General features: G+C 40.8%; 1 protein-coding gene across 5 annotated transcripts; it reads left to right on the top strand.

The window, feature by feature from the left end:
• The first annotated feature begins 6,333 nt into the window (after window positions 1-6,333).
• ctps2 (CTP synthase 2) lies at window positions 6,334-67,341 on the top strand. Of its 5 annotated transcripts, none has more exons than XM_031895701.1 (21): window positions 6,334-6,473; window positions 8,389-8,507; window positions 11,251-11,456; window positions 11,877-12,047; window positions 12,769-12,869; window positions 15,497-15,613; window positions 17,725-17,808; window positions 20,973-21,053; window positions 25,326-25,477; window positions 31,003-31,135; window positions 31,898-31,986; window positions 40,038-40,132; window positions 40,803-40,865; window positions 41,031-41,074; window positions 47,826-47,922; window positions 48,950-49,005; window positions 55,939-56,035; window positions 56,137-56,281; window positions 59,259-59,261; window positions 63,593-63,667; window positions 66,527-67,341. In XM_031895701.1, the coding sequence occupies exons 2-20, from the start codon at window positions 8,488-8,490 to the stop codon at window positions 63,636-63,638; spliced, it is 1,800 nt and encodes a 599-aa protein (XP_031751561.1). In that variant the 5' UTR covers window positions 6,334-6,473; window positions 8,389-8,487; the 3' UTR covers window positions 63,639-63,667; window positions 66,527-67,341.
• Window positions 67,342-124,035: the final 56,694 nt, after the last annotated feature.

Genomic DNA, 124,035 nt, shown 5'->3' with positions numbered 1-124,035 from the left:
GGTATTTTATTGCCCTGGCCAGTAAGTATGTTGCTTGAGGCCAATGTTATTAATAGGGAAAAAGCATAAAAATTATAGGCAGATCAGTATTTTTTCCCCAGAATCAACAGCAACCCTATGCGCCCGTAAAGATATTTTAAAGGGCTGTTTCACCTTCAGGTTGATTTGTTGTATGTTATAGACTGGCCTATTCTTAGCAACTCTTCAGTTGGTCTTCATTTTTTACTTGTTATAGATTTTGAATTATTTGCCTTTCTCTTCTGACTCTTTCCTGCTTTCAGACGGGGGTCACTAACACTGGCACCTAAATACCTATTGCTCTGTGCGGCTACAATTCTACTGTTATTGCTACTTTTAATTATGCATCTCTCTATATAGGCCTTCCTATTTATTTATTCCTGTCTCTCTTTTAAATCATTCCCTGGTTACTAGGTTAAATTGGACCCTAGCAACAAGATAGCTCCTGAAATTCCACACTGGAAAACAGTTAAACAAAAAGTAAAATAACTAAAAATCTTCAAAATATATAAAATGAAGAACAACTGCAAAGATCATACTAAAAAGTTCATTTAAACTTCCCAAGTTCCGGGCTGAATTCGTGCATGTGCAGTAAGCATTTGGTGATATTATTTGATCAATTTGGTGACATTATTTAGCTTCATACACGTGACATCACTTCCGGAAGCGTGTGACAGACGTGACGTCACTTCGGGTCCCATACTAGCTGTCTAACTTTGCCTGTGGCCTTGTGCGATTAGATGGCCATGGAACAACTTGGTGCCTTCCAATCATCTTATAATATAGGGACACATTATCCTCTGAATAAACTAATGGGTTCCTAAAAGGGAGATTTAAGCCCCAGAGCCTCCACTCTCTAATAATTACTGGCCGACCGTAATTGCCTGTGCAATGTATGTACTGCTGGTATCTCTATCTGTGGGAAGTACAGGAGTTTTTAGGGTAAATGGCAATAACAGTGAAGAATATTAGTAAAGAAATCTATTTCTTAGCCCAGAATATGCAGCTGACATTGCACTTGTAGTAACACAGTCATTAACTAGATTAATAACAATAATGTGTAAGTCAGACAGTAGGCCAATGGGCACAGCCAATCACCGCACAGGGAACCCAGCTCCTCTCTCATAGGCATTCTGTCACTTTGCGCCTCTTTGCGCTGCCAGTTTGGGTTGTGCTGCATTCGCTGTCTTATAACAAAGTTGGCACAGAGGGGATGAAGGTCGGGGCAGTGTGTGTCATCGTCAACTGTTGCTGCCTGGGGCCCCATTACGTACATTGTACAAGGCAGCCATGTATACGGTATAGGGAACAGTAGGAACCATGGAGCATGTAACAACACGTCGGCGTAGGTTGGTGCTGTCTGTATTCTTCTCCATGCAGGGAGGGGGTGGGATTTTGTACACAGTCGCCGTCATTTACAAAGCCAAGTGCAGTAAAGGCAGCCATACACTGAAAGAATTGCTCGTATGGCAGGGTTGGGCCAAACAGTCAGATCACATTGACAGGATGAAGGCCATCAGGACGGGCACCACATCAATGTGCCAATGCCACTCCTCATCCCGTTGGCATTTTTAAACCTGCACGATCAACATCTGGGTGGACCTGTCTGGGGGCCCTATACATGGGCCGTAAACTGCAAATTCAGACTGTTGGCAGCTATTATAGGCCTGTGGGCGGCCATCTTAATGGACCTCTATCCTTTGACTCGTCATATAATTTAAGTTTGCCCAAGGGGCCCACTAACCATATGCAGTGGTCTGTAAATTATGTTATTATCTTACAGTTGTGATGTCACCAGAATTATTGCTCTGAATGCTTAGGGAGAGTTCCAACCAACACGTGTAACCTTCTGCTGAGCTCTGTTACAGGGTAGGTGCCCGGGATCTAGAAAGCCTGTATGCCAAAATATAATGCATGTTCATAAAGCAGTCATATTTAAACTAATGGCAATCTTCCCTTTTGTCATGAATTTCCTGTACATGCGCATTTTATATAAGGGAATTCACTGAACTGATGGCAGATAATTATTCTTTACTGCTATTTGACATACAGGTATGGGACCCATTATTCAGAATGCTTAGACTTGGCGTTTTCCAGATATGGGGTCTTTCCATCATTTGGATTACCATAATTTTAGTAATTGAAACATTAAATAAACCCAATAGGATTGTTTTGTGCTCAGTTACCATCAAGTACAAGTTACTGTTTTATTTGACACAGAAGAAGGAATTTATTTTATGAATGGCCTTCCCATGATTCAGAGCTTTCTGGATAATTGATCACATACCTGTATATGGGTTAAAGGCCCATATAAATATATATATAAACCCTGTGTAGAAAGTAGCATGTTTATTTAGAGAACTTTTACAAACTATTCTGGTTTCTGCATTCTCTTGAAATCCAATTCACAAACGCTTCGCATACAATAAGCACCATGTTTATTGCACCTATTGGTTGTGGGGGAGCGGCCCAGATGACTAAGTCCCTTATGCAGTGAGGGTTAAACCCAGCAATAAATGGAAGAGCCGACCACTAGAAGTCACTTTGACATCTCTAACACTCCTGGTGCCATAGTGCCCAAAGGAAGGGCATGTTGTGTTTCTTCCACAGAAGCAAAGCAAGTACTTGTATGTTTTAGCAGAGGAAGTGTCTCCTTTCACTAATACAGTGCTGACTGCGTTAGTCAGCAATTTATTAGTAAGGGGTGGATGGGGAGAGCTCTTTTGCTCCCTACCTGGCCATTGAGAAGTGCAAGGTACAGAGCGTAAGGAGGCACCGCTCCAATTGGGCCTCACCTGTACGTCTGCCCTAAGGAAGCCGGTAAGGACAGGGCTGCATTACTCCTCCTGTTGCTGCTTTCTTCTCTGAGCACCAGATTTTCCATCCAGCATCCAGGGCAGAGAGCAGCAACCCCAGGGGCAAAAGTGCTCTGTAAGTGAGCCCTAGGGGGCACGCTTGTTTTGTTAATGACTCCCTTTGCCTTTAGGAAACATAATGGGGCACATTTACTAATCCATAAACGCTCCGAATGCGTCCCAGTAATGAGTGTATTTTCCGCAACTTTTTCGTACCTTGCTCGACTTTTTCGACATGCATGTCGCCAATACGTTATAATCGTGACTAATAAGTTTTTTTCTGAAGCATATTCCTGATATTTGCGATCTTCAGAAATACCTGGCTGCTATTTTATTGCCCTGGCCAGTAAATATGTTGCTTGAGGCCAATGTTATTAATAAAAAGTATAGGCAGATCAGTATTTTTTCCCAGAATCAACAGCAACCCTATGCGCCCCTAAACATATTTTAAAGGGCTGTTTCACCTTCAGGTTGATTTGTCGTATGTTATAGCAGTGTTTTTCAACCTTTTTTGGGCAAAGGCACACTTGTTTCATGAAAAAAATCACGAGGCACACCACCATTAGAAAATGTTAAAAAAATTTAACTCTGTGCCCAGCAGCAGTGCCCCCCTAGTACACTGGTGCCCAGCAGCAGTGCCCCCCTAGTACATTGGTGCCAAGAGCAGTGCCCCCCTAGTACATTGGTGCCCAGCAGCAGTGCCCCCCTAGTACATTGGTGCCCAGCAGCAGTGCCTCCCTAGTACATTGGTGCCCAGCAGCAGTGCCCCCAAGTACATTGGTGCCAAGAGCCAGCCCCCCTAGTACATTGGTTACATAGTTACATAGTTACATAGTTACATAGGGTTGAAAAAAGACCATTGTCCATCAAGTTCAACCCATCCGAGTAAACCCAGCACACAACCTATACTAACCAATCTATACACTCACATACATAAACTATATATATACAACCAGTAATACTAACTGTAGATATTAGTATCACAATAGCCTTGGATATTCTGCTTGTTCAAAAACTCATCCAGGCCCCTCTTAAAGGCATTAACAGAGTCTGCCATTACCACATCACTAGGAAGGGCATTCCACAGCCTCACTGCCCTCACCGTGAAAAACCACCTACGCTGCTTCAAATGGAAGCTCTGTTCCTCTAATCTATAGGGGTGACCTCTGGTGCGCTGATTGTTTTTATGGGAAAAAAGAACATCCCCCAACTGCCTATAATCCCCTCTAATGTACTTGTACAGAGTAATCATGTCCCCTCGCAAGCGCCTCTTTTCCAGAGAAAACAACCCCAACCTCGACAGTCTAACCTCATAGCTTAAATCTTCCATCCCCTTTACCAGTTTAGTTGCACGTCTCTGCACTCTCTCCAGCTCATTAATATCCTTCTTAAGGACTGGAGCCCAAAACTGCACTGCATACTCAAGGTGAGGCCTTACCAGGGACCTATAAAGCGGCAAAAATATGTTCTCATCCCTTGAGTCAATGCCCTTTTTTATACAAGACAGCACTTTATTTGCTGTAGTAGCCACAGAATGACACTGCCTGGAATTAGACAACTTGTGATCTACAAAAACCCCTAGATCCTTCTCCATTAAGGATGCCCCCAACACACTACCATTCAGTAGATAGTTTGCGTTTATATTATTCCTACCAAAGTGCATAACTTTGCACTTGTCAACATTGAACCTCATTTTCCAGTTTGCTGCCCAGTTTTCCAATTTTGTCAAATCGCTCTGCAAAGCGGCAGCATCCTGCATGGAACTTATAGTTTTGCACAATTTAGTGTCATCAGCAAAAATAGAAACAGTACTCTCTATGCCCACCTCCAGGTCATTAATAAACAAGTTAAAAAGCAAAGGACCAAGGACTGACCCCTGCGGTACTCCACTAACCACACTGGCCCAATTAGAAAATGTTCCATTTACCACCACTCTTTGTACTCTATCCTTCAGCCAGTTTTCTATCCAATTACAAATATTATGTTCTAGGCCAATATTCCTCAATTTGATCATTAACCTTCTGTGCGGTACTGTATCAAACGCTTTAGCAAAATCTAAGTAGATGACATCAACTGCCATTCCAGCATCAAGGTTCCTGCTCACCTCCTCATAAAAGGCAACTAAATTAGTCTGGCAAGATCTGTTACGCATAAAACCATGCTGGCACAAACTAATAGTATTGTGAACTGCAATGTATTCAACTATCCTATCCCTTATTACCCCTTCCAGAAGCTTTCCTACTACTGATGTCAGCAGCAGTGCCCCCATAAGTCAGTGTGCCCCATGGCCCCCCCTAATACATTGGTGCCCAGCAGCATTTTACTTCTGCTCTTCGGCGGCTTCTCCGGTGGCTTCAGCAGCATCTTCGTATCCCTCAGGCGCGACGCCTCTGCACTTCTGCCTACACGCGACCGCACACAGGCCCTTTTATAAGGTTGCGCCCCGTGCGTACTGACGTCACCCGTACACGTGGGGCGCAACCAATGACAGGGCCCGGATTTTATTAAAGGGGGCCCGAGCTACTAAGAAAAACTGTAGCATCGCCGGGCCCCCTTTGAAAGTAAAAATTGCGGCCCTGCCTACGGCACACCAGTCAATTAGTGTGCCGCGGAACAGCGGTTGAAAAACGCTGTGTTATAGAATGGCCTATTATTAGCAACTCTTCAGTTGGTCTTCATTTTTTATTTTTGAATTATTTGCCTTTCTCTTCTGACTCTTTCCAGCTTTCAGACGGGGGTCACTGACGCCGGCACCTAAATACCTATTGCTATTACTTTTAATTACATATCTTTCTATTTAGGCCCTCCTCTGTTCATATTCCTGTCTGTCTTTTAAATCACTCCCTGGTTACTAGGTTAAATTGGGCCCTAGCAACAAGATAGCTCTAGAAATTCCACAATGGAGAGCAGTTAAACAAAAAGTGAAATAATTAAAAAATGTTTAAAAATATAAAATGAAGACCAATTGCAATTTGTCTTTAAATATCATTCTCTACATGATACTAAAAGTTTCCAGATTGTGGAGGCACTCCCCGGGTCTCCCATTCCCCAGCAGCATTCTCCCGATTTTAACAAAACCTCCCAAAGTTCTGGAGTTGAATTCCGGCCGTACATGTGCAGTAAGCATTTGGTGACATTATTTGATCAATTTTTTAGCTTCAGCAATGATTTTACATCGCTTCGGGTCCCACACCTGACAGTACAGGAGTTTTATTGTAAATGGCAATAACAGTGAGGAATATTAGTAAATAAGTATATTTCATTGACTATAATTCTAACATTGCACTTGTAGTAACATAGTCATTAACTAGATTAGTAATAATGTGTAAGTCAGACAGTAGGCCAATGGGCACAGCCAATCACTGAACAGGGAACCCAGCTCCTCTCTCATAGGCATTTTGTCACTTTGCGCCTCTCTGTGGTTTCAATAAAGTATTTGGTTAAAAAAAAAAGTTTCCCTTTGCTTTGCTGTGGAACGGGCGCCCTCTAGTGGCAGCTGCTGAGCATTACAAGATTTTTGCTGTAAACGTGCGTCCTGTGGCCTTGACAAAACTTGACAGAACGGGGGAGGGAAGAGCCGTGACGGGTCCCGGTGCGCAGGTAACGGGGAGTCAGTGTGGAGTTGGGAAAGGGCCGGGGCGCTGCCAGTCCGGGTTGTGCTGCATTCGCTGCCTTATAACAAAGTTGGCACAGGGGGGATGAAGGGCGGGGCAGTGTGTGTCATGCACCTGGGAAAGCCCTGCCGGTACCGGGCACTAATGGGTCACATGACTCGGGACATGGGGTGCTAGCGGGGTTACCGGTAGGTATGGGGCAGGTACCTATGGTATGTGGGGGCTCTGTGTATGGGAATGGCAGGGATGTAGGGGTGCATGTGTCCTGATCCCTACAGCCCTTCATTCTATCCGGCCTGCAGCCCAGCAGCTGTTGTACTTCAACTCCCAGCATCCCCTGAGAGCCTTCAGTAGTCCCATCTCTAGCAATTGAGCAGGAGTTGTTTGCTAGTTAGTAAGTGCCTTTCCTGCAGTGAGGCGGGTATGTGTGTGTATAGGGGGTGGGAATGGCACAAGTACTGACAGTAACAGTTGTTGGTTGGATTGTACTGTGTGTATTGTAAGGTGGGGGCTTTAGGCCTGTGTCTCCCCCAGGCCCATGTTTGTTGCCATTTATTGGAATCCCCCCGGGGGCAGAGGGGAGACGCAGGGACTGAGGGACTGGGAGGAGGGAAAGGGAAAAGTTTATTTCTGAACCTGATATCCATGGCAATAAGGCAGCCCCCCATTAATCAGTTTGCTGTTTTGCCCTGCTTGTACAGTCAGGCCCCCCCCCCCCCATTTTATGAATGTTTTTCCCATAATGAAGAGCTTTCTGGATAAGGAATCCCATACCTGTGTGTGAGATAGAGGCTAGTAACCCTGCTAAGAAAGTAGCATGTTTATTTAGAGAACTTAAAGTTACAAACTATTCTGGTTTCTGCATTCTCTTTCATATAAAAACCAATTCACAAACTCTTCGCATACGATAAGCACCATGTTTATTGCACCTATTGGTTGTGGGGGAGCGGCCCAGATGACTAAGTCCCTTATGCAGTGAGGGTTAAACCCAGCAATAAACGGAAGAGCCGACCACTAGAAGTCACTTTGACATCTCTAACACTCCTGGTGCCATAGTGCCCAAAGGCAGGGCATGTTGGGTTTCTTCTACAGAAGCAAAGCAAGTACTTGTATGTTTCACTAATACAGCGCTGACTGCGTTAGTCAGCAATTTATTAGTAAGGGGTGGATGGGGAGAGCTCTTTTGCTCCCTACCTGCCCATTGAGAAGTGCAAGGTACAGAGCGTAAGGAGGCACCGCTCCAATTGGGCCTCACCTGTACGTCTGCCCTAAGGAAGCCGGTAAGGACATGGCTGCACTACTCCTCCTGTTGCTGCTTTCTTCTCTGAGCACCAGATTTTCCATCGAGCGTCCAGGGCAGAGAGCAGCAACCCCAGGGGCAAAAGTGCTCTGTAAGTGAGCCCTAAGGGGTGCGCTTGGTTTGTAAATGACTCCCTTTGCCTTTAGGAAACACTATGTATTTTCATCCCTGTAGTTCTTTTAGGAAGAACCAGTTTGATCAAAATGCCTGTGGGACCTGTATCGAGTCACTGGCCTTTTCATTACTGCTAAACTTCTAATCTGCCATAGCCCTAAAGGAATACTCTGTCCCTCGTCTCTTACTTGCGCACAAACCGTTTGGGGTATATAGGAAGCTGCCAACAGAGACTCTTGACACTACTTGTGCATTAAGGGGCCTGTAACACCAAGAAAATGGGAAAAAAAAGGCTTCATAATCTTCTTCTTATTAAAGTACCTGTACAGTATTTTAAATAATGATTTGAGAGCTCTGTATGTGAAACCTGTTCCACAGCGGCACAATGGCAATATCAGCCAATTAAAGAATTTGGATCCTGAGTGTCACAGTGGCACTTAGTTGGTGACTAATGTAATAGGGCCCCCGTGTCCATATTTCATCCCAGGCCCCTGATTTTGTTGAGTTGGCCCCCGCAGCAGCGACGTGAGCAGCCAGCGTGGCACTGAGTGTAAGGGAGAGAGGTGGCAGTGAGCGGCAGGAGGAGATGGTAGTGAGTATAAGCAGGTGAGTAGAGATGCCCTCGCACACATTTTCTCCAGCTGGATATATTGCATTTCAAGGGTTAAAATGCTGGTTAGTGCATTACATGCAGGAAAGGATTTGGGCCCTGCTGCCCCCTATTGTTGGAATATTTCCTGTATGTTTTGTACAGGCCTGCATTAAATACTCCTGAATCCACTTTTGTTTTTATTCTCCTGTATATATTTTCAGCTGGGTCGAAAGTACATTTTACCTGGGTTCCCAGCATCACAGGGACCCTTTGAGGGGTGGGGCTTAAATAAAGGTACAAAAAAGTCACGATTTTACTATACATCTCACTTGCTTCCCAGTTTCTTAATATCCTATGTGTGCGGTTCCTAAGCACTTCCTCACCATTCCCCCATGTGTAAATTTCCTGCCTCTCCAACTCTTTCCCTCTGCCTCTCCCCTCTATTACACATCACTAACCTCTTTAGTATCTTTACAAATGGTAAATGGTGATGTCACCAGTTATAATCAGAGTTTAGTGATGTCACTTGTTTCTCAAGACTGATCTTTGTGTATCACAAGTAAAAAAACACCTTTCTATAATAATTATTATGTAGTTATAAGTTACCAAATGGTAAATATTATATTATATATATATATTGTCCAGTGCCCTTCCTCCAGTTTCTTCTTTACATATAGAGAATAAACCCTCTTTATCCTCTATATGGAAAGGGCAGGTTGTAAGTACAGGCTCTGTTGTGGCCTGCACCTGCAAATGCCAGAGTGGCTGCTATAAGATGCCATAGACAGTGACTATTTATTGGGCTAGTGGGGGGCTGTTTGGGCCACTGAGTACTTGAAGTGCCAGAGCCTATTTTGAATTTCAGTCCAGGCCGTTCTGGAGCACAGAGACCTTTGGAAATTTGAAAAATGCAGGCCAAGTGTATAAAAAATTGTGTGAGCCTGATTTGTTCACTTTGCCAAATAAACTCAATTTTTTTTTGGAGGTGTCAGTTACAAATTGTAGGGCATTCTATTCAGTAAAATGATGCATCAGTGCATTGGGTGAATGCTGCAGGCTTGTAAAGGGTAATAGTACAAAATATTTGGAAGGCTCTAGTATTCACCCCATTTACTGATATACTCTATCTGCTATATAATATATATAATTCTTATTTCTTTTTATAAAACACTAATGCAGCATTGTTTTGTTTTCTTCTCATGTAACACTTAAATAAGCTTTGTATAAAATCAGGAAGACAGAACCTGAAATTAGTTTTAATTTCTCTGTTTGCACTGTTTAGCTCGAGGTATAAAACAAACAATAGATTTTTCTTAACATAATAAGCAGAAATGACATTGAGTCTAAAAGTCTTGCAAATGCTGAAAAAGGGGTTTTGCATGCTTTTTATTTATAAGAGCAAAAGTTTCCCTTTAAAAGATACAGCTGCAGAACTCTTGTGTGATGTTGCAGGGAGTTCATTGGACTGTAGACAGCTGTGTTTCCTACGGACTCCACAAACATAACACAAGTACCTGGAAACCCAGAGTAATATGTGGCACATTTATCTGTTCGCAGAGGCGCTTGTGTATCCCCACGTGTGGGTCAGTGGTAGGCGCAGACCCAGTTTGCCTGGAGATTTGTAAAATAAAAGTTGGGGGTTGAACTCCATTCTCCCACTAATAAACCATGGAGATATTTTCCATATTAATGCTGTGTACTACTACTAAGGTGCTTGTCATATTATAAATGTGTGTTCTAAACCTCTCATGTGTATTCTTTCCTCCTTATTTGTCACATCAACGTTACCTTTTCTGGACCCGTCTCATCATCTTCAGTTTCCAGATTATTGGCCCACAATATTTTCTTCTTGACTTTATAAAATCTCACAGTATGTTTAACTCTACCTCTAGCAGTGTTCTTTCCTACCCCTGTCGTGTTACTATTTATTCACACATGATCCCTTGATTTACTTTACATTATATTACCTTGTCTTTCTGAAATCTTGTATTTTTCTTAATGCTCCTTTTTGTGTGTCTATACTCCCTAGCTGGCAGGGCCTTTGTTATTCCCAGGAAGCTGCTAAACAAATGTGGCCCAAACTTTGAAACCATCATGAGCGTAACTATTATTTGTTTTATAAGCGCTTCCCTCTTACACTCTTTATCAGGAAGGAGTTGCATTAGCTATTTATTTACAGTTTAGCTTTTTGTTTAATTAAAAGTGTATTAAAGCTTGACAGTGGTTTAGGTTTGCTATGATTTATTGGGTTTAGAGGAACATCAGCCCCCTGATACTTAAGAAAGTTTAAACTTCCTGTGTTCTTTATTGCAGCATGTCCTCCTAGGGCCGTGTACTTACAGTACATTCTTACTCGGCTGCCATAGGTACTTTGTGCCTTGGGGAGTAACTCAAATCAGGTTTTACATGTCAAACCTTTAGCCTGAATAAGTAATACATTAGAAAAAGTGGTTAAATGTTTGATTTCACTATTTGTGTTCATAGGGCAAATCAAACAGGATTAGCAGAGTAGATCCCTCCGTTTAAGTATTTTGAAGTTACCACCTAAAATCCAGTCCATTGGGTCTTGATGAATTATCCATTGGTGAAGTAGTTTGAGGAGTTTGTAGGCCTTTGATTTCAAAGGGCTAGAATTGCTAAATGGACACACAAAATGCAGAATATAGAAAAAAAACTTTTTTTTTTAAATAAAGTTCAGTTTATTAATTCACTTTCTGAAGTGAAATTAAAAGACTGCAAATAAATGTTTTGTTTCAGAAATCTATTCCGGTACCTGTGCACAGCACCTAGAGCCCCAATGAAGTACATACTGGTGACGGGAGGGGTCATCTCTGGAGTGGGCAAAGGGATCATTGCAAGTAGCATCGGTACCATCCTGAAGTCCTGCGGCCTGCGAGTGACTGCTATTAAGATCGACCCCTATATTAATATTGATGCTGGCACTTTCTCACCCTATGAGCACGGTAATGTTGAATTATTTTTTTTATTCTGTTCTGTCCATTAACCTCACCAACAAAAATACTCGTGACTTGCCCATTCAGACTTCTAGGGTGGAGTTATATTATAGGGGGCCCTGGAAATGTACTGGTGGACTGGTGTCCTTACTAGAGGGGGGTGGCATGGGGAATGCATAAATCAGACACATCCAGTTGTGGTCCTCACACTAGTTGATCTTTAAAACCCCACTGTCAAGCAAAGGCAATAATAGTATATGCTGAAAGTAATATTATTAATGGCAATATCCTAGAATTGCCACACATTTACATATGTCCTTTGTACTGTTATGTGTTCTTGGCAATTTGCTCTGCCCCAAGCCATCACTGAATATGGAACTGATCATTGTGGAGCATTTTCTGAAACCCCTTTTGTTCTCTGCACGACAGGGGAGGTATTTGTGCTCAATGATGGCGGTGAAGTTGACTTGGATTTGGGAAATTATGAGAGATTTCTAGATATCAACCTTTACAAAGACAATAACATTACCACCGGGAAAATTTACCAGCAGGTCATAAACCGGGAACGGCGTGGGGATTACTTGGGCAAAACTGTACAAGGTAGGTTTCATATAAATGTGTTCGGTGATTTGTTTGCATTTAGCAAGTCCATGATTAATGTAACATATGAGTAACTATTGCTCTTATGGCAGTTACGGTTTGTCATACAAATATTTTCTGATCCTGTATAAAGCCATTCCTAGAGATCCTCATTTAATGTGGCCTTACATGAGCAAATTTAAGCTGCCGATTTAGCAGCTTATCTGCTTTAAATGGCCCCTCCGACAGGCCTCCCCAATTGATATCTGCCCAAAAATTGGGCAGGTGTCAATGGAGCATGTTTTATTTTCCTGTTGGACTGGGGGCCGCATAGGCTCAATAATGTGGTCCTTGGTCCGCCGGTGCTTATGCCTGCTTTTGTAATTCCATCAAATTTGCCCTGTAGTGTTGGCTTCCCATACAGTTGGCTAGATATGTAGGTGAGGTTATTTGTTGTGTTTTGCTGAATTTAGCACTTAACTATCGGGCTGTTTTGGGTTTTGTGTTTCCATTGCTTTCTCTGTCTCTCTCTGCATTTTTGCTGGGGTTGGGGGTATTTTGGGGGAGATCTTGGGATACCATAAGTATTCTATAAATACATAAATATTTAACACTGGTGAGTTCCAACAAATGTAATGGTCTTTATACCTTTATAGTCTAATATGTGAACATTTGCATGCCAGATGGTCAGATATTCTACTTAACAGCCTGTTTACCAATCCATTGCTCTTTTTTTTTTCAGTGGTGCCACACATTACAGATGCCATACAAGAGTGGGTGCTGAATCAGGCAAAGGTTCCTGTTGACAGTGACCAGAAAGAGCCCCAGATTTGTGTGATTGAAGTAAGTGAAGATCCTTAAACACTATTGCTTGTTATTGAATGAGTCAATAATATTGAATGATCCCCACAGGGTCTTATTAGCCCATGAACTGTCAGTTCGTCAACACTGAACTAACTAATTAACAGGAGGACAGAAGAGTCAAGGACTTAAGGTGCCTATACAAAGGCCAGCGTGTATGATACACTGACTGATCAACTTTTGTATCGTTCCATTCATTCAGGATGGCTGCTGGATCAGTTGGAACAACTGGAATTGAGGACTGGTAGCAGAGGTACATCTGGGTTGCAGGACTATTGGTCTAAATGACCTGCCAAAGTAGCTGCCTAGGTGGTCAGGCAGCATGGTTTAAATCTTCCAAACTGCCCAACCAAATATATTTACAGGAAAGTAATATCACATACCTGTAAAAAACTGAAATGCATCAGTATCTCATAACAGGAATTTGAGAGCTGCAGGCAGATTCAGCTACTAATTATGTGAGGCTGTATGAATGCTTGAAGGTGCCCAAGGGCTGTAACAGGAAGTACTGTAGTTTCATGCACTAAATAAATTCTTCTTTATGTTCCATGTAGATTCCACTAGAGGGCCTTGCTGTCTCATTCATGTTTGCTCAATCTTTGTAGTAGAGCATTCAGTCATGTTAGCCATAGTTCCAAAAAAGAAAAAGAAAAGTGTTCCCTTTGGTAACGTGAAACCTTTTATTGTCCAACTGGTTTAATAAAATAAAATGCCAACAAAAAACAAAATACAACACAAGCCTTTGAGACGTAGCATGTAATTACTGTAACAGGCAGAATCTATTTTACTTTTGATTGACTTTTTCCTTCCTTGTATTCTTTCTACAGACTTAAGGGCAAATGGTTTCTATCTATTACCTATATTAATCTTTGTGGCCAGAGCCACAAAGAAAACCACATTGTTCTGAAGGCAGTTTCTGTTGGTCAGTAATGGAATGACAGCTGATGATTAGATGAGTGGATTGTTGCATCAATCATGATAAGAAGCTTTCAGATATAAAATCATAACAGACTAAATTCAGTATGATTGCAATGTGGGCAGCTTTTGCTGAAAAAGTTCACTTCTAAAGCTGGCCATACACAGTAAAATTTGAGAAGCGAGGTTGCCAAGCGAGTGGATCTTCTCCCGATAGGTTGACCTACGAGTTGGCAATATGGGGCTAATTCGGTTGTTTGGCCCAAGGGCCAAATGATTGAACTAAAATATACGCGCCATGGGTTCAGGGACCGCATCAACAAGCTGATGCGGTCCCTGATCCGATGGAAAAATCAAGCGTGCCCGATCAAGATCAGGCCGATTTCAGTCCAGATATCAGTCAGGGAGGCCCGTTGTTCGTGCCCATACATGGCCACCTTAACTCATGGAAGCACTGGGACCCTGCTATGTCACTTGTGAAAAGAATAATTCCGAGCCCTTATTCTTTTATTTCCCCCCACATATTTTTCCTTAGGCACAGAAATGCTTAGGGGCAAGAGCCAGGGAACGATTCCTTCATAATTCCAGTAGAAGGCAGTAAAGGGCTATCACATTAAGGAAGAACAATAGTACAAATATAGGACCTGTTATCCAGAATGCTTGGGACCTAGGGTTTTCTGAATAAGGGTTCTTTCCATAATTTGGATCTCCATTGCCTAAAGGTGGCACAGGCTGGCAATTTAGGTCCTTCGTGCCGTTTTGGCAGCTTATCTGCTCATGTATTGGCACCCCGACTGGCCTACCTGACCGATATGTGGCCTAAAATTGGGCAGATCTTGATTGGGCAGGTTTGATTTTCCTGTTGGATCAGAGACCACATCAGCTCATTGATGCAGTCCTAGGTCTGATGGCCCATGTACCCCCCACCTCGCCAAGCAGATTGCACTGTGTATAGCCATCTTAAGTTCATTAGGAAATTAATCAACCATTAAATAAACCCAATAGAATTGTTTTGCTTCCAATAAGGATCAGTTATATCTTAGTTATGATTATGTGCAATTTACTGTTTTATTATTACAGAGAAAAAATTTGAACTATTTGATTACAGTGCAGTGTATGGGAGATAGCTTTCCCATAATTTAGAGTTTTCTGGATAATGAATTTCCAGATAACTGATCCCATACCTGTATTTTTTAAAATATTAAATAGCTGGCGACTCTAAACATTCTATACAAATGCAGATTGTTATATAGCAGGCTGATTAGGAGCAGAGTGTTCTCCCTGATGTGATGCCTGTTATCTGTCCCTCACTTTATTTCATCGCTAATTATACTGTCTCATCCATTCTGTCCTATCTGGCAGCAGCTCCTGGAAAAACTGCAGTGATGTATTAGCTGAGTATTACAGGAATTACCTGCTACTGAAATGATTCCACTGAACAGAATGAGTGAAGTGCATGTTTGCTGGGTGCAACTAACTCTGGGTGCACTCAACATGAGTACAATGAATAGGGCTTGTGCTGAACATACTTTTTGACAGTCATTTTAATCATAAAAAACAGTATTTTTTAGTTCTTAGTAGGGAGAATAAAATCAGTTGTGCCATACTATCTTCACAACTTAGATGTAATTGTATACATTTCACTGTACTTCTGAACAGAATGAGAAAGGTGACTGTTTGCTCTTGCCTTGCAGTTAGGAGGCACAATTGGAGACATTGAAGGAATGCCCTTTATTGAGGCTTTCAGGCAGTTCCAGTTCAAGGCAAAGCGAGAGAACTTCTGCAACATACACGTTAGTCTTGTGCCCCAGGTAAGTACTGGTGTTCTAAAGCCAGTTGTGGCACTCAACATATATAATCATTTTACTGTAAATGTTAAAGCATATAGAAGGGGTCGGGCATACTTCCAAGTCCTGATGGTCTTTGAAATAGGTTGCCTTGGTGCAGCAGGAATTGGAGCCCCTGGAATTTCATGATTGTGACACAAAAAACTTGATGCCCTTAGGTGAGCTACATTACTTGCACTCCCACCAGTTGTATATGAAGTTCTTTTTTAATTGGGGCAAACATTGTTCTTAAGACCATGCCTGTATTACATATAGCTTGGTAGCTGCCAGAGATGCCGGTGGGTGCCCAGTTGGCAGTTTGATTAAAAAGCACTCACGGAGCCCACAAGGGCCTAGGCCTAGGCAAGGGCTGAGTCTCTGAAGTCAACTTTTACAGTCTTATGTGTTTGAGCTTGCTATAGATCATATAAAGATCAGAGTTAGAGCAGCACCCCAGCAATAGTTGTGGGGTTGTAGTTAATCAGACATCCCTGCTGAAAACGATGGGAGGTTAGGGTGGGCCTGCAAAGTTTTCTGCTCTCTCCAGTTTCCCATGACACTTTATTTACAGGGCTTTCCTAAGCTGCTAAGCCAGAGAGCAAGCTCAGCATTTCCCCAGCCGTTGCACGCTGTTGTCACTTCAGGCTAATGGAGGATATAGATCGCCCAGAACAGCCTTATTACAGAATCTACCCCCTTATCTCAGCTTGCAATATTTCAAGCTAATGTGCTCCACTTAAACCTCAGGAACAGAGGTGTTTCATTGGAGATCAACAGATCAACATCTACGCTGGGATTAATCAGAATGAATGCTCACTGTGTAGCAATTTGAAAGGTGATGCCTTTATGGCCCATCCATACACCTGTATAACAGACATAGTATCAGTCAGTTTTCTGCACTGCGTTTAGGCTCACAGCAAGTACAGGGCTCTCTCGTTTCCCAGAAAATACAAATGCAGCAGCCTGCAGTGCTTTTAACTTTTCAAAGCTCGGACATCTTTGCTGTCTGATTCAATCATCATACCTCATTTAAATCTGTTATATTTTGTTGGAGAGTCACTTTTATTCTTTATTTCAGTCACATCATTAGACTTTCATTTTGGTCAGACTGTGCCAATTATTATAGGTATTATATACTCTTTTGGTGGAAATAAGAGAAAACTGATGGGATTTGTCCTAACCTGGGGCCCACATGCTTGTGCTGGTTTTGACCCACGATCTATAAACATACCAGTTCTATGGACATCAGCACTAGTGACTGGGGACATCAGATTGAAAGCAAAACTGATGTATGGACTAGAGGTTTATTAAATTGGTTTCTTTACAGCCAGTCACAATATTTCAGCATTATATATAGTTAATAAAGGCTAATAATAATAATAATAATAGTGGGGATTGGGGCTGTATAAATAAAGGATAATGACCAAGGATGGCAATAATATTGGCACCAAAAAGAGAAATGAGTTTCCTTAGGAAAGGTTACGGAGATTTAGATTTTATTCAGGCAGAGCTATGAAACTAATGCAAAATGTATTCAGTGAGGTAAGAAAGAGTAGGATTTGTTGGAAGGAGGATAGTTTAAGTAATTCTGGGTTTTCATGCTTGATTAGAATGTTAAATTATCTGTACAAATTGATGCAAATCAATAAAGATAACCATCTCTAAAATGTTACCATACGAGGAGGGATTATGGGTTTATTATGGGTTTCAGTTTTCCTCTGTCTTTCATTTTACAAGGACCCCCCTGTAGTGCTGCATTTGGCACAGGGGAAAATAGTATTATGACTTGTACAGGCTCTGGGAAAACTGCAGTCTTCTGTGTCTGCTCCCTGAGTCACTGTGTCGCCCTGGGTGCAGACACACGGAATGGATTTTGGTGCTGAAAGGCATACTCACATGTTTCAGCAGTGAAATCTGCTCCATATGTGCACCAAGGCTGGCGCAGTTGCTCCGGGTGCAGACACACAACTGAGCGGATGCCTGGGGATTTACCTATCAGCCTAGCAGTCTACTGTATATAAAATATCTGAAGCCTCTCTTTTCTGCTGAAATGTGCTGCTACTAACTATCTGTATGCAATATATACATTTGATTAGCCTAGTGCAACAGGGGAGCAGAAGACAAAGCCGACCCAGAACAGCGTCCGTGCCCTGCGAGGACTTGGGTTATCTCCAGACTTGGTAAGATTGGAATGTATAACCCCCACTTGGCACCAATCAAAATAACACATATTAGAATTATACAGTATCCTAATAAGTGTGAGCTAGGAATCCCTCTTATTATGGCGAGTCTATAAGAGTATGGGTACTGTAAATTGTGCAGCAGAAGTCATGAATAGCAGTGAGCCAGATATGAAGTTAGTTCATAAATCCTCTCGCAGCAGCAGCAGCAGTGTTGGTGGATATAGTGAGGGACAGGTTGGTTATGTCTAAATGTCTTTAGACTGCGACAGGACTAGGTGGCTGAGGTGTTATAATAAGCTTAGCAATAATCATAAGGCGAAATGTTTCATCTTCTCCCGTTGGTGCCTGGACATTTTGCTCCTTTGCTTTTAAGGCATTTCAGTATGAGGGGGTACAACTGACAGCTGTCGGCACACGGAACAACCATTAAGGCTTTTAAAATGAAGTACCTGTCTTGCTGATGTAAATTATAGGTTTGGAAAGGGAACTTTTCTATGAGTTACACTGTCTTTAACTTGTACAGTACTTGCTGAAATGTCTATTGCTTGACCTCACAGCAGACTCTGCTCCTTATAACTGTCAGAAATGTAACTCCCAAGTCAAGAATATATTGCAGTTTCGGAGTTTGGCTACAATGGAACTCCTTGGCTCATACTTATTACTTAGGTTTAGAGACTCTTAATGCACTTTGTTAAATATAGATGTTAATTGTGTGTTTAAGATATTTTAGGACTCATTTAGGAACACAAGTGCACATCACTAAAATGAGTTCAATCTTGAGCACCTATTTTCTCCCCTTATAGCTTGCGGTTAAAACCAACACACCAGTTCATCCTAATTTTGCGAGCTGCAAAATACAGAGTGAACAGATGAAAGGGGGCCCTTAGAGACGCCCATTTTCCACCTATATACGTTAGGGGTAATTTTCATACTGCAAGTGCAGTGTGCAAAGTGCAATATAGAACAAAGTCACCATGTTTTTTACACAAAACAGTTTTCCCCCATATTTCCAGCATTATTTTGTCCTGCCTGATGCAAATGTTGCTGATGCATCAAAATTTGTGAACTTGAATTTGATCTGCAGTTGCTGTTATGCTGGAATTCTGGGAAAATGTGCCATTAGTGGGTAAAAATGTGTCAATTAGCATGGGTCATGCACTTAGGTTTGTAAAATAGCCTTTTATTTTTGTCTCCAACACCTGGCCTAACAAGCTTATTGCAGATAGACTTTGGGAAGCCTATGGGTCAAAGAGCCAGACTGAGTTGTTTGCAGCAGGAAAGAATGTTACATTAAGAGGGTGTACCCCTAAACCATTTATATAAAATAAAACAATAATAAAACATATTTGTTAAAAGTCCAATACAGTGCGAGAGCAGGATTATAGCTGTGACACAGTTTCCATTTAAGCCCTGTAGTTCTGCTATGATATTGTTTTCGATTCGGTTCTGTTAAAGACCTGTCATAAAACAGGACAAAGGACAAGTAAAAGGTACAAATTATATGCTTTTCCAGGCATGCAGAAAAAAATTACTTTTAAGAGTAAATTGGTAAATGTGTGCACTTCAGTCCTTTCCGCTTTGTCTGTTTTTATTCTTTACCTGGATGTTATGTCAAAAAAAGCAAAACTTACAAGTCAGGGGTAGAGAAAGTTTCTTGTCAACTCAACATCAACTAGATTTTTATTGTAACCATCACTGACTAGCAGGCTAAAGGGAATTGCATTCACAGGGCTGTGCTTTAGGCTAATGCCACAAGCAACTTACAGTGCTATCCTGATGCTGAAGCCTCACACATACTCCCAGTGATCTGGTTTAAAGGAGAAAAAAGGCTAAATCACTGCCAAAATTATAGGCACCCCCAAGTAATTGTAATCGCTTACTTGAAACCCCTGGAGAAAACTGCACCGCCGGTGTGTATGCAAGCTAGTAATCCTTCTTCCTGCTTCGGTCTTCACACATGTGCAGTAGAGTGGTAAGAGGCATTCACAAAAAAATCTATGTTTTTCGCTCAGCTGTGTATGCGTTGGCCCCTGGGATTCAGAAGAAAGAAGACAGGAGGAAGAGTAACACTCGCTGGCATCTACCTCGGGCCATTGAGGTCGTTTTTGGTAGATTTGTTGCTTGAAGTAGCCCAGATTTAGCCAGTGGGAAGGAAACAAAGGGACGTATTGTTTTCCATGGTAGATTCCATGTGCCAATACCCAGGACTGCAGATAATAAGGTCAGACCTATACTGGCTTTGCTTTTTTACATGTTTCATATGGATAATGAGCACCTAGAGCCATCATTCATTATGCATATAAAACATCATCAAGAAAAGGGCCGTGTACGGTGTCACCCTGAACTAAATCATTTTGGTCCATCTGTAAATGTCCCCATAAATGAAAATGTTCAAATGTGTGTGGATATAATTAAACTGCTTCCTCCTCCACCTCAAAATGAACACTGCTGTTATTATATGTAATGACGGGGATTTCAAACATTCCCTATGAAGTACAGTGTATTGATTACCAGAGATCGGAACTTCAGGGAAAGCCACTGGTCACTTCATGAAAGACAATGAGCGCGGGCATGTTTAGGGGCACCAGTCCTGAGACAAAGGGCTGCTCATTGAGATCAAAGCATGCAGAGATGACTAAGCTCTGTGTACGGCACATTTGTCAAACACAAGGCCCGCCTTGACTGTTGACTGAACTGTGCCTGAACAAGCAGCACCTATCGCCTGACAGCGCCGTTCCAGTCCCAGTGGTGCTGCGCGGTCAGGCACGGTCGGCCTGCGACTTGGCCTGTGTTTTAGATGTTGGCCCCCTTATGTAATTGAGTTTGACACCCCTACGGGATGTGATCAAATAAACTGGAAAAAGTGGGGGATAAAAAGATGAATGCTACTCTTGACATTAGAAAATCAATAATGGCAGTGTGGTGAATAAGAAAGAGTCACGCTTCCGAGACTTTATACTGTAAGTGACAGTAAAACACTGTGTCTGTTTATTCATTCACTTTGTGTGTGTGTGAGAAATATCTCTGCTCTGATGTACTGTACCTTACTTAAACACTTATCCATTCATATGATTTAGCACGTCTTTTATTTAGGGGTATTTGACTTTCAGACACTTACATTGTATTGGATATTGTAATGTAAGGATTTTATTTGTTCACAGATTGTCTGCAGAAGTGCCAAGCCAATTGAGATGGCCGTAAAACAGAAGATTTCCATGTTTTGCCACGTGGAGCCAGAACAGGTCAGCCATACTAAGAGGGTGGTTTAGATTGGGATACATTTCTTAATGTGTTAAATATGTAAGTGTAATGACTAGCCAATGACAGCGAATATGCTCTTAGGAAAGACTCTAGCTGGCTACATTCTGTAAAGATGTCATTTTATCATGGAAGGCAAATATCACATCCTAAAATGGCTTGTGGCTGCATCTGCTCAGGGGTGTAAATAAGCTTGGCTTATATTTGGGAATATCACAACATTCGCAAGCTTCTAGGGAAGATATGGCATATATTGATGTCAGCCTTGTGGCCATTCACTATAGGTTGCAAAGCTGCTGTGTAGAAGGAACAAAATGGCCAGTTGCCTAAATCTGTGATAATGCAACAACAATATATAGGTATACATCTTGTATGCTGTATATTATTAACATTTATTTATAAAGCGCCAACATATTCTGCAGCGCTGGGTATATACTGTATATACAGTAATATTTTATTGCTTTCAATCAAAAGAATGCCATTTACCAGGATACGTTTTGCTTGACGGAATGTGGTTGGGAAGTTTGGCCATATAATGAAATTATTACAACGGTTTAGGGCACTGTCACACGGTCAAGAATCTGCTCCTATGCTCCAGAAAGCGTATTGATGTGACTGCATCCGGAGACAATGCATTTGCCTGGCACAAATCTGCTCGTGTATGCAGTTCCAAAATCTGCTTTGTGTGCTTGCACTCAGGCCAATGCAATGGCTCTAGGTGCAGGTACATCAATAAGCTTTTTGTGTTTCAGGTAAATGCAGGCTGAGAATCTGCCCCATGTGACAGTGGCTGCAGGGCAGATGAAAGAAGAGGCAACTTCAACGTATATGTCCCACTGGGAGATTAGTAGCTGCTACTTACAGTCGGGTAGAAATGGTTTTTCTTTATTCCTATGGAGACATCTAATACTTGCTCCACAGAACACAGTGAAACCAATTTCAGCTCTTTCTGTCACCTATTTTGTAGAGGACCGTTACATAGTCAGTATAAGGGCTAAACTCCACGGGAGCTTTTGTTGGATGGTGTCAGAACAACAAAACACATTCTACAAGTCAAATGTAGTTGCATGGATCAAAATATAATGGGACTGATAGAAAAATCTGATGTATTTAGCCATATAACTCTGGGTGAGCCTTGTCATAGGTGATAGAGCAGTAAGGTATATTAGGAGTTCTGGTACCCTGAACCCCATTAATCTTCTTTATCACTTCAAGATTTAGTCACTGATTAGGTAATAGTGATGTGCAGGTTGACATAAAGTTGTCCCGCACCTGAGCCTGACCTGCCCTCTCCCCAGCCCAACCTGGTGAGCTGTGTGATTATTTATATACCTGTGCCTAACCCACCCACCTCTGACTTTATCAAATGGGGCAGGGCAGGCATGATTATATAAATAGGCACAAGGAAGGGCAAAAAATAAATAACATGGTTGTAGTATTTTTGTAAAAACGCATACACCTGTTTGAACACGTGTTAGTGTAGCTTAAACATTTTTAAGGTGACAGAGTGTTTAAAAGTGACCAGTGCAATCCAATGGTGCTTCAAACAGGTGTATAGGTTTTTACTAAAATACTACACCATATTATTTGTTTCTTGAGCTTCCTTGTAGCCTGGCTTCTAGTATACTTCATCACTATTAGCTAGCCTAAGCCACGTCAGATCTTTGGCTCCTCAGAAAAGGATAATTATGCATCAGAAGTAAATCTGTCTTTTCAGTCTCAGTGCAGTTACTTGCTAACCCTGTTTTCAGTGGTACTGGTTAATATGACCTGCTGACTCAATCCCCTCTTGGCCAAGTCAGTAGCTTATTGGAATGAACATGGGACAAATTCAGCTGCTTCCTTTAGCAATATCGTGGCTGTGCCAACTATTGATTGGGCTAACTTGAAGAATTCCATCAGACAAGGATAACACCAGGGCTGTGGAAACATCCCTTTCCTGAGGGGTATGTAATTTTCCCCCCATGTGACCTGATCATTGGCCTGAGACCAACAACCTCCCTGTCATAATTAAAGACAGAATCTGTCTAGCAGATTGACCTTGATTGTCTTCTTAGAAATGATTCACTTAGAATAACCCTGCAAATATGTTTATAGCTGGCAGAGTCCCTATGGGATAGTTATCTGGTGCATTGCATTTTTCCATAGAAGGAAAATACACAGATGAATGCTGTATGTAGAGTTGGCTCTTGGCAGAAGGGCAATTACAGACAGTCGGTAAAGCTCAATGGTGATCACATGGGTCAGTCTGTAAGACAGCGTGCTTGATATGGTTTATTTGTGCTGAGCAGCCATTACCACTGAAGGTTACAGCAAGAAGATTCTGCCATTTATGCTGTATTATCCACTAATTCGAATTTCAGTCTTTCCTTGTGCTCTTCTGTTAACGCGAGGCACAAACTCAGGCGGATAATGCTGCACCCATAAATAAGTTATCATGAAGATGATATCTACTTGTTCTTTGTCTGGATAAATACAGCTATTATAAAGCCGGTAGAGCGTGCTTGATAGGAAATCTGCCGCATTCAGTCCTGGAAATATTACCTTGGAGAAAAGAGGATTATCTTGCATTTCATTTGCAAACAAATTGCTTAAGAAAACAAAAAAAAAACTACAGAATAAGAAAGAAACAACTTCTGTTCCACCATGTCCCCAGCTGTGAACACCCTCTTATGTGTTCTGCCCATGGAGGCTCCTAGTTTGTATGCATGAGTGCTAAACTGAAGAGAAAGAGTAGAAAGTACATTAAGACTAGAACTTTTATTACATAATGCTGATATATGTATGTATATATGTACACCTGCCCTGTTTAATGAGGCTGTATGTTGATTAACATTTTTGTTGGCTTTACTTGCCCTTTATATAGCTAATGTTAATGTTAAGGATTTTACTGTACTATAGAACATTTAGCCTTGAACCTATCTTATTAAAAAGGTGTGGAAATTAGTGCAACCATTGCTATGTGCTTTAAAGCAAGGGTGGGCAATCTGCAGTTAACCTATAACTCTTCAGGGCTACATGTGGGGTGTCACTGACATAAAGGGCAGTTTCCATTGCTAAGTGATTTGATACTAAAGATAGAAATACCATTACACATTTTAGTTGTTTCTGACCTCATACATTAATGCACAGCTTTGTAAAACCCATTACGCTATATAAATATAATACACAAGAGCCATGAATATCCTATAAGTTATATCCCTCTAAACGGTGCCTAGTGATATCATCAGTCACAATCAGTGCTTAGTGATGTAATTTCTCTCACATGACTCACTCCAGCTTGTGTATTATAATGAATAATGTCCCACCTGTTGTAAAATATGAGGATTTTAGAAGTCATCTCAGAGTTCCATAACTTGTATAAAAGCACTTGGGCTTCAGCCTTGTACCTGTATATCATCATGGAACTCCTTGAGGACTTATAATTGCCCTCATACACATCTCATAGGATTTAGCTGATGCCAGAAGCAGAGGCAGCAATGTCTCATTGCAATCGGTTTTAATGTGAATATGATGGCTAATTCTTTCAGTTACATTCTGTAACAGTTTTGCTCTGTGCGTTTCAGAGATAACATTCTCCCTATGAACTTGCTCATTTCGGGACGGCTTTCTGATTCCCTCCACTGGAGTCACACAACTTCTAACATGTGTCTGACAGATCTTTTTATTAAAATGTAGGGCTTCTTTCCAGGCTTTAAACCTGAATATATTCCCAAATCTCTGACTACACATAGGTATAAGCTGAGAAGGGAGAATATTCCCTATAAAGTGTTATTCTTTAACTTGGCAGTTGCTAAAATGTAGTGGGCCAGCATGGAGAAACCTTAGGAGAGATTTAGAAAAATGCCTATTTCTTCTCCTAGATACTTCTTGAAGGCCATCTAGAGGAGCAATTCGGGGGAGATAAGGGGTGAACATGTATTTGCTGCCTTAGAACTATGTCCAAATGAGTGATAATATGTATCTATAGGCTTGTCATGAGCTAAGGGAAACCAGCCTGTAAGCCATTTTGGTTGAGATTTGAGGGGAATGCTTATTTTGGTGCCCTAGGTGCCAAGGATAACGGGTCACTAGGTACCAAGGATAATGGGTCACTAGGTACCAAGGATAACAGGTCACGGTTACGTTGATGTTCTTGTATATCTATGACTTGTTATTAGTTACGGCAACCTGACCAAATGTTTGACACCAAGTGGGCCGAACTGAAAGTTTTATTCCTTTTCCACAATTGTTCTCTCCCTTTTTATTTTCCATAGGTTATTTTCGTCCACGATGTATCCTCAACTTACCGAGTCCCCATTCTATTACAAGAGCAAGGAATAATCAAGTATTTTAAGCAAAGGCTGAGCATTCCTATAGACGATCAACCAAGCACTCTTCTTTTCAAATGGAAAAGAATGGCTGACAGGTACCATGTTTTACAAAATTCTCTCTTACAGAGCTCATCAGAAAGCTTTATGTAGCATTATTGGTGTCTTGGTGACTCAAATTAGACAATTGTATTAAGGATAAGTGAAACTCAAATTCTCTCAGGGTTTACATTTTTTTAGGCAACCTAGGGCCCCAGCTTCTTTTCCTTTAAAAAAGCTTTCCATTAAATACCCACACAGTCATATGCTATGATTTTCCCAAGGAATCCCTTGCTACACCCCTGACCAGTGCATGCTCAGCTCAGTCATTTTTCTGCCTGTGCTCTACAGTTCATACGCTGGCCCAGAGCAGGGACAATCAAAGAATATAAAAATGGTACTCTAATCAAAGAAAATGGTAATGGTATGAGGAAGAGGAGCTCCAGGAAGGGGCCCCAAGTTAGTGATTAAAGTCACTGTGAGGCGCCTAATAAATTGGTGACCCTTCCAGTGGCTTTGGGTTTTGTGTGTGAATATCTGAAGTTTCTTTATAGTTATCTATCTACTTGGGCTCTTATTGTACATTATAGGGCTCATTTACATCTGCAGGCACAGTTGCAGCCCCCACAATTTCCCTGCAGTAAGTTTCAGGTAAAACCGCTTTCATTAAATGCATTAAATGCACTTGCATCAAACTTACTCTCTGTGCCACTCTGTCCTTCCTGCCTCCCCTTCCGATTTTGGTGCTGCTGCATCTTTTGATGCGGGGGAACCCTGGAGCTATTGCCACCTCCTTATCAGTTGGTAGCCCCAGGGCTCCAACAGTGCCCTGTGTCAATTACTGCAGTTGAGTTGCAGTGAACACTGGAAATTATGCCAGGCTGACTTCAAAATGATTTGAAGCAACTGCGCCCGATTTGCAACAAAGCGCACGTGCAATTACAAAGCAATTGTATCAGATTCAGGGCCTCTTTGCACCTGAAGTGGCGCCTGAATTTTGTGGAAAAATCTTGCATTATAGGAAAAAACATGGGGATTGCACCCAATATTGCACTATGCTGACAGAACTGGCAGATGTAAATGAGCCCTTATGTTTTTATCTCTCCTGTTCCATTAGATTCTTCTTCCCTTGCACTTCTTCTTTCTCTATATGAAATACAAATGCTTCTTTGTTCATAGAGAAAGAATTAATCTATCTTGTCACACTTCCTTGATTTTAACTCTAGCTCTAAATGTCAGTTTCTGTATTACCATTATATTTCTACATCTCGCCCCTTTCTGTTGCATGTTAATATTTCATTACCTTGCTTTAATGGCAGCCATCCTCCTTGGCAGAGCTGCAGTTTTATGCATTTAACATTGCTTAGCAAGTATCTAATCCCATTACCTTTTCCATTCCAATGGGCAAAAAAACAAAAAAAGCAAAAAACTTTTCAATGCGTTCATTTTTTAATTTTCCATTTTTTTAATATCAATCTTGCTTTTGACTGTTTGCCGTCATTATTTCTACATAAGCAATTTTATGTTTTATACTGCTGCAGAGGTAGAACTATCTCCTATCCGGAATAATATTCTGCTAATAATAATTCAAATAATGAATTGCTTCCTCTGGTTAAAAAAAAAGAGGGATAGGTTGATTCAAAATTCCTTCCGGTCAGAAGACATCTGTAAATCTGCAATTCTGTTTGAAACGTATAGAGGATGCTTTCTTGCTCTCAGGGAATCTATAGCAGGATGACTGATTCTTTAGTGTTTTCAAAAAGATTGAAAACTACTGCCTCAAGCAACTTATGCTTTGAAAAGATTGAGACTGCACTGCACATGCCTCTAGCATCATCCACAATATACTGCGTTCTTTAAAGTGGAACTCCTGCTTCCAAACCAAAACCCCTAACATACCTATCACTGCAATCTGTTCCTTCAAAGGGTATGAATAAATGCCATTTTTATATGCTGAAATCCAACTGCAAAATAGTTCTTCTTTTTCTGCATCATTTGAAATCCTGGCAGGGGAGGAGGGACTAAAACATTGATGTTACAAATTGTAACAACTTCTCCACAGCTTAGAGACAGCATGCAGGAACTAACTACTTAACCCACAATGCATTGCACTGTGATGTTCTTTTCCTTATTGACTTCACATGTGCAGGGAACTGTGGGATTTGCAGGATGCAGGCTGAAGGCAGGCTGAGGACATGCAACTACTGTTACATTTTATTTGAGTCTCAAAGTAGCCAGCCAGATCAGCAGGGGAACAGGGGGCCGGGCTTAGCAAACTGTTCCAAACCATATTATTACATTAAACATCATGAAAAGGCTGCATATTTTTAACTTGATGTATATTGCAATGTTGCTTGGAATTATGCTTACTTTTCAAGAAGTTTAAGCTGTGTGTGGGTGGAGTTCCCCATTAAAGAGAAGGAAACTTATAATTACTGAGGGTTGACCAGTAATGTAGGCACCCCCCAGTGATTCTAATCGCTTTGATCTTCTCTTTGGTTCCCATTTAAGTTTGGCTTTTCACTAAGAAGTAGTAGTAGATACTTTGGGCAGTAGTACCAGCCCAAAGTATCAGGCACGTGATTATAATCACTGGAGGGGGGGAACTAACATTTTGACCCCCCCCAGTGATTATCACTTGCTTTTCCCATTAGGGTGAAGACATGTAGGGCTATTTAGTAGTAGCTACTTGTCATGGCTACTAAACGCCAGAAAATACCCTGCAATAGGCAATACTGAGAATTGCCTCTGCTAAAACACATGTAGAGACAATTATCAGTAAATGATCAGCATTGTCTATTTTAGTAGCCACGACAAGTAGTTGCTACTAGTAGCTCCATGTGTCTTCACCCTTAGGGCTGTGACACACAAGGAGATTAGTCGCCCGCGACAAATCTCCCTTGTTGCGGGCGACTACTCTCCCCGAAATGCCATCCCACTGGGGATGAAATCCGGCCCTGGGGATGGCATACGCGGCGCCGCGATTTCCCAGAAATCGCGGAAGTGTCCTCTCAAGGCAACTTCCAAATTACAGGAAGGCCATCTCCCATAGACTTCATTAAGAAATAATTCTAATTTTTAAATGATTTCCTTTTCTCTGTAATAATAAAACAGTATCTTGTACTTGATCCCAACTAAGATATAATTACCCCTTATTGGGGGCAGAACAGCCCTATTGGGTTTATTTAATGGTTAAATGATTCCCTTTTCTCTGTAATAATAAAACAGTATCTTTTACTTGATCCCAGCTAAGATATAATTAATCCTTATTGAAGGCAAACATTCCTATTGGGTTTAAAGCCAGGCTATTTCTGCCTGTGCGATCATACAGAAATCTTAGGTCTGGTATATCATCCTAAAATATTGTGTAAATTGGGGTGTAGAGGGTGAGTTTTGGCCATCTTACCCCCTGAGCTAAGTTGATGTGCATAAATACGTTGCTGAGATGTACGGACACTCTTTTATTTCCTTTTTTTCTTTTGCTACAAAGATTTTTTTTTTTTACTTTTAGCCCCTGAACTCACTTATTCTGTATTACATAATGTATGAGACAATTCAAAGTTTTTCAATTTTCTTTGCTCAGTGGGGAGTAAAGTAGCTGTTGCCAAATGTTTATGCGATAGGTTAACTATTCTAGTAAACAGAAAGGGGCTTTGTGTGCACATCATTTACTGTGAAAAAAAGTAATAGTTAACCATTATAGTTACCATTATTAGCCCACTGTTAGTTATACAAGGGCAAATATAGCTGAGTGTGCTGCACCAATACTGATGATATTGGATAGATTTCCCAAGATATGCAGTTAGAAATGACTTGCTGGACACATTCAGTAAGATAAAAGGCTCAGGAAACGAATACCTGTTGTTGAATAGTGTATTGTTGGGCGTATTTTGTTTCCCATATATCCTTTGTTGCAGGGTATGGTTCCTTATTGAGCTAACAATCACACCTCAATGAGTTTAAGCCAACAGCTGCCTGATTAAGTTCCAGGAAACTATTATGCTTGGATCGAGGTCTTCATACCTGTTGATTCAGGATCTCTTTAGTGGTTGGGCCCCCTTTAGCATGTAACAAGGTTATTGATATATACTGTAAAAGCATGGTACAGGTATGGGACCTTTTGTCCAGAATGCTCAGGACCTGGCGTTTTCTGGATAAGGGGTCTCTCTATAATTTGGATCTCCACACTAGTAAAAAATAATTTAAACATTAAATAAAATAACATTAAATAAAAAAACCCAGCAGAATTGTTTTGCCTCCTATAAGGATTAATTATATCTTAGTTGGTAGGAACTGTTTTAATATTACTGAGAAAAAGGAAATCATTTTTTTTTTAAATATGAATTATTTTACTAGAATGGAGTCTATGGGAGATGGCCTTCCCATAATTTGAAGCTTTCTGGGTAACAGGTTTCTGGTTGTAAACAGACCCAACTTGGCCAGTCTTTCTTCATAAATGAGACTTTCCATACCCTTTACCAGCTTAGTTGCCCTTCTCTGGACCCTCTCTAACTCAATAATGTCCCGTTTGAGCACTGGAGACCAAAACTGAACAGCATATTCTAGATGGGGCCTTACCAGCGCTCTGTAAAGGGGAAGAATAACCCCCTCCTCCCGTAAATCTATACCCCTTTTAATACAGCTCAAAACCTTGTTTGCCCTTGCAGCTGCTGCCTGGCATTGCTTGCTACAGCCAAGTTTATTATCTACAAGGACTCCAAGGTCCTTCTCCATTATGGATTTGCCTAGTGCAGTCCCATTAAGGGTATAAGTGGCTGCATATTTTTACATCCCAGGTGCATGACCTTACATTTATCCACATTAAATCTCATCTGCCACTTAGCCGCTCAGATTGCCAGTTGGTCAAGATCCTGCTGCAAGGATGCCACATCCTGGATAGAATTGACTGGGCTGCAGAGTTTTGTGTCATCTGCAAACACTGATACATTACTCATAATACCCTCCCCTAAGTCATTTATGAATAAGTTAAACAAAAGTGGACCCAGTACAGAACCTTGAGGGACCCCACTGAGAACCTTACTCCAAGTAGAGAATGTACCATTAACAACCACCCTCTGTACCTGATCCTGTACCCAGTTTTCTATCCATGTGCAAACGACTTCACTAAGACCAGTAGACCAATATTGAAGGCAAAATAGTGTTATTTGGTTTGTTTAATGTGGGACAATATTAATTGTATTTTTTGTGTTGGCATGCTTGTTCACTGCCCCCTTTGATGTTGCTCCCAGTGGCCTCAGTAGGTGCCCATTTTTATACTTCTGGCTTGGAGACAAGTTTTGGAAGAACAAAGACAGTGTTACCCCAAGCAGAGGCTCCTGCAGCCCAGCAGTCCACATGGGGCTACCAAATAGCCAATCACAGCCCTTATCTAGCATCCTCAAGGAACATTTTTTGTGCTTGTGTGGCTCACCAACATGTTTACATCTAAGTGGCTCACGAGTAGCAAAGGTAGGAGATGCCTGATTTAGGGAGTCCAATCACTAGGCTATATGAACCCCCTATTTCATTTCCCTAAAAATCATATTGATTTGGTATAGTGCAGTTACTGGGTCTTCTTTTTAAGATATGAGAGACTGCTGAAGACGTGTTCCATCGCTCTGGTCGGCAAGTACACGAAACTGAGTGATTGCTATACGTCAGTCTTCAAAGCACTCGAGCACTCTGCCCTGGCTATTAATCACAAGCTGAACTTGATGGTAAGGCAGTGCATGGGCTAGTAACATTTTAAGGGGGATGTAAAGTCTTTCCTCAAAGTATTGGTTCTGACAGAAACTGTAGATAGAACACCCCTTTATAATACACATAAATTGCTTGTTTACTTGTTAATTGATATATCTACTGGCTAATACTGCTACATATGACAGCAGTGTCACCAGTGCTCTTGTGATTGGTATCGGGTTTCTTCCCCCCACCCCATTGCTGCTTTTAGTGCTAATAAATATAAGTTGCCCTGTTTGGTGTACTTGGTGCCAGAATGATCAATGATCCAGAAGTTTTTGGTGCAGAGCTCCCATCTGTCATTGGTTCATTGCTTTACATTCAGTAGTATTAGCAGAGGGGACAGGGATGTTCCCTGCTAGAGGGCAGCAACACTCAGAACACCCGAGTGCCATAGGCCATAATGTTTTCCCACTTAAAAATGCATTTAGCCAGAGTTTTCGAGGAATAATAACCTGGCCCACAATGGTACCTGCAGGCGCACATGTAGGTAATTACCCAAGGAATGAATGGTGTTGGTTCCTAGCATTTTGCTGCACAAGTGCCTATGTGTCATTATTCTCATAGTGCCAATGCCAGCCACATATGGGTCAGCAGCAGTCTCCCTTCAACAGACCAACTGACTTAACCCTGTGTGTGCTGAGTTGATGGTACTAGCGTCTGTCTAACCCCCCTGTTATCATTTACACATGATTATAATCTCACAGCTTATTTACTCATGACCTATGGTATTTTCTCAGTACATAGATTCTGCAGATCTGGAGCCGTCCATGAAAGCCGAAGACCCAGTGAAATACCACAAAGCCTGGGAAGAGTTATGCAAAGCAGAGTAAGTTATTTAAATGCAGCTTAATTGTTAAGTAGAAGCTAAGGCAATTTAGAGCTGGCCTCAATTATTTATAATTGGCCCCCTTGCTGTTTTTTTATAATAGCAACGAATTGTAAAATGTATCAGGTTCAAACTAAAATATGTGCAGGATAATGGAAATAGGTTTATGCTCATTCAAAAGATCTACAGCCTCAGAATGAATTTAGAAGCCTATTAAAATGTGGCCTTGGCAGCTTCCGATGTGTATAGTAAAATATCAGTTACCAGGGGTTTGGGTCAGTATGGCAGCACATTTATTATGTTACTGCATATTACAAACCTGCTATAACGGAACAAAGAACAATTTGTTTCATATTATTCATGCAGCTATTTGCTTTTCACTCAGTCTCTTCCTCCGTAACAGTTTATTGCCTGCTGTGTAATGAACAGAGATTGCATCAATATCCTGTGATAACTACAATATACTGCATGCAAGAGGTATATTTCTGCTCAGAATATTCAAGTAAAATATCTGTAGAATTACAGACCAATAGAAGTCACTGTACAGTAACTAAAAAAGAAGATGAAAAAAAATAAAGGGGGCTAATAAAGGACGGTAGCAGGTATATACTGTAAGAGCATTAGTATAGATAGGGCTGAGTGATCATAGAAGTGAAGCATAACAGACACGTGAGGTAAATAGGTGTTTGTGTTGGTGTCCCCTATCCCACCTCTTAACTTTAGTCATGCAAGTTGGTGTGTGCATAGTGCAAAGGAGCCCTATCCTTACCACCCGCCCTGTGGCAGCTTCCAGTAGCGCCTGCTAGTCCTTTATAAAGAATGAAGCAGAGTAACCTTGCAAGGACCATGAACAACATGGCTTCCAATCTTCTGCTCTCTGGAGGTGATTCCTGGCCAGAAACATGCATGAGGGAGTGGCTCCATCCTGCCAGGATTCTTTGTTATGGTTGGGCAGAGGGGAGTGGAGACAGTAGAGGAAACCCCTGGTTATATTTTGAGTTTCTGTCTCTTTTAATATTTCTATTTGACACAGAGAATTAAATGAAAAGGTTTAGTCTCCCTTTAAAGTGCCTAAATAATGGAAATCCTGCTGTACCCCAGTCCCTGGCTCTCTCCTGTTCATGAGTGGTTTGACCTTTTAGTATTCATGCCTACAATGCAGTGGTAGTGTTGTACAATGTGTAAAGCTAGCATAATTGGCACACACAACAACAATAATAACATCCTATTCCAATTCCTATGTATGGTACCTGTTATCCAGAATGCTCAGAGCCTGGGGTTTTAATAGAAGTGCAAGGAATCTTTACTTAATTTGAATCTCCATGTCTTAAGTCTTTTAAAAATTCATTTAAATGTTAATTAAACCCAATAGGAATGTTTGCCTTCAATAAGGATTAATTATATCTTAGTTGGGATCAAGTACAGGTACTGTTTTATTATTACAGAGAAAAAGGGAATCATTTTTAAAAATTAGAATTATTTGTTTATAATGGAGTCTTTGGTAGATGGGCTTCCTGTAATTTGGAACTTTCTGGATAATGGGTTTCGGATAATAGATATCATACCTCATCATTCTTCATTCTTCATCTTTAGACCATCAGACTCTGATGCCTGTTTTTTCTCAGACCATTATATACTTAAGCGTTCAGTCTAAATGTGTTTATTATACAGTATAAATCTTGCTGTAGCTCTAAACAGCACAGTACAAGCCATACATCATATTTATGTTCAATGACAAAATGTAGAATCAATTATAGGGATACACCGAATCCAGGATTCAGTTGGGGGTTCGGCCAAGATTCAACGTTTTCAGCAGGACTCAGATTCAGGCGGATCAATGTTCCTGTTCAAACCGAATCCGAATCCTTAAAATCACGTGACCCTTTGTCACATAAACTCGGAAGTGAAAACATTTTTTCAGCCTTCTGTACCCTAATTTACATATGCAAATTAGGATTTGGATTCAGTTCGGTATTTGTCCGAATATTTTATAAAGGATTTGGAGTTTGCCGAAATCCAAAACTAGTGGATTAGATTGCGGACTGCATCCACAGCCCAATGCAATTTGTAGCTTACATTATTTTTCCACCCTGCCTAACCTGGATGAACCCCTGAGCAGAGATTGTTTAGGGTCCATACACAGTGATCTTCCTTGGGGAAGCTCAATAAAGTTGACCAACTTGAAATACTAATAACATCTTCATTACCTTTCTATGTATTTCTTATATGTTTAATGCATAAAGAATCTATAACCTTGGCTGCCCTTGCCATGCCTCTTACTCTCTATAACAGTTCAGTGCAACTTATACTTGGCATATACAGAGATGCCAACCTCTCCTAACAATACCCTGGGGGGGGGCTGCTGGACATGTTGCTTCTAGACTGCCCATGTGCACATCCTTTTCAGACGTCAATGAATGGTCACTGCCCATGAGCACAATTCAGCACATATAATGCCTGGGGTCTGGCAGCCCTAAACTGGCAATTTTTAGGTTTAGGCAAATGCCAGAGGGGCTGCTGTAAGATGCCATGGACAGTCACTATTTATTGGGCCTCTGTGTAGTTGAAATGCCAGGGCCTATTTTGAATCTCAGGCCAGACCTGGAGTCTGCAGGAAGGGATCCATAAATCCCAGGGCATCCAGAGGAGTTGAGAGGCATGGTTATGTTTTCATACAGGTATGGGATCCATTATCCGGAAACCCGTTATTTAGAAAGTTCCCAATTACAGAAAGGCCATCTCCCATAGACTCCATGATGAGCAAATAATTCTAATTTTTACAAACGATTTCCTTTTTCTCTGTAATAATAAAACAGTACCTGTGCTTGATCCCAACTAAGATATAATTAATCCTTATTGAAAGCAAAGCAATCCTATTGGGTTTTTTTTAATGCAGACTTAAGATACAGAGATCCAAAATATGGAAAGACCGCTTATCAGGAAAACACCAGGTCCCAAGCATTCTGGATAACAGGTTCCATACCTGTAATCTTTGCAGTATTTTGAGCCTTTTTTTCATTAACATTCACTTTGCACAGGTATCAATGAAAAGCAAATAAGATTCTTGTGATAGAGATATTATTGGAATTGTATGTTCTAATTAAGATTTACACTTTAGTTAAGGCTCTGGCTGATTAGGACATTTTTTGATGCTTAGTGATGAACAGTGGAGTGAAGTTTGAATTTATTACTAAAGGTTAAATAGTGGGCCATTTATAGGAAGCCTAAGTATAGTAAAATGAAAGGCATATTTTATATAGTTTTATAAGAAAATGCTATAAATATAAAAGATAACTGAGGCTTTAGGGCTTGCGTACACTTGGCAATGCGACTTCCGCTAAGAGATAATTAATGTCTTTGTGGGACAGTTACAGTTTACTGTCTGTGCTGCCTTTAAATTATTTCTTCTCCATTTTTATTTCTAAATTATATTTCTCAGAAAGAAATGACATTTGCTGCCCTGTACACATTCCATAGTTCCATGATAAGGAATAACAGCTGGGAATTTATACACCTCTGCTCCTTTTACCTTAGTCATAAAAAGCTTATGTGATCCTACACCTCATGTTCCGGCGGTCTGTCTCTCTGCATGTCTCGCTCTCCAAGTCTGTCTCTGCGTGCTCTCTTTCTTCTAAACATTTACTTATTTATTATAGGCTGTTGCTATGTACAGTTCTTGTTCTTTGTAGCAGCAAGCTGTGTTTTGTGGTGTCTGCTTAGTATCCTTGTGCCAGGTCCAAAAGAATATTTGTGTTTTTTCTCTGTGCCAGTGATGTCTGCTTTGATGTCTTATAACTAATGAGATGGATTTATTCTCTTTAAGCAAAGCAACAAAAAAGGTTATGGGGAAGCCATCTACAGTTAATGAAATGGTTCCAATGCTCCAAATGTAGTCAATCATGCCACCAGTATGTATATATTAAATCCAGTCAATAATTCCAAAAGATTCAATAAGTAAATATCTTGGTTAGGGAGAACTAACATCTTAAAGGACAACTAACCCTAAAAACATATGTGGGTAGAAATGCTGCATTTTATATACTGAATTGTGTGCACCAGGCTGACGTTTCAGAATCTCTATAACTAGTAATTATTCAGGTCTTCAAAGTTGGCAACAGGGGGTCACCATCTTGTATTTTGTTCTGGGTGTCAATGACACTGCCCATGCTCAGTGTGCTCTGGGAAACCGTTGAGGTTTTCATTAAAATCTGATGCAAATTGCACTGGTTTCTGAGCTGCTGTGTAAAGCGAATTTGAGTATTGAAAACTACGTACGTATATATCTTTATTTATAAAGCACACCTTATGTATACAGCACTGTACAGTAGAACAATAAAATAATTCAACAAACAGGGTTATTACAATAATCAATAAATGTATGATAATAAAAACATAAATACAAGGTACAGTTGCAATAAGTTGGGGACACAGATCTTCCCTGCTAAATGGCTGTGGTTGCCTTGGGCTGGTACAGAACCCCAGAACATAATGTGTAGCATTTCAACCCTTCTTCTATGTTTTAGTTTTCCTTTAAAGTACCAGGTAGTCAATATGGTGATATTTTGGAGGCATGAGCATGCCCTTTCTCAAGTTTCCTTGAATATGGAGTGCACCCATTAAAGGCTTAATAAAGTAGAAGGCGTATCTGTCAGAGCAAAAGTGAAGTGTACAGCACCATGGAGGCACAATGCTGGAAATTTTTCTGTTGCTTTCATGGAAACATACTTCATGCACAGAGCCACAAGATGTCCACACATTTAGAACGTTAGGCCTGAACTTATAGAAGAAAGTACCATATTTTCCGGTGTATAAGACAACTGGGTGTATAAGACGACCCCCAACTTTGGCACAGATATTTTGGGGTAAAGAAGTCTTTTTCATTCTATGGGCATTTTAAAGGAAAACATAGGCAAATGCACAGGAAATGTTCTAAAACAGCAGTGAGCCTCCATCCTACTTTCCCAGCATTCTCTTTCATAGACAGACTTGCACATTAGAGTGCAATTTTACCATTCTTGTATCCCCAATGACATAGCATAGAAAGTGTCCTAGAGGATGTAAATGTTACACTGGCATTCATACCCCGCTAACATGAGTCTGACAGACCACCGCTGAAAAACAAGTCTCGAGAAAATGTGTTATCAATTGTGCAAGTGTTAGAGAAACTCACGTAGTTTTCACGCATCTGTATCTCGCCACACGCTGCGTTTACCCGTTTGGCTGTGAGTGTGTCCGCAAAGGGTATAATTAATGCACAGGTGCGTGCGTACGTACGTACGCACGCACAGGGCACAACCAATCAAATTCTCCGCTGGCCACCAATGACGGCGGCCCTGGCCGGACATATGAGGAAGCTGCAGTACCCGGCGTATAAGACGACCCCCGACTTTGGCACAGATATTTTGGGGTAAAAAAGTCGTCTTATACGCCGGAAAATACGGTAAGTATGGTTTAACCCTACATCTAGACATGTTTAGATTTGGAGAAAACTAAAGGATACCTTCAACCTAACTTTAACTTGGAGGGGATCCATTATGGAATGGGCAGCTTCTTGCAACAGTCATTAGGTCCAATGACTCTTTCATGGTCATTCCGATGAATACGGGGGAATTTTGGGAAAACCAGGTGCAACACAATGTGCAAACACTGTTCCCCTAATAATGATCCTTTTCTAAAAACCAAAGTCAGTCCTTTTCCATGGCCTCCTCACTCACCAGGTTTAAATATCGCTCAACCTTCATAGGAAACTACCTTTCAAGAACTAGAGGATTTTCTTAGTATAATTTCTATCAAGTTTCTCTGAAACCAAAGGGTGGGCCAAATTTTTTTACTGGGAACTTAATACAGATATAGGACCCATTATCCAGAATGCTCGGGACCAAGGGTATTCAGGATAAGGGGTCTTTCCGTAATTTGGATCTCCATACCTTAAGTCTACTAAAAAATTAATGAAACATTAATTAAACCCAATAGGATTGTTTTGCATCCAATAAGGATTATTTATATCTTAGTTGGGATCAATTACAAGGTTCTGTTTTATTTCTACATAAAAAAAGGAAATCCGTTTTAAAATTCTGAATTATTTGCTTATAATGGAGTCTATGGGAGACGGGCTTTCCGTAATTCGGAGTTTTCTGGATAACGGGTTTCCGGATAAGGGGTCCGATACCTGTATTAATTAATCATGAATAATATATACTTTATATATAAATTGATATATATTTTGTACTCTGTACTTTAAATTACTAGGCTATTGGATATCACCTCAGGGGTGTAGGATCCACATGAAATCACACAACTGCAGCATCATACCTTGATATGGTTGTCCATCTGTGGTTGTATTTTGTTTGCAACATATACAGTACCCCATACTTTTATCCAAAAGGGGGAATTGCTTGACAGCAAAAGCATTGTGGCTAGCTTGCCCGTGCATTGGTTTCTCCATAGCAGGAACAACTCCCTGGGTTTTCTCTTAGGCTGCATGCAGGGCTGCCATCAGTAATCATGGTGTCCCTTACTTATAAGTTAGCAGGGCCCTCCCACCAGAGCCCCCAGGGATATCGACCATACCAACAAGTAAAATGACGCTTAATGGAGCCTTGCCTCTTCTCCACCCCAGCTACTCCCCAGTTATACTAAAACCCCACTCACAATCTGCTCAAGTACCACCCACTCCAGAATAAGCCCAGCCCATTTAGCAACTCTCAAATCAATATTTTCTATCTTGGGGTCCCGTCTGTAATGGGGCTTCTGAATGCAGAACCCACAGTTGATTCTTGATGGTAGGCATGCCTGTATGCATATGCCACAGACTTAGCACCATTTTAGTGGAATAATTAATGCTATAGTTGGCCTTAACCACTTATTAAAGTCAATGTAGTCAGTATTTTCTGCTTATACTTGCTGCATATATCAGCTTATAATGGAATAAATCAGACTAAATTGAGTGTATAACATGCCTGCTTTAAATAAATAGCACTGAGTTTACTCTGGCTAAGATGTGTGCATTAGTTCAGCATGAGTTCTACTGCAAATTAATGTAGGGAATCAATCCTATTATACCATTGCTTCAGCTGTTACTTGCTATTTGCAGAGTATTATGGCCTATAAATACTGGGTTTATAACTTATCCATTTAGATCTACTAGCACACGAGATAATCTCCTATGTAGATATTTATAAAAATATCACAGTGTGAATCCGTTATCACTGCAAGTCTTCAAACATATAGCAGATATAATGACTTTACATGCCTTGCGGGTAGTTAATCCTGCACTGACGGCAAACACACCACCTTCCAACTGCTGGGAAATAGAACTTCCATTACTCCCCCAAGGAAAGCCATGAGTTTGGCACTGCTGCTCTGCAGTCTGCTGCTCTGCAGTTACGGTCCCTGGGTTGTGATATTGTGTGATGGGAATAGGTGCATAGAGATTGTATCCATACAGGTATGGGATCCGGAATCCCGTTATACAGAAAGTTCTGAATTACGGGAAAGGCCATCTCCTGCATTATGAGCAAATAATTCTAATGTTAAAAAATGATTTCCCTTTTTCTCTGTAATAATAAAAAAGTACCTTGTACTTGATGCCAACTAAGTTATAATTCATCGTTATTGTAGGCAAGACAATCTTATTGGGTTTATGTAATGATTAAATAATCTTTTAGTAGACTTAAGGTATAGAGATTCAAAATTACAGAAAGATCCTTAACTGGAAAACCCCGGGTCCCGAGCATTCTGGATAACGCGTCCCATACCTGTACTTTTATTGTTTCCTGTTCTAATTCCTCGTTTCGTATGATATTCGGTACATGTATGGCAGCTCGACGAGGCGACCGATATAGCAAAAGGCTGCGGATATCGGTCGACACATCGATCGGCCAGTTTAAAAGATTTTGATTTTGGCGCCATTGAAGGTACCTGAGCAAAATCTATCTGATGATTCAGCCCTGAATGTCAGTGGAGGGTGGGACCATTGGTCGAACGAAATATCGGAATCGCTACGTCTATGGCCATCTTTAGGTCTATCATGTTTATACTTTTTATTTTAGGGGAATTTTAGTTCCCGGTGGGTTTGGACTGCGAGGAACAGAAGGTAAAATTCAAGCAATCACTTGGGCAAGAGAAAGAAAAATCCCCTTTCTAGGTACAGTATTTAATTTATATTGATTCTTGTATGATTTTTCTGCAATATCTACAATATAGACTTCAGAGTTTTTGGCGCTAAAAAAAAGTAAGGTTGCCACCTGCCTGGTTTTGACCTGGATAACCTGGTATTTGAGAAGGCTGTCTGGGTCAAAACTGATTGCCCTGCCCCTTTGATGTCCCTGCCCCGCCCCCTGCCTGGAGTTGCTGACAACGGAAGGTGGCAGCCCTATAAAGAGGGTCCCACCATAACACATTCTGAGAAAAACAACAGAATACAGAGGGGCAATTTCCACCTCAGTTGAAAACAGCATAATCCTAATGGTCAGTTACTACCCCTGTTAAATTAAAATATTTTAGGATGACTTTAATGAGGTGCCTACTGCGCATATCTGATTGATTTTAATTAGAGCAGAGGCTGGGAGCATGCCCACTAGGCACCTCTTTAAAGTCTTCATAGTTGGAGAGAGAAGGAGGGCTCAGAAAGCAAAAAGGAAGTCGGTAAAAGAGCAGGTCAGCTGCTTGTAATAGAGAAACAATAAATCTGCATGCAGGTAGAAAGGTATGTTATTCTGGGGGATGTTTACAGTAATTTTAGGGGATTTTAAAATAAAAGGCTTACTTATTATTTAATGGCATACATTTAATATAAGTACTTTTGTTTGTTGCAGGAATCTGCTTGGGGATGCAATTAGCTGTCGTTGAGTTTGCAAGAAATATTTTAAAAATGACAGGTGAGATGGCCGTCTTGCATGAAACTAATCTAATAAAAGTGGGATTCCTGGAGCCGCTTGCTTAGAAAATGTTACGAGTCATTTATAAATCTGGCATATTAGTTATTGAACGGAAGGCCTTCGGCCAATGTTTTTGACCTCTTGATCTTTCTTGTTTTCTTTCAGATGCAAATTCAACAGAATTTGACCCAAATACAAACAATCCTGTGGTGAGTAACATGGAGTTAGCAATGCAGGGTTTTGTTTGTTTGGTTTTAAAGAAATATTTGCTTAAAAATGTATAAGGGACTCTTATTCTTACAGCCCTAAAGGAAGGTTTCACCTTCATGTCAAATTTTAGTATGTTATAAAATGCTAATTATTAGCAAGTTTTCATATTACCTTTGTTTTTTACCATGGTTTTCTAATTATTTTCTTTCTTCTTCTGGCTCTTTCCAGCTTTCAAATGGGGGTCACTGACCCTGGCAGCCAAAAACCTATTGCTCTGTGAGGCTACAATTTTATTGTTTTTTTTTACTTTTTCTTACTTATATTTTTATTTAGGTCCTCCTCCGCTTATATCCCTGTCTCTTTTTCAAACCACTGTTTGGTTGCTAGGTTGAATTGCAGATAGCTGCTGATATTTCAAACTGGAGAGCTGCTGAACAAAACGCTAAATAATTAAAAAACTATAAATAAAAAATCAAGACTGATTGCAAAATGAACAGCCTTAACATGTACAATAACCTCAGTCGCTCGCTATGTATATAGGTGGTTGCCACTTTTCAGTTTAAGCCTCCCTTGAAGGTCCATCCTTTGGTCAGAGTCCCTCTTCTCTCATAAGATGAGTATAAATTGGTGTACCAGCTATTTACAAACACACTTGTTAAAGCCGCACACCTGTCGCTGCTATACTCACTGCAATAGTGGTGCAAGCCTTCCGTAGGACTGGCAGGTTATCAGCTATTTAGCAATAGTTTCAAAAATCTAAAGTACAGCAAATATGTATTCACCCCAAATCTCATCCCAACTGAACTTCAATCTGGGCTTTCCAGTGAAGAAAAAATTACCATTCTTCCCCTAACTGGTCTTGAGGATGAGCCCCCATGCAACTGCTCCAAGCAGACCAGAACAGAGGGGCTGCTGTAAGATCCCATAGACAGTCACTGTGTATTGGGCTGTTTGGGGGCCTCTGTGTAATTAAAATGCCAGGGCCTATTATTGAGTACTATTCCGGACCTGGCTCCAATCCCAGTAAGGGTGAAGACGCATGGAGCTACTAGTAGCAGCTACTTGTCGTGGCTATTGAAATAGACAATGCTGATCATTTACTGATAATGGTCTCTACATGTGTTTTAGCAGAGGCTATTCTCAGCATTGTCTATGGCAGGGTGTTTTCTGGCGTTTAGTAGCCATGAAAAAGTAGCTGCTACTAGTAGCTCCATGTGTCTTCACTAAGTGCTCTTAGTTAAATCCTTTTTGTATCTTTTTGAGAATTGTTTCATTGCTTTATAGCAGAAACTAAGCTCTTCCCTTATGTGTGCCACTGATATGCCTTGACGTGTGGGCTATTTCTCTCATGCCCTCCTTTTCCCAGCCTAATATGTTCAAAAATGATATTGCTTACAAAATTCTATGATAATGATATTGATTACAAAATATATATATATATAGTATCAAACATACAGGTATTTTACATGTTCCTAACAGTTATAGGAGAAAACAATGTTACTTTATACCAATGGCATTATGTCTACAGCTTCTGTATTCAATGGTAGTCTGGCCCAGTAAGGCAGAGAGAAGATATGGGTAAAACAGCAGCTTTCAAATAGTGATTGTTTTCACTCCTTTTGGTGATGCCCTCCCCCTTAGCCCTTAAGCTCACAGATAATAATATATTGCTGTTTTCAGCCATTCAGGCAATAATATAAAGAAGGAAAATCATAATTACATAGTATGTGACTTTTATGTTAAGCTTCCATGTGTATGTGGAAGAGCAAATGACCCCCCCACCCACCCAAAATTACCTTATGACTGAGCCACACAGCCCCTTGCGCTAAGGGGGGCCAGCCCCACAGTTTAGGAAATACTGCTTTAAAATAAAACTCTTATGTCTATCAGGGTTGGACTGAGCTGGCGGGCTGCTCCCCCAATGATAACTGTGGGCGCCGGTGCTCCTCCTCCCATAGTAGCCACAAAGAGGTAGTGCGATATGTGGGGGGGGGGGGGGGTAAAGGGGGTATAGCAGCTCCAGACTGGGGTGGGGGACCCCCAGGTGGCAGTCACAGTCCAACACTGTTATGTCTATTGTAAAAAATGCTGATTGGTTTCCCAGCAAAGCAGTAATTATGCAGAGTCTACATTTGCATTGCTCCTAGTCATGGCTGTGTTCTTTTTATCCGCACCCGCTGGTGCTTCACTGCTGAGATTTTTCTCCTTTTTTTAATCCAATTTTTAGTTAGAATTTTGTAGGAGACATTTTTAAAGTTTCCCTTCTATACACAATGATTGCCCAAATATGTTCAGTATCATATAAACTAAAATAATACAGCTGTTATTTTTTTAATTATATTTGATTTATTTTCTTTTTTTTTTTCTCTGCCTCTGTTTAACATGATATTGAGAATGTAAGCAGGATGTTAGACAATCACCACTAAATTAGTTACTTCTCTTTCTATACAGGTTATATCCTATTTAAAGTATCTGTTCATTCTCTAAGGAAATAGCACTTACTGTTTATGCAGAAATAAATTGATTGTGAGGGCAAAACAAGGCTTTTGTCCTAACCAAGGCCATAATTCTGTGCTGCTGTAGATAAGCCATTCCTTTTGTTAAGCATTAGGAATCAGCGACTGGTCTGAATAATATCCCACTGATCATGAGCTTCCCTGTAGAACTAGTGATGAGGACTTTCCCCAGAACAATGAAAGATCCAGCGATCAATAAGCAGCTGTGTTCTGCCTCTTACAAGGAAATTGCCCCAGATGCTCAGATATCTATTAGACCTATCATTTCCACTCTACTGTTCCAAGTACCACCTAGTTGTTAGATTATATTATATATTGGTGAACATGAAAACATGAAATAGAAGACCCACTGAAATTGTCTTGGAATACAGTTTGCATTCTATTAATACAGTTATAGGATCCATTATCTGGAAACCCTTTATGCGGAAAGCTCTGAATTACAACAAGGACATCTCCCATAGGCTACATTTTAATTATTTTACATTTTTCAAAGTTTCCTTTTTCTCTGTAGTAATGAAATAGTACAGTGTACTTGATCCCAACTAAGATATAAGTATTCCTTACTGGAGACAAAAACAATCCTATTGGGTTTATTTAATACTGAAATAATTTTTAGCAGACTTAAGCGATTTGGTCACACGAAAAATCTTTCCCACCCTCCACTGATGTTCAGGGCTGAATCGTCGGATATGGAGGCAGAAACAATAGAAGTTCTACCTCCTTCTGCCGATTCAGCCCTGAACGTAGATTTTGCTCAATGGCGCCCGATCAAAATCTTTTAACCTGGCCAATTAACGAGTCGACCGATATCCGCAGCCTTTTGCGATATTGGTCGCCTCGTCAAGCCGCCATGCGTGTATGGCCAGCTTTAAAGTGATCCAAGTAAAAGAAGAACCCCTTATCTGGAATACCTCATGTATTGTGGATAACAGTAAAAAAAATTTGAATTGTTTGATTAAAATGGAGTTTACGGGAGATGGCCTTTTTGTAATTTGGAGAGTCCTAGATAACGGGTTTCTGGATAACAGATGCCGTACCTGTATATAGACATTTTTACCCATGATGGGCTATTTCCAAAACAATTCTGACACAGAAGAAAAAGAAAAATAACATCTTATTGGTTTACATATTTCTTGAAGTCCCTTGGTACAGGCAAGTGAATGCCCAGATGTTTGGTTTTACTCAAGTGATAAGTGTTTGAGAAAAGGGTTTGGGAAATATTAGCAGGCTTGGCAGGGCAGTTACATATGCCTAATCCTTTGGGGCAGGGAAGAGACGCTGCTAGATCGTGCCAATACAGTCCTACACAGGTAGCCCATGTTTTTTTCACTCTAAGGGCAAAAAATCGTAAAATCGTGCAAGTTGCCCCGAGAGGAAACTTGCGCGCTTTCAGTGAAATCGCGCCACCGCGTATGCCATCCCACCAGCGATTTACATTTTCGCCGGTGGGATGGCTTTTCGGGGAGATTAGTCGCTCAAGACAGAGCCCTAAATGTTATGATCAAACTTGTCATTGTTGTCTTCCATTCAGGTGTGCGGCAAATTACATGTCTTAGTAAAGCAAACAGCACACATATATTATATATATATATATATATATATATATATATATATTTCTATAAAAATGCCAATCTTTGCATAGTGTTTGCTCTGAGGGTGAAAGAAAAGGTATATTTTTAACCACCCCTTTTTGGTCTTATTGTGATTACCTGATTTTGTTTTTTTCCTAAGTCACCTTAAAGGAGAACTAAAATGTATCTAAAGAAGTAGGGTAGAAATGTTGAGCATTATGTTTTTGGCTTCTGTACCAGTGCAATAAAGTGCCTCTTTGTGCCCCCAAAGATGCCCCAGTAGCCCCCCATCTTCTTTTCTGCTGATTCATTGCACATGCTCTGTGCTGCTGTCACTTACTGAGCTTAGGGACCCACTCACACTATACTGTATGTATAGAATATATATGTCACACGGCTGATTAGTAATTTATTCAGATTCACATTACCTGGCAGCACAGAAACCAGTGCAGTTAGCATCAGAATATAATAATGAGCCCTGTAGCATCAGCTTATATGACAGACAAACCTCATTTTCTACTTAGCTAAGCTTAGCTTCTCAACAGCTGCCCAGAGCCCACTGAGCATGTAGAGTGTCACTGACACTAACAAAATCCAAGATAGGGTGCTTCTGTGACAATTTTGAAGGCTTTTATCATTACTGTTATAGAGATACTAAACCTTTAGGCTGGTGCTTTTAGTTTAGTATATACAATACATATATATACATATACATATAGGATTTTATAACTACATTTATTTTAAGTGTACAGTATGTATCCTGAAGCATGACTGAAAATGCAGGTTCAACACAGCTTCACTGGTTTCCAACTACTCTGTGTTTTTGCTAAAAGTTCCTTGTGACTAGTTCCTTGTGACTAGTTCCTTGTGACTAGTTCCTTGTGACTAGTTCCTTGTGACTTGTTTAGCATAGCTTATGATGGATATATTTGCATTCCAAATGATTGTATAATTCTTTCTTTCTTATACTAGAGCCTGTTATTACATCTGAAACTGTCCTTCACTTTTTGTGCTGTCAGTGTTATATGTTACTCCTCCTTCTACAAACTCATTTATTTCTCAATAGCAGTTTTTACAGACTTTGTGTACAGAAACCTAATGTAATTGCACAGTGCACTTGTGCTTCTGTTTCGGAACGCCGTCTTGGCACAGGTTCCAATGCAGTGTTTAACTCATACTCTTACTCTTACACATAAAAATGCATTCACGGTTGTGGCCAAAAATTCCATCTCCTTTGCACTTCTTTAGATTTGAGCAACTACAAAATTTTGGAATTGACAGAGTCAGGTTTCCATTATACTTTGTTCCACTCTTAAAATTACAGAATTTTTGCAATTTAGGATATAATAAATCCCTTTTTAGTCCTGAAATAAATGGCATCTATAAAATTGTTGACCCTGGACTTGAAAAGAATAAGTGGAGATTTTGCTGACATGGCCACATGTGGCCACATCACCAAATGAACAGATCTGTCAGTGTATGGCCAGCTTTAGTCTGGTACATGGTGCAAAGCACAGAAACAACTCCAGATAGGCTAGGCATGGAACTCTAATTCCCATATGTAATAAACGGCACTAAGTTTGCCCAGGAGCAGTAACCAATAGCATCCAATGATATGTTTTTAAACAGGTGACCAGTGAATGCTTTCTGCTGATTAGTTGCTATGGGCTACTGCTCCTGGGCAAACTTAGTGTCTTTTATTGCATAACCCCATAACAGTTTATATTCTGAGGCCCTTAGCATTCATTCTTTTGTGTCTAGCACTTAGTAAATGGACTCTAATCACATTGTTACATTTTCTAAACATATTTTCTACTCTTATAAACCAAGCCGTATTCTGATTTCAAACCTAAGAAATAAAATGTTAATTGCATTCCCTGCACACAGATATGCATTACTAAGCATCCTCAAAGGAAGAAATATACATTTTGACAGCAGCCTTATGACATACAATACCTCAGGGGTTTGCAGTAAGTCTAGCAAGATTTTATTTTTCAAAGCAGCAGCTTCTCAACCTGTATTAGATGTCAAGCCATAGAGATCAGCGCACACACAGGGTGGCATTGAGGGATAGGTAATTGGCACCTTCTAGTACAGTTTGCAAAATTCCGCTCATCAAACTAAAGAAATGTGGGATCTGACACCTTGAAATTCAGGAATCTAGAGCCGTGTTTAATCCGCTTGTAGTTGAAGTACAAGACTAAAAATAACAAGACACATATTCACTAAAACAAAACAAAGTTTCTATTACAAATAAGAACCTTTCATTCTCACACATTAGCCAACATTAGCTAGGTATTTGTAATTAATGATGAGCTAAACTAAACCTCAGGAAAACAGAATCACAAATGGAAACGGCTCTGGGATAATGATCAGGAATCCTCATGGTATGGTTTGATTACTTTTTTACTGTTTTAGGTGGGTATTTCTTGCTAAACGAGCGGATTGCAACATGTATGGCCTTTAGTGCTGTGTAAAAAAAACAGTAATTGGTGATTAGTTCACAATGGGGAAAATTGTCATATCATTGTTTTAATAGCTGCTCCTCTGGGGCAGGGACCGATGCAAGTGATGTATGATATCTGTAAAGTGCTATGGATATGTCAGCCCTATATAAATAACAGAATAGATAAAAAATAAATCCACATGCTTCTTTCTTGCAGGTCATTGACATGCCGGAACATCATCCTGGTGACATGGGAGGAACAATGAGACTGGGGAGAAGAAAAACTGTGTTTAAAACAAGTGATTCGGTCATAAGTAAGTATCTGTAGCTAATGTGTGTTGTGTACTGTAATGTGGGCTACAAAGCATATTGCCTTTGCTAACCATTACGAGGTCCATTGGTTTTAGAAGTCTCACCCATACTTGCACCCCAATTTATTCATGCGCTGAGAAAAGTTCTCTAAAGTCACACAATCCATACAACTTGCATCTTATATAGCTTTACATATTACAGCAAAATGTACATGAAAGGGGTAGTTTACCTTTAAGTTAATTTTTGATATGTTATAGAATGGCCTATTCACAGTGATTGGTCTTTATTATTATTTTTTTTTTTATGTAGTTTTTAAATTATTTGACTTCATTTTCTACATCTATCCAGCTTTCAAATGGGGGTAATTGACCCAACAGCTAAAAAATATTTCTCTTTGAGCTTACAATTTTATTTTTGTTACTTTTAATTCTTCATTGTTCTGTTCAGGCCACCTCCTATTCATATTGCAGTCTCTCATTTAAACCAGTGCCTTTTTGCTAAGGCAAACAAGATAGCTGCTGAAATTCCAAACTGTAGAGCTGGTGAACAAAAAGCTTAATAACGGAAAACCAATTGCAGATTGTCTCAGAATATCCTTGTCTACACCATACTACCCCTTTAAATAGAAGGTTGAAGTTACCTAGCAATCATGCAACCATAAAGTCATTGCAATTCCAATCCCAACAGGCACAGAACAAAAAGTGAAATAAAGTAAAATTGAAATAAAATTATTATGAATAAATGGCAGTAATCTTGGAATGCCACTCCTTTCATCATACTAAAACGTAATTTTAGGTGAGCCGCTCCTTAGCTACCGTTAATACTGCATGGTGGGAACAGGCTATAAAAACCAGTTATGTTTTTAGCAAAGGTAATTTAATACCTTGTTCCTAAACGAGCATAAATTTGTGTTGGTTTAAAAACAATCCTTTTGGGTTTTGTAAAGTTAGGAGGAATTCTATTGGACTGCAGTAGTTGCTTTGCTTTTATTTTTAAATGTTTAACTTCAAGCTCGTCTTTTAATTTCAGAGAAACTTTATGATAATTACGAGTTTGTAGAAGAGCGACATAGACACCGCTATGAGGTAAGCATCTTATAATCCATGTTGTACCTTACAAGTGTGACCCTGCAGGTTGTGCCATATTTATACATCACTAGAGCTAGGCTGGCTCCTCGCAGGTCCCTGATACTATATGTTTATTGTTTGTCTCACTGTAAATCAGTACAAGATGATATTGGCTGTGGTTGGCCAGGGTTTATTTAATCTAACAAATGCTGAATCTTCCACAAAAGATTCAGCTATATAGCAAACTGTAGTTAGCCTATACAGATTGCATACACAGCGCGAAGGCTAGCCCGTAGGGCAGGCAAAATGGATAGGGCCCCATTGCAGCCTGCATCCTCCGCAGCATTGGAACGATACTTGCATTCCTCCTCCTCTCGCCCCTCATCAGTTTAGCACCAACTGTGTTTGTGCTCCGAAACACAGTGCAGAAACCTGTGGCAATTCTGCAAGGCAGATAGTCAGTGTGCAGAATTCCAAACCAATTTCTGGATTCTGTGCATCCCTAGTTAAACTGGTGGGTAGAAGAAGAAGGGAATTTGCTTTTAGTTATATCCACAATCATCTTCTTATCCTGTAGTAATAACATACCTGTTTTCCATCCCCCACTGTATTTTAAGGAGGTGGTCCACCTTTAAATTAATTATTAGTATATTATATAATGTGCTATTTCTAGCAACTTTGCAATTGGTCTTCATTATTTACTTTTTATAGATTTTAAATTATATTTTTATATCCTTTAAATTAAAAGAACATTTTAGTCATAAAAGAAAAAATTGTGTAAAAAGCAAAAAAGAGTTGTTTGCATAATGAGTTCAGCACTTCATTTGGCACCAACTACATACACGGCACCCCTCATGCTCCAAAGTAGGTGCAGTCAGCAAATTGGCAAATACAGGTATGGCACCTGTTATCTAAATGCTCAGGACCTGGGGTTTTCCGGATAAGGGACCTTTGCGTAATTTGGATCTCCATATATTGTCTGCTAAAAATCTTTTAAACATAATTAAACCCAATAGGACTGTTTTGCCTCCAATAAGGATTAATTGTATCTTAGTTGGGATCAAGTACAAGCTACTGTTTTATTATTACAGAGAAAAAGGGAATCATTTTTACACATTAGGATTATTTACTTATAATGGACTCTGTGGGAGATGGCCCTCATGTAATTTGGAGCTTTCTGGATAATGGGTTTCCGGATAATGGATCCCATACCTGTCCTGAAGCCCAGTGTTGTAAAACAGCCGAGAGGAGGCTTCAGGAACATTGGGAGACTGTGGCACATCAGTAATGTTCTGGACTCAAAAGTATGCAGAACCTTTATATTGTACAGTATCTGTGTTACTGACCTCTCCTCTGCATATTCATCAGCAAAATTACAATTATTCTATAAACAATTATGGAACCAAAGACTTCTCTTTCACTAAATATATATATATTTTAATTAAATTAAAAAATATATGTAATACAACATTGAATTGCCACAGTTCCCCTACATCCTGTAGTGCAGAGGGTGCTCAAAACAGCCCGAGGGTAAGATATAGCATTAGTGACCTGCAGATCTTTATACCCCTGGTACCAAAGCTGGGCGACTTGTACAACAATGTTTTCATGGATTAATAACCTATTTTTTTGCCTGATTTACTCATAAACTCTAGGCCAGCAGTTTCCAAACTGTGGGGTTGGTCCTCTTTGGGGTGCTTGTAGCTGTAGTAGGGGGGCTTGTAGCTTAAAGGAGAAGGAAAGGCTAAGTTAGAAAGGCTAACATTTTGGCACCCCCAAGTAACTTAGATCGCTTACCTTTTACCCTGGGTTGGTGCCCCTGTTAGGAGAAAACAGCACCAGCCCAGGGTTCCTGTAGCGATGTGCTTCCTCCTTCCTTTTTCTTATGCCGGCGAAATCCGTGGGCCGGCGCATGCGAATAGGAAGTAGGAAGCGCTCGCTGCTACCCCGGGCTGGTGCTGTTCTCTTCGTACAGGGGCACCAGCCCGGGGTAAAAGGTAAGAGATCTAAGTCACTTGGGGGTACCTAACATTTTGGCCCCCTCAAGTGACTTTGCCTTTCCTTCTCCTTTAATGAGCTAAGTAGGGCCCTGACCAAATGTCGGACATTCAGTTGGGACCCAGGCCAAAGGTTGGGCCTTGAAGTGGAGCTTGAACTAAAAACATTTGGCAATGACTGCTCTAGACAAACATGAGCTAATTTTTGGGACATAGTATGCACCGACATAGAGTTGCCCCATTTTATTTTCTAAATGCATCAGTTAATATACAAGCTTCTACATTCCTGCTGTTGTCTAAGAAAAAAAAAAAAAAAAAAAGCTCCAAAAAAGTTCCCAATTTGCTACACATCTCATAGCCATAAATGTCAATCAAGTAAATAACCAAATTTACTTACTTGGGGGTTCATATTGTCTTTATATAATGTATACACAGTCTTTTTCAGACCAATGGCTGTTATACAAAGGTTATAGATAGTACCTAAATGTTTTATACAGTTTAATAGCGCTTGGCATTCTGTTTCTTTTCTCCTATGCTTTCACAAGTAGCTTTCAGATGAAAAATAACATTCTTCTTAAAAATATCTATTCTGATCAACCATTAAAAGTGACAGCATTATTTCAGCTCTAGGGCCAGAATCATCCCATTATTACAACTCAACATAATTCTTCTTAAGGTTATTATGGGATTTATTTATGGGACTTATTATCTGGAAATCCTGTAACCAGAAGGGCCCAAAACTACAGCATTGCATTTCCCAAAGTGTCCTAATGAATCAAATTCTTCTCTTTTGACTTTGTCTCTGTAATAACACAGCAGTTCTTATGCTTGATCTAAGCTGTAGAAATCCACAGGGGGTAAAACAATTTTATTGAGTTTTTTAATGTCTAATTGTTTTCAGTAGCCTCAAGGCATGGTGTTCTGTTTTTATGGAATAGTGCCCAGGCCCCAAGCCTTCTGAATTATAGATCCCACACCTGCATGTATAACAACTAAACCTCTTGGTGAGTAAACAGAATAAGCATACTCAATTTCCATAGGGGTTCTTCTAACTTCTTATGCATGGCCCTGTAGAACCCATAGCTGCATATATTTAGGGAACAAACGCCTTGGGAGTCCTCCTCTACAGCTTTTATATCCTGGAAGAATTTTTATTGATTTAAATAGAAACATAATAGAGATGAGATTTAGTGACCCACAACCTGCGGGACCAGGTGGGTTGGGCGTTAAAATTTGAGCGACCATTGCAGGTTCAGGTTAGATGCAGTTCCAACTGTTTTTTTTGGAGAAAACGGAGCCTTTTTTTTTTTTTCATAAAGGAAAATAAAAGTAACTATCACAGGGGGAGGTGCCAATTGGTTAGACACCCAAGTGACTAAAATCACTGACCTTCTACCTTGTGTCTCAAATTTAAAACAAAAAAAACATGGGGCATGGATATTGCAGTAAAGTATTACATACTTTACATCGGCCCCAACCAGGGCAGTACAAGAGAAGACTAAGGGGCAGTTGAATTTTTTGTTAGATTGTGAAGAAGAGGATCAACTCTAGAGGGATTATCAGAGGAGGAAATAGTGAGGCACTATATGTTAAATAGAGCAGCAATCTATGGCCTGTATGGGGTACTGGAGCCTTACCTGCAGCCAGTAACACACAGAAGCCATGCTGTTCCTGCCACAATGAAACTTCTGTGCTCCCTTAATTTTTTCGGCACAGGAAGTTTTCAGAAAGTTGGAGGGTTATATGGTGGAGTGTCACAGCCCACATTTTCACGTTGCCTTGGTTACGTGCGTAATAGTGTGCACTAATATCACCTGCTATGAAATAACGCATAAATATATCGCATGCTTTAAAATAACGCTTTAAAATATGTCATCGCAAGATAAATAATGACAATAACATTGCTTCTTTATTCAGACAAGTGTCCTTTTTGTGAATCGATCGTTAATTCTCAATATATAAGAAGTGATAATATTTCTAGAACATGCTAAAATTAACTCTCGTTTTTTCGGCCTGTAGTGAATTAAAGCCTGACAAGTGCAGTAGACCTATTTAAATTGCCACCCCTGGTGATTTTTGCTTTCTTCTCTAAGGCCTGTATAGGGGTAATTTTGTGGCAGCTCTTACTTTGCACACTGCATAAGGAAAACCAGTCAACAAGTGATCCGTAACCCCCTACACACCCACACATATATATAAATATATTGGAATGTACCCAGTAATACAAATGAGTACATATGGCACAACATGAGTTCAAACTTGGGTCTCAGCTTGATTTTCCCTATTAAAGCAAAATGTAAAGCCCAACCCTGGTGCTCTACTTTTCTCAAAAAAAGGCTGATTTAGAGACAAGAAAAAGCTCCAGGTAATTCTAGTGAGAGGAAAATGCAGAGAGGATCTAAGTACTCAGCAGCAGGATTGATCTTTGTACAGGAGATGTTCAGAAGACACAGAGCTATAAGCCATTGGCTCAGGGTATATCATTTAACAAGCTTGATGCTGTTAAGATGTACAAAATGAATATTCCTTTAGTACTGATGTGCCAGCTGCTGTTTCTTCAGGTATCAAATACAGGCAGTGAGATTAGAAGTATATAGCTGTATATCCTGTAGCAGATGGAACAAAGGGTGCTTATGTAAAGCATGTTTGGAGGGCAGTCACTATTCATAAATCTAAGAGAAGATACGGTATTTGGGTAAGCAGACATTTCAGTCATTTATGGAATGTATGTGTCCATTACATGATTTACATGGACATAAAGGAACAGTAACAGAACCACCCTTTCAGCCCTTCTTCCGTATTGAATTATTTGAATGGAACCTACCATACATAGACTATCTGTACCCTGGAGATGCCACAAGGCCAGGGCTACATTGCTCTCTAGTGCTAATGACCTGACATGACAAATCACAGTAATTCAGGCCATGGATTTGCAGGGGAGCTGTTTCATAGATCACTGTTCATCTGACGCAAGCAGCAAGTTGCGTTTATTACTATTTCCCAATATTAACTGCAGACAATACCTAAATGCTGCTTTATATCATGTGATGTTAAGCGTGAAATGGACGGTGGAAGCAACGCATTTGTCACAGTAAAAAGTGATCGAAAGCCCCCGCTGACTTTATTTTGTGCCCTGGGGATTCATCTAGTCATAGAGCAAAAATCATATTGAGAAGACCTGCATTGGGCTGTAATAGTGCTGCGGGAAGAATATAGATTCTAGGATGAAGATGAAGAGAATTTTATAACAATTGTGGGCAGCCGAGCAATTGCTTGAGTAAGAACAGGAGGATCTAGGTTGTGTCTAAGATAAGCATGTATACGGAGAAGCAGCTGACCAGCACCACAAATACACAGATAGCACTATGGAACATACAAGGCTAAATCAAAGAGAAACAGGAACATTACATACAAAATATAGAGAGCAAGAGAGCTTTTTTATCAAATGAATTGGGTACAAAAATTGAGTGCAAAAAAACTGCCATGTGCTTTGCACACATGTCCTGCATTTTTCTCAATGGCTGGAGAGACCAGCATCTGCCTTATGAATACAGTGCTGCATGCTTCAGCAGCTCTGTATTCATAAAGGGTGGTCTATGGTAGGTGGTAATTGCATTGCTCCTGCCCTCTCTGCACTCAGCTCCCAGTGTCAGATCTAAGAATACAGTTACACCCCTTCCAAGAGTGCCTTAAGAATGAGATCTAATAGTGCAAAATTTTCCATTTATCAATTTTTTTTTAACAAACTGGCCTAAGCGGAGTGTGCCTTTTTTACATACATAGACTGACCTAAAGCTAATGTGGATTCACTGCTGGCGTACAGATAGATACATAGAACCCATAGCTGTATCTCATAGTTACATAGGGTTGAAAAAAGACCAGAGTCCATCAAGTTTAACCCTTCCAAGTAAACCCAGCACACACAACCTATTCTTACCAATCTATACTATCACATACATAAACTATGTATACAACCACTAATACTAACTGTAGATATTAGTATCACAATAGCCTTGGATACTATGCTTGTTCAAGAACTCATCCAGGCCCCTCTTATAGGCATTAACAGAATCTGCCATCACAACATCACTAGAAAGGAAATTCTTGAAACTCATTTTCTGGAAAGCTCTGAATTACATAGACTCAGCTAAGATAGAATTAATCTTTATTAGAGGCAAAACAGTCCTATGGGTTTATTTAATGTTTATATAATTGTTTTGTAGACTTAAGGTATGGAGATCCAAATAACAGAAAGATCCCTTGTCCAAAGCATTCTGGATAACAGGTTTTACACCTATGTACTGTATATATGTATCCAATCCATAGAAAGCACTCACGGCATGAGTATCCATAAAGCAAGTCCTTTATTCAGGCACAATATCATGTTCAGGATTCAGGATATTGTGCCTGAATAAAGGACTTGCTTTATAGATACTCTTGCCACGAATGGTTTATATGGATTGGATGTAATTTGTGGATTAGCACTCGGCCTTTGCTTTTGGACTGGTGAGTGTCGATGTTGGGAAATTATGTATGTATATATATATATATATATATATATATATATATATTTAATATAATATAATCCTAAAAAAACAATAAAACAAAAAAGTGTCAGGATTTAAATTATTTGAACAAAAGGTAAATTTTATTACAGAATGTAAAAAAGAAACATTACAGACCTCAATGTTTCAGTCCCCCAAAGGGACTTTTGTCAGGAGGCAGAGAAAAGACAGTACAAAAATATATATATATATATACACACATACACAAAATACAAATATTTTCCTCCACAGGGTGGTGGGGATGTAAGTAGGTTAATAGGTTACAACTCATCTCTTATTGATGTATAGCTATGGCTAATGTGCCCCAGGTAGGCTACATCAAACTGGATAGACATATAGTAAAATACTTTATGGAAATAGCAGTAACCTTCCTATTTACAATATTTTAGGTGAATCCAGAGCTGGTTCATCAATTTGAAGAAAAAGGTTTGAAGTTTGTCGGACAGGACAATGAGGGACAGAGGATGGAGATTATTGAGCTTGAAGGTTGGCATTACTGTTATTTATGCAATGGAAGTAAAAGTTTTGGGCAATTTTGGGTTTTTACTGTTATCACTTTCTCACACAGTATTTGAATATGTTTACAGGTCACCCATACTTTGTTGGTGTTCAGTTCCATCCAGAGTTCTGCTCTCGACCCATGAAACCCTCTCCCCCTTACCTTGGCTTTATGTTAGCTGCCTCTGGGAAGCTCAACTCCTATGTACAGAACGGCTGTAAATTATCACCAAGGTAATAAATACAAATGCACTTTGTAACAGTTATACTAATGTAAAATGCTAGCATGACCTCTTGTATAGGTATAGCAGTAGGGTTACATATGCCCACACAATGAAATATTCCAGCAAAATTCAAATTGCTTTTTTTTCCCCACATTGGAGCATTCCCCCCAGAATTCTTGGGGTAAGTTGTGGCACAATTTATAGGGGTAGTTTGCCATTTAGTTAACTTTTTAGTTTATGGCCAATATACAGTGGAGGAAATAATTATTTGACCCCTCACTGATTTTGTAAGTTTGTCCAATGACAAAGAAATGAAAAGTCTCAGAACAGTATCATTTCAATGGTAGGTTTATTTTAACAGTGGCAGATAGCACATCAAAAGGAAAATCGAAAAAATTACTTTAAATAAAAGATAGCAACTGATTTGCATTTCATTGAGTGAAATAAGTTTTTGAACCCCTACCAACCATTAAGAGTTCTGGCTCCCACAGAGTGGTTAGACACTTCTACTCAATTAGTCAACCTCATTAAGGACACCTGTCTTAACTAGTCACCTGTATAAAAGACACCTGTCCACAGAATCAATCAATCAAGCAGACTCCAAACTCTCCAACATGGGAAAGACCAAAGAGCTGTCCAAGGATGTCAGAGACAAAATTGTAGACCTGCACAAGGCTGGAATGGGCTACAAAACCATTAGCAAGAAGCTGGGAGAGAAGGTGACAACTGTTGGTGCGATTGTTCGAAAATGGAAGGAGCACAAAATGACCATCAATCGACCTCGCTCTGGGGCTCCACGCAAGATCTCACCTCGTGGGGTGTCAATGATTCTGAGAAAGGTGAAAAAGCATCCTAGAACTACACGGGAGGAGTTAGTTAATGACCTCAAATTAGCAGGGACCACAGTCACCAAGAAAACCATTGGAAACACATTACACCGCAATGGATTAAAATCCTGCAGGGCTCGCAAGGTCCCCCTGCTCAAGAAGGCACATGTGCAGGCCCGTCTGAAGTTTGCCAATGAACACCTGAATGATTCTGTGAGTGACTGGGAGAAGGTGCTGTGGTCTGATGAGACCAAAATAGAGCTCTTTGGCATTAACTCAACTCGCTGTGTTTGGAGGAAGAAAAATGCTGCCTATGACCCCCAAAACACCGTCCCCACCGTCAAGCATGGGGGTGGAAACATTTTGCTTTGGGGGTGTTTTTCTGCTAAGGGCACAGGACAACTTATTCGCATTAACGGGAAAATGGACGGAGCCATGTATCGTGAAATCCTGAACGACAACCTCCTTCCCTCTGCCAGGAAACTGAAAATGGGTCGTGGATGGGTGTTCCAGCACGACAATGACCCAAAACATACAGCAAAGGCAACAAAGGAGTGGCGCAAGAAGAAGCACATTAAGGTCATGGAGTGGCCTAGTCAGTCTCCGGACCTTAATCCAATAGAAAACCTATGGAGGGAGCTCAAGCTCAGAGTTGCACAGAGACAGCCTCGAAACCTTAGGGATTTAGAGATGATCTGCAAAGAGGAGTGGACCAACATTCCTCCTAAAATGTGCGCAAACTTGGTCATCAATTACAAGAAACGTTTGACCTCTGTGCTTGCACACAAGGGTTTTTCCACTAAATATTAAGTCTTTTTTTGTGAGAGGGTTCAAAAACTTATTTCACTCAATGAAATGCAAATCAGTTGCTATCTTTTATTTAAAGTTATTTTTTCGATTTTCCTTTTGATGTGCTATCTGCCACTGTTAAAATTCCAAACTAGATAACTGTCCATTGCATCACACTGTCAGCAGCTATTTCTATGTGCTAACACTCACCAAGACAGGCGTAAATTACAGGGTTCCCTTGCATTTGTGTGTCCTACACATTACAGTTCTTTTATCTTCTAGACAAAAAAATATTCATGATTATATAACCTGTAATGTGTCCTGGGATGTGAAACCTTTATCATCTTGTCAAAACCTATTAGAACTGGGGCTGATTAATTAGCAAAGCTTTACAGTTTCACTCAAACCTTTAATACTGGGTGGAAAGCGCTGCTGCCTTAGTTTAGTTGAAGCCACAATTGCATGGAAATTTGATTAAAGCGGTGCTACTTGATTAATGAATTTGTGGACATCAAACTTGGGGTTTTGTTGGTGGGTTGGTCGTTGCCACCTTTTTCTGTAATACCGGCCTTAGGTTTGTGGGTTTGTGATATAATTTTGGATGTGATGAAATGGGCAGTCTGGGTGGTGGAAAGGTGAATGGGGCCAGGAAATGGGTGGGGTTAAAGGAGCTGAAGGTGGCCGGTGGTTATAGAGGGTGATTGGCAGTGGGAGGGTCAGGGAAGGGAGGGATTTATTACTAATATACCTGCAAGTACATTGCCAGTAAATTTGTAATACCAGTGCCGGCCCTAGCTAGCCATTTACTGACTAGGCCAAGGCCAGTCAAATACTGGCCAGGTGGCAACCCTATGGCAAAATTAAGACACCCAGTATGGCAACAGGGTGGGCAAAATGTACCGTAGTACATGTATGGGATCCCTTATCCGGAAATCTGTTATCCATAAAGTCGCAAATTACGGGAAGGCCATAACCCATAGACTCCATTATAAGCAAATAATTTTAATTTTTAAAAGTGATTCCCTTTTCTCTGTAATAATAAAACAGTACCTGTACTTGATCCCAACTAAGATATAATTAATCCTTATTGGAGGCAAAACAATCCTATTGGGTTTATTCAATTCTTAAATGATTTTTAACAGATTTAAGTCATGGAGATTTAAATTACGGAAAGATCCCTTATCCGGAAAACCCCAGGTCCCGAGCATTCTGGAAAACAGGTCCCATACCTGTACTGCCCATTATTCAGAAAAATAAATTGAAAAATAAATGTAATGTTTTACCAGCTTTTGTATTGATTATATTCTGGGGCTCTAAGTCTCGTTTCTTTCTGTCTGTATTTCATTTGCTTCCTTTAATATCCCTCTGAAGAAAGTAAGTATTGCCTTGCACGGCATTGCATGTCCTTGTGTGTGTGTGTGTGTGTGTCAGTGTGACAGCGGCACCTGCACTTGTCATAGAATCCCTCTGTGCGCTACACACTCAGGGCCAGATTTATTATGCAGTGTAAAAAAACAGCATCAAGATTCGCCACACGTCGCAGGCTTTGCCGCATAAAAAACTGCATCACTTTTTTAATGTGCTCTTTCTTAGAGCAACCTCTGCTGGAACTTTCACAAGGTCTGAAGAGGCATGAAATAACGGCATCAAATATGGCGTCTGAAAAATAAATAAAACACACCTTTATAAATTTACTGTTTATTTTACACAGATTTTTCAACACATGTAATTTTGTGCAGCATTATAAATAGGCCCCTCTATGTCAGTCTCAAGGATTACTGCCTGTTTTTGGGAGGGAAAATGTATTTTGATCAGGAGTGGTCAAGCCTATGTGAGTACTGTGATTTGTCGTTATTTGGCCACAGTTTGGACATCCTTGATTTTTATACTTATAAGACTTAAGAACTGTTACACAATAACCCCCATATGTAATAAAAGGCACTAAGTTGGCCCAAGAGCAGTAACTCATAGTAACCAATAAGATGTTTGCTTTTATACAGGTGACCAGTAAAAGCTTCCTGGTGATTGACAAAGTTAGGGGGGCATTTACTAAAGCGTGATTTTTCGTGTCAGGCTTTTTGTCACCGTAAACCCACATTTATCATGATAAAATAAATGGCAACCTCTGAATTCTAAAATACACCAGTTAAAACCCGTCGATCACGTCAAAGTCTATGGCAGATGTCCCATTTACAAATGGAAGATCTTTATTTGCTTTGTGCTTTTAGAGGTTTTCTGGGTTTTTTGATGCTGGCTTTTGTGTGACAATACGAAAAAGTCGCAAATATTATGTAACAAGTCGAAAATGTTTAGGTTTGCTTGACTTTTCCGTGACTTTCCTTCATTCATGCTTTTTCAGTTCTTTTTTCAGGATATTTTGATAAATGACTGCCATTTGTGGCAATTAGTTTTTTCATGGTTTCGAACAAATATAAACCTGAATAAAAGTTTTATTAAATCCCCCCTTTAGTGCCTTTTATTATATAACTCTTTAATACAACATGCTCCCCTTATAGGGGCCTTAGTTGTGCTGGGGAACCCATGCCCCCTATGTCCTACCCTAATGCTGGCCCTGTGGGAGAGACATGGAAAGATATAGGAAACCATCTGTGCTGTGACTGCAATAGAAGGGTCTGTTATACACAGTATGTTGGTATATCGTTTATATACCCTTACCCCTTGGCCATATTAATACATATAGTGACAGGTTTACTAATTTCACTATTTGGGAACACTGTACCCTTAAAATATTTCTTTTCACTAGTGCTCGGTACAGGGAGGGATAACAAATCCACCATCATTGTACTTTATTTCTCTGTGCCGACAGAAGCTGTAGAATGTTGTTTCTGCTATAGGTATTTCCATAGGCAAGCATTATTGGCCAAGGAGACTGGCAGGCAGTAATTAGCTTGGCAAAGACAGGGATCAGTATCTTTACTTTCAAACTGAAAATGACAATTTCCTCAAATACCGATGTCTGTTGCATTTTAGTGCCTCCCATCCTGGTGGGGGCTGTTTGGGCCTCTGTGGACTTGAACTGCCAGGGAATATTTTGAATCCCAGCCCAACCTGCTATAAACCCATTTGCTGTACATGCAATTCCATCTGTAAGTGTGAGTGCAGCTTAACATGACAATTTTCTGCATGCATATAGCAGTTTGCCTCATTTGGAAGATGTATGGAGCCCTGAAGCCCTTGGCAAGTCATCTATTCACTGTAATAGGTCTCATCTTTTTTCTTTTAAAGCAGTGAGCCCATTATTTATTGGCAAATAGGATGAGCACAGGCCCTTTCCATCTTTATTACACATTTCAGTACTGCCGATGGCTTTGTGGTAAGACAGTAAGTGCTCGTGTGTGCGTGCCGGTGCCCATGTTAGAGAGGCCTCAGCTGCCCAGGACTGATCGCTCAATATCACAATTACGAGGCCTCTCCATGACGAGACAGCTTGCATTATTTCATCTTCCCTCACTTAGCCATTTATCACACAAAAGACTTTTTTTTTTATATCACTGACTTTGTTAGAGCCGCACAACACAATCTGTGGGATATAATTGTGGCTTTAGATTTACCTGTAATTGGATTGGAGCAGGAAGGAGAATAATTGACAGTGTGCCTTAGGTGTATATAAGACTTCAGTAGCGTTTAGTAGACAGAAGCAGCACATCATTCACATTACAGGCATTTATGACATGAGATCCCTCCATTACCTTGTTTTATCAAGTACTCTGAAGGCAATGGCGCACAGGGATGTATTCACTCAGCACAATTTTCCTCCCTTATTACTGAAGTGATCTAATGAGAGGCATCATTGCTGTTATTGAAGAGAATTGCAGCCTGTGGCCTACAGGAGACAATTATGGACTTTCAGATCCAGGTTTTCAGGTTATAGTAATTATCAGCTGCAGTTTAATTTATTATATGCAGTACAGGTATGAGATCCATTATCTGGAAACCCCAGGTCCCGAGCACTGTGGATAACAGGCCCTATACCTATATGGAGAACCACATCCTAGTACCTAACAAATGTAAGTCAGACCTTCTATACTGTGGCCTCCATGTTCCAAGGTCCCTCCAAGGGATGATTTTTTAGGATAACCCTTATGGATGTTGCACTAATTCTAAAAAGCTGCACAAAAGAAAATATGGGCATCTTTTATAAGGTATTTTGTATTGGCTATCACTAACAACATTTGTGGGTCTTTTGAATATGCAGGGTCCTAATGCTGCCCATTACTGGTCTATATTACAGTAATCCTTATTGGAGACTAAACAATCCTATTGGATTTACTCAGCATGACAATGTAGTGCAGATTTGCCCAAACCCCATTGCCAGAAGCTCCTGAATCTCATGAGCACATTGCAGTCTCATTGCAGTTACACTGATGTTGCTTGTAGCTTTCCACCCCAGTAACCTCCATTGCAAAGAAACCCGTGGAGCTTTCCGCTAATGAGGGGAGGGGGGTTACCCACATGTTTTGAAACTCCCCATGTGCTACTGCCCTTACACATTCCCACATCTTTTCCCTGTATCTTTTTGTTTTTACTTTTCATGCAAGAGCTGCATTTATTTCTGCATGCCCCAGGCATCACTGCATTTTCATAAACCTCCCTGTATAAAATGTTGTGCTGATTCCTACTGCAGACTAGATTGGTGCATGGGAGACTGCTGTGTACAATCTGCCGTACAAAATCCCGTCACCGCCGTGTGAGGTATTTGTTGCACTTATGCAGTAAAACAGCGTGGGCCACAACTTCTAAGTGTGCCAGTTCAAATTCCTGCAACAATATTGTGAACTTGTGTTGGCCAGCACAGCAGCACATCAGGTGGGTCTAAAGCTGGTGTAAAGAATGAGGCCCTCTTTCTATTCCGCTTGACACCTGGAAGATGGTTAATGGAATCTTGTTATAATTTTAGCTTGGCCAGGGCTTTAACCTGAAAATCCCAACCTGACAAATCATTGTGGCTGACTGTCATACGATTCCCAGTTACTCCATCAGGGATGGAACTAGGCGTAGGAAGAAGAGACATGTGCTCAGGGCGCAACAGTAGGGGGAGGGCACTGGGCGCGTACCTCTTCTAACTTCCTACCCCTAGTTTTGGCCAGTCGGTAAGGGTAGCATTGGGAACGAGGGGGTGTGAGTAGAATGGGGGACGAGGGGGTCTTCCGTGGAGGGAGGAAGGGGTATGCCTTGATTGGACCACCTATGAGGAGTGTACTAGGGGCCATGTCTTAAAATTGTGTCAATCTTTTGCACAAAGAGCACAAGCAATCAGAACAGCTGCAACTTCTCTTCCTCAGCTGCTAATATTGTATGCAGTGACCAACATGGTGCCTCATTTCCAAGCTGCCCAATTCCCTAACTGCCTGATCCATAATACATGGATATAGGTGGGGATTGGGGATCCACTTTACATTTATCAATAATTGGTTGGTATTTGTGTGGCCAGCTTTTGAGTTGTTATCCTATAATGCATCAAACTGATTTTTTCTCTGTGTGGTCCTGTACATTAGCTCCTACCCACCCAGGCTGCAGTGCCCCCACATGCGGGTAAGTGGGTGGAAAACATGCCTCATTCTCCTACAGAGCACCATCATCATCATCATCATCATCATGCAAAATGTATTATTATGTCTCAAATCTTGAAATTATGATGATCCAGTTGTGCTATCTTTATATGACAATGTCATTCTTGATTCTAGGAACAGCTACAGTGAACACAGCGACGAGAGCTCCTCTGATAGTTAGCTGCAGGAACGAGCTGCCATGAAAACAAGGTAACCCAACCCAATTTCCAAACTGCTAAATGTAATTTTGACTGATATGCCTAAAACGCACAATTGAGCTTCAATACAAATCTTCAGTGTTAGAATGTCATCATTTCCGGCACTCGTATAAATGTAGGTCAGTGTGGCAGTCCTGGAATTACCGCCACTTTCCGAGGTGGCAATAGTTCCAGGGTCCAGTGAAGTACCCATTTTTACCCATTTAGAATGCTATTCATTCATTAATTGCCCCCTTTGCCTGCCATCCCCTTGCTGCTGTCTCCCCTTTGCTGCTTGCCTTGGGACCCAGATACAGGTTGCTTCAATAAGGAGCAGAATACAGCTACTTGCAAGGTGGCGTGAGGGGTGAGTCCACAAGCCCTTTGGTAGGGACAAACTAGTTGGCCCAGTGCAGTTTCTTTCTTCAAACTACCAGGGAAATAAAAATGGGGCAGAGGTCCAGTTGCGGTCAGGAGGCTTAGTCGTTTAGGGGACTCCTGACTAATGTTTAATTTCAGTATGTATTTGTAAAACCAATTGTATTCCGCATTGGTTAGGTTGACTATCACACATAGGTGCCCCTACAGCTCAGAAAGCTCATTATAGGGCTTATAATCACGGCATGGACTTTGGCACGTATATGAATAATCAAGCAGTTTTGCACCAAAATTTGATCTATTTGCCTGCACTTGGCTCAACGCAATGGCTCCGGATGCAGCACATCAATAAGGTCTTTGAAGTGTAGGGGCGGATTCACAGGCTGAGAATGTGCTCTATGTGGCAGTAGCCTTAGGGTCCTTTTTTTCCATAATAAAGGAATTTTAATAGAATCTTTCAATGAGTTTTAGATCTCTTATCTGTGAATATTTCCTCTTGGCAAGTTTCTTTTACATTGACTTTGAGAAGGAAAATGGCCGCCAGGAAAAAAATACAATTTTTTTTTTAAATGCAATACAAATGGTGTGGTTTAGGTTTAACTTATATACAGGTACATAGTAGAAAAATGTAGAGTTTACATTCAAAACCTCTTCCTCCTCATCTCATTTATTTATTAACTTATGTTATTGTATTTGTGGTGTCTGTGGTGTCTCCCCCTGATAACCCAGCTTTGTAGCCGTTATTTACACCCCACCCTTCTGTCTGATTAGTTTGTGTTTCTGCTTTGCGTGCTTACTTGTACCTCTCAATCTTACAATTTGCTTTGACTTCAACCTATTTCCACCACTTGATTATGTGTCTGTTCTATACAGATATTGGCAGAATGTTCAGCCTCGGCTTAGCCTAGTGGCACTTGAGATATAAATTCAATAAACCTACTTTAAATGCTGGAACATTTGTTAATATTGCCCTCTTATCTCATAGTTTATTGATTAGACACTTGCCTTTTCTATGTAAACTGAGCCCTAGCCAGTGCCATGGGCAGAGTTAGGGAAGATACAGCTTAAAGTTCTCCCCATAGGTAAGTCCCTGCCAATGGACTGAAATGATCCACCTTTGCAAAGAATATACTAATTAATGTTACATGTTTTAGCCATCCGTCAAAACCCAGGTACAAGAGTATTAGAGCAATGAAATAGCCTTCAGTCCTCAGTTTAGTCTCATACATTTTAATAGCTCTTCCCAATACTCCGTTTCCATCTCTGGGCTTAAATGGAGCAGCTCCCCTAACTGATTGCCCCCAGACTCTTTGCATGCATACTAGGATATCTGTGATGGACAGTTCCTGAAACCAATAATACAAAGGTAATGCTATGTAAACCTGCAATATTAATAATATTTGGCTGGAAATCACCATCAGTCTTCTGTTCTGCAGTCCTTTCTATGTACCGTCCTAAAAATCCAAATATATTAAAGCACTTTTCTAACTTATCGTATAGTCTTATCTTATAGGATAACTAACTCCATTTGGAAATGAAACCCATGGTTTGTTGCTATTAAGGCTGGTTCCCCCACCATCTGTTTGGTTTGCCAATGGGCCATATCAGACTGTATCAACAGATAATGGAGGTGCAGCCCCTAAGGCTAAGGGCAAAGACAGACAAGGTGATTGGTCCTCTTGATTTTTAAAAAACAATTGGCACAACAGCTAAGTCTAAATGTGAACATACAAATCATCACATGTGATGGGACAAGTTGGCATTGTTACAGCCAACAGCAATCAGTCGCGGCTGTTGTGATTTTAAAAATTGCGCCAACTATTTGCTCCGTCTGTCTTTGCCCATAGACACGCAGAGCTACTTGTCATGGCTACTAAACGACAGAAAACACCCTGCCAAAGACAGCACTGAGAATTGTCTAGTTTGTAGTCGCGACAAGTAGTTGGCTACAAGTAGCTCCATGTGTCTTAGCCCTATAGGTGAGCTAATACTAGGTTGGGTCAGAGAGACTGCCTGAATGTCTCCCACACATAGCATTAGGGTCAGAGTACAGCTCTGCCTTAGTAATAGTTTCACTTATGGCCAACATATCTGAGATGACTTGGTGTAGGACCTTCTATACACCTCCAAATTGAAAGCAGTTCTTGTCCAACCTGATTTTTTTATTTCTGTAGCCTTGAATCAGTCATGCACATCATGGACTGTGTGTACTGGAAAGCATTTGATACTTTGATTTGGTCAGTCAACTGCTTAGTTCCATCCTTATTCATGTTATGTGGAACAGCTTGCCACTCAAATGATCTGATATTAGCTCCTGCACTGCATTGTGGGAAGAATGGATTGAAGGCGGACATACTCTGTAGCAGTGTACCTGCCGGTGTGAATGAGGTTCATAAACGTGGCTCCCAAAGAGGGGCACAGGGTGTGCAAAGCTTTGGTTATGGACTACACAGACTACCCAAGTTTAAAGTGACCATTTTCTTTTTGTTTCCAGATATTCCTACCATCAAATCAAGAAGCAATGTCCATGATTTGTCATGTGGCCTAGGATCAGTCATTTGCAACTGGGTTTATAGGCATATTGGAATGGACTGAATTATCTGAAGAACCAAAACCAGTTGGTCACCTTGGATTACCCAAGAATTACTGGAGGACATCAAAAATAGAGCTGTAGATGAAGCCACATGTGAAAAGGGATAGTTTGTATCCTGCAGTTATTCAGCCATGATGTGTGGTGTTTATTTTTAATATTTTATAAATAAAAGAGTTAAGGCAGTATGAGGTGGGATGTCAGGACAAAACCACCCAGTAGTTTCAGGTGACAATTCACCAGTGGGGAGAACCTAAAAAGATGGAAAACTGTTACATTTTATCATTTAAAAAGTCTTCAAAATCCGGTCCCAGTATATCAGCACCGTGTAGTATTTGTATGTTGCGCACAGTCTAGGAATTCTGAGTTGCGACGCCTACTTTCTCCGTAGATAGACAAAAGCGACAAAAGTATAGTATTGCTATTCAGTGCCACACAGCCCACAGTAGAACAACCCCCAGATTGTGGGGTGCTCAGTGCCGGGGCGCTGTGTGTGTTTGGGGCACCACATGTGAGAAACCAACTTGATAAAGAACAGTATGAAAGTCATTGCTTTACAGACCAAGAACTCTCGCCCAGACTGACCCATCGGGGACTGGACAAAACATCAGGGAAAATGTCTGTCTTCTTAGGTTTTTTTTTTAACATTATGAATAACCAGTTTTAAATGTATCCTCCTCTCAGCCACATTTGAGTCAATTAAAGTGTCTGTGTTTTCATTTTCGCTTTATTTTTGTACAGGTCGGTGGTTAGTAAGTGATTTCTGCCTCTAATACACTCGGCTAGGTTCAGACTTACCAGCATGCCATATGGAGTCACATGATATGTAGGTACTCGTCTAAGCCTCTGTTCTGGGCTATTCTGTTAGTTGCTCATAACTAGAACCTTAAAGGAGTAGTGCACTTTGTACTTTAACTTTTAGTATAATGTAGACATTCATATTCAACGGCCATTTGCAATGAGGTTTCTTTTTTTTTATTGTTTGTGTTTTTTCTTTTAATTATTTAGCTTTTTGTTCAGCAGCTCTCTGGTTTGGAGTGTCTGCAGCTATCTGGTTGCCAGGGTCCAGTTTAACCTAACAACCAGGCAGGGGATGAATAGGAGGAGAAGTAATCAAAAGTAACAATACAACATTGTAACCTCACAGAGATGATGAAGACAAATAATTTATGAAGAACCACCTGAAAAGTTGCTAAGAATAAGACATTCTATAACAGACTTCTATCAGCATCTGTACAGCCCCACTGGCACAGACCCCGACTCTCTCACTGTAACTCTCTCACACTGTATGTCTGTGATCCCACAACCAACTGGTGCTAAAGGGAGAGCCTGACTGACCTTAGCGCTAACAATTCTAGGGCTCATACACCCCAGGCAGGGCACTGCCAAGATGGATCTTTATAAACTACTGTAATATAAATTGTACTTACAAAGAACAGAATTAATCATATTACAATACCTGCACCTCAGCTGTACTCACATAGTACCCAGCATACCCTCAGGGCCCCAAATAAGCATTAAGGTGGAAGCTGGTACTCGCCATGTATACCCTGTCTGTCTCTTTCTCTCTCCCTCTCTCTATAAATACAGTATATACATGTAGAAGTAGATATACAGTGGCAGTATTTGCTCTTGCTAATGTATTGCTTATATTGTTGCCCTGTGAGATGTGTTTTTCATTCTTCTTTTGGATATAAAAAGGGAAACTTGCCGCACCCCCTCTGATGAAGCGTTCAATGGCACGAAGCACGTTAGGAGCATGGCGCTCAGGGACGATGGAGCACTGAGGTACCTCTGCCCTTTTGGTATGGTTGAATTTTTGAGGTCTGGATACATTTATGATTGTGTTGTGCACCAAACGAATGTGCATGTGTGATACTGCCTACTGCTTGTATAACTATATAACTTAGGTTTGTGCCACTGATTACACAGCAATCTCAAAATGCTGTTGTGGGGCTCTCTTACAATTCAGCCCCCAATCCTAAATCTTTTTCACTGTTCTGAATCATCTGGGGGTGCTTAATTTATTTAGTTATCAGACCATGCCCCTTCATGGCTCATTGTAAGGATGTTATAACACAATAGGATGCCTGTGGGATGTGGAAAAGAAGGGTTTGCCAGTCTGATAGATACTGTGTTTGCTACTGCAAGGCTAAACTGGAAGCCGAGACAATGCAAGCATCATAGAACATGCTTTGGGAGCAGGAACAGAAAAAGGAAAATTATAGGTTTACATTTTAATATTCCTATTCAGCAAATACAAAGAAATGTATTTATTTTATTCTTTATGTGCTTTACATTGCATTCATAAAACTCATCCAAGGGATCATTTACGCACTCAAGTGCACTTTGTCCAGCAGGAATAATCACACAGTAAAGCTGTAAAGAGCCTTCAGCATAGAATGTGATTCAAACATGAAGGTCTCAAGAGCCGGGGAGCAATATTCCCAGTTTAGACCTGTCACTGCTCCCCCCCATCTGATACACATGGAGTGATGGCAAATGGACCTCAGAGCCAAAAGGCTATGGCGCGTGGGACTGCTTGAGAATTACAATCAGTGACAGACAGACGGAGGCATTTGAGGAGAAGATGTTCTGCGGTGATTACCGTGCCCCATGTGCCTTAGAGATTTCCAGCATCTTGGCCCTATATGGGAAATATAACCGCTGGAAATATGTATTCCTGCCTTACCTTATCTACTCTTAAAAAAAGCTCCAGTCCATTCTCCTGCTGGGTGGCCACAATCATCCTCAACTCCCATAGCCCTCCTTTATTGTTAGATACCCCCAAGCACAAAAAGTTGATGTAACAAAGCACCTTGGGGTGACATTGTGATGACTGGGGAGTGATTGTTAATGGACCCCCCCAATTTGCTCATAACTTGGGGCCACTGTAGCCAGATATATAGGCCTTATAGGTTGTAGTGCTGATGTACTCCGTTATAGGATATAATAACTAGATATACCATAACCCCCACCCCCCAGTGTTTGTTATTGGGAATTTAACACACATTAGTCCAGTGCAGGTTCTTTATTTAGCTGCTGTATATCTGCAGCTTTATTGTATCCCCTCCATATACTACAGTATGTACGTAGCTCTACAGCAACAGCATCGCTATCATGTTGCCTTTTTTCTTGCCTGTCTGTTCTCTGGGTGTTTCCAGAATATTAAATCAATGATAAAGCAGCAAGTGCCTAGGCAGGTGCCCAAGAAAGCAGCGCAGCACGAGCCGCTTCATCCCTCCGGCTTCAAAGCTAAGAAAATCCTTAATAAATAGAGAAATGCTCTGTAACATCTGCTCTATTGATCCTGGAGAAAAAAGCATTGGAGGCAGCTCTGAACCCCGACTGGAAGCTTTGAATGCAACACGTGGGGAGTGTGGGTGGCTTACACACCGTCAGCCTCTTTTGGTTAAATAATCACAATATTTAGTCCATTTGTGTTTGAGGTTTTTTTACTGACGATATCAATGCCTCTGCCAAAAGGTCTTTGCAAGAGGTTAGAATGTGTAGGACAAAAATTGTGTATTTGTGTGTACTAACTCACCTTCCTCTCCATATAAATGGAATATATGTGTAGGGACCCATAGGGTTAATGTGCCCCTATGGCTTTAAACCCTACCTTTCCTTTTCTCCTTGTTACTGGGCAAGGATTATTGTATCTAGTCTGGTATTTACATTTACCTCTAGTATTGGCCCATAGGTAAACCATACCCTACCACACTTTGATACAGTGTTTGGGAAGGGGTGGCTCTGCCTTCTTGGCCTGCAGCATTCGATCTGTGTAAATGCTGTATGAAGCCTGGGATCCACACGGCCCAGAAGTGTTAGGCCCTAAGGGTACCAGCGCCCTTAGTGAAGTCGGGGAGCAGGGACCCCGTGAACGAGGTTAGCTAGAACAGGTTCTATTTTTATATGGAAATGTCAGTCAGCACTTGGCTAGAAAGAGCAGCTTTTCAGCTCCAACCAGGAGAGTGAAGGAGTAGTCTCCTACAGCCTTGTTGCCTTAGTATAGGGATACAGGAGTGCCAGGGATATCAGGTTAGTCTGTACCCTGCCGATACTTGTAGTTACACAACACCCTCCATTAAGTAACTTCCCCTTAGCGAAGGCCCATCCTGTGGAAGAGGAGTCCAATGTACCCTATGCCCTATTACTAGCTGGACGTTTTGACTTATATGGCCAAAATGGGGTTACATATGGAATAAATTCAATACATTATGATGCATTTTGGGCCTGATTAAAAATCCAGTGGTGTAACAAGCATACAGCAAACCCAGTGACCGCACAGACCACTCCCACTCAAAATGTCTCTGCAGGGGGCAGGGTTCCTTAGCACTATGTGCGGGATGCAGGTCTGGACTGGGACTCAAAATAGGCCCAGGCATTTCAAGTACACAGAGGCCAAACAGCCCCCCATCAGCCCAATAAATAGTGACTGTCTATGGCATCTTACAGAATTCACAGATTGCCAGTCTGGGCTTGTCCGGATGCCCCTCATGACTTTAACACATTTTGGGCAAAAGACCTGTGATTACGGTGCTACTTGCGAGGCCAATGTAAAACACAAGGCAGTTTCACCTGTTTTTGTTACACTTTGCACAATCCCCCAAACTATGTTCATCCCTAGGTTAAAATGTAGATTGTGCAATGTATACTAAATGCACCAATAAAACCTATGGCTGTACATGAATATCAGTGGTCATGTGTGCATTTGACTCTCTCAATGGCACCCAATTGTGTGGGGACTTTACAGGGGAGGTTCCAGTTGGTGCACAATTAGATGGCGTACAAGTTTCTCAGCCCCTTGGTTGGCTCAATGCAAGGGTTCAGGCTTCCTGTGATTTTTTAGCCACAGATGGTTCCTTCTTACCGCTCCCTACTGTGGGTGGGATACTCAGTGCTACAGTCTCCCTGATGCCCCCAGGGTGGTCCCCATTCATTTGTATCTGTCATCTGCCATGTTACTGGAGGAGTCCCAAGCCGGACTTGGATTTCTTACTATTGAGTGCTATTCTGATACCTACTGGGAGCTGCTATCTTGCTCCATTCCCATTGTTCTGCTGATCGGCTCTGATCAGAGCACAGGTCACATGGCTGTGGCACCCTGGGAAATGAAGAATATGCCTAGCCCCATCTGAAATTTCAAAATTAAATATAAAACAAATCTGTTTGTGTTTTTGAAAAAACAGATTACAATGCAGGATTCTGCTGGAGAAGCTCCATTAACTGATGGGTTTTGTAACAAACATGTTTTCCCATGACAGTGTCCCTTTAATATGTCAGTTTCTGTTCTACTCTGCGCTCATTATTTCTTCTTTCTCTGGAACCAGCACTGAAGTAGTTAACGTTGCTGCCTGAATTCAGAAGAATTTCTGTCCTGAGGTGAATGGGCCAAATAGTTTGGGTTTTTCTCTCGTGCTGGAGTCACGCTGGCTTTTCTCCGTTTCACGCGCTTTGCTGCCGATACCCTGAGCGCTGTTCTGTGTGACAGCTCCCAACTGCAATTCCTACTGCATCGCCCTCACAGAGACATTGCCTTCAGGTACAGAGGCGAGCCTGAGCATTCGGGTGCCTAAGTACCTTCACACTGTTTATGGTTTTCTGCAAATAAAAATAAGGTTAGAATTTCTTCTACCGGTTACAGAAAAATATGCAGAATTTTGTGGCAATTACTGTACTTCCAATATTCTGTGTCTGTTTCTACTGTGTAACAAGAATGTAGTTATTATGACTTCTTTATTTACCCCCCCCCCCCCTTCCACCATTCCATACATGTTTTGCCCAGCATGTAACATATATACAAATGCTATGTACACACAGAGGTGGCCACCCACCCAAACATATGCTTCCATGAAGCTGAAACTGGGAAGCTTGACTAGTTTAACTGGTACCCACTGATAGCAAGTGATGGGATGGGAAGATGGGACCAGTGAATGCTTCCTATCATATCCTTACATGGCACACACAGGCAGCATAGGACAGGCAGAGTATGGAACACACAGGCAGCATAGTTCAAGCAGAGTATGGCACACACAGGCAGCATAGTTCAGGCAGAGTATGGCACACACAGGCAGCATAGTTCAGGCAGAGTATGGCACACACAGGCAGCATAGTACAGGCAGAGTATGGCACACACAGGCAGCACAGGGCAGGCAGAGTATGGCACACACAGGCAGTGTAGGGCAGGCAGAGTATGGCACACACAGGCAGCATAGGGTAGGGCAGGCAGAGTATGGCACACACAGGCAGCCTAGGGCAGGCAGAGTATGGCGCACACAGGCAGCCTAGGGCAGGCAGAGTATGGCGCACACAGGCAGCCTAGGTCAGGCAGAGTATGGCACACACAGGCAATGTAGGGCAGGCAGAGTATGGCACACACAGGCAGCATAGGGCAGGCAGAGTATGGCACACTCAGGCAGCTAAGGGCAGGCAGAGTATGGCACACACAGGCAGCATAGGGTAGGGCAGGCAGAGTATGGCACACACAGGCAGCCTAGGGCAGGCAGAGTATGGCGCACACAGGCAGCCTAGGGCAGGCAGAGTATGGCGCACACAGGCAGCCTAGGTCAGGCAGAGTATGGCACACACAGGCAATGTAGGGCAGGCAGAGTATGGCACACACAGGCAGCATAGGGCAGGCAGAGTATGGCACACTCAGGCAGCATAGGGCAGGCAGAGTATGGGACACACAGGCAGCATAGTTCAAGCAGAGTATGGCACACACAGGCAGCATAGTTCAAGCAGAGTATGGCACACACAGGCAGCATAGTTCAGGCAGAGTATGGCACACACACACAGGCAGCATAGTTCAGGCAGAGTATGGCACACACAGGCAGCATTGGGCAGGCAGAGTATGGCACACACAGGCAGCATAGTTCAGGCAGAGTATGGCACACACAGGCAGCATAGGGCAGGCAGAGTATGGCACACACAGGCAGCATAGTTCAAGCAGAGTATGGCACACACAGGCAGCATAGTTCAGGCAGAGTATGGCACACACAGGCAGCATAGTTCAGGCAGAGTATGGCACACACAGGCAGCACAGGGCAGGCAGAGTATGGCACACACAGGCAGTGTAGGGCAGGCAGAGTATGGCACACACAGGCAGCATAGGGTAGGGCAGGCAGAGTATGGCACACACAGGCAGCCTAGGGCAGGCAGAGTATGGCGCACACAGGCAGCCTAGGGCAGGCAGAGTATGGTGCACACAGGCAGCATAGGTCAGGCAGAGTATGGCGCACACACAGGCAGCATAGGGCAGGCAGTGTATGGCACACACAGGCAGCATAGTTCAAGCAGAGTATGGCACACACAGGCAGCATAGTTCAGGCAGAGTATGGCACACACAGGCAGCATAGGGCAGGCAGAGTATGGCACACACAGGCAGCACAGGGCAGGCAGAGTATGGCACACACAGGCAGCACAGGGCAGGCAGAGTATGGCACACACAGGCAATGTAGGGCAGGCAGAGTATGGCACACACAGGCAGCATAGGGCAGGCAGAGTATGGCACACACAGGCAGCATAGGGCAGGCAGAGTATGGCACACTCAGGCAGCATAGGGCAGGCAGAGTATGGGACACACAGGCAGCATAGTTCAGGCAGAGTATGGCACACACAGGCAGCATTGGGCAGGCAGAGTATGGCACACACAGGCAGCATAGTTCAGGCAGAGTATGGCACACACACACAGGCAGCATAGTTCAGGCAGAGTATGGCACACACAGGCAGCATTGGGCAGGCAGAGTATGGCACACACAGGCAGCATAGTTCAGGCAGAGTATGGCACACACAGGCAGCATAGGGCAGGCAGAGTATGGCACACACAGGCAGCATAGTTCAGGCAGAGTATGGCACACACAGGCAGGGTAGGGCAGGCAGAGTAGGTGTGAACAGGGGAACAATGTGGGTGATTACAGTCTGAGCCTGAGGTGTGAACATTGCAGGGGGTGAACAATGTAGGGATTAAAAGGTGTGAACAGTACAGGGGATTACATGTTTAAACAATACCCCTGGATTGCAGCCTGAATCTGAGGTGAGAACCATGCAGGGGGGGCAGTTAATCTCAGTACTGATACCATTTAAAGCTTACACAAGAGTAAGCCATCAAAGCAGCCAGACAGGTGGGGGGCCACACAGAGGGGGGTCACGGGTTGGACAGCACTGGTCTAGATAACAATGATAACTTGTGTGCAAAGTAGTGATGTGTGGGTCGGTTCAGGCGGGTTCTAGCTGACTAATTGCTGTGCGGCCAGCCCAGTCCCTTGGTCTCTTTTCTCTGCCCTGTCCCAACCCTCCCTGCCCATGAGTATAACCAACATGGCAGGCCGGCTGGGGTTGGGCTAGGGAAGGAAACTGGGCAACAAAACTGGATCCTTCTGGAAACTACTGGTACAAATAGTTCTATACTTTAGGCCAACAATGTTCATCTGGAAGAAACCATTTGTGCAATAAGATAATGATAATGAAACGATCGGCTTGTCTCGTCCATGCATCTGCGCTTCACATACTCATGAAATATTCATCCCCAATCAGGCAGTTACACTTCCATGCTTACAGGGTGACAGTTGGTGCCGGGGAAGCCACGCCGAGCTTTTATTTAGCTTTATTTACACTTTGCTTATGATATATTGTAAATAATTCATCCGACAGGTGCATTTAAACTCACTTCACTGAGCCAGGAGAATGTTATGAGCAGGATGGCACATCGTGGGTCATTCAACTCTTCTTTTAACATTTATTTTAAATCTATTCATGGATTTTCACTGAATCAATTTACTGTAAAGAGAGAAAGTGCTCAAGATTCATTATTATTACTCTTCCGCTTTTCCTTAAAGGGACATGGACAAAAAAAATCTCCAGTCTGTGCAGGATGACATTTTTCTCCCTAAATGCCTGTTTTTTTGGTGCTACAGCCATGATTTTCCTGGCATTTATAACCCAAGATGCCTCCAAAATATTGATTCAGTCTCTTATCCTCCCATAACCTGTTAAATAGACTGTCACCTCTCCAGTCCATAATGAATGTGGTTGCCAGGTACATACAGCTCAGCAACCGTCCTCAACTGCCAGTCTCTACATTGGCCTCCACTTCCTGCCGCTGTCACTCCGGTGCCATCACCTCTGCCAGGGCCAGGGCAGGCGGGAGAGCCACATGGCTGTCTCCAGGGGAGATGTAGGCAACACGCCGCCCCTGATCTTAGCCGCCCTGGGCCCACAAATCGGAGCCTGTTAATGCTGATCAAACCCCTGTGCGGCTGCCCTTGCAATGCAGATCCTGAAATTACAGACTGACACAAGTGCAATTCTTCTTAATGCCAAGAGCAACAATTTAGAAACAGAAAATGAAACAGAGCATAGGGAAAAGATAAGCCGCTAACCCCCCCAGCCCTGACACACAGATATGGAGATGAAAGCCCGGCTTCTCTGTGCCGCTATGTCACAGCCCCGAGCCTTTCCCCACAGCCACCTCTCTCCCACATACCCACACATCAGAATGATATTATCTATTACATGATCAGCTCTTATAGCATACACTATGCAAAGAAAGTGCAGAAAGTTAATTCCTAACATACTGTCTTTACATTGACAAAACCGTCACAAAGAACTACAGTAAAATTCGGAGCTATTCTGCCGTTTCCCTGCCCATACAAACTGCCCATTCCCCACATTCACTCCAGCTCCAATGCAGGATTCACTTACAGGCCGGGGATAATGTTAAAGGAACAGTAACACCAAAAAATGAAAGTGTATACAAAGAATTAATATATTATGTACTATTGCCCTGCACTGGTAAAAGTTGTGTGTTTGCTTCATAAACACTGCTACAGTTTATATAAATACCCTGCTGTGTAGCCATGGGGGCAGCCATTTAAATTGAAAAAAGGAGAAAAGGCACAGGTTACTAAGCAGATAACAGATAAGTAGCAGATTCCCATTGTATTGTACACAGTTTATCTGTTATCTTCTTATGTAACCTGTGCCTTTTCTCCTTTTTTCAATTTAAATGGCTGCCCCCATGGCTACGCAGCAGCTATTTCTATTAACTATAGTAGTCTTTCTGAAGCAAACACACAACTTTTACCAGTGCAGGGCAACAGTACATTATATTTTAATTATTTTAAAACATTTTTATTTTTTAGTGTTACTGTTCCTTTAAAGCGCAGGGATACGGCGCTGCTGGAAGGGACAATACGCAATCAAGATTTCCTAACAGCTCTCTGGACAATTTCTTTAAAGGGAAATAAGCGATTGTTTTGTAGATTCTAAATCTCATAGGCAGAGATTAGGTCTGTTAAACCATAAAACAACAATTTTATTAACAGACGGCTCATATATTTGGTGTATTTAACCTTATGCTGCAAACTCAGTAAATCTGAAGCCCTCACAGTGCTGTTTCTGTAATGCTTTATTCATTTTATCTTCACAAAGTGAAATCACACATAGGTGAGTTAGAGCGCGGTTTTCTCCTAACAGGATTAATAGCCCCGGTTATAAGGTAAGTGATTACGCGTTTGGCCTAACATCCCCCCCTTTAAGGCCTTGCACAGTATTTATGCACTGCCACATGGAGCAGTGTACCTAACTATTCCCCTTTCTACCCTTTACCTCTGATTCTCTTAATATTTCATTTTTAAGCAAGACCAAGAACACTGGTGTTCCCATTCCATGTGAAATACATTTGCACTCCTGTGAATACACCTTGAGTCTACAGAAAATAGGAGACAATGATCCCTCTAATGTAGTTTGTGTGTGCAAAAATGTATATTTTTGCACAGATTTCCAGTCTAAGGGGAGTACTGAAGTATGTGTGTGTGTAATTTATTGTGCGCACTGCTGTACATATGCACAAATACACAGCTTTCCAATTCTGTGTCCACAATGGGTGGGTCCCCGCAGCTCGGAAGGAACACTGCTGAAAAGCTTGAGGGGGAACTGAAGTGTAAGTTGGCAGTAATGGCCTATCAGATTACAGCTTTATCATTGTGAGTGGGGATGCTAATATCATCAGTTGTGTATTGATAAGGGATGTTCTGGGGGGGCATGTAGGTGTCCCCCACCCCCCATTCTAAGTTACAGAGCCCCAGGCAGCGTATGATGGAGATCTGTCCAGATCTTTAAATCGTTCATTCAGTTATTTAGCTTTTGGTTCAGCAGCAATCCAGTTTGGAATTTCAGCAGCTATGTGGTTTCTAGGGTCTTAATATCCCTAGCAACCAGGCAGTGACTTGATTCCCCTTGAGAAAGGCTCTTTGCCGAAACGTTGGGGTAATTCTCATCTTTGGCAAGTGTATCTGCTAACCTGTGTGTCTTCTTTTGCCTTTGCGCATTTTGTGGTATGTATTATCTTACAAATCTATGTATTGGCGTTGGTTACCCTTTTATGGATACATGCAATGGGATAGAAAATAAATGAAAATGAAAGTTTATTTTAAAAGTAAATAGCAAGAGGTTAAAGACCAATTAATTGACTTTGGGTGTAATATTATTTTTTCAAGAAAACAAGTACAGGTATAGGATCCCTTATCCGGAACCCGTTATCCAGAAAGTTCAGAATTATGGAAAGGCCATCTCCCATAGACTCCATTTTAAAGAAATTATTCTAATTTTTAGAAATGATTCCCTTTTCTCTGTAATAAGAAAACAGTACCTGTACTTGATCCCAACTAAGATATAATTACCCCTTATTGGGGGCAGAACAGCCCTATTGGGTTTATTTCATGGTTAAATGATTCCCTTTTCTCTGTAATAATAAAACAGTACCTGTACTTGATCCCAACTAAGATATAATTACCCCTTATTGGGGGCAGAACAGCCCTATTGGGTTTATTTAATGGTTAAATGATTCCCTTTTCTCTGTAATAATAAAACAGTACCTGTACTTGATCCCAACTAAGATATAATTACCCCTTATTGGGGGCAGAACAGCCCTATTGGGTTTATTTAATGGTTAAATGATTCCCTTTTCTCTGTAATAATAAAACAGTACCTGTACTTGATCCCAACTAAGGTATAATTACCCCTTATTGGGGGCAGAACAGCCCTATTGGGTTTATTTCATGGTTAAATGATTCCCTTTTCTCTGTAATAATAAAACAGTACCTGTACTTGATCCCAACTAAGATATAATTACCCCTTATTGGGGGCAGAACAGCCCTATTGGGTTTATTTAATGGTTAAATGATTCCCTTTTCTCTGTAATAATAAAACAGTACCTGTACTTGATCCCAACTAAGATATAATTACCCCTTATTGGAGGCAAAACAATTTAATGTTTAAATTATTTTTTAGTAAACTTTAAGTGTGGAGATCCAAACTATGGAAAGATCCCTTATCCGGAAGACCCCAGGTCCCGAGCATTCTGGATAACAGATCCCATACCTGTAATACCTTATTTAGCAATTCCCTATGATAACTGTATCTTAATTTAATATCTTAACTGCGGTTCATAAGTCCCTGAATGTCCCTCTCCCAAAACCATTTTAATACTTTTTGATAACTTTCTCACGTGTCCAATATAAGGAACACATTCTGAGATACCAGGGATTTATGGAGAAATGGCCGCATTACCAAGGAAAAGGAAGATTGCTTTTAGATCCTGAGCAGCACTTTGAGGAAATTTTGAGAATAATTTTTCAGAATACTTTATCTATTATCTCATATTCAGTCTGATGTTCTTAGTGCTAAATATTCATAGATTTTATTTCTCTTCAGGACTGGCAGGAGAATTTCTTTTGTGAAGATTTTATTAGAAATACCCCAATATCCCTAAATTTGAAATAAAGGGATACATATGGTCCAGATTCAGGAGGGTTTTCTTGGGAGCATTGTATATTGTAAAAGGGGCATATTACTTTGTTTTATGGTTTATTAGTCTCAGTAGGTCTAAATGCAACCAGGCACGGCGATGGTGCCAACCAAACATGCCCAAAGCTAAACAGTTAATGCAAATATATAGGGTTTACTAGAATGTAAATGTGGTTTTATTTTAAATAAATGCAAAGAATGGGGCAAGGAATATACACAGCTTAATATCATTTATTAAGTGTTGCAGCCGGGCCCGGATTTGTGGAGAGGCCACAAAGGCCCGGGCAAGCCAACCCCGCCACAACGAAATGTTGACATTTTGCTCCCATACGGAGCAATAGGGACCTCTCCCCACTGCTCTGTACACAACTGTAAATGTATGCGCATGTGCGCTCTCGTGCGCGCGAGTGAGGGGTTAATGGGGGCGACCTCGGGGCACCCAGATAAGAAATCCAGTGCTGGTTGCAGCAGTTTTGCCAGATCAATAGCAGATCTATTATTCTTTATTTAGCCTTGGGGATCTTCTACCAACTTGGCTTCTTTGAAAAGTACAGCAAAACCTTGTACAAATGTCTGTACACATCACTATTAGACATTGTCATTGCTGCATAAAAGCCTGTATTAGATGAAGTTATACCCCTATATGTAATAATGTGCAGTAACTAGTGATAGTTAAACTGGCCCATTTTGTTTCACCAAAAAAATGTGCAGAACCATGAAAAAAAAAATTGAGAATGGATATTTTGCCATAATTTTTCCCAAATACATTATTGTAAAAGGGAAGGCCTTGGGGCTTTTTCTCCATGTTCTGCAAAAATGAAGAATTGTATTTTTGTGCGTAGGAAGCTTTATTTTCGTTTGCAGACAAAAGCAAAGAGCTGCATAATTCCATGCAACATATAGCAAATGGTAAGATCATAAAAATAAATGAAATGTGAAACTTTATTAGCAGCCAGAATACAGAGCCGCCATCTTGGCGCACTTTACATCCTGTTGCTGGAGGGGTGGGTTTCTAGCGAGCATGCAGTGACACAGGCAAGATGGCAGCTACAGAGAGAGCTCTGCGTTCTGCCTTTGAAGAATGATCACCACAGTAAGGATTAAACAAGTTAAAACATTTACAGTTATATGATGTATCTAAATCCTTATATTTTATAATCTGGTGCAAGAAAGTAATGAAGCATTTTATACTTAAATGAGTACTTGGAGCCAGTCTCAGTCAGTGAAGACAACTAATACCATAAGCACTAAAGTTTCCGTGTTATGTTTCCATATAAATACAGTTTGTGATGCACACTCAGCACACTCAGGCTTGAAGAGAAACAGATCATTTACATTTGTATCTTGTTTTGATCATAGGAATCTAATCTCCAATGGGAACATAAATAGATTTCACTGCTGTTTCTCACATGTTAGCGGGGAAACAAGTTATTGAGTTATTCCCAAGACTTTTTGTTTCCTCTGCTGGAAGTCACAGCAGTTAGTGGGTCCGACTTATCTTGGCTCAATGATTATTAGAGTCTTGCTGGGTACTGCAGTGGGATTCCCTGTATAACCAGCCCTGGGTGGCACTTAAGTTTAGTACAATTGCACTCACACTTCTACATAAATTAGATGCATTTGCTCTGAAAAAAATTCTAAACCCAGTTGCCCCTTATTCTTTCGGGGGAACTACGCTAAAGCAATTGGCGCAGGGCATCTACTGGAACAGATGGCTGACTGCATCTACCAACAGGATCAAATTGCAGACACTGAAAATGAACTGACCCAAACTCACACTCTCAAACCTCAGATTTTCATGTCCTTCCTAACCAGAAGAACATTAGGCAGCTCATTTTTTTTTATTGTTTGGATCAGGGTTGGAAACAGACCAGCAGGTGGCAATGTTGTATCAAAATGTATTCATATTAATAGTAAATATATCCCTTAATATCTTGGAATTAAAAAAATGTAAATTGCAAAAGTGGACACTAATTGATTTTACTTATTTTAAAAGTTTACTTATCTTTTAAATCAAGAGCAGATCAAATGAATCTAAATTTCCATAACTGACAGAGAAGAAAACTTTCTATTAGCCCATTGCTACCGCTTATAAAAATGGGGGTTAATAAATCAGCCCTACAGTAAGTGGGACACAGTCATACACAGGGGCATAGAAATGCAACTTAAGCAAAGGGGAAATGTTCCGTGGGTACAGTTGAATTAATCCTGCAGACAAGACCCCAGACTGATAACTAGAATAGAGCAAATGTAACCTTTCTGCTGGTAGAAAGCTGAGAGCATATTGTAACTAGGCATAAATATGTCTCAAAGTGCATCCAAAGGATGAGTTCCACTTACAAAGGTACCTAGAGAGAATCTTCCCTGGAGGCTCGAGGAAATTAAATTTGATCTTTGGTAACAACAAAATGATTTCCAGAGAGAGAGAGAGAGAGAGAATGTTAGAATTGCCTGCTATGCCGGCTCTGCTGCAGGCACAATAAATAGCCTGAGAAACCATTCGGCATTATTTTCTATAGAAAAGGCTTTGCAAGGTTACACCAGGGAAGGTTCTGTATGTTTCCCATCTTAAAGGACAAGTCAACCCAAAATATAATTTTCTGACTAATAAAAGAAAACATAATTCTAAGCAGCTTTGCAATATACATATTTCATACCATTTGTAATGATTTTTGAGTTATTTGTACATATAATTGCTATTAAAAGCAGTGTTTGTCTGTTTTCTATTCTCTGCCCTGGTGGCTCAGACTGCTGAAAAAATGTAACTTGGGCCCATAATGGCAATCTGTGGGTTTTGGCAAATGCCAGAGGGGCTGCTGTAAGATGCCATAGACAGTAACTATCTATTGGGCTGGGGAGAACATGTTTGGGCCTTTGGGTTGCCACCTTTTTGTACAAAAAAGGGGGCAGATAGTGACATAAGCAGGTATGGCCATGATATCACGGGGCGGAGTCAAACAGTGAAGGGAACTGAGCCACAAGACTGGGACTAAGAGGATTTAGTATAGAGGGGGGGAAAGGGTAAGGCTGGGGGTGATTCAGAGACAGGCCGGGGCCGATTTACTAGCAAGAACATTGCTGGTAAATTTGTATTACCGGCCTGGCCCTGGCTAGGCCAATCAAATACTGGCCAGGTTCTATTTTGAGTTCCAGTCCGGACCTGGGTTGCACTGTAGGTTGGGGGGGGATGAAGAGCCTTTTTAGACTTCATGGAGGAGCAGTACATATTTTATTTTTTTACTCCTTCACAATATAATTAGAGAACACAACTGGAGTTTTATGTTAATGACAAGGAAGACTTTGGTGAAAATATTAAAATGGGAGGCAACAAGTGTAAAACCAGATGTATGACTTTGCTATATTGCTATATGTAACATCAGAAGGTGTAATATACTGACAGATACTGTGAAGTGATAATGGGTACATATTTATAAATATTTACTTTCCATGCTAATAAATATATCTACCTACAGTAGAACCCCTATTTGACATATTACAGGGGACCAGAAAAAATAAAATCCCAGGAAGTCAGGGAAATGCATTATATATTGGCGTAAAATGCAGGAAAACTTCAATTCAGCGAAGGAAAAATTGAGGTATCACTGTAGCCCTGAAGCCCAGCTTGTTATTTTTTGCTAAATGAATAATAATATAACATTTTTATGTCTCTCACCTTGTTATATGCTGGGGAGGGGTTGCTGAATAATTAAGGAGGGCTTTAATCAAAAAAAGGTTTATAACGTGTGTGTTTTCTACATACAACTGGTAAAGGCAATGCCATAAATCACCCTGTAAAACATAAGCTGATTGAAAAGCAACGTGCAAATCATGGGTAATTGGCAGGGCTGGTAAATATGTTTTATCCAAGTGATAATTTCGTACAAACCTGAGAGAATGAATTGCCCAATATAGCAAAGGCTGCTGTCAGAGATCCGATTCCGCCCCGGAGTGCAGCCCACACAGCAGGAACTAATGTATATTTAAACAACGCATCATCGTAATTGCCTTTAATTGGCTGATTGGAGAATACATTTTCCAAGAAACGTATCCCCCATCAGTATTGATAAACGGTTTGTTCTCTGTGAGAGAAAAATATGTACAAGTCAAATGATATGAGCCCAGGATTCTCTCCATCGAAACCAGTAAGACCCAGCGTGGTATTTATCAGATCCCCTGTTGGAAGTGCCAGAGCACCAAGGCCACACAGTCACAGATTTATTTGTAAATGTAATTCCATTTAATAACAGCCCCTTGCTATCGTCTTTACTGCTGCTCCTGACTATAGGGAATACCGAAACTACATTGCAGTAGTTAGTGCCCCCCCAGCCAAGGCTTCAGCTCACTGTATTGTATATATTACACATAAATGGTGACATGTAAACTGCAAAAATGTATAGGTATGGGACCTATTATCCAGAATGCTTTGGACCTGGGGTTATTATGGGTAAGGGAGCTTTCCATAGTTAGGATCTTCCTACCCTAAGTTTTTAAACTAAACATTAATTCAACCCAATAGGCTTATTTTGCCACCACTAAGAATTATATTTTAGTCGAGATCAAGTACAAGGTACTGTTTTATTATTACAGATACATCATTTTAAAACATTTGATTTATTTGATTAAAATGGAGTCTAAGGGAGATGGAGCCGTTCTGTAATTCAGAGCTTTCTGTATAATGGGTGCCCCAGACAACGGATCCTATACCTGTATCTCACAGCCCAACACTGTACCCCCAGCTACACATACATAATAGTCTTCTCAAAAACAAGCATGGAATGTTTCTCATGGCATTTTTGTTTGTATATTTTTTATCTGGCATTTCTGACTGATTATAAACATGAAGATATTTTTTCCATTACTCAATGGTTCTATTCTGGCACTGAACAAAGAACATATCAGATGATATTGTATCTTCATTAAAAGAACAGAGGAAGAGGAAAAACACTGAAATCCTAATAAGACATAATCCTGTACAGAGCCAGTTAAGTGCTAACTAATATTAAAAAGGAAAGAAACTGAAATTTGTTTTGTGGATGTGATCTGCATACAGTATATTAAAATTGGAAATCTCCATCGCCAGCTCCTATGCTTTATACAGTAAGTAGGACAAAAGGATTTGTGCCCCTGTGCCAACCATAGGCACAAAGCTGCCCCCCCTCCTCCCTGCACTTACCTTTCCAGCACCCAAGGGGGCCCAGGGGCCACGCTGCTAGTACAGAGGGTGCAACAATGTCAGCCAAGTCGGTCGGGCACCCTAGGCAGCAGGGCTGGCTATGTCCAAATTTTAATTTTTGGTTCAAAATCTCTGGTTTGAATTATTATTTATTAATTGCAAAAAACCTGAAAACTTGAATGTAAAACTGCGCCATCTAAAAGCTTGTGAGTTTCTATAGAAGTCAATGGGAGTTGTCCTAGGCAAAGTCAAGCCATATTTTCAATTCCAGATATTTGAGTTTTATTTGAATTTACCACATTAAAAATAAGCCAGCATTCGGTATGTGAGTTTAATTAATCTAGAAAAACAAATTCATTCCACATTCTGCTCTCTGCTACAAACTTTAATCCAAAAGCTTAAATGTCACCAACTCTCTTTTTTTCTGTGATATTCCAAAAAGCCAAGTGGTGGGCTATTGGGGATTGACGCATCGCGCAGTGTGAGCAGTAAGGCTGAGCGTTTATATATTCAATTTCTTGGACTTATATATGAACTACTGTAAGTCAATATTCTTTATTCCTTATTTATAGTCAAGTTACAACAATCATTTCTACATGATGGTGGATTTATGTAATCATGAATATTGAATAAAGTCATGGAATGTAAAGATAAATGAGTGGAACACTGGGCCTTTGTTCCAGTTCTGATATTTGCTGACACAACTTTATTATCCAATTTAACATAACATTGTAATACATTAGAATTATTAATTAAGTTTACCTTTTGATTTAACTTTTAGTATGTTATAGAATAAACAATTCTAAGCAACTTATCAACTGGTCTTTATTAATTATGTTATTCGTTTTTGAATGATTTGGCTTTTTTTCTGACTCTTCACAATTTTTAATTGAGGTCACTGACCCCGGCAGCCAAAAAAACTATTGCTCTCTGTTACTTTCTTTTATTTAAACAACTCCCTGGTTGCTAAGGTAATTTGAACCCTAGCAACCAGCTGAAATACCAAACTGGAGAAACTGCTAAAATACCAAAAAAAATAAATAATAATAAGTAAATCCCAATTGCAAATTGTCCCAGTACAGGTATAGGAATGCTCGGGACCAAGGGTATTCCGGATAAGGGGTCTTTCCGTAATTTGGATCTCCATACCTTAAGTCTGCTAAAAAATCAATTAAACATTAATTAAACCCAATAGGATTGTTTTGCACCCAATAAGGATTAATTATATCTTAGTTGGGATCAATTACAAGGTACTGTTTTATTATTACAGAGAAAAAGGAAATCAGTTTTAAAATTCTGAATTATTTGATTAAAATGGAGTCTATGGGAGACGGGCTTTCCGTAATTCGGAGCTTTCTGGATAATGGATTTCCGGATAAGGGGTCCGATACCTGTATATCACTTTTTCTACTTGTATACTAAAAGTTAACTCAGAGGTGAACAACCCCTTTAAAACCCCTTTATCTAAGTTTGCAGTTTTCTTTTAAACCTTTCTTTTAAAGTGAAATACTGGTATGAAAGGGAACACAGGAATAGGAAATGAGAGGAAGAAGAAATAAGAAAAAAAGTTAAATAACCCCATCTCCTGCTTTATTGCAAGGAACATGATAGGTGTCCCAGAAAGAGAAAGATTTATGTTCATTATTAGGTGACTGGGTGCCCCGCCAAAATTCGCTACATCAGAGGTTTATCAGAGGGGTTCTTCGTGTGCTTATTCACTTTGAGAAAGGCTGTGGAAGCAGCCGAAACATTAGTTTGACGTTTGGAATAAACAAATTATTTTTCCTTTATTAAGTCCTGTGAGTGCGGCATTTATTTTTTGCTTGCTATATATATATATTTATTAATAGTAATAAAAAGTAAATATTATATTCTGAATACATGGATTACAATGTTATATCTTAGAAATATGAAAGACAATCTAGTTTCCATGTAGAAGAAGAATTTTCTTCCCTGTATAGTACATTTTTTCCCCTGGGGGTGGAACATAAAGGGTTAAAAGCAAGTCTCTCAGTTTGAGAAAAACAGATAGAGATGATTGATTTAGGACATGAACTGGAAACCAGGCGACAAGAGAATTTATATGTTGCCTGGAGATTATACATATTCATTCATGTTCATATTCAAGTGTAACAGAATTAGGGTGTAGATTAAACACTGATTATATAGTATATGCTTTTATTAATGAGGACTAACAGAGACAGCAGAAGGAATGGATTGCAAGTTAGATAGACACCGTAGGATTGGATCAGTACTGTGTTAGATGGCAATGGATTGGATCAGTACTGTGTTAGATGGCAATGGATTGGATCAGTACTGTGTTAGATGGCAATGGATTGGATCAGTACTGTGTTAGATGGCAATGGATTGGATCAGTACTGTGTTAGATGGCAATGGATTGACACCTCAAAGGTCATTTTTGGTTTTAGACCCCCCTTTGTGGTTCAACATGTGGCGTGCTTATACCCAGGATATAGATATGCAGAATATAGTTATCTTTCACCCAACAATCCCATTCTAACTGCTCTAAGCCTGGGCCTTCATCTACCACAATGGAGAGTCCTACAGTGCTCATGATTTGGGGCCACTGAGGGATTTTTGCCAGTTGAATCATTTGGAAGAAGAATCCCAATGGCATCGGCCCCTACACAGCACAATCCCAGTATGGATATATGTGAGGCCGTTTGAGTGGGTTACAGATATATCTCTAACACAAAAGGGCTCATTTACTGCCTCACACTTTGTGCCCCACACTCCAGAATGGAGGGCAAATACCTGTGCTTCTCCCATGAATTATGCACTGATAGTACTGAATCCATGAGGGGCTGGCTATGGGGCCACAGGTAGGTGTCCCCTCCAACTCGCTCATTGTTCAGACAAGTTCAGGTCATTCAAAAATGGCAACCGACTTAGTCCATTGAAGTTAACTTCCAGTTACTCTCTGGGCGTATTGATATATTCAGAATGGTATGGAAATCCAATCAAACTCCTATTCCTGTTTTACAACTTAAAGGAGACATATTGGATAAATGGGAAAACCCCTAACCCTGTAGGCAATTATGAATAATATACGGTGCTGGTTTCACTTTGTGCTAAAAATAAATCCTATCTGTAACAATGGCCCCTTTATTGGAGCTCCCTATAGATCCTCTCACTTCTCTGTCCCAGTTTGAAATGGAGAGTGGGCGTGTCCTAACGGTCCCTGCCAGAAGCACAGTAGGAGGGGGAGAGCCAATCACAGCCCTGCACTCCTACAAGCACAGCCAGGCTTCAGTTCCCTATCAGGTCAGCCTAGCTGCTGATTGGTTCCTATCCTACAGTGCAGGGTACGGAGGGCCGCCGGCCCCCCAGCTCATCCAGAGAATTCAGCCAGCAGGAAGTGGCACAGATGGGCGGGGCTAGTGGGGATTTGGGGGAATTTCTCAATAAAACAGTCAGAAACACAACATTTTTTAGCACAATCCTTCTATATCTAGAGGAGTATAATTCCCTGGCACATTGTTAATTTTTATAGGATATGTCTCCTTTAATTTGTCTCAACAAAGCACTTAGTCCTTTTCTCATTTCCTTTTATGGAACAATAAATTCATGAGAAGCTAACAGACACATATACGTTACAGGTGGGCTAGGGCTCCCCAACTTACACATGTATTACCTACTGTAGCCTCCCAGCTGTATTACAGTGCGTAGTGTCTCTGCCCTGGCCCATACAACAGAAATACTTTGCACCAAACTCCCATCTCCCGTACTGACATGCTGCAGATATTGGTAATCTCCCAACTACCCTTCTCATTACATATCAGGCATGAAACCTAAAACTTATCAAAACTACAGCTCTGCTTCCATCTCCTCTTTTGGGGCAATTCCCACCTACCGCTATTTTTCATTCTCCCTACCTACAAGATTTCCCATTCCGGCCCTTACAAGGGATTAGGTGCCTATGGGATCTCCTCATTACCTCCTCTTTCCCTACATCTAGTAGTAGTTATCACAGAGATGCTAAACCAGACAACCGCCTTCTACACGTATCTCGGCTCAGACATACCCTCAAAGCACAGTTCTTTCCAAGTCTTAGGCTAATGCCACATGAGGCGTAGGGCTGAAATTTTCGGCAAGCGGAAAAATCAGCCCTACGCCGAGTGTGGCATCAGCCTTACGTCCCTCCCATGAAATCAGCCTTACATTCTCCCAGCTCTACCAAATTAGTATCACAGCTGAACCCAAGCCTTTAAAAAAACTGGTTAAAACCAATGGCTTACCAACTTCCCTGACAATTGTTACAATCTTTTGACTTCACTAGGGACAGACTGATTCAATAAAAAATACTTCATCAATTATACATAACCCCAATGAGGCTATACACCCTGGGTAGGAGGGCTGACAACCTCTGCCCATGATACAGCATGTAAAGTGCTGCATTTGGTGCTGCCCGCCAACCACTAACAGATACTGGGCTAAAATGATAAAAACTCTAGCTGAGTATCTTGACTTCACATAGATCCTCACACCCTTCCCTTGTTTGCTTGGTATAATAGAGGACCTCATACCAAGTATATATGCTAGAATTAGATATCGATAGCTTCGTTTTTTTGGGCCAAAAGGGACAGTGCCTTAACCTGGATGGGACAGTCCCTCCCCACTGTCTCCTTATGGAAACAGTTGGTAAACAAGGTCACACCTTAAATAAACTGCTGAAGTGAGAGGCATTTATAGCAAATTTGATAAAGTCTGATTCCCTAAACATTAAATAAATCTAGTAGGACAGTTTTGCCACTAATATGGACTCATGTAGCCTAGTACATGGCGCTGTTTTATTATTACAGAGAAAAAGGAATGGAAGTATTTACTTAAAATGCATTCCATAGCGGAGTCTTCCTTTCTAGATAGCAGGTTTCTGGATAAAGGATACCATACCTGTTTTTCTACTGGGCCCCAGAATTCCTTCACTGCCTGGGCCAACACACCTATATTACCAACCCTGCACAACCCAGATGTCTGGTCGAGCAGTTAGTCTCAGCAGTAAAAGGTTAATATTGCAGAGTGCAAGTTAATATATCTGTCCCCCAGTGCCTAGGGGAATGAATGGAGATAGGAAATTTAAATAACTTCAAATGCTCTTGATAGAGATACTGAACTGTTTGAAACAGGTTTTTAAAGGCTCTTACTGAGCACTTGGAAACAATTAAAATGGTAATAACCAGTATAATACATGATTTTTTGTGTTTTACAGTAGTAGTGATGCTTTCACAGAGTTATAGTTATACATACAAGTCTAATTCTTTTACCACCAACATTCTACACAGTAAGGCTGAATCTGTATTGCAAAACTGCAGATGGAGTCACCTATACTTATGATAGTGATTTTTAAACTTTTGGCGTACAAGAACCTCTTTGTGGTCCAAAATTTGTTAAGGTCCCACCCCCTGCATATACACATGGAAAATATTGTTGAATAAGTTATCCTGTCACAGTTTCTAAATTATATAAGACAGCAAATAGCTGCTCACTCAGATCTCTACCAAGCAACCTTTAGGAAGAGAGAGACAGCAGAGGGGAGTGATTTGCCACCAAATCGGACCCCAATTTGTCATCAGGTCAGAGCTCCCCCAGCCGCTACTTTGTGTTTCCATATTCCAGTTTGGGAACCTCTGACTTGTGATATACAGCGATTACAGCACATAAACTGTATTTACAGTGTTTAATTTACATAGTTACATCGTTAATTTGGGTTAAAAAAAGGCCAAAGTCCATCAAATTAAAAATGGTGACTCAGCAACACAAATGACATCACTAAGCTCCTGTTATAACTGATGACTTATTTATGTAAATTACACAATTTTCATTTTGTTCTTCATATATATATATATATATATATAGGTATATATAACACTGTGACAATACAGGGGGTGTCTGGACCAATAGTGGGTCTAAATTCTGTGAAATGATCACATCAGGGTGTACCTCTCAATTTTTAAGCTTGCTGTGAAAAATAAAACTGAATTGCTCTCCAATGTAGGAGTAAAAGAACAACATCCATTTGTAGAGCATTGTGATCTTATGCAGTTAGGTGTATGATTCTAGCCAGGTATGATGTACAGGTATGGGATCCCTTATCCGGAAGCCTGTTATCCATAAACTTCCGAATTATAGAAAGGCCATCTCCCATAGACTCCATTATAAGCAAATAATAATAATAATAATAAAACAGTACCTTGTACTTGATCCCAACTAAGATATAATTACCCCTTATTGGGGGCAGAACAGCCGTATTGGGTTTATTTCATGGTTAAATGATTCCCTTTTCTCTGTAATAATAAAACAGTACCTTGTACTTGATCCCAACTAAGATATAATTACCCCTTATTGGGGGCAGAACAGCCCTATTGGGTTTATTTCATGGTTAAATGATTCCCTTTTCTCTGTAATAATAAAACAGTACCTGTACTTGATCCCAACTAAGATATAATTAATCCTTATTGGGGGCAGAACAGCCCTATTGGGTTTATTTCATGGTTAAATGATTCCCTTTTCTCTGTAATAATAAAACAGTACCTGTACTTGATCCCAACTAAGATATAATTACCCCTTATTGGGGGCAGAACAGCCCTATTGGGTTTATTTAATGGTTAAATGATTCCCTTTTCTCTGTAATAATAAAACAGTGCCTGTACTTGATCCCAACTAAGATATAATTACCCCTTATTGGGGGCAGAACAGCCCTATTGGGTTTATTTAATGGTTAAATGATTCCCTTTTCTCTGTAATAATAAAACAGTACCTGTACTTGATCCCAACTAAGATATAATTACCCCTTATTGGGGGCAGAACAGCCCTATTGGGTTTATTTAATGGTTAAATGATTCCCTTTTCTCTGTAATAATAAAACAGCACCTGTACTTGATCCCAACTAAGATATAATTACCCCTTATTGGGGGCAAAACAATCCCATTGGGTCTAATTCTAAAACACCTTTAAAATAGTTTTCACTTTTATAACATTAATTAAGGGCAGATATACAGTATAAAAATCAAGTTAGTGCTTTAGAACATTTTCTGAAAAAATGTGATTGTGGGAAAAAAGTCATGTTTCGCATGTTCAATACATTCAGTACATAAGGAATGGCGTGTCTTTAAACCAACCATTTAAGGCACTTTTGAGGTGAATTACTTGTCCCATATCGTTGCAAGGAAACCGCTGGCGGATTACACAGACCATTTCTACAAATAATCTCTCAAGCTCCCGCAGCTCTTGTCTCGGCATTAGCCAGTTTATTCTGTGACAGGCTGGTATCAGCCCTGGGGATAATTGCTAAAGCCTCATGATCCCTGAAATGTCCAGCCAAGTACACATGGGTTTTTCAATCTAGCATTCAAGAACGTTACACTATATGGCTTTGTAGGAGTGAGAAAAATATCACATTTTAAAGTAGCGGTTCTGAAACAGAAACAGATGGCTGAGAGATGCACAACCATAATTCATCTGCATGTTTTACACTGAAAACATTCAAAGGTTATAGGAATGCAAGAAATAAACAGCAGTTTTAGATTTTCCCAAGGTCCTATAAGTCTGACCAAGGTTTATATTTTATTTGCTCTCTTCAAGTGGTGTCTCCTAGTCCCGATGTCAAATGGTTTATTCCCGGAAATGCCTAAATTCTTAAAAAGATTGTTATTTCTTGACACTGAAACAACTTGGTTGCCCTTCACTGTACATCTGTATACAAAACTGAACACAATACTGAAGGATAAGACCTCCCTCTATCTGCTACCAAAGCGTTGCCTATTCTGCCTGCTATTTCATTTGTTCTGCAGCAATTTCCTACCTTCTTGCTTTGTTGCTACTGGACCAGGGAAACATTTGTGCTCGGTTACTGTTCATTCTCTTAGTCTGTATCCATTAAAGTCACTGGACTTAGAGTCTAGTCACTGTGGGATTCTGTTGCCTTTATATCATGTTAAAATAAAAATTTCCTTTGAAGGGACCCATAGGATGAATTTACCCTATGATTTATTTTGCCAAAAAACATACGGATTAATGACAACGTTTTGGGCCCCACTGGGCCCATTATCAAGCCTGTAGTGTGCAGTCTGAATGTAATAATATTTCACAGTACCTGGGTGGAAGCTAGTTCTGGGTGGAAAAATAAAGGCACTTTTTACAAACCCATAGGGTATTAATGACGACACAATAAAGAGAAAAAGCCTGCAATTGTTGCTATATGGGCAATCATTTCCCTTATGATATGAAATACATTTCCCATGGTACAAAATGAATTGGATCTTTTGCACTTCATTATAAACTTCGACACAGTTGTTTCATGTTTCTCTTTGTTGAAGGGGCGGTGCTGAAACATAGGGTAGAAGAAGGTTACATATCTCATTGTTCATTCATTTATGCTTCAGTAGAAATTGGTACTGATAGTTTGATTAAAAAATTTGGAAACCCATAGTAACCTGACCCCCCAATATTGGTAATTTATGACATTGAAGGCAGGGTTAAAAAAAAAGTGCCAAAAGGGGGCTCAATCTGCCCTGCTCTCCATTCTAAATGAATTGCCCCAGGTCACTGTTTCATAGCTGCCAGCTTGAATACAACATTCAGCTGCACTGTATTCATGAGGGCTGTGTGTGTGTGTGGGGGGGGGGGGGGGTGTAAGGGCTGTATCTTGCAATTCTAAATAAGCCTCTTTTTCAATAATAGGTCTTTTAACTTGTCTTTTGCCATAAAGGAGAGTCAGGAGTGCTGGAACACACAAAGCAGTGTACTCCGCTCTCTATCTCACTGATTCCCTCCTTCAGTTTGATTTTGTCTTATCTTGGTCTCTTACTTATTTTAGTTCAGGGTTTTTTTCATTAATACATCCATCTTTAATAATAGCTTCAAAGGTTAAAATAGAGGACAGAAGGCACTGCAGTGAGAGGTAATTACATTATTCCTGTCCCTGTGAGGAGATGATTAATCTTTAAACTGAGAATATAAATAACTGCAATATTCTAAATATGATAAAAATGAATCCCTTTAGTTTCCACAGAAGGGTTATGGCCAGCTAGATTTAGGCCTACAGTTGGGATGGGGTCCCTTGGCAGTTCAGTATTTGGCCATGGGGCGTGAGGATTACCCTAGTTTAATAAAAGGGAAGCCAACAAGGGTGGTCTCGTTTGGTTCCCCACTTGGTGCAGAAGTTGTGGTGTGGAATGAAGGGCCTAGGACAGTAGGGTAGGTTCCAGTAGGTGAAGTAAGTGCATGATAGTAGCTAGTTAGTAGAGCAGTCTTTGGCCCCAACAATGAGTAATAAGGGTTAGTACCCTGTGGTGCCAATGCTGCTAGTATAGGCACTCAAGTGGACAGGAATAGATAGATTCAGCAGAGTAATACAGCACTGTGGGCTTCACCTAGTGCTGGGATTGTTTCACCTCGGCAGTGAGTACTACCTCTGGGTGTTGTGAACACTACAGCTGTGATTGTGAGACTAACAACTGATTGAGAAAGCATTTGAAGCATTTACTATTTGACCATTGATTTGTTTTAGGTCTCATTAGCAACAGTGTAGATTAGTCAACACTCGCCACTCTTCTGAAATTCATAAACCGGTGCCCGTTACATGTTGTCCACACATCAACTGCATCAGAAACTGGTAGTAGACACAGCACCATCCAAAGTAAGAAGTTTAAAAAGCCTTTATTGGAAATTCGTGGCTAAGATCACCGACAACAAGCAATGTTTCAGGCTCTGACATGGCCAAAACCAAAGTGTGTATCATCTGTTCAATTTAACAGTTCATCTGTTTGTAAAGAACCACTGGGCCCATCTGAGGGTGTTACTACTGCCCTAAAGCAGTCCATTTACTATAACCTGTTGCATTGAATATTCTTGATCCACTTGAACCTACAACTTACATTCTGGAGTTGGCCAGCTGCTAGAAACGATAACAAGCCATTATTTATACACAAAAAGAAAGGAAGATTGCCAGCACTTAGTTTGCCTTTAAAAATAATATATATATATATATATATTTATATCCAGTAAGGGAAACGTGTACATAAAATAACAGTTGTACAGACTTTGATGGAATGATCCACTGAATTTTCTAATACCCCTGTTTCTCTGTTCTGTGGAAATGTTGTTTTAATAGAAATAACATGGCGAGAAGGCTCGGATTTGCTTTTATATTGTTTTATGCTTGAATATACAGAAAAAAAGTAATGACTTCATATAACATTGTGGTAACACAAAAGAAAAGACAAAAAAACAATAGTCATTGTGACAGAAAAAAAAAAAGAGTAAAAACAGAGCAGGACAAAAAACATTTTGTGATTTCATGAAAATAACTTTGTGGACATTTTTTAAAGATTTATTTTAAGGTTCTTGCTTCTGTACATTAAAGTCTTCTGATAGGCAAAAAAACTCGTTGCAGCCTTCTGAACAAAATCGCATTTGATCTGTAAATATATGGAAACATTGTTATACGAGTATCTCCTTGTTCACTTGAGTGCAATGAATAGGGCTTGTGCTGAGGAATCTTTTTGCCTATTGTTTAGTCAAGAACATTTTGTTATTTTGCTGTTTCTTGAGTTAAACAGGGAAAACAGGGGATCTGAAGCAACTCCATGTGCACCGGTAATCCCCCTGCATAATGGACTTGTGCTAATATGTAAGACAAAACTGTCACAACAATTGGCAAAGGGTGGGGGTTGTTAATACAGAGCTCAGAATCCCTAGCAAAATTAACTAATTCAGCTAATTCATGGTAAGTTAGCAAGTAAATAATGCTTTATATGAAAATTAGGCAATATAGATTTTTAGAAAGTAAAAGAATATACAGAATTTAGTTCCACAAGTATGGGACCTGTTATCCAGGATACTTGGGGCCTGGGATTTTCTGGACAAGGGGTCTTTTTGTAATTTGTATCTCCATACTCGTTACCCTACTAAAAATCATATAAAAATGAATTAAACCTATTGCCTTCAATAATTATATCTTAATAAGGCTCAAGTACAAGGTGCTGTTTTATTATTACAGATAATGTGGGGTAACCCCACGGGTCCTGACATGTATAACTAAAGCCCATGTGTTATCTACCAATATCTATTGGCGAACAGGTTTCTATTTATGACCCACCCCATATATATATATATATATTGTATATAACAATATACAGTAACTGCATATTTTATGGATTAAGGCAATGTTTCAAAATCCAGTTTTATAAAGTTTCTCAGTTTATACAAATCTCTGTGTAACTCTACAGACTTGATAATTAAACTATACCTGATAAAAATGACCTTTGCCCTTTTGTCCACCTTAATTGGTTAAAATTTACAGTGTTTCATACTGAAGATTAAAATTAGATTTTTAAGAGCCATTCAGGAAAGGAGACTATAAAGATCTGCAGGGATCACTGCAAATTGTTCTCAGGTTAACACTTGTCATCCAATTCATCATTAGTCTATTCCATAGCTTTAGGATATTACAACTTGCGTCCATTTGAGGAAAAGCAGAGACCACAGAGGTATGGGACAAACACTAAGCCCACAGATACCCCAGCTGCTAATAAGCACTCCAGTATGACACCTAATAGGAAGCAGGCCATATCCGCAGGAACTGGGACATTAATTATATCATTGGATATATTCTTATTATTTCCCATATGACTAAACTGGTGCTATAAACTCCCCAACTTGAAGGTGGGTTTATATAGATCAAGCAGAGTTCAATGCATTATTTCCTCAATTAGAGACATATTCAGCCTCTGGCTTTTGTCTGTATGTTTCCTCTCAGGTTTGCCTTTCCACTGGGAATCCTCGGGAACATACTCAGTCCTCAGAGTAAATAAGTCTAATGATGCATGGGTGATTCTCCCGTATCCATCCCTGGCTATTATTATAAATAAAATAGCTTTACAGTCCCAGCTCTCAGCAATTATTGTGTAGAACATTACTATCCTATTAAAGCTACACAGGAACAATATATATACAGGTATGGGACCCGTTATCCAGAATACTTGGGACTTGGGGTTTTCCGGATAAGGGGTCTTTCCGTAATTTAGATCACCTACCTTGAGTCTACTAAAAAAATTAATTAAACCCAATAGGATTATTTTGGCTCTAATAAGGATTAATTATATATTAGTTGGGATCAAGTACAAGGTACTTCCTATAATTCAGAAATTTTGGGATAATTGATTTCCGGATAAGGGGTCCGATACCTGTACAGCATTGCCCTCCATAAAGGGGAAGATCTGCAACTTTTCCTTATAGTTTTTTTTAAATTATTTGCCTTTTTGCCTCTTTACAGCTTTCAAATAGGGGTCACTGACCCCAGCAGCCAAAAACTGTTCTGTGAGGCTACAATTTTATTATTATTGGTACTTTACATTACTTTTCTTTCAACTCAAGCCCTCTCCAATTCATATTCCAGCTTCCCATTGAAACCACTGCCTGGTTGCTAGGGAAAATAAGGCCCTAGCAACCAGATAGCTGCTGAAATACCAAACTGGAGAACTACTAAAAAATAAAAAAAAACCACAGGAAATAAAAAGTTAAGACCAACTGAAAATTGTCTTAGAATACCTAGCTCTACATCATACTAATAGTTAATTTTAAGGGGGAACAACCCCTTTAAGACATTCTGTGCATTAAGTTACTAGGGAATTTCCTCCCCTCCCCTGCATTAGGCGCTACTCCTCTTGGTCACAGTAACAATGCTGGAATTTTGGGAAGTATTTTATGGGTGACCCCCACTATCAGAGCCAAGATAATAAGCAAGTGATATCTGCTGCTCCAACACAGGGGCATCTCAACATATTCAAATTAAAAATTGAGAAATTTCCTACCACACCCGGTCCTTTTGATCGCACCACTTACACCCAGACAGTAAACCCCACACTTTTGGGGTCCAGGAACTGAGACTTTCCTACTGCAATAGAGACAACTAAGAGTTATGACGATGCACTGCTATAGTACAACAGCCACCGAGTATGAAGAATATAAACATCTGAGATCTGGCAACAAGGATAAAAGGGCCCAGCAAGCAGGACTACTGCGATTTCCCTGCTGTCCCAGAAGGCCAGATGACCCTGGGTGCCCATATCATATCCTAAAATAAGGTCATGGTAATGATGATCTTAAAAAGCAAAAATACGACTGTTACACTTCTTATATTTCTACTCTCTAGCTAAACATACATATTATTGTTCTAAGCTTTTATTTTATAACTTTTATTGCAGTATTTCTAACCTTACTGGTTACCACTGTCCGCAATTCTCTCCCTCGACATTGGCATTTTTGCAGTTTTGCCTTTTGTCACTACTCTGCCATTACGGGGCCGACTGACTGCGCAGTGAGGGAACAGAAGGCTGCAGTTGGCGCTACAGAGGCATCAGTAACATCAGCTCCGGCATTAATATAACAGCCCACAGCATCTTACTGAAACCACTGCTTCTGTGCCAGGATGGCATTATACAATAATCCTTTTGTTGATCTCATATTGAGCCTGACAATCTTTTTGATCCCGAGTGGAATAGCTTACGGATTTGTTTGAAATTCTTTGCTTTCCTCGAACTGAAACATTTCCAGGACATAAAAGCAAGCTCACCATGCGCCGGGGCTCCCCCTAAACATTCATTACCGGCTCATAAGCACATCTCCTCACATACCTTCTGTACATATTATCCAGACAGAGAAAAATGTAAATATGTGACACTACTAAAGTGTTTATACGTTACATTTATACAGTGTAAGGAAATGTGACACGGTGTAAGAGTGACTTAGAGTGAATTTCTTTCACTTAACATATGAAAGCAGCATTCTACCTTTGTCTTTTCGATTGTATAACAATAAAAGAAGCCGATGAGTAAATGAGTAAAAACAGATCCAGTCTGGCTTGTCTAGGATCAAAATTCCAGGAGGCATTAAATTATTAGAATGAGAAACATGTGCCTCTGTACAATTTCTCAGTGTCAAGCACTGTTTGAATGATCACCTGTCTGAATGATCAGTTTATATACTGTGGGTAGGTGCCAACAGCAGGGCCAGATTTCTGTGCCACGTGCCCAGAGGCCGGCACCCTTTATTGCCCCACCCCACCTCCAGGATCACATCGGTTGGCTTACACCCAGAGCACAGGGGACACGCAGCAGTCTGCAGTTCTCGGGGTGTTAGCAACTTCATGTGCGGCTGCGCAGCATGCTGCCCCTCAATTTGTGCCACCCTAGGCCCGGGCCTTTGTGGTCTTGCCGCAAATCAGGCTCTGGCCAACAGGAATGAAAAGCAGAGTTGTAATAGGTAAAGCTGCATTGTACTGCACTGTATTGTATTACACTGTATTGAACTGAACTGTACTGTATTACACTGCACTGTATTGTATTACACTGCATTGTACTGTATTACATTGTATTGTACTGAACTGTTCTGTATTACACTGCATTGTACTGCACTGTACTAAACTGTATTGTATTGCACTATATTGTAACTGGAGAAAAAAAATCACTGGGATAAAGGGATAAAGCTAGAATTTCTCTCTCATTGTTCCTTAGCCTTACACACTGTAAATGAAATTAAAAGCCTTACACATTCAGATTTTAGTCTTCTTCTGCTGAACGTTCAGATATCGATCGTAGGTTTAAATGCAACAATCTGAATTTAACATTCACACTGAAATTGTAGGATAAAGCCCTTAAAATACAAATCGAAGGATGTTCTGAACATGAAATAATTGGCAGTCACCAATTGTACAAAAGTAACTTCCATTGTAGGTCCCCCAAGTATATCGCCAGATACACAATACATGCGCAGGTTTTATCGTTATCCGACCAAAATTTTCTAACCTGGATGATCAACTAGACAACCAATCACCATTGTACATACATTATAGGGATGATAATTTGGAGCCCACACGCGGCCCATACATTTTTATAAAATTAGGTTTCATATGATTTTATTGGTACGTGTATGGCCAGCTTAATTTTAGACCTAATACTCTTCCTAATCTTGTATCTTCATTATATTGTTTGTACCTTGTTATACTAATCCAAAATTAAAATTGCATATCCCAAAAGTAGATTTGTAGTGACAAGTGTAAGTGAGCATTTAAACATGGAGCAAAACTAAAGATTGTCACTTTCATGTAATTAGTCCCTATACTTTGCTAAGCCAGGACTCCAAAATTAATGTTAATATTATTACTTATTTTATCGAAAACATAGGTCTGTAGTGTCTATAGCTCAGTATGTTTCTCATTTACTGTAGCTATAAAAAGGCAGTTTCAGATATCTACAATTCATGGGCATTGTCACCCTAATACTGAGAGAATACGTACCTGATAAAACAAGACTATTTAGTATCAGTTTTAAATGTACTTTAAATATTATACAGTATATTTTATTCTGGTTGTACATTCTGTTATATGAGGCGGCTTATATTGTATAATCAACCTCATGGGGAGAGAACTCTCTGTAACCCTAATTCCTGCAGTGCAATTCAAAATGATTACAGAAATGAAATTCTACCAACTCACACATTATCACAAGCATAGGCATGATGATATAATATTACGGCACAACATTAAACTGAACAAATGAAATATAATGCAATGAGATGAGAAAATGGTCTTAAAGCAAGGAACCGTTTAAGACAGACAGAAATAGATTATCCAAAATTGTGCCACTACTTAATAGTGGGCCCTTGAGAAAGCCCCTCATCACGGAGCATAATGCTCTTCTCGTTTATTGTTTTAATTGCAGGGCATTCACTCCTATGATACAAACAGCAATTTCTGTTTAATTTAGTGATTACAAGTGAAACTGTAATTGGGTAATCTTCTGATTTCTGCCCTATTACTATTCAGTTGTGGTGCAACTTGGAGTAATCCTGTTCTTTGTGATTTGGATGTGGGGCTATACCCGGCACACTGCTGGGACCTGCATTTGGTTTCTTTGATCTCCATAAGGAATTATTACCAGTGGGCAAGAAACACCTAAAAATATTAAAAGAAACCCCTTTCTATTTGCCTCTGTGAAAGAGCGACGCCAGACTCGCACAAATGCAGAAACCAGGTGCGCAGGGCAATCACTTCTATTTTCGCACTGTCCATAAATATAGCTGTCGGGATCTAATTCCAGCATCCCTAGAGCAGTTACTACAAATGAGAAAAGTTGCCCTTAAGTTATATATATATCACAACCTTGTACATAGTAGTGGCCAGAAGGTAATTTATGTCTTATCTGATCTGTCACCTTAAAGGGGTTGTTCGCCTTACAGCTAATTTTTAGTATGTTACAGAATGACCTATTCTAAGCAATTTTTCATCATTTATTTGTTGTAGTTTTTGAATTATTCTTCCATCTATTTTGCTCTGTGAGGCTACAGTTTTATTGTTATTGTTACTTTTTGTTACTTTCTTTTCTATTCAAGCCATCTAAGCCATCCAAACCACTGCCTGGTTGCTAAGGTTACTTGGACCCTAGCAACCAAATAACTGCTGAAACTTCAAACTGGAGAGCTCCTGAACTGAAAATGAAATGAAAAACTAAACTGAAAAATAAACTGGAAAACAACAAAATGAAGACCAGTTGCAAAGTGTCTCCGAATATTACTCTCTACATTGTACTACACATTAACTCAAAGTTGAACAACCTCTTTAAAGCAGATCTTGGAACCTTGTCCCACTCCACAATGCAATGTTGGGCTCAATAGTTTCGCATTTTTCAAGTCCTGGCAATATTTCAGGCTGGGGTAACATATTTGTAGTATGCAGCCATACAAGCTGAGAATAGGCTAGCAGATAAAGGACACAATAGGGATCATTTACTAAGTGCAAAGCCAGATGCAAAGTGCCAAAAAGAGGGTGCTACCTGCTATGTTTTTGAACTTCGCACCCTGCCTTGCATGCTAAATAAATTGCCGTACAGGGTCGGACTGGGCCGCCGGAACACCAGGAAAAATCCCCGGCAGCCCAGACCCGACCCTTGCTGACACTCCCCCTGCCCGTCTATTCCTCCCCTGATGCGGTAAATTTACGCACGCTCAGGGGAGGACGTTGAATGGGGGACCCTGTGGGGGGTAAGGGGGGCTCCTGCGGGTGGGGGACCCTGTGGGGGGTATGGGGATGCGGCCGGGCGGGGGCACCTGCAGGGCCCTTAAGGCGGGAGCACCGGTGGGTCCTGGAACCCCCAATCCGACCCTGTTGCCATAGGTCCCTGCACTCAAAAAAAAGAATGCAGGAAGCTCCACGAATACATGCTTTCAGCAGCACTGTATTCATAAGGGCCAGGGGCACGGCCACAACTAGAGGTGGGCAGAAGAGGCACATGCATAGGGAGCAATAGTGGCGGAAGCCAGGACCCTAGTTACAAGCCTCTTCTGCCTCTAATTCCAGACCTGCTCTTATTTGTGATCAGAAAGAAGAATAAAAGGTAAAGCAAAAGTGGGAGTTTAATTTCTCTTCTCATGAAGGAGAGGTGCTGAATGGCGACTGCATGAGCGGGGAGGTTGGCAATCAGGAGGGGGAAGAATTGCCAATTGGTGAAGACGTAGAGAGGGAAACTTACCGAACCAACAGGGGGGCCAGGGGAATGAAAAGTTGAAAGAATGCAACCTGTTTAAGGAGAAATAAATATTGCAGAGTAAATTGGGATCCAAACCCAAAGAAAATACCTGCAAGCTCTTAAAGCTTATCCTTTGTGAAACGGGAGCCGAGGTTTCCAGGTTCTGGCACAAGAAATCTAAAATGAATTATTGATTAACTAAATAACTGCTCTGAAGTGAAAAACAAAAGTTGCACCACACAGCCCCACATTATTCTAATGGCTGAAGCTATTCTGATCTCTACACAGGGATCAAATATAAAAGAATAGGCACAAATTTAGAAGTAACCGTAGGTGTACTTTTATTTTATTTATCCATAAACCTCATATTTAAAACCAAGCAGTGCGCAGCTACGCAGAATGACAATATAGATTTATTTCCCGCACAATATTTGCAAATTAAAAGCACATTTCACATGGGACAGGCTGCCTGTAGGCTTTTTGTAATCCACTTATAAATAATCACAAATACGTGCCATGTTCCATATAAACGGGTGCCAACATGAAGTAAATTGTTAATGTTAAATCACTAAAAGACTGTTAAATATTTTATGATTTTAATTGGTTGGTTTCAAAGAGAATGTTGTTTTCCCAGGATGTTTTAGACATCATTTCTTTACTAGGGTTTCAAGTATCTGATATATTGGCCCTTGGACCATATTTTGTGATGCTGGCTGGTTTATTGATGACACAGGTATGTGCCCTGTTATTTGTTGCAGTTCCTTGTGCTCCTAATATGGAGTGCGCAGAGCTGGGCCTCACTCTGAATATGGCATTAATGTAGGCCCTGGTGCTTCCCAGTGATGCCATTGCACTAGGCACCAAGGCTTCCAGAAGGACATCCGAGCACCACACAAGCATAAGAGCCCACAGACACCAAAGACTATAACTTCTTGTTGGGTCACCTTGCCTGTGAGTTCTCTTCTGACCCATGTTCTTGTATCCCTGGAGAGTACTCTTCTCTTCCTTGATCACTCCTTGCTTTATCTTTTGCCTGTTAACCTTGTATGTGCCAGTAGGGTGCTACAGTACACGAGCCTGTGTTAATAAAGCTGTTTTTGTTTTCCAAGCACATGCTCTACCTGTTTCCCAGCTCAGTTTCCATCTTGATACTCACTATACTCTAAAGCAGTGATCCCCAACCAGTGGCTTGGGGGCAACATGTTGCTCACCAACCCCTTGGATGTTGCTCTCAGTGCCCTCAAGTCAGGTAGTTATTTTTGAATTCCTGACTTGGGGGCAAGTTTTGGTTGAATAAAAACAAGATTTCCTACCAAATAAAGCCCCCTGTAAGCTGATAGAGTGCATAGAGGCTGCCTAATAGCCAATCTTAGCCCTTATTTGGCACCTCCATTAACTTTTATGATGCTTGTGTTGCTCCCCAAGGCTTTTTACATTTGGCTGTGGCTCACGAGTAAGAAAGGTTGGGGACCCTGCTCTAAAGGGACCAGGGGTCATGTGGGGGTCCATAATAGCTCCTGGTAGAAGAATCTAGATGGGTCAGGAGGTGAGTGCCATCTGGCATCTACTGGGACACCCCCTAGGTTAAACATAATTCTGGCACAAAAAATGGAGCACCATAGGTATAAAGGTGTTGGAAGTCCTTTGCTCACCTCCTGCCATTGGCAGGCTTTAAAGGGAAGTTCACTTAGCTTTTACTATAATATGGACAGTGATATTCTAAGACAATTAGCAATGGGTGTTTATTTTTGTGTTTTTTTTAATCATTTACATTTTTGTTCAGCAGCTCTTCAGTTTGACATTTCATCAGCTAAGCTCAAGTAAGAAAAAGTAGCAATATTAATAAAATTGTATCCCTCACAGAAAGAAAACAGAAGAGGAGGCAGAACCTATAAAGAATACAAAATGAAGATCAACTGAAAAGCTACTAAGAATAAGACATTCTTTAACATACTAAAACTTGACAGTGAAGTGTCTATGCCTTACTCCGGATTTCTTATCTGGTGCAATGTACAGAGTGCAGCCTGCAAGGACTATTGCCAGGGCCGATACACAATACATGTGCAGATTTTATTGTTATTCAACCCAAATTTTCTAACCTGGTATGATCATTATTGGGACAATAACATGGTCCAAAAAACCATACAAAGTAGGTTTCATACGTGTACGGCCAGCTTTAGTCTGATGGCAAGACAATGAGTTCCTGGTGCCAGAACTAAGGAATAAGCAACGAACAAGGACTCATGTTTACCTTGAATACTTGTCAAGTGTGACTTTATTTGCACCCTCCGATTGACATTCAGAGAATACAAGGGTCCTCAACTGTCACAGTGAAGGACTGACGAGCTTTAATTAGTATATCTTACCAGATTCTCCAAATGTATATCTATCCCCCTGCCAAGACTGACTGCTGAATCGTTTTTCAGAATGACAGTTCCTATCTCACCCAGACAAAGATATGCTGCAAGGCATATAAAACATATTGAGAGCCTGAGGGTTACTGGAGACATAGAAGAACTTGGGAAATTAGAAGCTTAGTTTCTTGTTGTTACAGTTCAGTTCACAGTTATTGCACGTTTGGAGCAGATATTACAGAGCAGGATATCAAAGGATAAGACTTTCTTTAATATTATCTTTTTAGACCAGTAAAAAAAAAGCCTTCATATTCATTATAACTTCAGGTCAATTAGACAACCATCGATTTACCCTAGATGTTAACATTCTTCCATAAATCATATTTACTATTGATTTCAGTCATAGACATAGAAACATTCACCAGCCAGTCTGCTCTGAGGAATAGGGCACAATTGTTTGGAACGGATGCTTGGACTCTGAGACTACCGCCATAGCAGATTAAGTCAATAGCTGCTGGGCCCAGACTGGCAATCTGTGGATTCTGCCAAATGCCAGAGGGGCTGCTGTAAGATGCCATAGACAGTCACTGTTTATTGGGCCTGTGGGGGCTGTTTGGCCTCTGTGTACTTGAAGTGCTAGGGCCTATTTTGAATCCCAGTCCAGGCCTGATAGCTGCTACCGACATCGAGCAAGTGAACTGCTCCCTAATAAACTTTTTGACTCTACAAGCACTGGAGCACTGAAAATTTCCACTTGTGGGGAAAAAAACATAGCGATTTGCATCTTGAAACAGCATTTTTCACAAATGAAGTCTAAAATTGCTGACATGGCGCAGGGCAAATGAACTCTAAATGAGTTCTTTATAAGAAAAGTGGAGGCATATTCAGTCTTTCCTGTAACGAGATGTCATTAAGTCCAAGTCAGGGCAGAAGACCTAGTGGAAAACAGCAAACATGAGAGTGAGTTTCATATGCTGAAGGGTTGTTGCTGCATTTGATCATGGAGGAACGTCACATTCGCAGAAAGCCTAGACACCTAAGTTCAGTGGTGCTGCCATTTATATTCTTGGCTCCATGGCTGATCAGCAATATTTTCATATATCCGTAACCTTGTTATGAGCTAAACGGGTCATTGAGCACTTGAGCCAAATATGTCTGCACTAATAGTAGAATACAGCCTAAATAACCACCACACACTACCACTGTATTGTTAAATAATGTCAACTCTATTGTGCTTGTGATCTGTGATGCATTTTGAGATTTTTTTTATATTACAGGTATGGGTTCTGTTATCTGGAAACCCGCTATCCAGAAAGCTCCAAATTACAGAAAGGCCATGTCCAATAGACTCCATAAAAAAATAATCCAAATTTTTAAAAGTGATTTCCTTTTTCTCTGTAACAATGAAACAGTACCTTGTACTTGATCCCAACTAAGATATAATTAATTAATCTGCATTTCAGAAACAGATAACAGGCTAAACACTACGCATAGCAGAAATACACAGACACCTAGCAGATGCAGGAAAATGCAATTATACATAGCAGGGCTTATTTATGATGATCAAGCACTTGAGCTCTAGATATAAATAGTGGGGTGTGCAGTGAACCTGGATAATGTAGTTGAACTAGAACACTCAACTTTTCTGTAATTGGAAAGGAGTTTTTGCCCCCTGGAGTAAGCGCTTGTTCAGTATGTACAAAACCCTGCCATAGGCCTGGCCTCATAATCTATAGGAATTTAATCTTCTGTAGATATAGTATTATGAAAATAAAAGTACATTTATAATAATGTCAGATTTCCAAGGATTTGTCAGAGTTCAGAGCTTAATACATTAAAAACTTACCAATGTTCTATTCATTCCTTTGGGATTTGTAGAAGCGTATTTATCAGTGGGAGAAAGTAAAAGTTCACGCCGTTTGATAAATACGCTTCTAAAGATCCCATAGGAATGAATAGAACGTTGGTGAGTTTTTATGTATTAAGCTCAATTTTAACAAATCTGCCCCTAATTGCATGTCTAGCTAATGTGCATAAAATTACAGCTGTTTTCAGAAAAATGCATCCAAAAGCCTTGCCATTTGCCTGGGACCGGTATGGAAATGATTTAATTCATTAAATGAAATTATGAAAAACATCCGTCCAAGCAAACATCAGGGTGATAGATGGAGCCATCTCACAAACAGCATTAATATGAGCACAATACAATAAACACTGAGAGCAAACAGATGCTGCCGTACACCGCCTCATATTTTGATACCTCTTTTTGAAAGGATAATATCGTTTTAGTTTTGAAGGTTCTGAAATAATAGATTCTAATGGCAATACTTTCCCTGGTATAAAGTATGTGTAGCTGAGTATACAAGAGGGATGGAAATCATCTTTACAGAGATCACATTAATATTTATTTTAGCCTTAACGATAATTATTGTTGTAACAACCTAAAATCAAAATGCAAATTGAAGGTGCTATGACACAAATGAATACACGATCTGCTGCAAGGCTGCTGTATAGGGCATGTTATACTCAGAGGAATCAATTTGAAAAACACCTTAAAAGGCACCTATTACCATGAAATTCAATTTCAGTGTGATAGGTGCCCTTTAACTTTTATAAACAAAAAAACCACAAACATTTCCTTGACTAATCCCATTCTTTGTAGCCCTTCAGCCATTCCTATGGGCAAACAAGGCACAGTGTGCCCCCCTCCAGCTCATGTATGAAACCTTTTTTAAAACTTGATTTAACTTTAAACTATTATATCTTGACACCATCCCCATGATATTTTTCTCTTCTATCTCTCAGTTTCTCATTGTCTCTTCTGCTGCTCTTTCTTCATCATTGTCAGTCTTTGTAAACTTGCTCCTCTATTTCCACTGTGCCATTTTCATATTTACAGATATGCCTTTACAACCTTTTTGCTAAGGTACCATACATTTTTCAAAGCATTTCAAAAGTCTTCCCCTGTTCCATTCTCTCATTTCCCCATTACATATGCATACCTTTTCTCCAGTTACCCTCTTTGTATCTGCCATTCCTTTCTCCTGCCCCTCTTACTATGTGCCACTCTCTCTATCCCTCCTTTTTCCGTGTTCTGCTTCTTCTCACTTCTCCCCCATGTGCCAGTCTCTTCTTCTCCTTCCTCATATCACTTGGTAAAATATCCTCCAATCTGTCCTATTCTCCCAGCACTGGACTAAACTGTTGCAACTCTTTGCCGCCTAGATCTAAGTAGGAAGCTCTCTTCAGTAATTGGATTTGCAGTAGGTACTGATCAGCTGCACATCCAATAAAGGGAAAGCTCTTGTTCATTTCAGTGTAGGAATGCTGATGTAGGCTGTGAAGAAGCAGGGTGCAGGGAGAAATATGCTGGGGTACTGGAGCCACACAGTGCATTGTTGCTTGATGAGGCTTTATATATTAGTTGGTTTTTGGGTGCTAGAGGGGCCCGGTTATGTTGAACTTACTTGATTAGGAGGACCCCCTAGCTGTCAGCAAGCTGCAGACTCAAGCTTCACCCATCCAATCCCTCTGCAGCTCTACTGGACTCTACTTAGACTTTAGAGAGAAAAGAAACAGTATTGAAAGTTATGTAGGGGCAATAACACACAGGCACAGGAGCTTCTGCCCTCCTTTTCCAAGTCTGCAGCTCACTGACAGCAGGGGGGAAGGTTTCTGTCTGGGGTGGGAGCCCTTGAGTTGACAGTCCCAGTTAGGGCTTCCACATTTCTTTATGTTTAATACTGGAATTGGGTTTGGGGGTTGGGCAGTGACATTACTTTGGGCAGGGAAATGGGCAGATGGGGTGGGGAAATGGGCAGATGGGGTAGGAAGAGGCAGGCCTCTACTTAAAAGTAGTGATTGACCATGAAGAGGTTTAGGTTAGAGAGGTATTTATAGCTAGGGTTGCAACCTTTACAAATCTGCCAGCAAATTTATTGTAATCTGTAATACAGGCATAGGCCCTAGTGGCGATTTGCCGGCTGGGCTGCTCAAAGATTGAACAGGTGCAACCCTAGCCCCGGTGGGCCCCAGACACCCCAGTCCAACACTGGGCAACCTAAAGCAAAATGAAGGCCAAAAATGCAAATTTTACTACAAAACTGTACCAGGCAAAAAAGTTTATTTATCCCTATCCAAAAGTGATAGACCTGGCGCATTCCTGCTTTGTTCACTTACACACACACACATATATACTGTATATATATATATCTTTATAGATTAAAATTAGTTTGTGTGGTGCTTCTAGCTAGCAAATACTAGCTGTTGTAGCAGTCCGTCAGAGGATACTTGCTGGTCTCTCTCCATCTGACTCTGGAATTATGCAGACAGTGTCCCCCACAGCCTATATTAGGCACATAATAGTGCTTTTTATGTGCCATTGTCTACAGTAGGATTGCTCTGAGGTGGCAGGATTCACTAAATATATATATGCTGTGTGCATACACATACAGTACAATACATACTAGCAAAGGCAGTGCCCCCAGGGCAATCACTGATCCACACAGTTCATTTATTTATATATTAAAACGAACAAAATATGTAAGTGCCCAATGGGGAGTTTCTTTGCCTGAAGGTGTTATGGAGTTCTGTAAAATGAATGACATATTATGTTACTCTCTGGATGAAGAAACGATTCCTGTTTCCTAAGATTCAATAGTTTATACTGAGTAGTTTAGGGTCCAACAATCAGACAGCCTGGTCATTGCCAGAATAATCAATGAGCTGCACTGTTCCTACCCCCACCGGCACCCTTACTAGTAGGAAACTGACCCCCCCATACATAACTTGTATATAATATTTCACCAGCTGAGGCCAAACCCCTTCCTACTCCTGAGGGTGAGTATAACTTAATCAGGCTAAGGAAGGACCTCCGGTTACATTTGATTTAGCAGCAACAGATAGATAACCCATGGCTGATGAATTAATGGATCCTTCCAACAGAACAGTAAATGTAGTGACTCAAACAGTCACACATACAAAGCATTGTTCCAACGTTTCATGTACCCAATAAGCTGTGTTGGTTCTGCACATGTAAGAGCAAACTAATGGCATATAAACCTCACTCATGAACAGGGTACATTTCAGTCTGTGATGTCACCAACTGAATAACTGCCACAGTGCTGGCTTTGGCAGTTATTCAGTTGGTGAGCATTGTAGTGAGAGGTAAGTGATCTTCCCTTCAGAAAGATTTTTTGCCAAATAACACTTATTTTATTTAAAAAAGAGAGGCTATAGTGATAGTGCTGTACCCCTGAGACTAGCAGGAACTGGCTTTTAGTTCATTAGGGCAATTTTCTGCTAAAATGGGCTTTGGAGATGACTTTAATGCTGGCCTCATCTGAGAGACACAGATCTTTGACAGTTGGGCAGCGCTGCCATCAACTACCCACATATTTTCTCCTAAAATGAATTAGATTTTGGGTTTTTGGCTGTTTCTTTGCCCCCTTTTCTGATGCTGAAAGGGTTGATTAAAAGCATAGGTGCTAAATGGCACAAGGGCAGTTGGAAAAGCAATCATTTGGTAACAAAAGTACAATAAGATGAAAGCAAAGCTCTAATTGATTGCTATAGGTAACTGTGATGGTTCAATTTAGCACCTATGTTTATAAATCCAGGCCCAGAGTGTATTTTCCCATTTTTTTGCCTCCAACTGTCACTATGGAAACAAAGCTTGCTTCATTACTTATTTGTATTGCAGTGGGAGATAAAATATAAAGCTTCTTAGAGGACAGGACTCAAAACATTTAGTAGGGGGGTTGGCAAAACTGAAGATAGAGAGATTTAGCGACAATATCTATTTAATCTCATGTAAGCCCAGGCTGAGAATCAGTAAGAGTGAGATTAGTGATGAAGTCCTGGATATTCTTACATGTTATGGCTAAAGGTTTGATGTAGTGAATATAGATAATCTGTAACCCTGTTATAAAGGGGGGGTCTAAACTGCACCTCATGGGGAGCTTTTAACTTTAAAGTCTAAAAACCTGTGACCCTCAAATAAATTAAATCTTTTAGTATTCTTGTTTCACATATTTAAGCCAGGTTTCTGCCCTACTCAGTATTCTCTACATTTATGTGCTAAATGCACTGTCTATGAAGTTTACTTACCCTTTATATTCTTTTGTCTCTATTTACAGATTGCTATAGTGCTGTTCCTGCTGAACCTATTGCGGTCTGTGCTACCGAGTGCTTTTACAAGCGTTTTCTGAGAGATTTTTGGCTTCCCCTTAAGTTCAATCTTTTCCATTCTGATCTGAGCTTGGGGAAAGCCACTATCTACTGAGGGTCTCCCTTGGGTTCCCCGGCCTTGTGCCGGCCCTCAAGTGTGAGGAACCCCTCACTATCTGAACCAGAAGAATTTACCATCTGGCACTTCTGGTTCCAACAGCACCTTCTGGCACACTTCTTTTAAGAGGTAATCTTACTGCTCTGATGGGGGCTTTAACCATTTGTTACAAAGCAAGTCTGTGCATAGTACTGTCTAATACTGATATGTGACTGAGAATAGAAAGCTATAACCATACAAACATGTTGTATTTCCTGTGTCTGTGCTGCCAATATAATGCCTCTTTGTATCGCTTGCCTTTAGGTGGCTGTACTTAGTGACAGCAGAATGCCAGAGGTTAAGGTAAGGAATCACTTTCTTTTCCCATCCCAAATAAAGGGAAAGTTGAACTCTGCTCCCATCTAAACTGCTCTTTCTCACTCATTCTGCTTTGTTTAATTTTACACATTGAATCCTTTTTCTGTTACACATATAGACAAGGGCTGCCATATCACTTATCACTTGCCTCCCTGCAGATATGTCCTTATATTATTATGCCACAGATTCAGCCCCTTCCGTAACACCCTTATGCTATACTAAACACACTAACCCACAGGTACAGTCTCTGCCCCTGGCAGCATTTATATTTGTCTAGAATTGAGTCCTTAAGGCTCTTTCCATTCACTTACAGGTGCTATTCGCTGTCCTGGAGGACTACATAAAGGAGACAACATTCGACGAGGCCATTCTCGACTACTATGGTAAAAACTATGGCTGAACTTCTAGCCACACTCCATTGCACCCAGCCACACCCATGAAATATACACCCAGACATCCTGCCATTTGCCTGAAAGTCCTGAACAGTACAAAGCTCATTAAAACGTGTGTGGGGACACACAATTCAATGAGCTCTGTACTGTTCAGGACTTTCAGGCAAATGGCGGGATGGATTATGTCTGGAAGTGATACTAACGGCTATCTACTCCTGATTTGTTGTCTTTGGGGCATTTTCCTGTAGAGAAAATCCCTGGCTTGAATGCTATAGGCATTGGGAGTTTGGCTTTATATGGGTGGGTGCTGGGTGGCGCAAGTGTAAAACAAAACCTCTTTGCTGATTACTGTACTCCACATAGGCTGGCTTTATTCACTGCAGGGGATTCTTCTTTTTTTTCTTTTTGCTTATTGTTTAATGGCAATGTATTTTCCTTGCAGAACATCACTACATCTGGAAACGAGAAGCCACCGACGACATGTAAGTATCATGAAAATGATCTTTTATGATCAATTATCTTTTCTTCCCTACATCAGATTGAAAGAACTTTGGGTAGCTCAAAACAAGAAAATTGTCCCATTCTGACTGAATATTCCTTCTTTAGCTACTTAAAAATATTTTTTTAAAAAAATCTGTTCTTTTAGATGATTTATATTTGTATTATTCAAACCTGGTTAAAGACAATAATCAACACTCAAACAGGGAGCCAAACATAATATTACCCTCCACCCCCCAAATGATTTGTGGGACATTGTGTGCTTGCCCCATATAGTATCCATTCAAATGTAAAATGTTTATAATAGAAATACAGTGGAATAGTGGATAGGAAGTGCCATTAATGCTCCATTGGGATTTTACTTTTTAGGGAAGACTTCATCAGTCAATATTACATTGACAACGATGTGGAGCATCTGCGGAACATGGCCCACTTCATCGTTATGGATGCCTATCGGGTAAGGAATAGAGAAAAGCATTTTAGATTGCCAGCTCTGGCACCTGTAAATGTGCATCTTTGTCCATATGATGAAATGGCAAAAGGCTTAAGAAATTATATTAGATAAGTACACCCAGAGCTGCACTGAATACAACTAAAACTATTCCCATTATCCAGTTTAAATAATAATGCGGTTAACTAGACCCATGTGTCACTGTATGTAAAGCTAATATGTGTAGGCAGAAACCAATAAGAGGGGAGAATACATGAGTTTTGGCTTCTGTGCTGTGTAAACCTGGAATAGCAGTAAAGTGCAGAAGGCCCCCTATAGATAATATCCGCAAACAAGTGAAGCAGAATGGAAATTTCAGAGTGGCATTGTGTCATATTCCTGCTCCATTTTAGCCATTTTTAATATCACTGCTGCAACTTTCCTTTTCTTCTGGCAAATCAGTCGGGATCTATAAACTACATGGGTCTGTGTGAACTTATTTTGCCTTATAGGTTTGATTTCAAGGGGAACATACATTCTTTTCTCACATTGGCACATTCCTTTATGTTACAGAAACAACTTGAAGAGCTGGAGATTACACTGTACCACATCCACAAACTCCTGGCTTTGTCTGAAGTAAGTGCTATTATTATTATTGTTATATATGTTATTATCATTAGTGAGGTTATTATATACTGTATCAGCTGTAGCTAGCATAATTATCATTATTACTCACCATATACCCAATAACTGCCATTATTTATATTATTAGGGATATTACATGGCTCTTGTTAGCCGTTTTACTCACAGGGGCACATAAATGAAACTGGTACAGTGCAGCACTTAACATGGACTCTCTTCTGTCACAGGAGGAGCATGAGGTGGACCACGTTCTCTTCCAGTATGAGAAGACGCAGCAAGCTCGGAGAGTAAGTTCCTTGATCACTGTCAATTTTTCTGGGTGATTTGTTGCTAAAATCTGCAGGACACACTCATGTTGGTCAGGCTATAGGGGACACTATGCAATACTGTTTGTGTTAAAAAAGGAGCATTGTGTACTTTTATGTAGGTGGCAGAAACAGGGTAATATTGCAGATAAGGGTAGTGCCATAATCCATAGCAACCAATTACTAATTACATATTTTGGAAAAAACTCCAATCCAGTCCAGTTTTGCATACTGCTATGGGTTCTGTTATCTGATACCTATTATCCAGAAAGTTTAATAATTATGGCATAATAAGACAGTACCTGGTACTTAATGTTATCAGAGCCAATGGCCATAAAGTACCTGGGGTGCTTTTTGGCCCTTAACCTAACAACATTTTTCAAAGGGTAAATTATAGTGCAGACATATACTGTATACCACTTTCCCCAAAACTGTTCATTGCAAGGTAATGCAGAAAGCACTGACACCACATACAGTATGTATGCATTATGTAACACTGTATTTTTCTTTCCCTTTCTCTCCCCCTGCTCACAGGTTTTGGGACCAAAGCTCGAAGCCTTGCACAATAACATCGTGGCAAGGCAGAAGGAGCTGGAAGAAGCTGCTAAGTAAGTATTATACATGTGACATTTTCTTAGTCCTGCTTTTTGCTAACCACCTGTATTGCAATAAAGATTTCATCTTTGTGGCCGGAATTCTGAAGTAGGCAGTAATAGCACAACCCTGTAACTGGAGTCTTAAAATTTCCCTACAGCAGAGCTTGTAACTTATAGCAAATTCAGCTCAGTAGTTACCCACCTTTGCACAGTGGACACAGTTTTGTTGCAGGTATAAGAGTAATATTGTGCTGAATGGCAAAAAGTAAATTGTGCGATGATTAATAATGTTTCTATTATAAAACCTTTTTAAACAGAATAAAACACTTGCTGATTTTTACATTTTTTTTATCAGAATCAATGGAGAGGAAATCGAAGAACCCCCTGTGGTGGAGGTGCCCAGGCTCAGCACCAGGAGGAGGCTTATGAAAGCCATAGCCAAGAATTTCCACAGGATTTGGGTAACGGATCTATTTAAAGATATTACCTTGTAGACAACCTTAATCATGAAGACTAACCCCCTTACGAAATAAAAGGCGCTAAGTTTGACGCTCCTGTGACATAACAGGGCAGGGACTAGGAAAGAAGTTTAACACTAGGCACACTACTTGCTGACATTGGCTTGCTGCTTGCTGACATAAGGTTGTATGAGATTTCTGGCTTAGAACAGAGTTCTGCCCAAACTGAGATTATAGATGTAATTGCTCAGTTTGGGGAGAGGTATATTAACTCTCACAGGGCTGTTTTAGCTATTTAGCAGCTCTGTGACTTGGATATCTAAATTTTGAAATGGATTTTCTAAAATATTAGTTTTCCTTCAATATCTCAGTAATATCATTATGTGCTACCGCCCATAATAAATGACAGGATTATAAAGTGGGCTGAGTTTTAGTGCCATTGACCCATCCTCTAGGAAGGAGCTGTAGACCCAGACTAAGCCTTTAATATCCTAAAAAAATAAATGCATGTCTGTAATTCTCTTTTTAAATATTTAAACCAGTTTTTTCTTTTATTTTCAGCGTTCCACCAGAAGAGCCATTACAAGTTTTCTTCCCCATGTTTAAAATCCTCTGCCTCCCTGACCCTCCTCCCTAACCCTCCTCCCTGATCCCTCACCCTCTCTCCCACCCCCAATTATTGCTTGTGTTTTTATATTTCTTTGTGTGTCTTAGTTACATATACCAATGATCCAGGGTGTAAAACCGATTGCCATTTGGAGTCAGAAAGGAATTTTTCCCATTTACTGCAGATTGGCCCCGCAGTGGATGGTTTTTTGCCTTTCTCTGGATCATTGTTTGTTTAGGGCCCTGTGCATTCCAGCCAGCTGCTGCTCCCGGCATCAATTCAGCTCCTTCCATCGTGCAGGCCTAGCCAGAAGGTATCACCCCTAGGGCGGGGCTAGAGCCATATTTGCACACTAAAGGGCAGGGAGAGGGAGAAGGTAGGTTTCCAGTGGGCGCACTACCCAATCCCTGCCCTTTGGTTGAGCCATGTTTGGGAGTCGCAGCTGGCATAAGAGAATGTACAACCCTCTTTTATTTATAGCTATTTATTTTAATAAATCCTGTGATTCCAACAGATTTAGCCATAACCACGTCTCTGTGTTTTTCTTGAATGTGTATGGTGATTTTTGAAGGGGGAATGGGCTCCAGTGCCTGCCCAGTGCTGAGCAATTGTGTAACAGAGGCTATGTATACTTTTGGATGGTGATCAAAATGGGGCAGGGGAGGGTGGGGTTAAAACTGGTGTTGTTGATAGAGAGGTTTAGTGAATACTGGTGTGTTCACTATTTCTGCAGGGATTTGTTAGAGTTCTACCATTGGAATAAAGCAAAAACTTAGTACCACCAATTTACCTTGTTGCACCATCTTATCAGGAGCCATAGGCAGCACTTGGTGTTTTGGTATAGGGGGCTTGGGAAAGGTGATATGTGGCCTGCTAAAATATCAAGCCATGCCCACTTTAAATGTCCCCTCCTACCTTAAAATATCTGACACACAAGGCACCTTTTTAACAGTGAGAGGCAATGGGTCTTGGCATCGTACATCCATTTGATACAGCCAAAGGCAGTGGGAACTGACTCCCTAGGCACAATACACACTGTTAGTGGGATTGGTTACTGCACCTTAGGTACATTAGATACAGTGGGAGGCATTAGGTACTGATAAGCTAAGCAGTGAGAAGCAGAAGGATTTTTATCACCAGTGCAGTGTGAAGGGTGCATTTTGGGCCCTAAATCACCAGGTTATTTGCTCACAATTCAGTTATTTTATATACAGAGAGAGAGGTAGTGGATGTAAGTGCCTCAGGTACATTATACACAGTGCTAGGAATTGGGTAATGGCACCTCAAGCACACTGAGTACAATGAGAACTGAACTGTGGCTTTACTTGTAGGGTGGTAAATCCAGTTGTGGCTGTGTAGCTCTCACTTGTGCCAGAGCTGTCACATTATACAGGAAGTAAGGTATAGTTCAACTGGCACACCAGCAGCCATTGCTAGGCACAAAAGGGCACCTGTGGCAGAGGCCCAGAGTCATATAGATTACACATGTAGATAGAATGTGCAACATAGGGCTCTCCTTACTTTTTCTCCCTTTATTTTCTTGTTTTTTTACTGCTTTCTCTTTGTCTTTTCTGCCCTTCTTTAGAGAATTTTCTGTTCTTTATGTGCTCTTTTTACCTACTTTCCTTCACATTCTTTTGTATATATTTATCATTCAGCTCACCTGTCTTCTGTGGATCTTTCCTCTCCCTGTGTTTCTCTTAATTCACTTTCTTTTACAAGTATGGGATCCATTGTCCAGAAAGCTCCAAATTATGGGAAGGCCATCACCCATAGACTCCACTGTAACGAAATAATTTGAATGTTTAAAAATGATTTCCTTTTGCTTAGTACCTTGTACTTTATCCCATCTAAGATATAATTAATCTATATTGTTAACAAAACAATCCTAATGGGTTCATTTAACGTTTAAATTATTTTTATTAGACCTAAAGTATGGTGATCCAAATTATGGAAACCCCAAGGTCCCCCGCATTCTGGATAACAGGTCCCATACCCATATTTCCCCTTGTATTCTGTTCTAATATTCTCTACAAAAACCTTTCTATTCCCTGCTCTTCTGTTTAACACTTTATGTTCCTATTTTCACTCCTCACCTACCTCTTTCTCACCCTTCTACTTTCATCTTATCCTTTTCTCCCCCAATTCTGTGTCAGGGCTCCAGGCCCATAATGGCAATCTGTGGGTTCTGGCAAATGCCAGAGGGGCTGCTGTAAGATGCCATAGACAGTCACTATTTATTGGGCCTGTGGGAGCTGTTTGGCCTCTGTGTACTTGAAATTCCCTGGACCTACAGGGCACATTATTGACCAATTTGTTGTCAGGTACTTGCAGCGGCCAAGTACTGCACCACAGGATTGTTACCCTCAGAAAAAAAACATTTTTGTGTTGGCTTGTTTAATTGTGATTGCCCCTAATAATATGCTTATTGGATGAGTACAATAATAGTTACGAGAGAGAGAGAGAGAGAGAGAGAGAGAGAGAGAGAGAGAGATCAAAATGAGTGAAATGAGTAACAAAATCTCCAGTACACAGTAATAATTCCCAATGACTTCCTTATTCAGTGACACTTACTGTATAAAGGGTAAATAGCAACACTAAATAAAGGCAAGCATTGATAACTGTAACTGTAAGAGAAAGTAATAATAGGTAAGAGAAAAAGCCAATAAAAGAAGCTAATTTAAGCAATGACTTTATTGAAACAACACGCAGTTATGTGGAAAAGCTTATTAATTTGCTTTTGGCAAATATTCAGTCAGGAGGGACTGCCTGCCATCACTGCTACGATAATTTTCTGTAAATAACACATTAACATTTTACAGCAGCTCAGGATTAATAGATTGATAGGAAAAATAATAAATGAAGTGTTTCTTTGAAAGGTAAATCACTTTATTAACAGGAAATTAGCTGAAGCAATCATTTAATATGAGATACATAATTTTTAACCTGGATCATGGACATAGATTGGAAAATCTCTCAGCATGCCCTTGTTCTAATTTACTATATAGTGTATAGGGGCCAATTCAGAAATCCTGTGCAAAGTGTGTAAAAAATGGGCACAATGTGCCATTTTTTGCACTTTGCAAACTACCCTCTACTGTTGCAGGGTTGCGGCACAGGTACTTGTGACCAGCCTATGAATATAGTGCTGTGTGCGTTAACAGTGATATACTCATGAAGGGTTGGAGGTATGCAGGTGTCCCCCCTCCTACCCCTTACCCATCCCCTCATTTGCACTTCATTCAGTTGGACAAGTTAGGGAGTGACAGAGGACCCAGGCCACAATGGAGCCCTGTCCTTGCCAGCTGCCTAACGCCCGTTAGCTCTGCGCTCTACATAGCACAGACATGCCCCAGATGCAAAAGCATGAGCACTCAGGGATGTAGTTGTCTGCCTCAGGGAATTAATAAATATATATGTTTTTCTGTAGCAACTCTAATATAATTCATAGTTCAAAGGCTACTATGTATTCCAGGGGCTGCCATTTAAGTTCCAATTTGGCTGTAGGGCCCACATTTGTATAGCAGATAACAGATAGTTAGAACACAATATTCACCTTAAGGGAGAACCAAACCCCCCATAGACAAAAGACTCCATGGCTGCCCTCCATTGGCCCCTCCCTACTCCCACCCAGCAGAGTCTATTAGTTGCAAAAGTGACCTATAGATGCTGAGTATCACAGCGTACGTCCCAGGCACCATCTTCTAGCTCAGTGATTCCCAACCAGTGGCGTTGCTCTCCAGCCCCTTGGATGTTGCTGCCAGTGGCCTAAAGCAGGTGCTTATTTTTGAATTCTTGGCTTGGAGGCAAGTTTTGCAGGCGTAAAAACTAGATGTACTGCCAAACAGTGCCCCCTGTAGGCTGCCAGTGCATATAGAGGCTACCTAATAGCCAATCACAGCCCTTATTTGGCTCCCCCAGGAACATGTTTTATGCTTGTGTTGCTCCCCAAGTCTTTTTACATTTGAATTTTTTTGGCAAGTTCGCTGACACTGGGCTTTTTGGTGCATGCGCAGTTAGTCTAGGGTTAACTCCAACTGTGCAAGGCCAGAAACCTCATCTGCCAAGCAGTGAAAGAAGAGGATCCCAAGTGAAAGAAGAGGATGCAAAGATCCAGAAGATAGCACCTATGAACTCCCCTGCGCTACTCTACATTTATAGGCTTCAGCTTTCCAAACAGGGGCTATTGAATAGACGCTGAGGGAAGGGAGTCCAATGAAGGTCAGTCTATAAGGACTTTGGCCTGTGGGGGGGTTAGTTTGCCTTTAAATTGGGATAAACAGGGTTTAAGATATGATTGTTGCCGCCAACAAACAAATCTAAGCATTAAATGTATGTAGGATATTCTCATTGTATGGCTCATTAGCTGCATTGTACTGAAATATCAATTCATAAGGTCACTGAAATGTACTAACACCATTTTTAGTGAGCAATATTTCAATATAGTCACATCTGGGACAGGATGTGATGAACAAAGTTTTGTTTATTATTATATCACTTTCCTGCTTCCCTTGCAGCCTTATATATATATAAATATATATATATGGGTAATGTAACTAGCTGTACTGTAATTGTATTTCTTTAGATGAGTATTAAGATGATGTATTGCTCCAGGTCCAGATGTAGCATTTAGCATTGGAGGATTTATTGTAGCTTTGCATTTGTTCTGGGAGTATAGGAAAGATAATACAGTATAGCCAGTTCAACCATATGCATAAGAATATTTTATCATTATTTTACCTGACAATAGCCTGCTGGGGAGGGGCAGCTAATATAATAAATGCACACAACACACTCTCTCTGTGCGGGGGCTGACACTGAGTGGCAGGACGTTTTAATAAAAGTGTGATTTCTATCAGTTTTAGTACTGTCTATGTTCCAAGAGCTTGTGTGGGAACAGATAATATTCTGTGTAAAAAAAATAATAATTGTACTTTGAGGGTTTGATATAGATATAAGGAATAGATTTTGTGGCCCTAACAGGAATACTCTGCTGTAGTTACACAAGAAAGTGATATTAGGGTTCATTTATGATGACCCCTGACGTAACTACAGAAGTCCTTGGGGTCATGGGGACCTCGGTAATAAGGGGATTGTAATGTAGCCCCCCTCCCAGCCAATAAGCTGCATAATCGTCCTAAGGGACCAATATCAGCAGCTACAATCTCACCTTTAGCCCTTATTTGGCTCCTCCATGAACTTTTATGGTGCTTGTGTTGCTCTCCAAGTCTTTTTAACTTGACTGTGGCTCAAGAGTAAGAAAGGTTGGGGATCCCTGCTCTACATCCCACTAAAAGTTAACACAAAGGGGAACAACCCAATAAATGATTTTTTAGCAGACTTAAGGTATGGGGATCCAAATTACAGAAAGGCCCCTTATTCTGGAAAACCCCAGGTCCTGAGCATTCTGGATAACAGGTCCGATGTAACAAGATAACATCCATGTCTGTTGTGTTTTGCCTCTTGAAATCAGAAACATAAATCACAAAATTAGAAAAAAAATAATAAGTTTTTGCTACGTGGCCCTCACGTGGCGTTGGACCAAATAAATATCTCTTTGTCACAAGGCTCATTTCAATGAATATAAAATAGATCTTCTTTATCACATGACTCCTCGTTGCCTTCCCTTCTGCCATGCCTGCTCTTTCCTCCTTCCTTAAAAATAGGGCAGGCTAGAACCTGGAAGTGGAAGTGTCTGGCTTGGCAGGAGGAAAGGGGACAAGAGCAGATGTTCTGTATCTGTAGCAGTGCCGACATGTCTGACAGGGGTATGAGGCAGTGACAGGAGGGCAGCAGCGAGGGGTAAAACACTGACAGGGGGAACACGACGAAGATCCAGATTTATGTATGTTTCCCATTCTTAAAGGGTCTGATTAATAAATGTCCGAAAAATTATGTCTTTTCCTCAATGTATTGGTAAAAAAGTTAACTTTATACACACAATGTATCAAGCAGTGAAAATTTCTACCAGTTGAACAGGTTCTCTATCAGATGAACAGGGCCATATTGATATATAGGCACCTGAGGGCTAGGGCGCCAGCTTTAGTGGGGCGGCCCTCGTGTGTCTATATATTCAGTACAGGTATGGGATCCCTGGAAACCCATTATCCAGAAAGCTCCAAATTACGGGAAGGCCATCTCCCATAGACTCCATTACAAGCAAATAATTCTAATTTTTAAAAATGGTTTCCATTTCCTCTGTAATAATAAAACAGTACCTGTACTTGATCCCAACTAAGATATAATTAATCCTTATTGGAGGCAAAACGAGTTTATTGGGTTTATTCCATATTTAAATGATTTTTAGCAGACTTAAGTTATGGACATCCAAATTACGGAAAAATGTCTCTTATCCGGAAAACCCCAGGTCCCAAGCATTCTGGATAACAGGTCCCATACCTGTAATATAATAATAACCCCCCAACCACAGCCAGATCATACCTTTACAAATTCGGCGGCAGAGCTGGGGGTGGGGGGGGTGTGTCTGAAGTGGCACCAGTGGTGGAAGTATGCACAACATTTACTGATATATATATTACAGTTTCTTTAATATTATATAGACTTTTGTTCAAGTATTCATTCTGGGGTTATAGTTTTCCTTTAAATATATTGTAGAAAATTCTACGTTGGGTATTTTTGGCTTTTCATGCCGGGTTATTTACATAGCAGGAATAGTTAGTACATCTCAGCTACACCACATGCATCACCTGTTATTGTCATGTTGTAAGAGGTTCCCCCTAAAACTGAGATCATTAGGAGGATGATAATGAAGATTTTACAAGATTGTTCTGGCTCCTAAAGTTGCAAACATGATTACATAAAAATCCAAAGCTGTGAAACAGCCAGTCATGTGGGCCCACTGATTTCAGATTTTGAAGATGGAAGATGACTTGGTTATTTCCTTGGCATACCCAAACCGTGTCTGTATACATCTTCATTACACAGCGAGTTATTAATCAACGTTTGTAATTTTCTTTGCAGCAAAGCTTTTCGTGCTAAAAATCACAACTTTGAAGAATTTTCCGTCTGTGTCTTTTTAGTACAAACAGATTAAAGGAGGAGGAAAGGCTAAATCACTTAGGGGCAGATTCATCAAAGTACGAGTTTAAATCCCGAAATGGGTAAAATTTGGATTAGATACGATAATTTCTGGTAATCACAAATATCACGAAAATGGTTACGAAAAAATCGTATTAGTCACGATAATGGCGTATTGGCGATCCGAAAGTCACAAAATTTTCGTATCGAACGATTGTAAACAGCGGGAAAACCTTTCTGACTTTGATCCTTCTGTGCATGATTTTGGAAGCCTCCCATAGGGCTCAATGGCACTCTGCAGCTCCAACCTGTCCCAAGGAAAGTCTCCCATAGGGCTCAATGGCACCCTGCAGCTCCAACCTGGCCCAAGGAAAGTCTCCCATAGGGCTCAATGGCACTCTGCAGCCCCAACCTGGCCCAAGGAAAGTCTCCCATAGGACTCAATGGCACTCTGCAGCTCCAACCTGGCCCAAGGAAAGTCTCCCATAGGGCTCAATGGCACTCTGTAGCTCCAACCTGGCCCAAGGAAAGTCTCCCATAGGGCTCAATGGCACTCTGCAGCCCCAACCCGGCCCAAGGAAAGTCTCCCATAGGGCTCAATGGCACTCTGCAGCTCCAACCCGGCCCAAGGAAAGCCTCCCATAGGGCTCAATGGCACTCTGCAGCCCCAACCCGGCCCAAGGAAAGTCTCCCATAGGGCTCAATGGCACTCTGCAGCTCCAACCCGGCCCAAGGAAAGTCTCCCATAGGGTTCAATGGCACTCTGCAGCTCCAACCCGGCCCAAGGAAAGTCTCCCATAGGGCTCAATGGCACTCTGCAGCTCCAACCCGGCCCAAGGAAAGCCTCCCATAGGGCTCAATGGAACTCTGCAGCTCCAACCCGGCCCAAGGAAAGTCTCCCATAGGGCTCAATGGCACTCTGCAGCTCCAACCCGGCCCAAGGAAAGTCTCCCATAGGGCTTCAATGGCACTCTGCAGCTCCAACCTGGCCCAAGGAAAGTCTCCCATAGGGCTCAATGGAACTCTGCAGCTCCAACCCGGCCCAAGGAAAGTCTCCCATAGGGCTCAATGGCACTCTGCAGCTCCAACCTGGCCCAAGGAAAGTCTCCCATAGGGCTCAATGGCACTCTGCAGCTCCAACCTGGCCCAAGGAAAGTCTCCCATAGGGCTCAATGGCACTCTGCAGCTCCAACCCGGCCCAAGGAAAGTCTCCCATAGGGCTCAATGGCACTCTGCAGCTCCAACCTGGCCCAAGGAAAGTCTCCCATAGGGCTCAATGGCACTCTGCAGCTCCAACCCGGCCCAAGGAAAGTCTCCCATAGGGCTCAATGGCACTCTGCAGCTCCAACCCGGCCCAAGGAAAGTCTCCCATAGGGCTCAATGGCACTCTTTAGCTCCAACCCGGCCCAAGGAAAGTCTCCCATAGGGCTCAATGGCACTCTGCAGCTCCAACCTGGCCCAAGGAAAGTCTCCCATAGGGCTCAATGGCACTCTGCAGCTCCAACCCAGCCCAAGGAAAGTCACGATACCGAAGCTTGAGTGAATCCGAAACTTACGTACTTGATGGGACAATACGATTTTGTCGCACAAATTTTGTCGGAAAGTACGAAAAAGTCACACAAATATATACGAAAAAGTCGCAGAAAATACGCACAATACAAAACAATCTTTTGTATTTCGGACCTGTCGTACTTTGATAAATCAGCCCCTTAGGGTGCCAAAGGTTTGGCACCCCCATGATTGTTATTGTTTACCTGATAACCCGGGCCGGTGTTTGTTAGGGGAAAACTGCACCAGCTGCTGCTTCACTAATCATAGAATAGTCACAAGTTTGAGAGTTGGCACTTACTACAGTGCAGTTTATACCCAATTAACCTATGCAGGGAACAAAGAAAACCAATGCACCCTAAGAAGGCCAAGAAGG

Source organism: Xenopus tropicalis, chromosome 2, assembly GCF_000004195.4.
Source record: "Xenopus tropicalis strain Nigerian chromosome 2, UCB_Xtro_10.0, whole genome shotgun sequence".
Lineage (NCBI taxonomy): Eukaryota > Metazoa > Chordata > Amphibia > Anura > Pipidae > Xenopus > Xenopus tropicalis.
The sequence above is the reverse complement of the archived record's forward strand: the minus strand, read 5'-3'. Positions and strand labels throughout refer to the sequence as shown.

Bases quoted from the DNA above. Each gene is read 5' to 3' on its own strand.
- ctps2 (XM_031895701.1), top strand. From the start codon at position 8,488: ATGGTAGTGAGTATAAGCAG. The intron at 15,614-17,724 runs GTAAGTACTGGT...ACATTTGATTAG, and splicing joins ACGTTAGTCTTGTGCCCCAG to CCTAGTGCAACAGGGGAGCA. The intron at 21,054-25,325 runs GTCAGCCATACT...TATTTTCCATAG, and splicing joins GCCACGTGGAGCCAGAACAG to GTTATTTTCGTCCACGATGT.